Source organism: Mobula birostris, chromosome 31, assembly GCF_030028105.1.
Source record: "Mobula birostris isolate sMobBir1 chromosome 31, sMobBir1.hap1, whole genome shotgun sequence".
NCBI classification, from domain to species: domain Eukaryota; kingdom Metazoa; phylum Chordata; class Chondrichthyes; order Myliobatiformes; family Myliobatidae; genus Mobula; species Mobula birostris.
The window spans coordinates 32,169,039-32,313,217 of record NC_092400.1 but is presented as its reverse complement, the minus strand read 5'-3'; the positions used below and the strand labels follow the sequence as shown (position 1 = coordinate 32,313,217).

General features: G+C 43.7%; 1 protein-coding gene and 1 long non-coding RNA gene across 3 annotated transcripts; both read left to right on the top strand.

Annotated features, from left to right (window-relative positions):
- The first annotated feature begins 17,766 nt into the window (after window positions 1–17,766).
- LOC140190899 (uncharacterized) lies at window positions 17,767–26,543 on the top strand. The gene is made up of 3 exons (XR_011883713.1): window positions 17,767–17,861; window positions 18,532–18,605; window positions 26,186–26,543. It is a non-coding gene; the product is annotated as an uncharacterized lncRNA (long non-coding RNA).
- Window positions 26,544–61,151: 34,608 nt separating this feature from the next.
- Window positions 61,152–126,350, top strand: LOC140190980 (aldehyde dehydrogenase, mitochondrial-like). Of its 2 annotated transcripts, XM_072247999.1 has the most exons (13): window positions 61,164–61,545; window positions 71,999–72,103; window positions 79,486–79,626; window positions 82,034–82,113; window positions 86,504–86,615; window positions 92,605–92,733; window positions 97,113–97,226; window positions 104,661–104,763; window positions 105,432–105,616; window positions 107,966–108,130; window positions 121,616–121,773; window positions 123,831–123,945; window positions 125,700–126,350. In XM_072247999.1, exons 1-13 carry the CDS (start codon window positions 61,435–61,437, stop codon window positions 125,730–125,732), a joined length of 1,551 nt encoding a protein of 516 aa, XP_072104100.1. In that variant the 5' UTR covers window positions 61,164–61,434; the 3' UTR covers window positions 125,733–126,350. The 2 variants fall into 2 exon arrangements, 1 of the variants encoding a protein (XP_072104100.1); XR_011883732.1 differs by lacking the exons at window positions 121,616–121,773; window positions 123,831–123,945; window positions 125,700–126,350 and adding an exon at window positions 107,259–107,481 and having other exon boundaries at window positions 61,152–61,545; window positions 107,966–108,051.
- Window positions 126,351–144,179: the final 17,829 nt, after the last annotated feature.

Sequence of the window (144,179 nt, the reverse complement as noted above, 5' to 3'; positions counted from 1 at the left end):
TCAAAGTAAATTTATTATCGAAGTACATATGTATCAGCATATACAACCCTGAGATTCATTTTCTTGTGGGGCATATTCCATAAATAATAATCATAACAGAATCAATGAAAGACCACATTAACTTGGGCATTCAACAAGTATGCCAAAGACAACAAACTGCAAATATAAAAACAAAAGCAATAATAATAGTAAGAAACAAATAAGCAATAAATATCAAAAACATGAGATGAAGGGTCCTTGAAAGTGAGCCCATTGGTTGTAGGAAGATTTCAATGATGGGGCAGGTGAAGTGAAGTGAAGTTATCCCCTTTGGTTCAAGAGCCTGATGATTGAGGGGTAGTAACTGTTCCTGAACCTGGTAGTGTGAGTCCTGAGGGCCCTCCTGATGGTATCAGTGAGAAGAGAGCATGACTTGGGTGGTGAGGCACCCTGATGATGGACTCTGTTTTTAAGCAACAGCATTTTGTGTAGATGTGCTTAATGGTGGGGAGGTTTTACCTGTGATGGACTGGGCTATATCCACTACTTTCTGCAGGATTTTCCATTCAAGGGTATCGGTGTTTCCATACCAGGCTGTGATGCAGCCAGTCAATATACTCTCCACTACACAGCTATAGAAGTTTGTCAAAGTTTTACGTGTCATGCCAAATCTCTGCAAATTCCTTTGTAAGTAGAGGCGCTGCTGTGCTTTGTTCATAATCTTAACAAAATGAAATAGAGTCCCTTTGGGTATTAATGAGAGTAACAGTCAAAGTCTGTGTAATATGCTGCTCCATCACCACCTAATAATCAGGGTTTCACTGTATCAACATCACTGCCCACTACTGCCTGTAAGTCATGTTTAAGCCCTTTATTTTGCATGAAGGAAGTGGTAACTGGGCTGCCCAAGCGGAGACCTCTAGAGAAATAACATACGTTTGAAGTTAATATATGTACATAAAGGATAAAACTGCAATTTCCAGAGGCTACTGTTATGTCTCCATCAGGCAGTAAAACATAAAGTTGCATCTATTAAATCTAAATGTATCTAAATCTCATCTAATCTCAAGTTGAAAAGATGCCTCTAAAATTAAAGTTATTTTTCGGACTAAAGTGCTGGCCGTCAGGTTACACAGTACACCCTTTTCAATGGTGAAGTTAGTGACTTTATCCAGTACTGGTGTTACAAATCACTTCAACAGATCTTGGTTAGTTTTTAGGAAATAGGTGAGGCACCCACTACTCCTTGATGCCCAACAAATCCTTGCTGAAAGCGCACATATTGAATAACTCACTAGAATTTTGCGTCTGGACTTGGCTGTGAAGGATGGCCACAGGAATGGGATACAGTTGAACAGTTGGTTCCCATGGAATTACACCTAATAACACTCAACAGCCTCAGCACAAGGAGGAAACAAAAGTATTGTAATGGATCTCTCTAAAGGATTGTCTTTTGGTATGATGTTCTGATTTTATTGGCCTTCTCTCCCTGCTGTGAGTTGCTACATCTGCTTTGCCAGACCCCAAAATCACAATAAATTCACCAGCTCTTAAGCAGCTCCTTCCTGTTAGGAGACTGTAATCAATTAGCCGTCTGGAAGGAAATTGCTGTTAGCCCTCTTTAGCGTCAGGCCATAAGAGAGGGAAGCGTGAATGGGATGTTCTGAGATCTTATCTGATTCCTTTGTGTGCACTTGTGAAGCAAGTTGAGAATATTTAATAAAGGCTCCTTGGTCTTGATACCTCTGAAAGTTTAGCTGGAAAAGGCACACCCCATTATTCAAGTGATCCAGAACTGCAACAAGTTGATAATTTGGGCAAATTACTTCCAATTTTAATCAATTTCTCCTCATGATTCTGGAACAAGCGTTCTTGCATCCTGAGAGGAGTTATAAGGGCACCACTGTCGTGTAGCAGTTAGCGCAATCCTATTACGTCCCAGGGCGTTGGGGTTCGGAGTTCAATTCCTGTAAGGAGTCTCTGTATGTCCTCCTCCAGCCCACCCCCCTGCCCCGCCCTCCGTGGAATGTGTGGGTTTTCCTCGGGTGCTCCAGTTTCCCCCCACACTCCAAAGATGCACTGGGTAGGTGAACTGGTGATTGTAAATTGTCCCGTGATTAGGTTCGGGTTCAGTCGGGGTTGTCAGGGGTTGCTGAGGCAGTGTGGCTCAAAGGGCCCAAAAGGCCTAGTCTGTGCTGCATCACTAAAATAAAGAAAGAACTAAGCTTTTTTACAAATTATAATTTTCTGTTCTCCATCCACTGTTTCATTCGTTATGTGCTGCCTTATAGTCCATTTGGGTAGCCTCCAACCTGACAGCATGAATATCGATTTCTCAAACTTCCATTAATGCCCTCCCCCCACCCACTAGGGTTGCCAACTGTCTGGTATTTGCCGGGACATCCCGTATATTGGGCTAAACACCTCGACAACTCAGGAACTTCTGCGAGGATTCTGTTTGTTGACTTCAGCTCAGCGTTCAACACCATCGTCCCAGAAATCCTCCACTCCAAACTCACCCAGCTCACCGTCTCCCCCGCCATCTGTCAGTGGATCACAAGCTTCCTGACTGACAGGGTGCAGCAAGTAAGGCTGGGGAGCATCATTTCTAGCACCCGGACAATCAGTACCGGTGCCCCCCAGGGATGTGTGCTCTCCCCACTGCTCTTCTCCCTTTACGCTAATGACTGCACCTCACAGGATCCATCTGTTAAACTCCTGAAGTTTGCAGACGACACATTGACCTTATCCGAGACGGTGATGAGTCTGCATACAGACGGGTGGTGGAACGGCTGGCCCTCTGGTGTGGTCAGAACAATCTGGAGCTAAATACGCTCAAGACTGTGGAGATGACAGTGGACTTCAGGAGGAGCCCCCCAATACTCCCCCCACTCACTATACTGAACAGTACTGTGTCTGCTGTGGAGACCTTCACGTTTCTGGGTGTCACAATCTCCCAGGACCTGAAGTGGACACCCAACGTGGACACTTTTATCAAAAAGGCTCAGCAGAGGTTGTATTTCCTACGTCAACTCAGGAAGTACAACCTGCCTCAGGAGCTGCTGATTCAATTCTATTCAGGAATAATCCAGTCTGTTTTCTGTTCATCCATCACTGTCTGGTTCAGATCAGCTACCAAACAAGACAAGAATAGACTCCAAAGAACTGTCAGGGCTGCGGAAAGAATTATTGGTGTGAAGCTGCCCTCGATCCAGGATTTATATGCATCTGGAGTCGGGAAGCGAGCAAGCAGCATCATTGTAGACCCATCACACCCTGGACATCACCTGTTCCAACCCCTTCCTTCTGGTAGGTGCTTTAGATCACTGTATGCCAGGACAAATAGGTACAAGAACAGTTTCTTTCCGTATGCCATCAGTCTAATGAACACTTGAATTTTAGTCTATTATAAACCAAGTCCACCTGTACAGACACAGGTATACCTCATTGTATATAGTTCACGATTATTTGCACTATTGTTTTGTTTGCTTTTTGATTCTGTACAGCGAGAGCTCAGGGAAACCGGCATCAAATTCCCTGTATGTGTCCACATACTTGGTGATAATAAAGGATTCTGATTCTGATTCTAATTCTACATTGGTTTGTCCCATACGAGACCGCCCTTGTCCTGTATTTCCCCTGCTAAGGTACAGTGTTCCTATGAAACCGTTCGTAAGCCAAAATGGCGTGAAGTGCAGAAGTAATTACCATTAATTTATATGGGAAAAATTTTTGAGCGTTCCCAGACCCAAAAAATAACCTACCAAATCATACCAAATAACACATAAAACCTAAAATAACACTAACATATAGTAAAAGCAGCAATGATAAGATAAATACACAGCCTATATGAAGTAGAAATAATGTATGTACAGTGTATCAGAATCAGGAAGATGAAGCCAAAACCGATTTGTAGAAAAAAAATCGGCACGTACACACATGTACACGTCACGTATGCGCTCACAGGTGCCCGCGCAAGGCTTCATGGTCATGGTTGTCTTTCTCGGGGTAAACACAAGTGTCCCGTATTTGACTGCTACTTTTGTCTCTTATTTGGGAGTGAGAAAGTTGGCAACCCTACCACCCACCTACACTATTTCCCATCCCCTGTCCCTCTCTCATGTTATCTCCTTGCCCACCCATCGTCTCCCTCTGGTGTTCCTCCCCCTCCCCTTTTTTCATTCTTCCGTGGCCTTCTGTCTCTTTCACCAATCAACTTCACACCTCTTTACTTCATCCCTCCCCCTCCAAGCTTCATCTATCACCTTGCGTTTCTCTCTCCCCCCCTCCCATCTTTTCTACTCCTCAGCTTTTTTTCCCCAGTCCTGCCGAAGGGTTTCGGCCCAAAATTTCGACTGCACTTTTTTCCATAGATGCTGGCTGGCCTGATGAGTTCCTCCAGCGTTTTGTCTGTTTGTTGCATGAATGAAACTTGTTACGCTTCGTAACTTTAAAACATTGAACTAACTCAAAGAAAGATATGGGATTCTGATATGTGAGTCGAACTTCATGCTTACTTTAAGTGATAACTTTACCTTAAGTGATAAAGTTTGTGATTACTTTATCACAAACAAGAGAATATCTCCAGATGCTGGAATTCAAAGAAGTACACGCAAAATGCTGGAGGAACTTAGCAGGCCAGGCAGCATCTATGGAAATGATGTAGAGTCTCGGCCTGAAACATCGACAGTTTACTCTTTTCCATAGATACTGCCTGGCCTGCTAAGTTCCACCAGCATTTTGCCTGTCAGCATTGTGCTCAACCGTTCTGTGATGGAATCACTTCCCCACCTACAGTAAATATATTGCCGGAGCAATTCCTACTAATACAGGACCACGACATAAATCTTATTCTAAAATGGGGCGGCACGGTAGCCTAGCGGTTAGCACAACGCTTTACAGTGCAGGTGACCCAGGGTTCAATTCTCACCGCTGCCCATAAGGAGTTTGTACGTTCACCTCGTAACTGCGTGGGTTTCCTCTGGGTACTTTGGTTTCCTCCCACAGTCCAAAGATGCACCAGTTGGGTGGTTAATTTGGTAGTTGTAAATTGTCCCATTATTAGGCCTGCAGTAAATTGGAGGTTGCTGGGTGTTCCACACTGCATCTCAGTAAACAAAATAAATTTAAATTTCCTTAGTTCACAGCAAAAGTAATGTCAAAAATGCAAAATCTCCCAATCAGATTTGGGAACTGGACCATGACAGTGTCACAGAACAGAAAACAAAAACTGTATTTTCCATCTACCCTAATACACCCTAATTGTGGAGTGCTCAATGCTGATAGTGAATAATTACATTTAAAAAGCATTTAATCTGGCAGTAATACAATTTGTCAAAAAAATCAAATGTCGTTCCAGTCATTCAGGTCCAGAAATTTAATGCTGGCAATAAAAATCATAATTTAATTCAATGTCAGCAAGATCAAGCAGCTAATTATTGACTTCAGGAGGAGGAAACCAGAGGTCCATGAGGCAGTCTTCGATGAAGGATCAAATGTACAGAGGGTCAGCGACATTAAATTCCTTCAGTGTTATTATTTCAGAGGACCTGTCCTGGGCCCAGCATGTAAGTGCAATTACAAAGAAAGCACGGCAGGATTTTGAGAAGATTCAGCATAACATCTAAAACTTTGACAAAGTTCTATAGACGTGTCGTGGAGAGAATATTGAGTGGTTGTATCATGGCCTGGAATGGAAACAGCAATGCCCCTGAATAGAAAATCCTACAAAAAGTAATGGATACGGTCCAGTCCATCATGTGTAAAGCCCTCCTCACTATTGTCCACATCTACATGGACTGTTGTCGCAGAAAAGCAGCAGCCATCATCAAGGACCCCCACCATCCAGGCCGTGCTCTCTTCTTGCTGCTGCCATGGTGAAGAATATACAGGAGCATCAGGACTCACACCACCAGGTTCAGGAACAGTTATCACCCCTCACCTGTCATGCTCTTGAAACAAAGGGGATAACTTCACTCAACTTCACTTGCCCCATCATTGAAATGTTCCCATAACCTAAGGACTCACTTTCAAGGACTCTTCATCTCATGTTCTCAATACTTGTTGCATATTCATTTATTATTATTATTATTATTTCTTTTTTTGTATTTGCATTTTGTTGCCTTTTTCCACTGGTGGTACGCCCAAGTTAGTGCCGTCTTTCATTGACCACACCATGGTTTTTAATTCTGTTATGGACTTATTGAGTATATCCGCAAGAAAATGAATCTCAGGGTTATATATGGTGATATACAAGTATATGTACCTTGATAATAAATTTACTTTGAACTTTGAACCTGACTGACGTCAGCCTTCTTCCAGACCATACTATGGAAAAGCTTAGATTGCTTCTTGGCGTCCAGGTCCAAGTTCCTGCATATCATATGCTTCAACATCTGCATGAAAACTCATTGCCAACTTCTGAAAAGTCCCCTTATTGTTTTTCCATTGTTTGCCTCTAACATTCCTAAGCCACTTTATTCCGTGATGATGGAATGGTGGATCTGGACCAGGGGTCCCCAGCCTATTTTATGCCATGGACCTATACCATTAAGCAAGGGGGACTGTGGACCCCAGGTTTGGAAGCCCTGAGCAAGACTATGACTTTGTACGTTGTACATTACATGGCAGGCTGTTAGTCAGGACAAAAAGAGAACTGATGTGATCAACCAATGACTCACCTGCAAAACATGGCCAAAGAAGAGAACATGGCCATTCAGACACTGCCAGGGAATCATCAGTGCTTTCTCCGAGGTCAATGCCCCCATGGTTCAGGGTCTGATTATATTCAGCCAGCTCCAGACTCCTGAAACACTTTATTTATTTAGAGGTAACAGGTCCTTCCAGCCCAACAAGTCCAATTACACCCATGTGACCAATTAACCTGCTAACCCAATGTGGGAGGAAACCGATACACCAGGAAGAAAGCCGATGGTCACATGGAGAACATACAAACTCCTTACAGACAGCGGTGGAATTGAACCTGGGTCACTGGCACTGTAACATCGTTACACTAACCACTACCCTACCTTGCCACCTAAAAATACGTCACTGCAGGAGATTTCCTGGAGGACAGAGAAATGTTTCGAGAGTATTTTCCAATCTTCCTGGAGAAAATGTGATCTTCTCACCAACTCATGGGAATCTTGGATTTGTAAAGCACGAAACTGTTGCCAGAGCATCTGGGTTGGCACCGAGTGCTCAGGTTTTTATGATGGGAAAATACGGAGGCCTGATAGGACTTTCCAACCACATACACCCCTTGGAACTGAGTGGAAATCAGTTATTCTTGATCTCATAGAAGCGAGTAAGAAAAAGACTCTCCTGCAGAAAGAGAGGCAGAAATGTATTGGTCAGCAAGATAATATCATCTGCATATTCCAGGTCAGTGAATATCTGGTGCCTAAGAATGCTCCAGACTCCAGACAGACCTCTGAAATATAGCCTGCGAGGTTTGGTCCACTCAAGTATGGACAATAATAGAAACCTGGGCTTACGTTGAACCATCCTGAGGACTCGCCTGACACTGTTGTGAAATTCAATCTAATTCATGGCCTTTTATAGTTGTGAGGAGTGGCCAGATGACCCCGACCGTCTTGGTACTCTCGCGATAACCTGAGAGGGGATCCTGAAACATTGTTTAATTTGTATAAGAGTGATCAGTGTGGTTTGAAAACTTCCAGCTCTTATCGAAAGAAGGCATAATATTGGCAGAGGGAAGAATGATTTCATTTACTGCAAGGGCAAAATGAACAGACTGGGATCAGACAAAGGCAAGGGAAGCTAGGATAGAAAAAGCAACTTCAAACCTAGACAGCAGATTTCATGCTGTTTTTACTGGCAGGCCCAAAGAATGACTAATCAACCATGCAAAGATTCGAAGATTCAAAGTACCTGTACATTTATTATCAAAGTAGTTATGCAATGTACAACCCTGAGATTTGTCTTCTCACAAAACCGTGGAACTCTTTCAAAGAAAGAAACATCAACCCCCCCCAACACACTTAAAAAAAAACAAATCATGCAAACAGCAACGAAAAAAAAATGAGCGAGAAACAGAATACAAAGCACAAAATCGAAAGAGCCCAGCCACATTTCAGTTCAGCTCAGAGTTCATTATCTGCAGGCCGCCCTGATTCGAAATCGCCCAAAAGAGCAACAAAAACCAGAGACACATCATAACATGAACTACAGAGTCCAGCTCGCAAACCGCATCGATTAAATCTTGCCCCAGACCCAGAACTCCAGCACCATCCTCCCCGACAGCATCGAGGGAGAGAGAGACCATTCACATGCAGGGACCTTGCTTTGGGAGCAGCGAGTGAAGTGGGGGGGGGGAGAGAGAGAGAGAGAGAGAGAGACCATTACACATAGACACCTTCCTCTGGCAGCAGCGAGTGAGAGGCTAGTAGATGGCACTGAACACCCACTTGTCTTCCTCACTCACCTCGATGATTTCATTCTTCCTCGGGCTCGAGGCCACATGAAACCTTACTTAGAGACAGCAAAGCGCCAGACCGCTCAGTCGAGCCGAAAACACACCATCAGTGACAGCACCACCACTTATGATCCATGGATCTGATGTTACAAAGCAATATATTCAGCACCCCTGAATTTTCAAAGTGAATCCCTTAAAGCATCAGATCCAGTGTTAACAGCCTTTTGCCTGTACTAGGAGTCCACCAGCAGGGTGTAACAAAAAATCCCCTGCCAAAACATGGGACAGATGTGTTTTAGATATCTGTGGCGCAACAGCAGAAACAAACTTTCCAATCCTAGAGAGCTAGAAAAGTTTTCTGGGAGTAAAAAGCTTTTAAAATACTCTGTTAAATCCATCTTTTTTTTAACAAATGCCTGATAATCTGTATTAATATTTCCAAAGAAGCAAAGTTCAACTTATCAGCAATAATTTCCAAAATATTTAGAAAGTAAAGTGTAGAAAATGCATCAGCAAGGTTTAAGAATATGTTAAGTGCATGTCACTAAGTAGCGGAAAATGCTGTCTTGGCCCTAAAGTCCTCTCCGTTAGTTAATGAGAGAAAAATATGTTTTGATTTGAAGATTACAAGACCTTATCACAATAAAACACTCTTATGTGGTATTTATAGATCCGCTATCATGATTGTACTGAACAAACGCAGGAAATCATTTACAAGCGGATTTCTGATTGTGCTGTTTTAAAAAGGTTAAAACAATCCTACAAAAATCAGTCATTTTCTTAGCTCTCTCCACTCCACCACCTTCTTACAACTTTGTTCTCACTTCTTTGGTTCTGATGAGGGCTTATCGACCTGTTGCTTTCTCCACAGATGCTGCAGGTCCTGTTGAGTATTTCCAGTACCGTTTGATTTTATTTCAGATTTCCTGTTTCAGCAGGACTTTTATTTTTTTGCTTTGCATCATTGTTTCTGTACTGCTTGCAAATATAGTGGCATTTTGACAGTGTATAAAATCTGATACCATATTTGAGTAGTATAGCACAAGCTCGAGTGAAATTGTCAGATAAATATGTAACAGTTGAGTTTAAATCTTAGAAAAGAAATGCCATAGTTCTGAAGCAGGGCAGCCTGCAGGTAAAGAACACTGAGCTGAACTGAAATATGCCTGGACTCCTTTTGTTCTGAGCTTTATATTCTGTGTTTTCACTCATTATTTAGTTGTTGTTCGTGTGTGTTTTTATGCGTCAGGTGGGGGGGGGGGATTTTGATGATTTCCTTTGAACAGGTTCCAGGGTTTGCTTTGTTTCGTGGCTGTCTGTGGGAAGACAAATCTCAGGGTTGTGTACTGCACACCTACTTTGATAATAAATGTACCGTGAATCCTTTGAATTAAAATATTGGAAGATATTCACATCCTTTGAGAAATGGTAGGCAGGAATTATTTGGATCCATCAGTCATTAGACCATAAGACCATAAGACATGGGAGCAGAATTAGGCCATTCAGCCCATCGAGTCTGCCCCACCATTCCAGCATGGCTGATCCCGGATCCCTCTCAACCCCATTCACCTGCCTTCTTGCCATGTCCTTTGATGCTCTGACCAATCAGGAAACATGAATTTCCCCCTTAAATATACGCACAGTCTGTGGCAGAGCATTCCACAGATTTACTACCCTCTGGCTGAAAAAATCCTCCTTACCTCTGTTCTAAAGGGTCACCCCTTAATTTTCAGGCTGTGCCCTCTAGTTCTGGATACCCCCACCACAGGAGACATCCTCTCCACATCCATCCTACTGGTCCTTTCAACATCCAGTAGGTTTCAATAGGATCACCATGTATTTTTCTAAATTCCAATGAGTACAGGCCCAAAGTTGACAAACACTCCTCATATGTTAACCCCTTCATTCCCAGAATCATCCACATGAACCTCCTTTGGACTCTCTCCGATGATAACACATCCTTTCTGAGATATGGGGCCCAAAACCGTTGACAATATTCCCAGTGTGTCTGACTAGTGTCTTATAAAGGCTCAGCATTATCTCCTTGCTTTTATATTCTATTCTCCTTGAAATAAATACCAACGTTGCATTTGCCTTCTTTACCACAGACTCAACCTGTAAATTAACCTTCTGGGAGAGTTGCGCAAGAACTTCAAAGTCCCTCTGCTATTCTGATGTTTGACTCTCCCCATTTAGATAGTAGTCCACACTATTGTTCCTTTTACCAAAATGCATTGTCATGCATTTCCCAACACTGCATTCCATCTGCCACTTTTTTGCCCAGTCTTCCAATTTGTCTAGGTCCTGCTGCAATTTCATTGCTTCCTCAGCACTACCTACCCCTCCACCTATCTTTGTATCATCTACAAACTTTGCCACAAAGCCATCAATTCCATTATCCAAATCATTGACAAACAATGTGAAAAGTAGCGGTCCCAATACTGACCCCTGAGGAACACCACTAGTCACTGGCAGCCAACCAGAAAGGCCCCTTTTCTTCCCACTCGCTGGCTCCTGCCTGTCAGCTATTCTGCTACTTGTAATGCCATGGGATTTTATCTTGGTAAGCAGCCTCATGTGTGGTACCTTATCAAACGGCTTCAGAAATCCAAGTAAGTGACATCCACTACCTCTCCTTTGTCCACCCTGCTTGTTACTACCTTGAAGATTTGTCAGGAAAGATTTCCCTTTACAGAAACCATGCTGACTTCGACTTATTTTATCATTCGTCTCCAAATACCTGGAAACCTCATTCTTAATTATAGACTCCAAAACCTGTTTTCAACCTCTGAGGATAGGCTAACTGGATTATAACTTTCTTAAAGAGTGGAGTGACACTTGCAATCTTTCAGTCCTCCAGGACCATGCCAGAATCAAGTGATTCTTGAAAGATTGTGACCAATGCATTTGTCATCTCTTCAGCAACTTCTCTAAGGACTCTGGGATGTTGTCCATCTGGTCCAGGTGACTTATCCACCTTAAGACCTTTCAGTTTACCTAGCATGCTTTCCTTTGTAATAGCAATGACACTCACTCCTGCTCCCTGACACTCACGGACCTCTGGCACACTGCTACTATCTTCCATAGTGAAGACAGATGCAAAGTACCCATTATGTTCATCTGCCATTTCTTTGTCCTCCATTACTACCTCATCAGCATCATTTTCCAGTGGTCCAACATCGACTCTTACCTTCCTTTTACTCCTTATATAACTGAAAAAACTTTTGGTACCCTGCTTTATATCATTGGCTAGTCTGCCTTCATAGTTCATCTTTTCGCTTCTTATGACTTTTTTAGTTGCCTCTTGTTGGATTTTAAAAGCTTCCCAGTCATCCAATTTCCCACTGACTTTTGCTATCTTATATGCCCTTTCCTTGGTTTATATGCAATACTTAACTTCCATGGTTGCCAATCCCTGCCATTTGAGAACTTCTTCCTCTGTAGAACATACTTACCCTGCGCCTTGTGAACTATTTCTAGAAACATCAGCCATCTCTGCTCTGCCATCATCCCCACCGGTATCCTCCTCCAATCCACCTGGACAAGCTCCTCTCTCACACCTCTGTAATTCCCTTTATTCCATTGCAATACTGATACATGTGAGTTATACTTCTCCCTCTCAAGTTATGATCACTGCCTCCTAAGAGTTCCTTTACGTTAAGCTCCCTAATAAGATCAGGGTTATTACACAACAGCCAATCTAAGATAGCCTTTCCCTGAGTAGACCCAAGCACAAGCTGCTCTAAAAAGCCACCTTGAAGGCATTCAACAAATTTCCTCTCTTGCAATCCGACACAGGCAATATACATTCTGCTACTGGCCTGATCATGAAGGGTCATGGATTATACAGTTGAGTAGAAAAACTAGATTACGCCCAGTAACGACCAAGGAATACTACAATGCTTCTAGTCAAGGCTTGGAGGAGAATGTGCTGGGGTTGATGGGTCCCTTGCATCAGCTGCCATTGCCCGTCTTGGTGATATAGTTGAAATGTTTTGTTTTTACTGATTTAAGTAGATCGGCACGCACCAGTGGTGTGTCGTGTCAGCAATGCTGTACTGCAGCTGCATTGCATCAGGTTTCATGCGTATTATTCATCTGGCCGTGGAGCCCCTGGCTGTACCCTGTAGCTGGTGGAAAGGTTTTGGAGAGTTACAAGGTAAATCACGGACTGCAGTATACCTACCCTCTGACCTGCCGCGGAAGCCACAATACTTAGGCAGCTGGTACAGTGAAGTTGTTGGTCAATGGAGAACCCGAGCATGTTGATGGTGGACGATGCAGAGGAAGTTTAGAGTTGGCACTCTTGAATATCAAGGGTAGATGCTTAAAAGCTATCTCTGCAGATGATCAAAATGAAAGACAAATATTATTTGCTACTTACCGATACCAGTCTAAATGTTCAAAGTCCAAAGTAAATTTATTATGAAAGTTCATATAAGTCAACATTTGAGATTCATTTTCTTGCAGACATTCACAGTAGATACAAAAAAAAATTGAATCATTGAGAAACTACACCAATGATGGACAAACAACCAGTGTGCAAAAGACAACAAATTGTGCAAATACAAAACGAAAATCAAAATAATTGGAATAATGATAAGTAATATTGAGATGAGGAGTTGCAGAGTCCTGGGAAGTGAGTCCATAAGTTGTGGCAAACCACACAAAATGCTGGTGGAACGCAGCAGGCCAGGCACCACCTATAGGAAGAAGTACAGTCAACGTTTTGAAACGTCAACTGTACTTTTTCCTATAGATGCTGCCTGGCCTGCCGCATTCCACCAGCATTTTGTGTGTGTTGCTTGAATTTCCAGCATCTGCAGATTTCCTCGGGTTTGCCATGGGTTGTGGAATCAGTTCAGTGCTGGGGGAGTGACGTTACCCACTCTGGTTCAAGAGGCCGATGGTTGTAGGGTAATAACTGTTCCTGAACCTGCTGGTGTGGGACTTAAAAGCTCCTGTACCTCCCTTCTGATGTCAGCAGCAAGAAGAGAGCATGGCCTGGATGGTGACAGTCCTTGATGAAGAATGCTCTTGCCTATGACGGTGCTCCTTCTAGATGTGCCCACTGGTGGGGAGGGCTTTACCTGTGGTGCTGTATCCATTACTTTTAGTAGACTTTTCCATTTGTCGGCAATGCAAGCCGTGATGCAACCAGACAGTTCACTATCCACTTGGCATCTACTGCATAGGAGTTGGTCAAAGTTTCAGATGACATTCCAAATCTTTGCAAACTTGGAAGAAAGTAGAGGCATTGCCATGCCTTCTTTGTATTGGCACTAATGTACTGGACCCAGTGTTGGCGTGTGGCCAAGTGGTTAAGGCGTTCGTCTAGTGATTTGAAGGTCGCTAGTTCGAGCCTTGGCTGAGGCAGCGTGTTGTGTCCCTGAGCAAGGCACTTAACCACACATTGCTCTGCGACGACACCGGTGCCAAGCTGTATGGGTCCTAATGCCCTTCCCTTAGACAACATCGGTGGCGTGGAGAGGGGAGTCTTTCAGCATAGGCAACTGCTGGTCTTCCATACAACCTTGCCCAGGTCTGCGCCCTGGAATCCTTCCAAGGCGCAAATCCATGGTCTCATGAGACTAACGGATGCCTATAACTAGACCCAGAACAGACCCTCTGAAATTATTACACCAAGGAATTTAAAGTTACTGACCCTCTACACCTCTGACCCCCCTGATGAGGACTTCTGGTTTTCTCCTCCAGTCGATATTCTGCTCCTTGGTCTTGCTGACACTGAGTGAGAGGTTGTTGTTGTGGCACCACACAGCTAGATTTTCAATCTCCCTCTTATCTGCCGATTCGACCCCACCATTGATTCGGCCTGAAACAGTGGTGTCGTCAGCAAACTTAAATATGGAATTAGAGCTGTGCATAGCCTCATCGTCGTAAGGGTGAAGTGAGTAGAACAGGAGGCTAAGCAGACAATCTTGTTCAGGTCTTGCTGGATACAGGCATGGCTGATTCATTTTCTAAGGAGTTATGAAAATAATTGAACTTTGTATAATTTATCAATGAGTTCTTCCGATATCATGATTGGGATTAAGATTATTGAGCTCCAACAAAGACAATAATTGTTATTCTTTTGTGCACCCAATGGAGATTTCGGATGGCATGGTGGGGTAGTGGTTAGCACAACACTTTTCAGTACAGGTGACACAGGTTCAATTCCCATCGCTGCCTGTAAGGAGTTTGTACGTTCTCCCTCTGGCCGCATGGGTTTCCCCTGGTTTCCGCCCACAGTCCAAGGATTTTACTGTTTGGTAAGTTAATTGATCATTGTAAATTGTCCCATGATCAGACTAGGGTTACGTTGGAGGGTGCTGGGCAGTGAGGCTCCAGGGGCCAAAAGGGCCTCTTCGCAACAAAGAAAGAAAGAAATAAAATTTCCTCAGGATTTCAGGGTTGTTCGCTGCCAAACTCGGTCAAGATGTGTCATTCCTTCTTTGTCTCTGGGGTTCAGGTTTTTTTTTCCATTTTTCAGGGAAGGGCTGGGTCTGTAGGGAAGTCTAATCAATGTTAAACCTCATTAGTTAATGGATTGGCATGGAGTAATTGTAGCATTTCCAATGATGTACCCCATCATTTTACTAATAAATGATAAAGAGCAATGGGATGATAAATACATAAAAACAACAAATGCAAACGATAAATGCATAAAAACAAGAACCATTCAGGATGGGAAACAGTTTCTTCCCTCAGGCCATGAGGCTTCTGAACTCCCTGCGGCATCATATTCAAAATGTCACTGGTTAATCTGTTCCAGTACAATATTTAATATTAATGCACTTTAGAGTGTTTTTTATGTGTGATTCATCTGTAGATTTTATCCTTACCTTCACAAGTAACTGTGTGTTATGTGTACTACTGTGCTTTACACCCTGGTTCAGAGAAACATTGTCTCATTTCTATATACATTATATGGTTACATACAAGCCTATAAAAAGTAATCCGCCCCACCCCGGACATTTTCATGTTTTATTGTTTTACAGCATTGAATCACAGTGGATTTAATTTAGCTATTTTTGACACTGATCAACAGAAAAAGACTCTTTCCTGTCAAAGTCAAAGCAGATCTCTACAAAGTGATGTAAATTAATTACAAATATAAAACACAAAATAATTGATTGCATAAGTATTCACTCCTTTAATATGACACACCAAATCATCACTGGTGCAGCCTATTGGTTTTAGAAGTCACATAATTAGTGAAATGGAGATCACCGTGTGCAGTCAAGGTGTTTCAATTGATTGTAGTAAAAATACCCCTGTATCTGGAAGGTCCAACTGCTGGTGAGTCAGTATCCTGGCAAAAGCTACACCATGAAGACAAAAGAGGGCTCTAAGCAACTCTGTGAAAAGGCTATTGAAAAGCACAAGTCAGGAGATAAATACAAGAAAATTTCCAAGTCACTGAGTATCCCCTGGAGAACAGTTAAGTCAATCATCAAAAAATGGAAAGAGTATGGTGCAGCTGTAAATCTGCCTAGATCAGGCCATCCTCAAAAACTGAGTGACCATGCAGGAAGAGACTAGTGAGGGAGGCCACCAAGAGACCTATGATAACTCCGGAAGAGTTACAAGCTTCAGTGGCTGAGAAGGGAGAGACTGCGCACACAACAACTGTTGCCCGGGTGCTTCACCAGTCGCAGCTTTATGGGAGAGTGGCAAAGAGGAAGCCACTGTTGAAAAAACTCACATGAAATCTCAGCTAGACTTTGCCAGAAGGCATGTGGGAGACTTTGAAGTCAGCTGGAAGAAGTTTCTATGGTCTGATGAAACTAACATTGAGCTTTTTGGCCATCAGACTAAATGCTATGTTTGGTGTAAGCCAAACACTGCACATCATCAAAAACACACCATCCTTACCATGAAGCATGATGATGTCTGCATCATGCTGTGGGGGTGCTTCACTACACAGGCCCTGGGAGGCTTGTGAAGGTAGAGGGTAAAATGAATGCAGTAAAATACTAATGCAGTCTGTAAGAGAACTGTGACTTGGGAGAAGATTTGTTTTCCAGCAAGACCATGACCCCCAAGCATAAAGCCAAAGCTACACAGGAATGGCTTAAGAACAACAAAGTTAATGTCCTGGAGTGGCCAGGTCAGAGTCCTGGAATCCAGACTCAATCCAATTGAGAAGTTGTGGCTGGACTTGAAAAGGGCTGTTCACTCACGATCCCGGTGCAATCTGACAGAACTTGAGCAGTTTTATAAAGAATGGGGGAAAAATTGCAGTGCCCAGGTGTACAAAGCTGATAGAGACCTATCCACATAGACTCAAGGCTGTAATAGCTGTCAAAGGTGCATCTACTAAATACTGATTTGAAATGGGCGAGTAATCATGCAATCAATTATTTTGAGCTTGATAATTGTCATAAATTTAGACCAATTTGTAAAAATTTGTTTTCACTTTGACACAAAAGAGTCTTTTCAGTGTCAAAAAAGTCAAATTACATCCACTGAGATTCAATATTGCAAAACACTAAAACATGAAAACTTCCAAAGGGATGAATGCTTTCTATAAGCACTATGTTATATACATGTATATCAGAATCAGGATTATTAACACCGGCATGTGACGTGAAATTTGTTAACAGCAGTAGTTTGATGCAATACATAATCTAGCAGAGAAAAAAATAAATAATTAATAATTAAACAAGTAAAGCAATTACACATACTGAATAGATTAAAAACATACAAAAACAGAAATACTGTATTTTTTTTCAAATAATGAAGTAGTGTCCAAAGATTCAATGTTCATTTAGGAATCGGATGGTAGAGGGGAAGAAGCTGCTCCTGAATCGCTGAGTGTGTGCCTTCAGGCTTCTGTACCTCCTCCCTGATGGTAACAGTGAGAAAAGGGCATGCCCTGGGTGCTGGAGGTTCTTAATAATAGACACTGCCTTTCTGAGACACCGCTTCCCTAAAGATGTCCTGGGCACTTTGTAGGCTAGTACCCAAGATGGAACTGACTAGATTTACAACCTTCTGCAGCTTCTTTCGGTCCTGTGCAGTAGCCCCTCCATACCAGACAGTGATGCAGCCTGTCAGACTTAAATGACAATAAACTTGACTTGATTTGAAAACTGAAGTTGGATTTGCCTGCAGATGCCTTTTTTTTAAAAAAAGGTCATTTAGCTGAGATATCAAAGTGTGGAATGCAGTGAGTTGGAAGAATGATGGGCTGTTTCACATTCCTGGGATTTCCCCTGAAAGTTGGCTGAATTACAGCCTCTTATGGAAACACCAATACCCTTGAACGGGAAAAGCTCCAAGACGTCATTCAGGATATGGCGCAGTCCACCATGGGTAAAAACCCTCCCACCATTGAGCACATCTACATGAAGTGCTGTCACAGGAAACCTGCATCCATTATCGGGCACCCCCACCACCCAGGCCGTGCACTCTTCTCTCTGCTGCCATCAGGAAGAAGGTATGAGAGCCTCAGACTTGCACTGCTAGGTTCAGGAACTGTTTTAACCTGTCAACCATCAGACTCCTGAACCAAAGGGGATAATTTCACTCAACTTCACTTGCCCCATCATTGAAATGTTCCTACAACCAATCGGCTCCCTTTCAAGGACTTTTCATCTCATGTTCTTGATATTTATTGCTTGCTTATTTAGTATTACTCTTTCTTTCTTCTTGTATTTGCAGAGTTTGTCGTCTTTTGCACACTGGTTGAATGTCCAAGTTGGCGCGGTCTTTCATTGATTCTGTTCCGATTATTATCCTATAGATTTACAGAGTATGCCCACAAGAAAATGAATCTTGGCATTGTATATGGCGACATGTATGTGCTTTGATAATAAATTTATTTTGACCTTTGAAAATTTAGAGAAACAAAGTAAAATGGCTAAAATCAGGGAACCCTGATTTTCTAGAGTTTCTGTCAATTTTATGTCAAACTCTCAGTAAGCAACCTGGAATGTCCTTTAAAAATGCTTAATATCGCCTTCTCTGAGGGATCCAGTATCTGGTGGGTTAACATTCCCTTTTAATAAGGCACTGATATTTAGATGCCTAGGTTACATAATAAGAAGCTGTTAGCCTCCCTGGATTTTTATCTTATCCAACCTGTCCCTGTCTCACTGTGCCTCCAGATCTGATTGAAGCAAGGAGGATATCCTGCTGTGAGGCTCACACAGAGAAATCAATTTCCTACCTCGAAGCTAAGGTAAAGAAAACAGCGGACCGAGAGGAAAAGGGAAAGAAGGGTTTGAATCTAGGGGGAAGGATCAAGGACAAGAATAAAAACATAACAAAAAGGATTTTAAATACTCAGCACAATACGGAGCAAATTTGCTGGCATTGAACAGCAATCTCAGTGCTTTCTGTGTGGAAAAACATTACTGAGAAGAGGGACAGAATATCCTGAGGAAATCGACTTTATTTATATTTTGTCACCTCTTCAAGTGCACAAATTGTTTAGCTCACATTTGAGTAATGTGTAAGCAGGATGTTCAGGATGGCAACCTTTAATTTGAGTAAGCCTCAGCCATAAATTGGGGTAGAAAGAACAGGATTATGTTATTTAGTGGTTCATTAAGGTCATTGTAACTGGGGCTGGTAGTGATGATGACTCCCACAAATCAGTGGCTCTTAACCTGGTGTCCACGGCCCCCCTCGGGGGAAGGGGGATCTGTGGATAAATTCCAGGGGGAGTCTGTGAACTGGGAAAAGAAAAAAAATTACATCTTTAGTTTTATTAACCTCTAACTGAAATTCAGCATTTCCTTCAATGATGAACGCAGTATTAGCAGTGCCTGTGACTTTGTCACCATTAGAAATCACAGATATTTTCATATCACTTTACAGTTGTTACAAAATCTATAGTCTTGTTATTTAATGTATTAGTAAAGAAGCACATAGTGCTACCACAAGTTTGTTTTTTAAATATTTCAATATTTGTATTTCAATATAATTGATTTATTTTGTAATTCTGTGTATTTTATTTTAGATTAGATTACGAGGACACTTAGTCCTCGTTTATCATCATTTAGAAATGCATGCATTAAGAAATGATACAATGTTCCTCCAGAGTGATATCACAAAAAGAACAGTACAATTCAAAGACTAACACTGAGAAGACCACATAATTATAACATACAGTTACAGCAGTGCAAAGCAATACCATTATTTGATAAAGAGCAGACCATGGGCACGGTAAAAAAAAGTCTGAAAGTTCCGATCGACTCCCAATAGTCCCGATAGCAGGCAGTAAAAGGGAGAAACTCTCCCTGCCATAAACCTCCAGGTGCCGACAACTGCCGATGCATTGGAAGCACCCAACCACAGCCGACTGAGTCCGTCCGAAAACTTTGAGCCTTCGACCAGCCCCTCCGATACAGTCTCCCGAGCACTTCGACCCCGCCCCGGCCGCTGAGCAACAAGCAAAGCCGAGGACTCGGGGTCTTCTCCTCCGGAGATTCTGGATCACACAATAATATTTTGCATGTTTAAATACATTATTCTGAGAAGGGTCCATAGGCTGACAAAGGTGCCCATGGCATAATAAAAGGTTAAGAACCCCTGTATTAAATGGTCCCAATGGTATGCATCTTAAATAACCTTTCACAACCGAGTCCAGCTCCTGACCTTCATGTCTGGCTTAGCTACTAAGCCCTGTGAAACCATTTTTACTGACAGGTGAAGGGGCAGAGGCAGGTTACTTGCACCTTAGAACCAGTTGCTTCGGGTAGCTGGGGCTTGTCAGCCATGGTTGGCAGCTCATCTAGGAGAAAGAAATGTCCAATCTCAAACCTCTGCTGCCTTACTGCTATACGCACACATGGGGAAGGCTTCGGGAGTAAACCACGAGGACAAACCTGGAGCTGGAGTTTCCTGCCTTTGGTCCAAGTATGCTTTGTAAAAGCAGCTACCTGGTATTATCATGTCCCTCTGATGAATATCTCAAGGACATAACGATATGAGTCATTAATGACATCATACAATTATGTTTGCCACACAGAGTGGCCACTTGTTCATAGCTATCCAGTCTTTGTAGCTCAGCCAGTGATATAACATAAAATGCCCGCTATTTATAAACAAAGCGTAATGCCTCAGAGTGGTGGGCCATATGCTTAATCAATGATCTTTGATCATTGTTGCTTTGATCATCTTTGGCCCTAAGTTCTCACACTACTGCCTGCAGAGTCAGGACTAGTTATGAATTCATCTTGGATGGGAAAATAATCCCGTTCCTTCTGCTTTCATAATTAATGTTTACCAGTGATTGTTGCTTCTGCCAGTGAAAATTCTTCAAACTGGCTAAATGATAAAAATTCTTAGTGCTTCTTCCTAAATGAACGTCTCAATTTTGGCTCGGAATGCTGTTGTCGTTCACTTCAATTGTTTGCACAGTTTTTATTTTTTTCCTTTAATTGGGTTATTTTGGGTTTCTTGACTTGTCACTGCCTATGGGCAATCAAATCTCAAGGCTGTATAATTTATACCTCTGATAATCGGTGAATTATGAATATTTTGTGTTGAAGAAATTATAGGACTATGAAGTCTGCATTCAAGATTGCCTATTGCTCTTCTTCAGTACCAGAGTGTAAAGGATAACGAAAAAATTGTTACTCCAGATCCGATGCAGCACAATAAACATAAAGAACACAATAAAGCAAAATTTTATAAATATATTCCTATAAAACATAATAGACAAGTAACTGTTATATACAGAGAATGATTTATGTGTATAAGATGACACCAGGTGATGATAATGTCATGGTGGTGGGGCTGGGTTAATGGGTGGAGTTGGTGCCTAGCCTGATAGCTTGGGGAAGGGAACTGTTTTTGAGTCTGGTGGTCCTGACGGGTCAAAAATGATGAGTTCGGAGAAGGACATAAAGATACGGAAGGCACTGGCGTGGAGGGCTATGAAGGAAATCTGGAAGTCGAACCTGACCAGAGGGCTTAAAAAGAGGATCTTCATAGCAGTCATAGAGTCCATTCTCACATACGGATGTGAGACGTGGACACTCACAAAGACGATGCGAAAGTCTCTAGGTGGTTGCTATACACGAATGCTCCAGATGACTCTTGAGTTGAGTTGGCAACAGCACATGATGAACGTTGAGCTCTATAACAACCTACCGATGCTCACCACGAAAACCAAGGCGAGAAGACTGCAACTAGCGGGGCACTGTCTACACCACCCCGAGCTACCTGCCAGCCTAGTCATCATATAGGACCCCAAGCACGGGAGGATGAACCCTGGGTGCCCTCCCAAGACTATGGTCAACACGCTCCTAGAAGACAGCAGGGCGGCTAATGTAGACGAACTGCACACACTGATGAGGGAGAGGGAGAAGTGGAGAGTCCGTCATCGTGCCCGACGCCGGCCCCCTAGGCCTGAGTCGACGTAGTAGTAGTAGTAGTAGTAGTCCTAATGTGGATGCTGTGTAGCCGCTTCCCTGATGGAAGTGAGATTAAAAACAAGGTGGCTGGAATCCTTCATGATATTTCTGGCATCTTTCTGCATTCATCGCCATGATGGTCAGTCGGCTGTCTTAACTACCCGTTATAGCATCCTGCAGTTCTGTTCAGTTTCTGTACCGCACAGTAATGCTGCCTGTTAGGAGGCTCTCAGCTACAGATCTGTAGAAGGTGAAGAGTATTGATGTGCATGTCCTATCCACTTGTAACTGCAAATACCATAATTATTGGAGTAGCTAATCCCCAATAACGGCAGAACTGAAGGGGCAAGTAGAGGCCCAGTTAGCCAATGGCAAACGATAAGATGGCACTGATAAGTGGTGATTCTTTGCGTACAGCTCCAATGGGAACCATCAAATATTCCTGTTAAGGACCACAACAGCCAAAATCCACAGACACATCACTGCTGACTTCAGTAAGCAACATTGTTTTAAGACTTTTTAAAAACCTGTCAATACGCAAATCTAGTGATGTCGACGGACCCCAGACCACAGACTGGGGTCACTAGAGCAGTTCCCCTTTAAGAAAGCAGAAGGGTGGAAGCCAAGCCAGACTGCAGGTATGATTGAAACACAGAGGCTTTAGAGCCGCATTCCTGACTATCCTGCTGGTGAATGTAGTCTCTGGAAAATAAAATTGAAGACCTCAGAGCAAGATTGTTGTACTAGAGGGACATCAGGGACTGTTGTGTACTTTGCTTTAAGGAAAAATGGCTCTTAACTGCAGCTGGATGACTTCATAATTCTTCACAAAGACGGACAGTTCAGTCTTTTAAACGTAGAGGAAGTGGTGTATACCTTTTGATTAACTCATCGTGGTGCACAGACACGGCAGCTCTGTCTTAGTCCTGAACACCCAACTTCAAACGCCTCGCAGTCAAGTGTTGCCCGTTTTATCTGCCAAGGGAGTTTTCCACCATCATCCTGGTAGCAGTGTATATTGCACCTCAGGACAACATCAGCCTGATCAAACCTGGCTGGGTCACCTGGGCAAGGGTGTCTGATGCTGAAAGAACCGAAACACCCAATGACCCCAGGTTACATCACTGATGATGTGTCCCAGTGCATCCCAGGATGTACCTCAGCACCAGTGTCTGGAGTTGTTTCAACAGCAAATAAGTCTTTGATCACAGTACTTAACACAAAACAGTGATAAATAATTCCATAGAACTGATAAAATGACATTCTGTGTGTATGTAGACTATCATTTAACGTTCCAGAGTGAGATTGGATACCCAGATAAATAACACATGAGCTGCTTGGCTGCTTCTTCAGAGCTCTGTGTCTGTGAGACTTTAGGCGGCAACGTACTCTGCAAGAGTACAGAGTAAATAAATGGAAAACTAAAGCTGGTGAGAAAAATGTATCGTTTTCCAATCCTCCCTTACCACAGGAGACTGGACTTTGGCAACATCGGATTGTTGCTTGAAAAAAAAGAGAAAGGGATGTAATAAATAATTAGAAGCCAATTAGTTTGATTTGGAAGGTAAGCAAATTATTATAATCAATTCTAGTAATATATACACTATTCTAGTACAAGATAAAACTTCACTAAGAAAGGCACAGATTAATCAAGGGGAATCACAAGAATTTATTAAGTTCAGAGTAAAGTTATTATCAAAGTACATATATCAATATATATAACCCTGAGATTCATTTTTGTGGGCATTGTCCATAAATACATAGAGCAATAACCATAGAGTCAATGAAAGACCGCCCAACTTGGGTGTTTGACCAGTGTGCAAAAGACAACCAACTGTGCAGTGCAAAAAGAAAGGAACAAAAATAAGAAATCAATATCAAGAACATGAGATAAAGAGTCCTTAAAAGTGAGTCCACTGGTGATGGGAACACTTCAATTATGGGGCAAATGAAAGTTATTCCATTCGGTTCAAGGGCCTGATGGCTGAGATGTAGTCACTGTTCCTGAACCTGGTGGTGTGAGTCCCGAGAGTCCTTTACCATCTTCCTGATGGCGGCAGCAAGAAAAATGCATGTCCTGGGTGGAAGGAGATGAATGCTGCTTTCCACTGTCAATGTTTCATGTTGATGAGCTCAATAGTGGGAAGGGTTTTACCCATGACGCAGTGTGCCATATCCACTACTTTTTGCAGGATTTTTCCATTCAAGGGTGTAGGATTGGTGTTCCCATATGAGGCTGTGATGCAACCAGTCAATACACTCTCCACTACCCATCTATAGAAGTTTGTGAAGGTTTTAGATGTCATCCTGAATCTTCACAAACTCCTAAGCAAGTAGAGGTGTTGTGCTTTCTTCATAGTTGCACTTGTGTGGTGGGCCTTGGACGGGTCTTCCAAAATAGTAGCACTCAAGAACTTAAAGTTACTGATCTCTTACTTCTGATGCTCAGATGAGGACTGGCTCATGGACCTTGGGTTTCCTCTTCCTGAAGTTAATAATCGGCACCTAGGTCTCACTGACCTCGAGTGAGAGGTTGTTGTTGTGGCACTAACCTGCCAGATTTTCATTCTCCCTCCTAGGGAGGGAGGAGAAGATGGCGGCGCGACATAGCGCGCATAGCTTCTCCGGTGAAATGATATTGTATTTGTTAATAGAGTACTGTGCACAATTCTGATTTGATGGAGACAGCTGTGAGAGCACAGAGGAACATCCGGAGTAACTTCTGAAATGCCCAGTTCGCTGCCGCTGCTACTGTGCGATTGAGAATCCCCGGAGGGAAGGCCCCAAAATCCTCGGCTTTGCCTGCTGCTGGCGACTGGGGCTGGGGTTGAAGCGTTCGGCACAGATGGTGCTCGGTGCTCGGTGTCGGAGGGCTGGTCGGAGCTCTAAGTTTTCGGACGACTCAGAGTCAGACTGTGGCTGCGTATGGCAGGGAGAGTTTTCTTCCTTCTCCCGTCTGCGTGAGATGTGGGACTTTCAAGAGACTTTGAACTTTTTTACCGTGCTCAAGGCCTGTTCTTCATCAAGTTACGGTATTGCTTGCACTGTTGTAACTATATGTTAAAATTATGTGGTTTTTGTCAGTTTTTCAGTCTTGGTCTGTCCTGTGTTTTGTGATATCACACCAGAGGAATATTGTATCATTTCTTAATGCATGCATTACTAAATGACAATAAAAGAGGACTGCGTGTCCTCATAATCTAAACAAGCTGATTTATCAGTACCTTTGATTTGGCCAATGATGGTGGTGTCGTCAGCAAAGTTGAAATATGGCAACGCTCAAACATTAAAACATTCTTGTTTTTAAAAAAAAGAAGAAAGAGATAAAACAATTAGTCATAAGCCAATTAGTTTGACTTGGATGGTGAAAGGATAACTTGACTCAATTTCACTTGCCCCATCATTGTGATGTTCTCACAACCAATGAACTCAGACTCAAGGGCTCTTCATCTCATATTCTCAATACTTAGTGCTATTTATTTATATTTGCATTTGCAAAGTTTGTTGTCGTCTGCACTCTGGTTGAATTCCCTAGTTTCATTGATTCAATTACAGTTACTATTCTATAGATTTGTTGAGCATGCCCACAGGAAAATGAATCTGAGCTGTATATGGTGACATATATGTACTTTGATAATAAATTTACTTTGAGCAAATTATTAGAATCAATTCTAATTATAAGATAAATTTTAACTTAGCACGGCACAGATTAATCAAGGAGGATCACAAAGATTTGTTTAGGGAAGGCAGAAGAGAAAACAGATGCTGAAATCTGCAGCAAATTATCGTAATTTCTGTTCAGGGAAGGTCTGTTAAGGGAGTAACAATTATACTTGTGGGAGAACTAACAAAGAGGATTGATGGGCAGTATGGTAGTAAAGTGGTTTGCACAGTGCCAGCAACCCAGGTCCAATTCCCACTGCTGTCTGCAAAGGGTTTGTACGTTCTCCCTGTGACTGTGTCGGTTTCCTCCGGGTGCTCAAGTTTTCTCCCACAACCCAAAGACGTGATGGTTGGTAGGTTCATTGGTCATTGTAAATTGCCCCATGATTAGGCTAGGGTTAAATCAGGGGATTGCCGGGCAACACGGCTCGAAGGGTTGGAAGGGTAAATTCCATGCTGTATCTCAATAAATAAACAATGCATGAGGTGTTTTTCTCATCTGTGTAGTTTTTATTGTAAGGGGTTTCTTCTTTTATGTTACTGCTGAGGCTAATCAAAATGGCTTCTTTGTTATGTTAGGATAAAACGGCTTTTCTGTAATAATAACTGCGATGTAAGGAGTTCTCGCTCTCCCTCTGCTTGTTTGGGTTATATTATTGATAAGAGAGAGAACAAACCAATAGGGATGGATGTTATTCTTTCTTGTGTGTCTGTAAGCTATTGTGTTTCGCAGGCTTTGGCACAGAAGGCGGGATGGGGACAGAGAGAGGAGATGTGATGCTGCGACCCCGGACGGCGGGACTGACCCTGAGCAGGAGTCTGAGGCCCAGGGTCTTCAGCGAGGAGAGGAGACGAAGACAGACTCGTGTGGAGCATCTGGTCAACCACCTTGGTTGGTCCCAGGCGGCGGGTCGAGGGGGTCAGAGTGGATCGAATGGTGGAAAGAAGACTCCATTAATTGAGCTCCAACTGTTGTGCACAAAGTGGTTGAACTTTGATAAGTTTGGCGCCTTTTATTTTCCTTTTATATTTTATCTCTATTAATTACATAGTTCCAGCAAGATCTATAAAAGTATAATTATTTAATTGCATATGGTGTACGGTCTGTTATTTGGTGGGGTGGGGTACATCACACAGCATCCACACAAACTTGATTACCCAGTTTGGCGGGGCCGAAGGCTGCTCCCCCCAGACTGAAGCGAGCTGAGCGAGCCTGAGGCTTACCGGGGGCTAGATTATCAAAGCAAGTAGGCACCAAGATCAAAAGCAAGTAGGATCCAAGGGAGATTGAGAGATTGGTATTTGTAATAAAGTATTACAGATGTTAGAAGTGTGAAACATAGCAGCACATATTGAAAATACTCAACAGGTAAGCAAGAGAGAGAATTAGAATCAATGTTTCAGTTCATCAGAACACCTGAATGGCAAATTGGATCCAAAATTTACTTTTTGGCAGGATCTGTAATGTTTGGAAGTTGTTTTGGGTTGATCTCAGTATCCAGTCCCTAATTTGGACTTTAATGTAAGTTGCATGATAAAGTTTGCTAGAAATACAAAATTTGATCCTGGAGTTGGCATGGAGGAGCATACTTTCGGATGAGTTGGTTGGGCAGCAAAGAGGTGAGTAGAATTCAATCTGGAGGAGTGGGGTTACATTGACTGGGCCACAATTTGAGTCTGCTGTACCGTTCCGGACAATCTATCACAGGGCAGATGTGATTGCACCGGAGAGGGTCCAGAGGAGATTTGCAAGGATGGTGCTTGACTGGAAATCTTCCACCATGAGGAATGGCTGGAAAGCTTGGTGTTGTTGTTTTTTTTGTGTGTGTGGATCCCAAGAGTGAGCAGGAAGGACCAATTTCCCCAGCTATAAGGGTTAAAAACAAAAGTTACAGACTTAGAGTAATGGGTAAAAAGATTAGAGGGATGGACAGCAAAGATAGGGACCTGGGAAGTTTTCTTTCATTAATATATAGAAACCTCTAACCCTTCATTTCAATTTTGACAAGGATACTTGCTGATCTGAAGGTTTAATATTCAAGAAGCACGCCTGGGCTCCTAGGCAAGCTGCCTTGTTGGGCCACTTATTCAAGTTGTTGTTTCTGTGCATAATATCAGTAAAATGGAGATATGAATGAAGTCAATCACAAGCCAGGTGACTAAACCAAATAAAGTCTTTTCTTACTAGCTTATTCCAATCTGCTTTTTCAATGCCAAGTCCAGAATCTGAAACAATCCATAAGACCGCAAGATATAGGAACAGCATTAAGCCATTTGGCCCATTGAGTCTGCTCTGTCATTTCATCATGGCTGATCCATTTTTCCTCTCAGTCCCAATCTCCTGTCTTCCTCCTGTATCCCTTCATGCTCTGACCAATCAAGAATCTATCAGCTTCTGCCTAAAATATACACAAAGACATAGCCTCCACAGCTGCCTGTGACAACCAATTCCACGGATTCACCACTCTCTGGCTAAAGAAATTCCTCCTCATCGCCATTCTAAAAAGATGCCCCTTTATTCTGAAGCTATGACCTCTAGTCTTAGACTCCCTCACCATAGGAAACATCCTCTCCACATACACTCTACCAAGGCCTTTCACCATTCAATAGGTTTCAATTAGGTCACCTTCTGAATGCTAGTGAATACAGGACCAGAGCCATCAGATGCTCTTCATATGACAAGCTGTTCAATCCTGGAATCATTTTCATGAACCTCCTTTGAACCCTCTCTAGTTTCACACATCCTTTCTAAGATAAGCATCCAAAGTTGCTCATAATACTCCAAGTGAGGCCTCAACAGTGTTTTATAAGTCTCAACATTACATCCTTGCTTTTATATTCTAGTCCTCTTGAAATTAACGCAACATCACATTTGAGTTCCTTACAACAAACTCAACCTGCAAATTAACCTTTAGGGAACCCTGCACAAGGACTCCCAAATCCCTTTGCGTCTCAAACTTTTGTATTTTCTCTCCATTTAGAACCTAGTCATCCCTTTCATTTCTTCTACCAAAGTGAATGACCATACACTTCCTGACACTGTATTCCACCTGCTACTTTTTTGCCCATTCGCCTAATCTGTCCAAGTCCTTCTGTAGCCTCTCTACTTCCTCAAAACTGTGACGAGAGTCCTTGACAAGGATGGTTTGGACCCAAATGCTGGGGTATCTGAACCAAGGTTTGAGACACAGTATCAATCTGGATCTGAGCACAAAACAATCGCTAGGCGATAGGCTTATGATTGAGCACTGAACTGCAGTTCAGGTGTTCCCTAAATACTCAGTTCTTGGTGCCCAAAACATGACTGTCAATAAGCGGGACCATGCTGAACCCTTGAAGGGGCCATGCAGGAGATCCATACTCCAGGGTGTTAGAGCATCTTGTCACGTACCCCGTGACGGGTTAAAGAACAAGCAGAGATGAAAAACACTTTGGAGTCCAGTATTGCTTTTAACTAATGGTATTTATTAGTAACTACGCAATACAGTAATATAAATGCAGATAAATCAAACAGGTTAGCAATAATTTTATTTATATATTTATCAGTAAGTGTGGAAATATCTGAAAACCAAGCTTCCTCAAGTCTAGGGGTAAATAGATAGTCTTACGATGATGAGTAAAGTTCAGTTCGTGGTATTGAGTTGAGTAGTGATGGAGAGAGAGAGGGAGAGATTTGAGTCTTCAGGTGAGCTGACGCCGTCGGTCTTCCCGTTGTCCTCTGAAATCCTTTAGAAGTCACCGACTGTGACCACAACAGAGGGGACCGTTCTTCTGTGGTGGAATTATCAACCCAGGCAAGGGTTGACACACAAATAATTCCCCACCGGTCACACCCTTTTCACACTGCGAGAGCCACTGATCGATCCTCCAAACCCACTTTTTCTGTGGGCACAACAAAGTTCATTCAGTGTCCAAAACCATGTGGCTGCCATTTATCATCTGACCTTCTATTTATCGCACCGCCCATCAAAACAGATCCACCCCCTCTCTCTGTAAGAATACAGAAGCTGAAACCAGTGTCCTTGTAAAAATGTAAACATGCTGCAGAAAACCCATAACATCATCCAAAGCTGTCTTCATCTCTCCCTCTCTTTAAAAACAAGATGTCAGTGTTAAATAACTCTCTCTTTCTCTCTCTTTTCAAAAGCACAGTTCATAAGGGTAATTCAGGACCCCATGACAATCTAAATCCCAGACGCTGGCGTGATTGAGAGCATCTCATACAGGAAACGCTCCGCCATGGCTGACTCCTGATGGCCCTGGCTGCGTGGGGAGGAGGTGATGGTAGTCGTGGATGAGAGCTGAATCCAAGTTGTCTCTTTCAGGCACCCAGCACCTCTCCTCAGGACCAAATCCTTCCCAGTCCATGAAGTACGGCTGAGTACCCCGAAGAGTACGTGAGTGCAAACGTCTTCTCAACAGGAAGACCTGTTCCCCCTCAATAAACCTGGGTGACCATGGGGTCGATGGTGGTGGGGCTAAGGGGCTGGTGCAGACAGGTTTTAATTTAGCCATATGGAAGGTGGGGTTGATCTTTAGGATCTTGGGGAGCTGCAAGATGTAAGCCACTGGGTTTACTTTCCTCAGGATTTCAAAGGGTCCAATGAACTTGGACAGCCAGACCTGTTGCCCAGGCTGCAAAGCAGGTCACCGTCTTCTCCTTCGGTTCACCTCGGTCTCTGCTTTCGGGTAGAGTCCAGCAAAATCTTGTTTGCCTTAATCAATTTTTGCTTGCAGCATTGGACGAGATTTTCCACTGCAGGGACCTCAACCTCCTTCTCTTGTTCCAGAAAGAGAGGCGGAGGATAACCAAACTGACACTCGAACGGTAACATCCTGCACACTGAATGCTGTGAGGTGTTGTGGGTGACCTCTGCCCACATCAAATGGTCTCACCACTCATCAGGTCCTCCAGAGGTCAGGCATCTCAGTGTATGTTCTAGATCCTGGTTGGTCTGCTCCATCTGGCCATTGGACTGCGGGTGAAACTCAAAGGAAAGGCTTGCTGTTGCCCCTATTCCTTTGCAGAACACCCACCAGAGATGTGATGTGAATTGTGGAACACAATCTGAGACAATGTCCACCTGGAATCCACAGACCCTGAAGACCTGGTCCAGGACAATTTTGGCCATCTCCTCCACAGACAATAGCTTCTCCAATGCAATGAACTTGCAGGCTTTCGAAAACCAATTGACAATAACCATGATGACAGTCTTCCCCTTGGTTGGTGGAAGACCCGTGACAAAGTCCATGGAGACATGTGCCCAAGGTCTTTCTGGAACAGGTAAGGAATGAAGGAATCCTTGAGGTCATGTATGGTGCTCCTTGTTCCAGGCACACACCTTGCATACCTGCATGTACTATCAAACCTCTTTTGTCATTCTGGGCCACAAATACCCCTCCTGATAAACTTGGTGCTGGTAATTCCTGTGTGTGCAGTCATCCTGGACAAATGTCCCCATGGACTACATGGAACCAGACGGAACTTGGGACAAGCAGCTGACCTGGAGGATAGTTCTTGGGAATCTCCCCTTGCTTTGGGCCTTGTGAACTAGAGCATTGATTCCCCAACAAGTTGGCGCTACCACCCCATCCTGGGGCAAAATGGTGGTTGGCTGTTCCTCTCAGTCCGGTTCGTCAAACTGATGGGACAGGGCATCTGGCTTCTGGTTCTTCGAGCCCTGTCGATGGGTCAGGATGAATCCAAAGCTGTTAAAGAACAAAGCCCACCTGGCCTGTCTGGAATTCAGCCTCTTGGCCTCCTGAGTATAAACCAGGTTCTTGTGGTCAGTCCAAACGATGAAAGGGTTCTTGGCCCCCTCGAGCCAGTGACACCACTCCTCCAAGGCTAACTTAACTGCAAGAATCTCCCAATTCCCAATGTCATAGTTCCTCTCTGCTGGGGATAGCTGCCCAGAGAAGAATGCACAAGAGTGCACTTTACTGTCCGAAGGTAGTCGTTGGGACAAGACAACACCCACTCCGATGTCTCAGGCGTTCACTTTTGCAATGAGGGGAAGGTCCAGGTGAGGAGGAATCAAGATAGGAGCTAATCTGAACTTAAGCTCTGCAAAAGCAGCCTCTGCCTTAATTGTCCAGACAAAAGGACCCGTGGATTTCTTAGTTACGCCGTCAGCAGAGCTGCCCCTGAGCTGACATTCCTGATGACGTCATCAGGAGGGCTATGCGGTAGGGAAATACGAAGCAGCTTCTAGAGTAGGTTAGGTGGTTGGCACAACATTGTGGGCCGAAGGGCCTGTAATGTGCTGTAGATTTCTGTGTTTCTACAAGTTAGCAAACTCGAGGATTTGTGTTTGATATTATATTATACAATATATATTCTATATAAACTCTGGACTAGTGTGATATTGGGTGGGTGGTAGCTATTCGCTGACTGCCTGGGTCTTGGTAGGGCCAATCTTGAGTTGCCATTGGAAATGATGAAACCCAAAAATGAAACAGTCGTCACATGAAATTCAGACTTCTCTAACTTGACATAAAGTCCATGGTCTAGAGGCCTCTTTGAAACGTCCCTGACATGAGTGAAGTGTTCCTCCATGGACTTCCAGAAGATTAGGATATCTTCCAGGTAGAGGAAGGCATACTTATGGAGAGTATTCCGGAGCATTTCATTAATAAAGACCTGGAAAATGGCTGGAGCGTTCACACAGCTGAAGCGAATGACCATGACCAGGTGGTATATTGAATGCAGTCTTCCACTCATCGCCTTCCCTGATACGGACCAGATTGTACGCACTCTGTAGGTCTAGTTATGTGACTACCCTCACTCCTTTAGCATCTCAAAGACTGTATTCATGAGTGGAAGCGGGTAGCAATTCCTGCCCATTATACGTTTATCCCCTGTAATCAATGCACAGCTGCAGGCTCCCACCCTTCTTTTGTATGAAGAAGATGCCTGCACCGGCGGGTGAGGTGGAGGGCCGAAAGAGCTTCCTTTATAGACTCCTCCATTCCTCTGGACCTGAGAGTGTGTACAAGTGATCCCACAGGGGACAAGTACCGGGCAGCAGGTCTGCAGCACAGTCGTAGGCTCGGTGAGGTGGAAGAATCGAGGCCTTTCCCTTGTTGAAGACCTCCTCCAGATCCTTGTAGATGGAAGGGTTTGGATGTTGCTATCTCCACCGGACCTTCCTTCGAGGATGACTCCTGAGGAGACAGGGGTGATTCGACAGACCTCAGAGTCCCCTCCCTGTTCACTCATAGAAACAGTGGCCCAATCAGAGTCCAAATCTCCATCTGTATCCTCAGGCAATGGCAGCGAGGTGTTACAGAGGATTCTTGCACTGCTGGGGTCGGCATAAAGGAGCCTTTCCTTTCCTCAAGACCTGGCAAATGGATTCCTTGGGCTTAGCCGCAAGTTTTCCAGACCACTCAGACATCACCTTGGGCCTTTCCTGAACTAGAGATTCCTTCTCTCTGGTTCTTGTGGGATCCCTACGAGACGGTGTCGGGACTCTCACAGTCCCATTGGCCAGAACCAGCCTGCCGCTCTTGAGGACCAGGCTAGGTCTCTGGAAGATCTTGGGTTCCCGCACACTGAGGGCTGCCGTCTTACTGGGCATTTGTCACGGGAGAGTCTGGGTGTCAGAACACCATGCCACAAACAAAGCCTCTTACAGTGACTGGACCAAGCAATGATTCTCCCCTCCCTCCAGTCCACGGTTGGCTTATGCTGAGATAGCCAAGGGTACCCAAGGATCAGGGGTATGAGTGGAGAGTCTTTCCTTTCTTTTTAAATCCTTTTAGTAATTTTCCAAAGTTATAAACAAAATAACAATGATGATACAGAGAGATTGGAATAATCTTATTGTTAATAAGCATATACAGAAAAGATTTCAGATTACACATGTATAATAGACTTCCAAACTCATGATGTAATTAATCATAAAGAAAAAAGAAATAAAAAGAAAAAATATAAAGCAAAACCCCAAAAAGAAACAAAAAAAAACTAAATACTAAACCCAAAAAAGCAAACGGAACAAAACAAGGCTAGAGCATTAATCTTAAATCAAACACGTTCAATAACGTCGTCAACTCCGCTCCGCTATTCATATATTTTAAGTTAATAAGAAGGATTCCGAAAGCTCAAATTACATCATATGAAAATGTTGAATAAGTGGTTTGCAAGTCTCTTCAAATTTAACCGAAGGATCAAAAATATCACTTCTAATTTTGTCTAAATTTAAACATAATATAGTTTGGGAAAACCATTGGAATGTAGTAGTAGGATTGGTCTCCTTCCAGTTCAATAAAATGGATCTTCTGACCATTAAGGTAACAAATGCAATCATCCGACAGGCTGAAGAAGATAAAAATCTATGTTCTACCATTGGCAATCCAAAAATTGCCGTAATATGATGGAGTTGTAAATCAAAACACAGACCTGTTGAGATAATATCAAAAATATCTTTCCAACTTTTTTCCAAAAGAGGACAGGACCAAAACATATGAGTTAAAGAAGCCACCTCAGAGTGACAGAGTGGAGAGTCAATAATGCAGGAACCTGTGTCTTCCACATGATGCCCTAACCTCATCTGCAACCCCACTGTTTATTGCTGCATCTGCCCAGAGCCTAGCGGGTAGCCATCTAGGACTGCTGTGGGCATGGACTGGCTCAACTCTGATCTTGGTACTGTATGTCAAACCGATGGGTGGTTCTTAAGTGCAGAAAATTACCCGCCGTCCTTGAGTCCACAGAAGCCTCTACCTGCGTCAAGTTCTTATCACAGGTGAACTCTGCCCTCAGCACAAAGCCCAAATCGGTGGAATTGGGCTTAATGGCTATTATCGCGTCACCGCCCTCCCGACACTGGAGAGTCTTGGCTGTTCTCCAGGTGGCTGCAGCTTCAGACATTCGGCCCGCAGGTGACCTGCTTCCCTGCAGTAAAAACAGCGACCTTGACTCCAACACTGGGACCTCTCATTGGCCGATAGTCCAGCGCCACCAACCTGCATGGGTTCAAACGACAGGAATTCTGCAGATGCTGGAAATTCAAGCAACACATATCAAAGTTGCTGGTGAACACAGCAGGCCAGGCAGCATCTCTAGGAAGAGGTACAGTCGACGTTTCAGGCCGAGACCCTTCGTCCTGACTGTACCTGTACCTCTGCATGGGTTCAGTTGGGTCTTGAGCAGGTGACGGGCTGGTCGTGTTTCATGCTTGGGGAGTGGAATAGCAATGCATAGGATCTGGGCTCGGACTGGCTGTCCTCGATCTCCTGAAGTGATCCCACTTCCGTTCTGCCAGATGAATATTGGGAGGATGCACTGGTCGATCAGAACCTCTAAGTTCCCTGCTGGCTCTCCCAAGTCAAGGCATCCTTCAGTCCGTGGCGATATAGAGTGGCCAACTCCCATCAGGGAGTTTTTACTCAGTTCCTTAGCTCTATCCACAATGATTCAACACCTTGCGACCCATGTCACTTCTTCCATCCTCTGTCTGCCTTCCTGCCTGTCCTTTCAATACAATGGACATTAAGCTGCCAGCTATAATCTTCTTTCAGCCATGATTCAATGATGCCTACAACATCGTACTTGCCAATCTGTAAATGTGCTACAAGTTAATTTACCTCATTCTGTATATAGCGCGCAGTCGGTTTTGTCCGCCTTTTACGTTGCAGCTCATCCTGTTGATTGCAATTTTTCTCCCTGTCATCAGCCTCTCCTTGCTGGGAGTCTCACTATATGTTGCCCCTATTTGTGAGTCAACTACCTCATCTACAGCACTATCAAACCAGTTCCCATCCCCTGCCAAATCAGTTTAAACCCTCCTGAACAACTCTAGCAAACCTGCCCACAAGAATATTGGACCCCCTTGGGTTCAGGTGTCACCTGTCCCTTGCGTACAGGTCATACCTCCCCAGAAGAGATGCCGATGATCCGTAAATCTGAATGTCTGCCCCCTGCACCAGTCCCTCAGCCACACGTTCAACAGGCAAAGCATCCTATTCTTACCCTCACTGGCACGTGGCACAGGCAGTAATCCAGAATTACTACCCTGTCTTTTCACAAAATTTCTGACAATTAATGATTTGCAAATATGCTCAATCAGATTTATTACCACTGAAGTCGGGGGAAATCTGTGGCAGCAGTACCATGCAGGCATATCATTACTTTAAGTTACAATATAAATTAATAATTAAATAGATAGATCTGGGTGGCAGGGAAGGAATATGTCTCTAGCCTGCAGTTCACCCTTGGGCAAGGTGTAGCAACTGCTTAGCCCCTGATCAGGGTCACGTGACCCCATCAGAGCGGGCGGTGGATGGTCATATGAGCAGCTGGTGCACATCACAAGTCCTGCTTATGCGATCACTAACGCCAGGCAGACAATCTCTGAAGAGTATTGTATTGATAATGGCTGGGGTCACCCGTCTTGTAAAGACACCGCCCAGAAGAAGGCAATGGCAAACCACTTCTGCAGAAAAATTTGCCAAGAACAGTCATGGTCGTGGAAAGACCATGTCTGCCCACGTCATACAACACAACACATAATGAATGAATGAAATAGAGAGATAGATAACGCAAAGGAGGAATAGTGAACATGAATGTGGAAGGTTCTAATGACAAGAGTTTTGCATTAGTACCATACTCTGAAGTTCATTAAAAATGTCTATAAATTTGCCTTTTGTTGGTTATTAGCTATATGTGCTTTGCAGACCCAGGAACTATAAAGGTATTCACAAAGATGCTTCCTTTACATTACCATCAGATGGACTATGTCAATTGTGAGCAGCAAACAGAATATCAGGAAAGTAATAATTCATCCTAAAATAAAGTAATCTTGAGAATAACGCAGTATGGCAAGAAATTGAAACAACACTGTATTTTACAGCAGATACACCTGCTGGATGTAGAGTAGATATAGAAGTTCTGTTCAATCCAGAATCAGGTTTAATATCACCGACACGTCACGAAATTTGTTATGCAGCAGCAGTACAATGCATTACATAATATATTTTAAATGATAAACTACAATAAGATTATATATATTTAAATTAAGTCATGTAAAAGAGTAGTGAGCTACTGTTCATTGGTTCAATGTTCATTCAGTAATCTGATGGCAGAGGGGAAGAAGCTGTTGCTGAATCTGAGTGTGTACCTTCAGCCTGATGATAGTAATTAGAAGAGGGTATACCCTGCTTGCTGGGGGTCCTTAATGATGGATGCTGCCTTTTTGAGGCATCGTTCCCAAAGCATTAGGAGCTAAGCAAGAAAGTAAGATTTTTGTGGCTTTGATTTCTGTAAGGGTATAATACACTATTTCCACCATTCGGCTGCAAATGATAAAGTATCTAAAACAATGAAACACATTGAAAACATTCTACTGTAGTTCAAAATCTTCCTTGCCCTTTTTCTGTCTTTGGAATGTAACTGAAAGATAAACAGCACAGCCAGTCTATCACCAAGATAGCACCGACACTCAAGGACAACAACATCTTCGTTTGAGACTGAATCAAGCAGTTAATTTCAAAGGTGACGTTTATCAGTTGGGGGCTGTAACTTTAAATCTTCACGTTGCATGCAACAACCTTTGTCTTCATGTCAAGCTAGAAACCCATCAACTTATCTCCTTTATTTATGACATATTAATTAAGCATATCTTGTTTCCGTATTGGGATAGGAAATCCTGCTTTTCATTTTCAGTGGCAGTGGACAACCCAGAAGTTCACTGATGGGATGCTCATTGTACACCTTGTTATTTTACACACCCTTCTGATTTTTCACTCCGTGGAAGTGAACAGATCATGTTCCCATTATGTAGGAGGCAAGATCTTCCAATTCTAAACTTGCATCACTCACTTCCCCTAAATCTGGACGTGAGAGCTGTCCTTTGTTTGTCAGCAGGAAATGGCCACCGATATATCTTCATCATCATTATGTGCCATGTCGTATGACGTCATCATTATGTGCCATGTTGTATGATGTGGGTGATCATGGTCTTCCATCTGTCCATGGCAAATTTTTCTACCGAAGTGGTTTGTCATTGCCTTCTTCTGGGCAGTGTCTTTACAAGATGGGTGACCCCAGCTATTATCAATACTTCAGAGTATTGATGTCAGTGGTCACATAACCAGGACTTGTGATGTGCACCAGCTGCTCAAATGACCATCCACCACCTGCCCCCATGAGCAAACAGAATATCCCAATAGTGGGAAAAGAATGAGACAGATCAACACTCACAACATGCTGGAGGAACTCAGCAGGTCGGGCAGCATCCCTGGAAATAATCAGTCAATGTTTCGGGCTGGAACCCTTTGTCAGGACTGAAAAGGGAAGGGGCAGAGGCCCTGTAAAGAAGGTGGGGGGAGGGTGGGAAGGAGAAGGCTGGTAGGTTCCAGGTGAAAAACCAGTAAGGGGAAAGATAAAGGGGTGGGGGAGGGGTAGCAGTGGGGTGATAGGCAGGAAAGATGAAGAAGGAATAGGGGAAAACACAATGGGTAGTAGAAAGAGGCAGAACCATGAGGGAGCTGGGGGAGGGGCAGAGTGACATAGGGATAGAGGAAGGGAGGGGGAGGGAATTACCGGAAGTTGGAGAATTCTATGTTCATACCAAGGGGCTGGAGACTACCTAGACGGTATATGAGGTGTTGCTCCTCCAACCTGAGTTTAGCCTCATCATGGCAATAGAGGAGGCCATGTATGGACATAGCTGAATGGGAATGGGAAGCAGAGTTGAAGTGGGTGGCTACAAGGAGATCCTGTCTGTTGTGGCAGATGGAGTGGAGGTGTTCGATGAAGCAGTACCCCAATCTGCGTCAGGTTTCACCGATGTAGAGGAGGCCGCACCAGGAGCATCGGGTGCAATAGATGACCCCAACAGACTCACAAGTGAAGTGTTGCTTCACCTGGAAGGACTATTTGGGGCCCTGATTGGTGGCAAGAGAGGAGGTGTAGGGACAGGTGTAGCACTTACGCTTACATGGATAAGTGCCGGGTGGGAGATCCGTGAGGAGGGATGTGTGGATCATGCAGTCGCGGAGGGACCGATCCCTGCAGAAAGGGAGAGGGGTGGAGAGGGAAAGATGTGCTTAATTGTGGGGTCCTGTTGAAGGTGGCGTAAGTTGCGGAGGATAATGTGCTGGATCCGGAGGCTGGTGGGGTGGTAGGTGAGGACAAGGAGAACTCTGTCCCTGTTGTGGTGGCGGGAGGATGGGGTGATCCTCTCCACAGTGAGTGGGAGTTATGTGGGCAAAAACACCTTGTTAGTGAGAAAGGTCGGACTGGTTCAAGATGATAGGAAGACAACAATAGCTCAAATTACCACACGTTACAACAGTGGTGTGCAGAAGAGCATCTCTGAACGCACAACAGGTTGAACCTTGAAGAGTATGGGCTAGAGCAGCAGAAGATCACAAACGTATTTCTACAGGAGCAGAGAACCACAAATATGAATTTCTCTTCTCAATCAAAACCGTGGAAGGGATACTCCCTAATTGTGACGACAGAGGGCGTGCAGGGCTACACTTCGAGTTGCATGACTTGCTGAAGATCTTAACACTGCAGAGATTTGGCACATTGTATGCAGTAAAATCGTCCATCGCTCTGCAAACTTAAAATACTGTCTTTAAATTCCCTCCATTCCAAGTAGTGACGTAACATTAATGGGTTCAATGTCCATTCAGAAATTGGATGACAGAGGGGAAAAGGCTATTCCTGAATCATCGAGTTTATGCCTTCAGGCTCCTGTACCTCCTCCCTGTTGGTAGCAATGAGAAGAGGGCACGTCCTGGGTGATGGGGGTCACCCAAGTGATAAGTTTAGAAAAAAATGTAGCAGAAAGAAAACTTCTTGGCTTGTGTCTGTCCTGACATTTTAATTGTCTCCAGTGTTTATCAGCTGTCCTTGTCCTTCCTTTCAACAGGAAGCAACCTTTAACTTTGAACATAAAACCCTGTCCTTGAAAAAGAATTCTTTCTCCTGATTTGTGTGATTCATTTCTGTTGTTTCCTAATGACCCCCTTATCTTTCCTTTCCATGCACTCCCTGTCAGTAAACTGTTTGTCATTGCTTTCATCTCTTAACGTGGCTGAATTTTCTTCACTGGTGTAACAAATCTTCTGTGCCTTCAAATTCTATCATCCCACTGAGGCCACTCCTCATTCCATCCAATGGAAATCAAATGAAGGACGTGCACTGGGGTGCAGACGTAATTCAGCATAATCTTAATATGATCTGACTATAGGAGTACATTATATACTGGTGGTGCGGTGGAGATACGTCTCTACCAAAGGAGAATTGTGACCCAATATATCGGTGCAGCTGGAAAGAAAGCACGACAGTGGCTATATTTCATTAGGAATTTGAGGAGACGGTGTGTCTTCTAAAGTAAATTTCTACAGATGTACCATGGCGAGTATTCTAGGTGGTTTCATCACCGTCTGGCATGGGGGGTGAGGCTACTATACAGGATCAAAGTATGCTGCAGAGAGTTGTAAACTTAGTCAGCTCTGTCCTGGGCTCTCGCCTCCGCAGTATCCAGGACATCTTCAAGCAGCGATGCCTCAGAAAGGCAGTGTCCGTCAGTAAGGACCTCATCACCCAGGTAGTGCTCTCTTCTCACTGTTACCATCAGGAAGGAGATACAGAAGCCTGAAGGCACACACTCGGTGATTCAGGAACAGCTCCTTCCCCTCTGCCATCCGATTTCTGAATGGGACATTGAACCTGAGAACACTAACTCATAACTTTTTTTGCACTACTTATATAATTTAACTATTTAATACTTAACTGTAATTCATAGATTTTAGTACTGTACTGCTGCCACGAAAACAACAAATTTCACGACATGCGTATGCCAGTGATATTAAACCAGGTTGTGATTCCGAATGTCATAAAATACCCTCCCTGAAACAACTCCAAAGATGTTTTGGTGATGCTCTGACATGATGTTAGCAGGAGAGCAGGAGAGCTGATGTAGAACACAGGTTGAGAAGTCTCTAGCGGTCAGGGTCGACCATGGATGTTGCACACTAGCTGTCTAGATACACAAGCCTGGGCAAGTCAATATGGAGAGCAAGCTGTTACCCGTGGAGCAAGCTCCCCCTCTCCACACATCTGATGAACCCAAAGGAACCGCAGGGACCGATACAGTTTGGCGCCAGTAGCGTCGCAGGAGTCGTCAGTCACCGTTGAACTCAGTGCAGGGACTCGAGCTGCAGATTTTTCCCACAGGGTTTACACCCAAGGCCTTCCCCGTGAGTGGGTATAGCCACAAGGCAGCGGAGACTTGTGATCAGAGTTCTCTTTCTCCTGGATGAGCTGCCAGCCACAGCTGACGAGCCGCATTTGCCTGAAGCGACTGGTTTCAAGGCACCAGTAACCCACCTTTTCCCATTTCTTCTGTCAGTGGAAACGGTTTCACTGGGCTTCGTAGCTAAGCCACGTGTGAAGGACAGGAGCTGGACTTGGTTGTCCGAGGCTATTTGAGATGCTCACCTTTGGGAGCATTAGGTACTGGGAGCTTTTCCCCATTACCACCCCCAGCTGTAACAACCTTAAGGAACCAATGTAGAACATGGGCATTTATGCCATATCTCTGTGATTTAGCCTGTCTAAAGGTTATTGTAGAGAAAAGTTGAATCACCACAGAATTTCAGTACCATTGAAACTGGCCAGGATACCTCATTGCTACAAAACTATCACACTAAATCAGTTATGCTATATTCTATTTCATAATCACTTATGAATAATATTTATTTGACTAATAGTTTTCCCATCCATTATGTTTGGAATTGTAGCTCCATCTCTTTTCCTGAAACTCTTAGGGAGTGCCTTAAAGATTTTTTTTCTGCTACTGCTTTTCTCCATAATGCTAGAGTCCTTTCTCAGTGAACTGAAGTTTCCTGTTACTTCATTTCCTTAACTTTTTCCCTTGCTCTCTATGGCTAATTTTACCCGCAGTGACCTGTAGGAATCAGATGGATGGCACAGTGAAAATCAATTAGGAGGAAGTTGTCCTATCATCATCAATTTCAATCTGTTCAGGTCACTCTGGTGAAGCAGTGAGGTTTTTTTATCAATCTGACACCTCTCTACCGAAAGCCGTAGCATTGTTCTGGTCAAAAGCAAAATTTAAGACATAAATTGTGATAATTCTCCTATTAAAATAGCTTGCTGAATTATCTATATTCATAAGTGAAGAATGGTCATTTTGGGTGAGGTTTCAAGAAGGGAGTTGATTTTGTAATTGAAACACAGAAAACCTACAGCACAATACAGGCCCTTTGGCCCACAAAGCTGTGCCAAACGTGTCCTTACCTTAGAAATTTCCTATGGTTATCCATAGCCCTCTATTTTTCTAAGCTCCATGCACCTGTCCAGGAGTCTCTTAAAAGATCCTATCGTGTCTGCCTCCACCACTGTCGCCGGCAGCCCATTCCACGCACTCACCACTCTAATACTTGGTCTCAGCATAAACCAGAATAAAGGGAACTGAAAGGCAGCATTTTAAGTTTGCAGAGTGATCCTATAAAAAGTAGTGGATACAGCCTAGTCCAGCACAGGTAAAGCATTCCCCACCATTGAGCACATTTACATGAAATGCCGTCACAGGAAAGCGGTATCCATCATCAGGGACCCCTCCACCCGAGTCTTGCTCCCTTCTTGCAGCTGCCATCAGGAAGAGGGTACGGGAGCCTCAGGACCCACACCACCAGGTTCAGGAACAGTTACTACCCCTCAACCATCAAGCTCTTGAAACAAAGATGATAATTTCAGTCAACTTCACTTGCCCGTCTTTGAAATGTACCCACAATGGCTCACATTCAAGGACTTTTCATCTCATGTTCTCAATATTTATTATTTATTTATATTATTGCTTTTCTTATTTTTGTGTTTTCACAGTTTGTTGTCTTCTGCACACTGGTTGTGCACCCTAGCTTGGCAGTCTTTCATTGATTCTGAATCGAATTGAATTGACTTTATTGCTCACATCCTTCATACACATGAAGAGTATAAATCTTTATGTTACGTGTCCATCTAAATGTACAATATGTAACTTAGAATATGAGAACGCTCAGTCCTCTTTTATTGTCATTTAGAAATGAATACATGCATTAAGAAATGATACAATGGTTCTCCAAAGTGATATCACGGAAAACAGGACAGACCAAATCTAGTATGACAGAACCACATAATTATAACATATAGTTACAGCAGTGCAAAGCAATACCATAATTTGATGAAGAACAGATCATAGGCACAGTAAAAAAAGAGTCTCAAAGTCCCGAGCCGATCGACTCCCGAGTCCCCGATAGCAGGAGGCAAAAGGGAGAAACTCTCTGCCATAAACCTCCAGGCACCGTCAACTTGCCGATACCTTGGAAGCAGCTGACCACAGCCGACACTGAGTGCATCCATCCGAAAACTCTGAGCTTCCGACCAGCCTCCCGAGCGCCATCCTCTGCCGAGCGCCTTCAACCTCTCCCCGGCCGCTAAAACACGCAAAGCCGAGGATTTCGAGGCCTTCAGCTCCGGAGATTCCGGTTACCACACAGTAGCAGCGGCAGCAAAGCGGCCATTTCAGAAGTTTTTCAGATGTCCTCCGTACTCTCATGTCTGTCTCCATCAAATCAGAATTGTGCACGGTCCCCTACTTGACAGCTAACAGATATCATCACCGAAGTGGCCACGCACACTGCCATCGCGCCGCCATCTTCTCCCCCCTCCCTAATTTATAATAAATAGTATGTACAACAATATAACATAGAAATACAGTTGTGTCAACATGAGTTAATCAGTCTGATGGCCTGGTGGAAGAAGCTGTCCCAGAGCCTGTTGGTCCTGGCTTTTATGCTGCGGTACCATTTCCCAGATGGTAGCAGCTGGAACAGTTTGTGGTTGGAGTGACCTGGGTCCCCAATGATCCTTCAGGCCCTTTTTACAAAGACAGGTGTGTAAACGTCATGAATAGTGGGAAATTCACATCTACAGATGCGCTGGGCTGTCCGCACCACTCTCTGCAGAGTCCTGTGATTGAAGGAGCTACAGTTCCCATACCAGGCAGTGATGCAGCCAGTCAGGATGCTATCAATTGTGCTTCTGTAGAATGTTCTTAGGATTTGGGGGCCCATCCCAAACTTCTTCAGCCGTCTGAGGTGAAAGAGGAGCTGTTGTGCCTTTTTCACCACACAGCTGGTGTGTACAGACCACGTGAGATCCTTGGTGATGTGTATACCGAGGAACTTAAAACTGTTCACCCTCTCAACCCCAGATCCATTGCTGTCAATAAGGGTGAGTCTGTCTCCATTCTTCCTGTAGTCCACAACTAGCTCCTTTGTTTTTCCGATATTGAGGGAGAGGTTGTTTTCTTGGCACCACAGTGTCAGGGTGATGATTTCTTCTCTGTAGGCTGCCTTGTTATTATTTGAGATTAGGCCAATCAATGTAGAATCACAGCAAATTTAATTAGTAGATTGGAGCTGTGGGTGGCAACACAGTCGTGGGTATACAGAGGGTAAAGGAGGGGGCTTCATACACAGCCCTGAGGGGTACCTGTGTTGAGGGGCAGAGGGACAGATGTGAGGGAGCCCCCTCTTACCACCTGCTGGCGATCTGACAGGAAGTCCAGGATACAGCTACACAAGGCAGGGTGAAGGCCGAGATCTCTGAGCTTCTTGTCGAGCGTGGAGGGAATTACGCTGTTGGCTGCTGAACTGCTGTGTAAAGCTGTGGCTATTGTTGATCAGTTGTGTCGGTAGGCGAACTGTAGTGGGTCCAGTGTGGGTGGTAGCACGCTGCAGATGTAATTCTGTTAGAAATATTATTCTACAGATTTGTTGAGAATGCCCACAAGTAAATGAAACTCAGCATTGTATATTATGACATACATATACTCTGATAATAAAATTTACTTTGAACTCTGATGGGCAATTTTGCACCAAGTTTCTGCAGGGCCATGATCTTCTACAAGTTATGGAGCTCCAAATATAGCCCTGCACTGCCCTCTGGTGTTACTATTAGGGAGCAGCACTTCCACGGCTCTGACAGAGAAGGAAAATGGACCTTCATGGATTTCTGCTGCTGAAGCATATCCACTTCAAGGTCTGACATGTTGTGCATTCAGAGTTGCTCTTCTACACACCACTATTGTAACGCCTGGTTATTTGAGTTACTGTCTCTTTCCTGTCATCTTGAAACAGTCTGGCCACTATCCTCTGACCTCCCTCATTAACAAGGTGTTTTCTCCCATATGACAGCTGCTCAGTGTTTTTTTATATATACCATTCTCTATAAACTCTAAGGACTGTTGTGGGTTAAAATCTTAGGTGATCAGCAGTTTCTGGGATATTCAAACCATCCTGTCAGGCAGCAATTTTCAAAGTCGCCTAGATCACATTTCTTCTCCTTTCGATGTTGGTCTGAACAACAACTGAACCTCTTGACATGGAGTTGCTGTCACATGAGTGACTCATTAGATATTTGAATTAATGAGTAGGTGTACAGGTCTACCTGATAAAGTGGCCACTGAATGTACGTGATGTGAGTGTAATTAACCTGGAAATTTAGCCACATGCATTCATTTTTGAGATGCTTGTCAGCCTACAGAGATCCTGATTTGCCAGCCAGGAAGCAAGAACCCAAAACACTTACCAGAAATGTATCAAACACTAATTTAAGTGAACTGTATGCACCTATGGGGTACTGGGAAATCACATCAGGAATATTCAAATATAATAAATGTATTCGAGTTGATGCGAGATTATTTTAACTTTTCACAATTACTCTTCAGTACTCTCATTTAGCACAATATGATACAAATAGTGAGACCTCATTATCATTTAAAACTATTTAAGATGGATTATTCAGTGTTTAATTGCTGGCTACTGCTTGAACTGTGTGTTTTTGGTGTGTTTTATCATGCCAGTACAGGTTAAACAAGTATGTGATAAAATGCAGATCTGTCTCAATCTTTCCCCATTATTGCAATATTCTGTTTTCTTATTGTTCCACATATAATACAATATCTTATTTTGTACAGAAACTGTCCTCCTTATGTAGAGGTTATGCAGAGTAACAATCATTTTGTTTTCCTTTACACTCATGTACTGAAGAATGATAATAAAAAAAGTTCTGAGTCTTGAATGTTTTAGGAATTTGTTGTGGTGCGTTGGCGCCACATGCAATAAAAACATTCTTCAACAATGATAAAAAATAATATAAAATAAAGTTGAGGTTACGGTACAGATATGAAACAAAATGTACATAAACACACGAATACCAGTGTGTATTTATCAACGCAAACACGAGGAATTCTGCAGATGCTGGAAATTCAAGCAACACACATCAGAGTCGCTGGTGAACGCAGCAGGCCAGGCAGCATCTCTAGGAAGAGGTACAGTCGACGTTTCAGGCCGAGACCCTTCGTCAGGACAAAGAAAGGGTCTCGGCCCGAAACGTCGACTGTACCTCTTCCTAGAGAAGTCCTGGCGAAGGGTCTCAGCCTGAAACGTCGACTGTACCTCTTCCTAGAGAAGTCCTGACGAAGGGTCTCAGCCTGAAACGTCGACTGTACCTCTTCCTAGAGATGCCGCCTGGCCTGCTGCGTTCACCAGCGACTCTGATGTGTGTTGCCTGAATTTATCAAGTTCAAGTTGATTGTCGTCTGACTGTACGTATCTACAACCAAACGAAAACAATGTTCTACCCACAGAACATGGTGCACCCACAAAATATATACTGCATCACACACAGTACATTTTAAACCAAAATATTACCATATCTAAGATATAATTCAAAATGTATGTGGTGTGAAACACAGATAAACAGTACAGTGAACAACTTACGGTCCTAGCGACAATCTTGAGTGGTGGCAGGGTATTCATTAATCTCACTGCCTGAGGGAAGGAGCTGTCATCCAGTCTGACGTTCCTAGTCCTGATGGTCCTGTACCTCCTTCCTGACAGTAGTGGGTCAAAGAGATTGTGGGATGGGCGGTAGGGATCCCCAACGATGCTTCAGGCCATTCGCACGGGAGGGGGGAGGTGGGGGAGACTCCGACAATCCTCTCAACGGTTTTACTATCCGCTGTAGAGTCTTGGGGTCAATGCCTCGCAACCTCCGTACCGCACAATGGTGCAGCCAGACAGGGCTGCAAGAAAATGCATCTCAGTGCCTGGGAAAATGAAAGATCTGAAGGTAGATAAGTCACCTGGACCAGATGGACAACACCTCAAGGTCCTGGAAGAGTAGCCGAGGAAATCGTGGAGGCATCAGTAATGATCTTCCAAGAATCACTGGATTTTGGAGTGGTTCTTGGAAGACTGGGAAATTGCAGATGTTGCTTCACTCTTTAAGAAGGGAGACATGTAACGGACAGGAAATTACAGGCCAGTTAACAATACTTCAGTGGTTGACAAGATATTTCAACCCATTATTAAGGATGAGGTTTTGGGATACTCGCATACACATGATAAAAAAGGGTAAAGTTAGCATGGTTTCCTTCCGGGAAAATCTCGCCCGCCACCTGTTGGAATTTTTTGAGGTAATAACGGGTAGGATAGACAAAGGAGAGCCAGTGGATGTTGCTTACTGGGGTTTACAGAAGTGCCTGGACGGGATGTCGCATATGCTGCTGCTAAACAAGATAAGAACCCACAATATTAAATACCATCTTACTGTTATCATCTGGTAGGAGGTACTGAAGCCTGAAGGCACACACTCAGCAATTCAGGAACAGCTTCTTCCCCTCTGACACCCGATTCCTAAATGGGCACTGAACCCTTGGACACTACCTCACTTTCTGTAGTATTGCTATAGTATTTTTGCACGATTTATTCAATAGGCGTATACTGTACAAAGTATACTGAATAAGATTTACTTATTTATTATTATTTTTTCTTCCATATTATGTATTGCATTGAACTGCTGCTGCTAAGTTAACAAATTTCACATGCCGGTGATAATAAACCTGATTCTGATTCTGAATATTACGAGAAGGACACATGCAAGGACAGAAGATTGACAGACTGGCAGGAGGCAAAGAGTGGGAATAAAGGAGGTCTTTTCTAGTGACTAGTGGTGTTCCACAGAGGTTGCTGTTGTGGATAGCACAAAGATAGGTGGAAGGACAAGCACTTTGAGTAGCAGGGAAGACTTGGACAGATTAAGAGAATGTGCAAAGAAGTGGCAGATGGAATACATTGTTGGGAAGTATATGGTAATGCACTTTGGTAGAAGGAATATAGACGTAGATTATATTCTAGATGGAGAGTAAATTCAGAAATCAGGGCTGCAAAAGGACTTGGTGTCCTTGTGCAAGATTCCCTAAAGGTTAAATTGTAGGCTGAGGCAAATTAAATATTAGCGTTCATTTTGAAAGGACTGCAATATAAAAGCAAGGATGAAATGCCCCTAATCTAAGATGTGCTGGTGTTGGAGAGAGTCCTGAGGAGACCCACAAGAATGATCTTGGGAATGAAATGGTTATCATATAAGGAGTGTTTGATGATTCTGGACGTGTACTCCAGAATGTTTGATGGTTCTGTTTAGAAGAAACAGCGGGGATCTCATTCAAAACTATTGAATGTTCAAAGGCCTAGATAGAGTGGACATGAAGAGGATGTTTCAAATAATGGGGGAGTATAGGGCCAGAGGGCACAGCCTCAAAATAGAAGGACGTCCTTATAGGACAGAGATGAGGAGGAATTTCTTTAGCCAGAGGGTGTGGAATTCACTGCCACAGACATCTGCGAAGGCCAGAGTCATTGAGAATACTTAAAGCAGAATTTGATAGGGTCCTGATTACTAAAAATGCCAAGGTTACAGGGAGAAGTCAAGGGAATGGGCTTGAGAGGGTTAACAAATCAGCTATGATCAAATTGTGGCGCTAACTCAGTAGGCCGAATGTTAGAGCAGTTGAACGTGGACACATGGAGTTTCTATGAATGACCTGCTAAACCTGAGACCATTCTCAGATAGGGAGCTGTTCATCAGGCAAAATGGCAGGTTTGAAGAAAGAACAGCCTGTCATCTGGTTGTCGAGGTGCTGGTTTTGTGTGACCTGGTTAGACTGATTTGAACCACTCTGAGCTGGACAGAACAAAAGAAGTCACCCAAGGCACAAGGCTGAAGGGAAGGTCATAGAACAATTCTGCTTGTTACCCTGGGTTACATCCAATGGGAATCTGACTCAGGTCGGTCAGATGAGCCCGAGCCAATGAAATTAAAATCTTAGATTGACCTGATAAGGAAAAGTATCAAAATAGATGCTTTTCAAGGCTTGAGCAGTCAAAAGTCTGGAGACCAGTCATTGTGGACATGGAGGACCCCACGTTGGACAGACGGAAATCACATCAGGACCACAAGGAACGACCTGGCCAGCATAGATTCCTTTCCCCAGGTGTTACCTTTTCTCTTCTTCGACTGTTCGTGGAAGGTCAGGGAGACCTAGTGAGTGTGTACACAGTTTGTAAACCCTGGTGCTGTTGGTCAAGACAATTAAGGTACTTTTCAGGAAATACAGATTCTGTCTGCGCCTAACTGGTTATTATTATTGAAGGCTAATCATTGTGTAACCCTCAGGTTCGGCAGCGGCTTAATCTAGGGGAAGACAGCCTCTGGCCCGGCCAAACTTGAGAAATCTTGTTTGGGTGGGCGCTGCGTGATGTGTTCCCCTGTTACAAATCAGTACCATGACATAACAAACAGTACACAATATGCAATTGAACGATTGAGCTTTATAATTCTGAATTTGACCATAGGTTAGTGAAGAAACAAGAAAGAAAAAAGGGCCAACACGAGGAATTCTGCAGATGCTGGAAATTCAAGCAACACACATCAAAGTTGCTGGTGAACGTAGCAGGCCAGGCAGCATCTCTAGGAAGAGGGACAGTCGACGTTTCGGGCCGAGACCCTTCGTCAGGAACAAGGGTCCTTTCCCATGAAACAGTCGTTAGAGCTCAATGTTTTCCCGTCTGTTCGTTCTCCATCGATTTTCCCCTCAGGCCTCCTCTCCCGGCCCCATTCCAAGTCCACTCCATCCTGCAGACTACGACTTCCCCATCCTGGCATCTTCTCTCTCCTTCTTCTGATGAACAAAAAGCTGTAAAACCTTCGCTCGAGCACACAAGAAAGAAGACACCTCCCCTCACTGGCCAGCGCACATTCCAAAGTTCCCATTATCTCTAGTCATAACCCAAACTTTGCTGCTACAGAGAAACCATTACCTTAGCAGTGAGACATTAGAGAAAAACCATTATATTAGCAGTGAAACCTTACAGCATGTTACACTCTCCCCCCCACCAAATTTAGTCATATCCTCACGATGTTGAGATAATTCACCAACCCTTCCTGCAAAGCACAAAGTCTAAGCCAGGTGTAATAGGCAGTGACATAGCTCCCCAAAATGGTAGGGGCCACACTCTGTTCCCCCGGTGCTACATCGGCCAGCCTATCCGGTGGTCTCCTAATTCCCTGAGACCTCCGTCCCTCCTCACCTAACTCTTCAGATTCCCACAGTACTGGGGATACTTCTGGTCTACCTGGCGAGGCCTCCCCTGGCCTCTTACTCGTGCCCACTACTGGCAACTCAGACCCCTCTGTCCCCTGGCCAAGCCCTGCTTCATCCCTTGCAGGGCCCTGCGGCAACCCAGTCTGTCCACAGATAGCCCCCCCCAACCCCCCAGTTTCACCTGACTCAGCGGGAGGAGCTGGGAGTCTCTTCCTCAGTCAATGGGGAGTTAGCAAGAGGCAGCATATACCACACATCCAGGTCCTCATTCTCTGAATCAGTATCCCTCTCAGGGGTGGGGGCCGGCCTAACCTCGCCTGCTGTTGGCCCTGCAGTCACCCTGCATTTCCGCAGAGTCCTCTTACTAGGTGTAGTCTCCAAGTCGGGCTCTGGGTCTACCTGCACCTCTTGTCCTGGGGCAGCAAGTGGTTCTGATGGACAATCTTGACAGGCCCATTCCCATCCTATGGTTTCACCGGGAAAACCGGTAGGTTTGGCATCTGACTCTCCACCACATGGGGCGTAGCCGCCCAGCGGTCAGCCAACTTATGCTTTCCAGGTAGTCCCAAATTCTTTATGAGGACTCGGTCTCCCAGCAGGAATTGGGAGAACCTCACCTTTTGATCGTACCTCCTCTTATTTCCTTGATTCTGCTTGGCAGCTGCAACCCCGGCTAATTCATAAGCCCTTTTCAGCTCTCTTCTCATATCAGACGTACTTCAGGTAAGTCTTCGGCAATAAGTTATCCTCGTCAGTCCCGAAACAAAGGTCGATGGGCAACCTCGTCTCGCGTCCAAACATCGGATAGTATGGCGAGTAACCGGTAGCTTCGTTTCGGGTACAATTATAACTGTGGACCAGATGTCCAATATGTTGACTCCACCTGCTCTTCTTGCTGAACTTCAAGGTCCTGAGCATGTCTAGGTCCAAGTAAACCTCTCAGGCTGGGGATCACCCTGCAGATGATGGGGAGTAGTCCTTGACCTCTCAACTCCAAGCATTCCCAGTCTGCTCTCAAAATCCTGTCTCTGATCACTATGTATCCACCTGGGGACACTTTAATGAATGAAATACTTTTTCCCACAACACTTTGGCCAGCATGGATGGTCCTTGGCAGGAAAAGCCTGTGCACATCTGGTGTAGTGGTCCGAGGTGACTGAGACATTGGCCATGTTGCTGGCATCGGGTTCTATTGACAGGAAATCCATACACACCAGGTCCAGAGGCCCCACACTCTGCAAGTGGGTCAAGGGAGCTGCCCGCGTAGGCAGCATCTTCAGCCGTATGCATCGAATGCACGACTTGCAGTATTCTTCCACCTCCGACTTCATTCGGGGCCAGTAAAACCAGTCTCTGAGCAATCCATAGGTCTTTTCCACCCCCAGATGTCCAGAATCATCATGAAGTGATTTCAACGTAATCCTCCTGTACTTCTCCAGCAGAACCAGCTGGCAACGCCGAGGTCGGTCCGGGGGTGACATGACCCAGTGTAGGATCTGGTTCTGCAACTCCAACCAAGGCCACTCTCTCAGTAATGGAGGCACCACCGCATGTTTCATCTTCTCTGCCTGAGCCATGTCTCCCTTTTCGACCACTGACTAAATGGCACCGATGCCCAGATCGACTCGTCGAGCACCTGCCACTTCCCCAGAACTCAATTCCTGCAGCTGATTTGTCTTCAGAGCAGTCAGGTTACAGTAAACTTGGGGTAGGGCGTCATCAGAAGCTCCCAATTGATCCACTGCTCGATCCTGCCCCTCCTTTCCCTCTGCCTTCACGGTGACGGCAAACTGACACACGGCCTTCACCCCAGGGACAGGAACGCTCTCTCACTCCCAGTCCCTCATGCACCCGTCTGAACAAAGCATTAGCATCAATGTTCCTGCTTCCCAGCCGGTACTTCAGGCTGAAATCATAGGCAGACAATGCCGCCAATCACCGATGGCCTCTGGCATCCAGTTTCGCTGATGTCTGGATATAAGTTAGAGGGTTGTTGTCCGTCCTCACCTCAAACTTGACCCCGTAGAGGCAGTCACTCAACTTATCCATCACCACCCATTTCAACGCCAGAAATTCCAACTTGTGCGTGTGATAGTTTTTCTTGGAAGGCAACAGACTCTGGCTGACAAACGCAACGGGTCTCAGCCCGGTGCTCTGATCCTGATACAGGACACCCCCTAAGCCCTCTCGGCTGGCATCTGTGTGCAGTACATATGGCAATCACAAAAGGCAGCACTGGTGCCTGGGTCAGCTGCTCCTTCAACAACTGAAGGGCCTCCTCACATTTTGCATCCCACCTCAGTCCAAAGGCCTCCAATGGGCTAAGATACTCTCCACCCTACTGTCATTTATCCCCCCTCCCTTTCTTCCCCAAGTGAGGGTAGCCTCACAGAAGCTGATTCAACAGGTGACTCACTTTTGTGTAGCCCTTCAAGAACCTCTGATAGTAACCACAGAACCCGGGGAATGAACGCAGAGTGCTCACAGTCTGGGGTCTTGGCCAAGTGGTCACCGCATCTATCTTAGCCGGATCTGTAACTACTCCAAACGTGAGACTACGTGCCCAGCATAGCTAGCAGACGTCTTTCAGAACTGGCACTTGTCCAGAGAAAGTTTTAACCCTTCAGCTCTCAGGTGACCCGGCACCTTCAGTAGCTTCGCTTCATGTTTCTCCAAAGTGGGTCCAAACATTATGAGGTCATCCAGATACACCAATACCTCAAGCAAGTTCATATCCCCCACCATCTTCTCCATGACCCACTGGAAGGTTGCAGGGGCTCCTGATCTGCCCTGGGGCATCTTCATTTTGCCAGCCTCACTCATGGGGATCTGGTAATATCCACTCCTCAAGTACAGCACACTAAACAACTTCGCACCACTCAGGCAGGCCAGTGCGTCTTCAATCCTCAGGACAGTATACTGGTCAGGGATGGTGCACCTGTTCAGAGTCCTACAGTCCACACACATCCGTACCATCCCATTCTTCTTTTGGGTCACTACTATTGAGGACGCAGAGGGGCTTCGGGACTAGGTGATGATCCCAGCTTCCTTTCTCCTTTACCATAGCTTTGGAGAGGGATAGCAACAGACACGTTAGGAACGTGTTTAGTTGGAGTAAGGGGAAATATGAGGCTATCAGGCAGGAACTTGGGAGCATAAATTGGGAATAGATGTTCTCAGGGAAATGTACGGAAGAAATGTGACAAATGTCCAGGGGATATTTGTATGTAATTCTGCATAGGTACATTCCAATGAGACAGGGAAAGGATGGTAGGGTACAGGAACCGTGGTGTACAAAGGATGTTGTAAATCTAGTCAAGAAGAAAAGAAGAGCTTATGAAAGGTTCAAAAAACTAGGTAACGCTAGAGAACTGGAAGATTATAAGGCTAGCAGGAAGGAGCTCAAGAGAGAAATTAGGAGAGCCAGAAGGGGCCATGAGGAGGCCTTGGCGGACAGGATTAAGGAAAACCCCAAGGCATACTACAAGATGTGAAGAGCAAGAGGATAAGATGTGAGTGAATAGGACCAATCAAGTGTGACAGTGGAAAAGTGTGTATGGAACCAGAGGAGATAGCAGAGGTACTTAATGAATACTTTGCTTCAGTATTCACTACGGAAGAGGATCTTGGCGATTGTAAGGATGACTTACAGCCGACCAAAAAGCTTGAGCATGTAGATATTAAGAAAGAGGACATGCAGGATCTTTTGGAAAGCATCAAATTCGATAAGTTACCGGGTCCAAACGAGATGTACCCCAGGCTACTGTGGGAGGCGAAGGAGGAGATTGCTGAGCCTCTGGCAATGATCTTTGCATCATCAATGGGAATGGGAGAGGTTTCAGAGGATTCGAGGGATGTGGATGTTGTTCCATTATTCAAGAAAGAGAGTAGAGATAGCCCAGGAAATTATAGACCAGTGAGTCTTACTTCAGTGGTTGGTAAGTTGATGGAGAAGATCCTAAGAGGCAGGATTTATGAACATTTGGAGAGGCATGATATAATTAGGAATAGTCAGCATGGCTTTGTGAAAGGCAGGTCATGCCTTACGAGCCTGATTGAATTTTTTGAGGATGTGACTAAACACCTGAGGGAATGAAGGAAGAGCAGTAGATGTACTGTATATGGATTTCAGCAAGGCATTTGACAAGGTACCCCATGCAAGGCTTATTGAGAAAGACAGGAGGCATGGGATCCAAGGGGACATTGCTTTGTGGATTCAGAACTGGCTTGCCTACACAAGGCAAAGAGTGGTTGTAGAGGGGTTATATTCTGTATGGAGGTCAGTCACCAGGTGTGCCTCAGGGATCTGTTCCGGGACTCTTATTCTTCGTAATTTTTATAAATGACTTGGATGAAGTGGAGGGATGGGTTCGTAAATTTGCTGATGACACAAAGGTTGGAGGTGTTGTGGATAGTGTGAAGGGCTGTCAGAGGTTACAATGGGACATTGATAGGATGCAAAACTGGGCTGAGAAGTGACAGATGGACTTCAACCCAGGTAAGTGTGAGGTGGTTCATTTTGGTAGATCAAATATGACAGAATACAGTATTAATGGTAAGACTCTTGGCAGTGTGGAGGATCAGAGGGATCTTGGGGTCCGAGTCCATAGGACACGCAAAGTTGCTGCGCAGGTTGACTCTGTGGTTAAGAAAGCATACGGTGTATTGGCCTTCATCAATCGTGGGACTGAGTTTAGGAGCCGAGAAGTATTGTTGCAGCTATATAGAACCCTGGTCAGACTCCACTTGGAGTATTGTGCTCAGTTCTGGTCGCCTCACTACAGGAAGGATGTGGAAACCATAGAAAGGGTGCAGAGGAGATTTACAAGGATGTTGCCTTGATTGGGGAGCATGCTTTATGAGAATAGGTTGCGTGAACAGCATTTTTTCTTGGAGCGACGGAGGATGAGAGGTGACCTGATAGAGGTGTACAAGATGATGAGACGCATTGATCCTGTGGATAGTCAGAGGCTTTTTCCCTGGGCTGAAATGGCTGCCACAAGGGGACACAGGTTTAAGATGCTTGGGAGTATCTTCAGAGGAGATATCAGGGGTAAGATCTTTTACGCAGAGAGTGGTGAGTGCGTGGAATGGGCTGCCAGCGACGGTGGTGGAGACGGATACGATAGGGTCTTTTAAGAGACTCCTGGACAGGTATATGGAGCTCAGAAAAATAGAGGGCTATGGGTAACCCAAGGTAATTTCTCAGGTAAGGAAATGTTTGGCACAGCTTTGTGGGCCGAAGGGCCTATATTGTGCTGTAGGTTTTCTGTGTTTCTAACTTACACAAATGTTGCCGAATGTCTTCCACCTGTGCAGTGGCCAGTCTCCGCGACCTCTCTCTAAATGGGGTGTCCTCGGTCACCTGGACAGTGTGACGAGTGCTCTTGGAACAACCCATATCAAACTCATCAGTGGAAAAGACACCTTCCAGCTTCAACATCTTCTCTACCAACCTCCTCTTCCAACCTGCAGGAACCGGGGAATCCCCAAAGTTGAATGACTCAGCGGTAAATTTTCCCCTTTTTCCAATAGTTTCTCCCTGGCTTGTCTCCCAGGGACAGTAGACATTACCGTCACCGGGAACAAATGCGCCAGGGGCATCCCCCGCTTGAAGGTGACCTCCCTCTTTGTAGTGTTCCTGATAATCACTGCCATCCTGCTCGCCTGTACAACCGAGGGCTTCTGTAGTTTGAGCCTCACCAGTACCCCAGCAGGAAATCCCAACTCCTGCTTGTGGTCTTCTGGAGCGTCCACTAAAAGTGCCTCACCCTCAGGCACTCCGGGAAATCTGGAAATCTTTCGCTATTTCCCCGGGCCGTATCACCATTGGCTTCGACTGGGTGAACCACACAGTCCCTTGTCTAAATTCGGTATCTGGCCCAGTGCAGCTACGCACTCCCTCAAAAGCAGCTCGAAACACCGGGTGCACGGACAATGTTCCCAGAAAGATCTCGCCAGTCTTCTCCTTGCAGACCCCCATGAGCCTCCTCACAAGGGGGGTGTTGGTCCCCACCAGAATTGAAACGCCGCCCTTCTCAACAGGGTCCAACACTAATGAATCAAGGACCTCAGACACTCCCACATTGGCCTCCGAGAACTCCAGCTTCACGGACAAATAGCCATCATATGGATAATCACTAGCACTAAGACCCCAGATCTCCTGTGCCCTGAATGATGTCAATGGTAAATGCTTCAGATACCGGTTATACAACAACATGACCCGTGACCTGGTGTTGAGTACGTTTAGCATAAATACCCTCTATCCATAGCAACGCACTGGAGCATGGTCCCATTAAAACTTCAGGAATAGGGCCTTTTGCTTTCGGGGGTTCCTTGGTACATTGCTGGGAGCATGCTCCCACGGAGACACCAGGATGTTCCCTCACTGGGTCTCCAATAAGATTTCTCAATCTCTCTCTCTGCTTGGGTACCCAAGGGCTCACTCTCCTTCTCACGTGACACCGCTGGCCAGCAGCCCTCCGCATTGTTCATTCCCTTGGGGGATCCACCCCCACATCAGCTCCATTATATGGGGGGGGGGGGGTCAAACCCGCCGATAACATCCGAAACACCTCTGTTCTCAACTCTGCCACAATCTCCTCTACCACTCCCCAGAAAAGGCTATCCGTGGTCACTTCACTGCAGGGGGACCACTACCGAGGACGGTACCCAGCTGACAGAGGCCTCCCGCACCTCTGACACATTCTCCTCCTCTCATACCTCTTTGATCACCTCAGCAAAAGAGGGACAGGGTGCGTCTTATGAGACTGTCGGAGACTCCAGGCAATCAGATCCTGGGACTAGGCGCCCTTGGCTATCTGGCCCACTCTTAAGTCCACTCTAATCCACCTCATCTGCCTGAATTACCCCTCTACGCCGCAAGCAATTTAGCTGCCTCCCTAGCCAAAAAATTTAAGCAGAAACTTCTCCTCCTTCTCCTGATGCATGTTCAGAAACCCCACCATGAACTCCATTGGGCTTCCAAAAGCATTTTCCAGTGTTCCCATGTAATCGCTCATGGTTGCTAAGGGATACGGCAATCTGACGGCTCTCACAACTACAGCGGCCCACCCATTCAAACTTCCAACTAATCTCTGTTGCTTTACGTCATCAGAGCACTGCCACTCATCTAACCACTGAGAGGTCTGCTCCACCCAAGTCTCATACTCCTCTTCCCCTTAAGGGGTGGGCATTATCCCAGAGAATAGGTGGAGCTGACCATAGCTGGGAATTCGAACCTGGGCATTTTTTCATTTGTTCGCCAGAGAAGCGAGGGCAATACTAACTCAGAATTCTCACTCTCCCCTGGGAAAGGGGGACTAATTAGACATTTCAAATCCGACCACTCCTTCAACTCACTCCTCAGAAATGACAGAACTCTGTCTTTGAAATCTCCACCCTCAGCCACCGCTATGTCAGTGCTGGACTACATTAAAATGAGAGATGCACCCTCCACTTTATCAAACCTCTGCCCACAGTTGCAACTTTAACAGTACTTAACAAGCAAATTAACAATTCATCTGGAGTACAAATATCTACCCCACTGGTTCAATGCTCAGGGTAATCACACAGCAGCCAACAAAATCAATCCCGGACGAGCCCCCACAATTGTAACCCTCAGGTTCAGCTAGCAACTTATAGCCTCCGGCCCGGCCAAACTTGAGAAAATCTCATTTGGGTGGATGCTGCACTATGGGCTCCCTGTTACAAATCAGTACCATGAAATAACAAACAGTACACAATATGCAATTAAACAATTGAGCTTTATAATTCTTAATTTGACTATAGGTTAGTAAAGAAAACAAAAAGAAAAAGGGTCCATTGTCATGAAACAGTCTAATACATAACATTGGAGCTCGATGTTCTCCTGTCTGTTCGTTCTCCATCGATTTTCCCCTCGGGTGTTGACTCCCGACGCCATTCCAAGTCCACTCTGCCTGCAGACTACGACTTCCCCATCCTGGCATCTTCTCTCTCCATCTTCCACCAATCAAAAGACCCCGAAACCTTTGCTCAGGCACACAAGAAAGAAAACACCTCACCTCATTGGCCAGCGCACATTCCGAAGTCCCTGTTAAATAAATAAAGGCATCCGTTAGTCTTGCGAGACCATGGATCTGCGCCTGGAAAGTCTTCACTCTCCAGGGCGCAGGCCTGGGCAAGGTTGTATGGAAGACAGGCAGTTGACCATGCTGCAAGTCTCCCCTCTCCACGCCACTGATGTTGTCCAAGGGAAGGGCATTAGGACCCATACAGCTTGGCACTGTGTCGTTGCAGAGCAATGTGTGGTTAAATGCCTTGCTCAAAGACACAACACATTGCCTCAGCTGGGGCTCGAACTCACGACCTTCAGATTGCTAGTCGAATGCCTTAACCACTTGGCCACTTGGTCCGTTGTCTCCATTCATAACCCAGACACTGCTGCTACAGAGAAACCATTACATTAGCAGTGAAACATTATAGACAGTTACGTTTGTAACCAATATGTACTTTGATAAGATATTTACTTTGAATTTTAAACTTTGATCTGTGGGAGGAAATAAATTGTCTGGACTGGTGCAGCAATTCGCACTGCTGTCTGTACGTTCTCCCTGTAACCACATGAGTTTTATCTGAGTGCTCCAGTTTCCTCCCACAGTGCAAAGACGTACAAGTTGGTAAGTTAAGGGGACAGCTGGGCAGCACGGCTTCGATATGGCCTGTACACGCTTCCACACTCTTAGCAACGGGCCTGTCACCTCACCTTGCCTCAGTTCTGCCACAGGAAGGGTGGTTAACAAAGTATTTAGTTGTTTTCCTTGTTTCATTAGCCACCAGCCAGAAGTCGCTGAGGCTCACCAGTGCCATTAATATGTTGCAACTGTCATGTGTGACGCCAAGCAGAGCTGCAGGACGGATGATGCTAATGAGAGAGATAACGGAAGACAATGGAGAAACATTCAAAATGCTAATAAGAGAGGAGAGAGAGATTAACAAGAAAGAAACACAATTCCGATGTTGGCGTCTGCGACAGGCCGTTTGCTTTGAACCTGAACTGTTTGAAGTTTGATGGACAGGTGATACCCCAGCAGGGGGATAAAAATAGCAGGTTTGCTAAGGCACAACACACACGCCTCGAGACCCTGGAAAGAGCAGTGTGCCCCACAAGGTGGTGGGAGTTTGGAGGACCGGTTCGCGGGAATCGGTCAGAGGCTCACAGGGTGTAAAGGTACGATCAGTGGGAACCTGGTGTGTGCCCGCCCTTGCCTGGGTGCCGGGTTCACCACGGAAGAACGATCGCATCCGGAACGGAGGGGTCACAGTCGGTGACCACAGCTGGATCAGAAGACATCAAAAGGTCTGCCCGAAACCAACTGCATCTCTCACTCCCTCTCTCTCTCTCTCTCCAACAGTACAACAACAGCGATTACTTCGAACTGCACTAAACTGAACTGAACTCTGCTTCACTTAAGACTGATCATTTTACCCCCAGACTGCAATAGAGCTTGGTTGATTCCTATTACCCTATTTCTGTGTATATGTGTATATTATCATTGATAACTTGTTACATTTATATCCTTGCAATTAGTGTACTGTATTACTTCTTTAATAAAACTTTATTAGTTCCTGGTAGTCACAGACACCAACCTTGGAGGCGTGTCCCATTGCTGCTGGTTTGGCAACCCAGTTACAGGGTACGTAACACAACCAGGTTAGATCCTTGGAGATATTGACACCCAGAAACCTGAAATTGCTCACTCTTTCCGCTTCAGATCCCTCTATGAGGATTGGTCTGTGTTCCCTCATTTACGTTTTCTTAAGTCCACAAGCAGTTCTTCGGTGTTACTACATTGAAGTTGGGGTAGATTTGACTACTTACCTATACAACAGGGCAATTAGCCACAATAAGTTCCTCCTTGGGTGACAGGGTGGAGATAAGTCTCTACCAAAGGAGATGTAAGGCTCTCCTTCCCTCTGCTAGCCTGCAGGTCACCCTTGGGCAAGGTGTGGCACCTGCTTAGCCCCCGATCAGGATCACATGAAGCTATGGGAGCAGGTGGTGGATGGTCGTATGAGCAGCTGGTGCATATCACAAGTCCTGGTTATGCGACCACTGATGCCGGGAAGACAATCTCTGAAGAGTATTGATAATAGCTAGGGTCACCCGTCTTGTAAAGACACTGCCCAGAAGAAGGCAATGGCAAACCAGTTCTGTAGAAAAATTTGCCAAGAACAATCAAGGTCAAGGGACTTTGATCACCTATGTCCTAGGACAGGACACATAATGATGGTGAAGTTGCTCCTGGAGGAATGGTGAAATCCTGGGGTGGTTGATGAGAATGTGGGAAGAATAAAAACAAAAGATTAATGTAGATTAATTTAGATTAAAGATTAATTAATTAGATAAATAAATCAATTAATTTAGCCCTCTGGAGACGCCGTGGGCTTATCAACAAAACGTCAAAGAAGGAGGGTGCCCACCTGGTGACCCCGATGACGTACCTACCCTCCCTCCTTGTCACCACTCCAAACCCACTGCCAACATCGAGTGCCAATTTACCATAGGGATTGAAACATCAAGTCTTAGTAGCTCTACTAATTAATTAGATAAAAAATGCACTTTGAAGATAGGTGAGATGCTCGTCTATGAACTGAACGGCCTTTCTCCGTATCAGAACCCTCTCATGACCCTCTGATCGCAGTACAGTACTGATATCATTGGCCTTTATCCCGCTGCCACATGACTCGTTTGAATTCGCAGCAGCCAAACTCTAAACATCACGGGAGCGGAGGCTTTTACAGACTGTCAGCCAAAGTACAAAAACCAGCTCTGCAAATTTCTTCCTCGCGTTTCTCTTAAACAATATAACCGTACAGAGGAGCCTCAGGGTAAACAGTGAAGGCTGGACATATCTTGTTTTCCCGTGCCGATTCAACATAAAATTCATCACGATCTTTTAAAATAAAAGGAGGTCAAAACAACAATTCGTGTTCCCATGGTTACGTGGCCTGGTTTGAGCAATCGTGCCATTTTGCATCGCTTTAGTTGTAAATCAGGATGGAAGCCGTTGAGAATAAACACAAATCTAGAAAGTTATTAAACCTCTTACACAATACTGTTCTCAGAAAAGATTGGTGAACATTAATTATTAATCTCTCTTACTCCCTCCAGGGGGTAGGCAACTTTAAGCACAAATGATTTTCTAGCATGCTTTATTCATTAATTTGGGGCAAAAAAATAACTAGATGTATTTAAATGGACAAGTCCCACATTTATCCGGTCACAGAGGCGAAAAGGTTGCCTTTCTCTGGACCGTGTTGATATTTCCAGTTGACTTTCACAAGACCAGCGGCCCTAGTTTCTTCGGCCTGAGCGGTTGATTGGCAGTTCGCCGTTAAACTGGGCGGTCTGACCTGTTTATAGGCAGCGACACAAGCAGGCGCAATTTTTAGCAGTTAATTGAATTCGAGTAAGATTTTTCTTTTTTCCCTGCCTGGGGGGGTTCTTTTTGGACGAACAGGAAAAATGCTGCCGTCGGTAGTTAGCCGCTTGTTCAGGATCTCCCGAGTGAGGAGGTACTCGGCGGCTGTGGCGATTCCAGCTCCTTCCACTCAGCCAGATATTTACTTCAACAAGGTAATGGAAGGCAGGCCTGTGCACAGCAGGGAGAGAATATTGGTTGTACTCGCTTAAAAATCAATGTGACGGGTCTGAACTTGAGTGAAATATTATGAAATGGGTACAACGTGTTATGCGCTAATGTCACAAAATGAAAGGCTGTAAATTTGATGCAGAATGCAGAATATGTGCTCGTGTGGGTGAATTTCAAATGGTTATATCTCCTTGAAGTTTCCGGCCAGCTATTACTGTACTAAAAGGGGATGTTGTTGATTTTGAACCGAAGTACAGATGCATAAATCCCGTAGGACGCAGCGAGAATCCAGGGAAGAAATTGCAGGGCTTAATGGCAGCGGATTTATCTTTGTCTACCCGTGGGCGAAGTATTGGAAAGCTAGAGATGGCTAATGTGCATTTATTCCAAAAAAGCTGCAGAAACAAACAATCCAGAGAAATACAGGCTGGTGAACTTCGCATTTGTGCTGAGATAGGTACAGGAAAGCGGACTGGGAGACCAGATTTATTTTGAAAGGCAAGGAGAGATTAAGGAAAGTTCAATATTTCCACTTAGTATCAGAGAATGTAAACATGCATAGAAACAAAGAAAAACGACAGCACAGTACAAACCTTTGCCCACAGTTTGGCACAGTGCTGTGCCGAACATGTACTTACTTTAGAAATTACCTAGGCTTACCCATAGCCCTCTATTTTTCTAAGCTCCTTGTACCTATCCAGGACTCTCTTAAAAGACCCTATTGTAGAGGGAACTTGATGATGGTGAGGACAATATGAATGAGGTTGATGTTCTGGAGCATGTTGATATTAAGGGAGAGGAGGTGTTGGAGTTGTTAAAATACATTAGGACGGATAAGTCCCCGAGGCCTGATGGAATATGCCCCAGGCTGCTCCACGAGGCGAGGGAAGAGATTGCTGAGCCTCTGGCTAGGATCTTTATGTCCTCGTTGTCCATGGGAATGGTACCGGAGGATTGGAGGGAGGTGAATGTTGTCCCCTTGTTCAAAAAAGGTAGTAGGGATAGTCCGGGTAATTATAGACCAGTAATTATAGTCTGTGGTGGGAAAGCTGTTGGAAAAGATTCTTAGAGATAGGATCTCTGGGCATTTAGAGAATCATGGTCTGATTAGGGACAGTCAGCATGGCTTTATGAAGGGCAGATCGTGTCTAACAAGCCTGATAGAGTTCTTTGAGGAGGTGATCAGGCATATAGATGAGGGTAGTGCAGTGGATGTGATCTATATGGATTTTAGTAAGGCATTTGACAAGGTTCCACATGGTAGGCTTATTCAGAAAGTCAGAAGGCATGGGATCCAGGGAAGTTTGGCCAGGTGAATTCAGAATTGGCTTACCTGCAGAAGGCAGAGAGTCGTGGTGGAGGGAGTACATTCAGATTGGAGGATTGTGACTAGTGGTGTCCCACAAGGATTGGGTCTGGGACCTCTACTTTTCGTGATTTTTATTAACAACATGGATGTGGGGGTAGAAGGGTGGGTTGGCAAGTTTGCAGACGACACAAAGGTTGGTGGTGTTGTAGATAGAGTAGAGGATTGTCAAAGGTTGCAGAGAGACATTGGTAGGATGCAGAAGTGGGCTGAGAAATGGCAGATGGAGTTCAACCCAGAGAAGTGTGAGGTGGTACGCTTTGGAAGGACAAACTCCAAGGCAGAGTACAAAGTAAATGGCAGGATACTTGGTAGTGTGGAGGAGCAGAGGGATCTCGGGGTACATGTCCACAGATCCCTGAAAGTTGCCTCACAGGTAGATAGGGTAGTTAAGAAAGCTTATGGGGTGTTAGCTTTCATAAGTCGAAGGATAGAGTTTAAGAGTCGCGATGTAATGATGCAGCTCTATAAAACTCTGGTTAGGCCACACTTGGAGTATTGTGTCCAGTTCTGGTCACCTCACTATAGAAAGGATGTGGAAGCATTGGAAAAGGTACAGAGGAGATTTACCAGGATGCTGCCTGGTTTAGAGAGTATGCATTATGATCAGAGATTAAGGGAGCTAGGACTTTACTCTTTGGAGAGAAGGAGGATGAGAGGAGACATGATAGAGATGTACAAGATAATAAGAGGAATAGATAGAGTGGATAGCCAGCGCCTCTTCCCCAGTGCACCACTACTCAATACAAGAGGACATGGCTTTAAGGTAAGGTGTGGGAAGTTCAAGGGGGATATTAGAGGAAGGTTTTTTTTACTCAGAGAGTGGTTGGTGCATGGAATGCACTGCCTGAGTCAGTGGTGGAGGCAGATACACTAGTGAGGTTTAAGAGACTACTAGACAGGTATACGGAGGAATTTAAGGTGGGAGCTTATATGGGAGGCAGGGTTTGAGGGTCGGCACAACATTGTGGGCCAAAGGGCCTGTACTGTGCTGTACTATTCTATGTATCCGCCTCCACCACTATTGCCGGCAGCCCATTCCACATAGTCACCACTCTCGGCATAAAAACCTTACCCCTGACATCTCCTCTGTACCTACTTCCAAGCACCTTTAACCTGTGCCCTCTCGTGCTAGCCATTTCAGCCCTGGGGAAAAAGCCTCTGACTATCCACACAATCGATGCCTCTCATCATCTTATCACCTCTATCAGATCACCTCTCATCCTCCGTTGCTCCAAGGAGAAAAAGCCAAGTTCACGCAATCTATCCTCTTAAGGCATGCTCCCCAATCCAGGCAACATCCTTGTAAATCTCCTCTGCACCCTTTCTAAGGTTTCCACATCTTTCCTGTAGTGAGGTGACCAGAAATGAGGACGGTACTCCAAGTGGGGTCTGACCAGGGTGCTATATAGCTGTAGCATTACCCCTTGGCTCTTAAACTCAATCCCATGGTTGATGAAAGCCAATGCACTATATGCCTTCTTACCCACAGAGTCAACCTGCACAGCAGCTTTGAGTTTCCTATGGATTCAGACCCCAAGATCCCTCTGATCCTCCACACTACCAAGTGTCTTACCATTAATACTATATTCTGTCATCATATTTGATCTACCAAAATGAAACACCTCACACTTATCTGGGTTGAACTCTATCTGCCACTTCTCAGCCCAGTATTGTATCCTATCAATGTCCTGCTGTAACCTCTAACAGCCCTCCGCACTATCCACAACACACCCAACCTTTGTATTATCAGCAAATTTACTAACCCATCCCTCCACTTCCTCCTCCAGGTCATTCATAAAAATCACAAAAAGAAGTGGTCGCAGAACAGATCCCTGAGGCACACCACTGGTCACCGACCTCCATGCAGAATATGATCCATCTATAACCACTCTTTGCCTTCTGTGGGCAAGCCAGTTCTAGATCCACAAAGCAATGTTTCTTTGGATCCCATGCCTCCTTACTTTCTCAATAAGCCTTGCATGGCGTACCTTATCAAATACCTTGCTAAAATCTATATACACTACATCTACTACTCTACCTTCATTTATGTGTTTAGTCACATCCTCAGAAAATTCAATCAGGCTCGTAAGCCACGACCTGCCTTTGACAAAGCCATGCTGACTAGTCCTGATCATATCATGCCTCTCCAAATGTTCATAGATCCTGCCTCTCAGGATCTTCTCCATCAACTTACCAACCACTGAGGTAAGACTCGCTGGTCTATAATTTCCTGGGCTATCTCTACTCCCTTTCTTGAATAAGGGAACAACATCTGCAGTCCTCCAATCCTCTGGAACCTCTCCCGTCCCCAATGATGATGCAAAAATCACCGCCAGAGGCTCAGCGATCTCCTCCCTCGCCTCCCATGCCTGGGGTACATCTCGTCTGGCCCCAGAGACTTATCCAATTTGATGCTTTCCAAAAGCTCCAGCACAGCCTATTTCTTAATGTCTATATGTCCAAGCTTTTCAATCTGTAGTAAATCATCCCTACAATTGCCAAGATCCTTTTCTGTAGTGAATTCTGAAGCAAAGCACTCATTAAGTACCTCTGCTATCTCCTCCGGTTCCATACACACTTTTCCACTGTCACACTTGTTAGGTCCTATTCTCTCACGTCTTATCCTCTTGCTCTTCGCATACTTGTAGAATGCCTTGGGGTTTTCCTTAATCCTGCTCACCAAAGCCTTCTCATGGCTCCTTCTGGCTCTCCTAATTTCATTCATAAGCTCCTTCCTGCTAGTTTTATAATCTTCTAGATCTCTATCATTACCTTGTTTTTAGAACCTTTTGTAAGCTTTTCTTTTCTTCTTGACTAGATTTTCAACAACCTTTGTACACCACAGTTCCTATACCGTACCAGCGTTTCCCTATCTCATTGCAACGTACCTATGCAGAACACCACACAAATATCCCCTGAATATTTGCCACATTTCTTCCGTACATTTCCCTGATAACATTCGTTCCTAATTTATGCTTCCAAGTTCCTGCCTGATAGGTTCATATTTCCCCTTACTCCAATTAAATGGTTTCCTAACTTGTCTGTTCCTATCCCTTTCCAATGCTATGGTAAAGCAGATAGAATTGTGATCACTATCTCCAAAATGCTCTCCCACTGAGAGACCTGACACCTGACCATTTTCATTTCCCAATACCAGATCAAGTACAGCCTCTCCTCTTGTAGGCTTAGCTACATATTATGTCAGGAAACCTTCCTGAATACACCTAACAAACTCTACCCCATCTAAACCCTTGCTCTAGAGAGATGCCAATCAATATTCGGGAAATTAAAATCTCCCACCACAACAACCCTGTTATTATTACATCTTTTCGGAATCTGTCTCCCTATCTGCTCCACGATATCCCTGTTACTGTTGGGTGGTCTATAAAAAAACACCCAGTAGAGTTATTGACCCCTTCCTGATTCTCATTTCCACCCACGGAGACTCGGTGGACAATCCCTCCTTGACTTCCTCCTTTTCTGCAGCCATGACACTATCTCTGATCAGCAGTGCCATGCCCCCACCTTTTTTGCCTCCCTCCTTGTCCTTTCTGGAACATCTAAAGCTTGGCACTCTAAGTAACCATTCCTGCCCCTGAGCCATCCAAGTTTCTGTAATGGCCTTAATATCATAGCTCCAAGTACTGATCCACGTTCTAAGCTCATCTGCTTTGTTCATGATGCTTCTTGCATTAAAGTAGACGCATCTCAAACCATCAGTCTGAGTGTATGTGTTCTGTATATCACCTGTCCCAAAAAAGGTCCCAATGATCCAGAAATCTGGATCCCTGTTCCCTGCTGCAATCCCTCAGCCACACTTTTATACTCCACCTCCCTCTATCCCTATACTCATTGTCACGTGGCACAGACAGCAATCCTGAGATTACTACCTTTGAGGTCCTGCTTCTTAACTTCCTTCCTAACTCCCTGTAGTCTGTTTTCAGGACCTCCTCCCTTTTCCTACCTGTGTTGTTGGTACCAATATGTACCACAACCTCTGGCTGTTCACACTTCAGGAGATCGTGCACGTGAAACGCCCCGGACCTTGGCACCTGGGAATCAAACTACCATCCGCATTCCTTTCCTGCGTCCACAGAACCGCCTGATTCTGTGTAAACAATTTATAGCCTGAAATTCTTGTTCTTCGCAGACCTCTACGAAAGCAGAAGGGTACCCCAAAGAATGAGTGACAGTAAAAACTGTTTGAACCCCAAACCCCCCCCCACACTCCCATCCTCTCATGCACAAGCAGCAGCAAAGCATTGTCCCTCCGTCTCCACAGTTCAGCAAAAAAGTATCAGCCCCCTCCACCCACCAAGCAAAGCCCCCAATGAAGACCATGATCTGCAGTACAATAAAAACTAATCATTCACATGGCCCTAGCAAAATCTTTGACAAGGTCTTGCATAGAAGGCTAATCTAGAAGGTTAGAAGACATAAAATCAAAGTTAGCCTGATGGGAGGAGACAGAGGGTAGAGAATTGCTTTGCAGATTGTTGGACCTTGACCAGGGGTGTGTCACGGTTATCAGTGCAGAATTAATATATAATTTATTAGCTTTAATATAGTTTCTCATATCTGCCAGGACTTTGGATGAGAAAATAAGTGGCCTGGTTAGTAAGTTTGCAGATACTGTGAACAGTAAACACAGTTGTCGAAAGAATCAACAGGATATTGATCAATTGAAGAAACAAACAGCAGACGAAACTATACTCTTGATAGATATGAAATGATTTGTGAACTTAAACTCGGGCAGGACATAGACAGTGAAGGGCAGGGCCCTGTGTCAAAAGTACAAGTAAATAGTTCATTGAAAATCAGTAGACAGTCCTTGGTCCAAGACGCCGGCTGTTTACTCTTTTCCATGGATGTTGCTTGGCCTGCTGAGTTCCTCCAGTATTTTGTGTGTGTTGCTTTGGATTTCCAACAACTGTAGATTTCCTCGTGTACATGAGTAACAGGACGTGAAGAAGGAATATAAACATGTTTACCTTCATAGGATGTGGCACTAAGTACAAGAATTGAGTCCTCAATGTTATGGTTTTATAGAACTTTGGTAGACAACACCTTAAGTACTGTGTGCCATTTGGTAGCCATACTATACAAACGGTCATAAGATATAGGAGCAGAATCAGGCCATTGGGCCCATCGAGTCTGCTCCATTATTTCATCATGGCCAATCCATTTTCCCTTTCAGCCCCAGTCTCCTGCCTTCTCCCTGTATCCCTTCATGCCCTGACTAACCAAGAATCTATCAACCTCTGCCTTAAACATCCCCAATGACTTGGCCTCCACAACTGCCTGTGGCAATGAATTCTACAGATTCACCACGCTCTGGCTAAAGAAACCCCTCCTCACATTATTTATTTCTCTATTTATCCATTTATTTATTTGTATTTTTGTTTGTTCATTAAGATGTAACATGGAATAGGCCCTTTCTGGCCCTTCAAGCCACACTTCCCAGCAACCCCCGATTTAATCTGAGCCTAATCGTGGGACAATTTACATCGGCCAATTAACTCACCAACTGGTAGCTCTTTGGATTGTAGGAGGAAACCACAGCACCCGGAGCCAAATCATGCAGTCACAAGGAGATTGTACAATCTCCATAGTACCATAAAGTACTGTACTAACCACCCACCCCCTTCCCAGCCATATCCAGACATTCAGGCCAACTGTAGTCCTGGCTGAGATCAGACCTATGGTCTCCTGCTCTGTTATCCCTAAACTCACTCAGCCCTGGAGGAGGAAATGAGGAGAGATGGAGGGGGAAATATCACATACAACCTCAGTTGCTACCTTCAATTCAACTTAAATCATCAGAAGTGCTGAACCAGGGAAAGATTACACAAAGCCTTCAATTGCCAGAGGCGGCTTCATTCCAACCTTTAACCAGCCATTTCCTAAGGAAACGATGTTTCAAATTTTAAAATAACTGCATTATCAGACTCTCTTCTGCGTGACTTCATAGCCTTGAAGTTTGAAGCTTGACTAGAGGTTCAGAGAGATCTGCTTTACAGTTTAACATACAAACGTTTGTACTTTGAAACCGGACAACAGTATGGCCTTACACAGACTAGTCAGACAAATAACTCCTACGTGCCACCACAATACAACTTTAGTCAGTGAGGAAATAAGCTGCAGTATTAAACACCTTTACTTACTCCTCACAGGTGAGCAGAACAACTCAGTGGCAACAAACTAAGAAGGGTTAACACCATTTTCAATGAAAACAGCTACAGGCACACAAATCAAGAAATTTAGTCTTTCTGCATCGACTTCCATCCTCCTTTCAAAGCCAATCCCAAGTTGGACGAGAGGTGGTTGCATCACTTCACAGCTTTGGTTCTGTACTCTGTGGAAATGAAGTGCAGGGTTCTCACTTTAAACATTTATTAGTACCATAAAGGTAGCCAATGAACAGACAACCCATCCTGCTGGGGAGTTTATGCAATATCAAGTTCCTCATCTTTCAGCCACTTGCCTTGCTTGCTCTCACATTGGGACAGGACAGTGAAACAAGTTCTTGGTGATGTAGAACTTCAGTATGTTGATTTGGTGAGTTACCTCCCATTATCAACAACCAAATTTAGCAGGGCATCTCCAAGATAAATTCCACCATTCTCCAGCAGAGGCCTTGGAAGTGTCATAGAGTCATAGAAAGGTACAACTCAGAAACAGGCCTTTTGGCCCATCTAGTCTCTATGAACCACTTAAACTGCCTGCACCCATTGACCTGTAGCCCTCCATATCCCTACCATCCACGTATCCAACCGAACTTCACTTCAACGTTGAGATCGTGCTGACAGCTGACTCCACATGAAGTTTCTCCTCGTGTTCTCCTTAAACATTCACCTTTCACCCTTAACCCATGACCTTTGGTAAGCAAGAGAGGGTGCAGAAAAGATTCACAAGGATGTTGTGTGCACTGAACAGATTAAGTGATGGAGAAATTGGAAGTTTTCCCTAGAGCGAAGGAGGTTGATGGACGACCATAGAGATTTATAAAATTATAAAGTTGCTGTCTATTTCTCATGGTAGGTAAGTCTATGTGGAGAGGTGGAGATACGGCTTTACCAAGGAGTGTAAGGCGCCCTTTCCCTCTGCAAGCCTTCAGATCACCCTTGGGTGTAATCAAGCAATGTATTTACAATATTACTCAAATATTAAATACTGATATATTAAATACACAACACCTGGATTTATTGGTTAGCACCATGTTTGTGATAGAGAAAGGAAGATGTTTCCCAGCCATTCCATTGGAAGTGCTCTTCTAGTTGTCTGGTCAACAAAATTGTGGTTGATTCTGTCCTTCAGTTCTAGATAACTTGAGTATATTAAAATTCATGTTTATTATCATGGGGACATATACAGGACATAAATGCCATGAAAATTAACTTCTAGTTTACAGCATAAATGAAGCAGATATAAATAAAACTCTATTTGGTGAGATCATAGTTCATCTGGTCTTGACCTTGGCATCCAAAATTTTTATCAGAATTTAATGTTGAATATACTAAATAACCCATTCTGCTCGAATAATACAATGCCACAAACTGTTCCAGCTGCTCTCATCTGGGAAACGGTACCGCAGCATTAAAACTAGGACCAAAAGGCTCCAGGACAACTTCTTCCACCAGGCCATCAGACAAATTAATTCACACCGACACAATTGTATTTCTAAGCTATATTGACTGTTCTATTTCCTGTCTTACTGTACATACTATTTATTACAAATTACTGTAATTTACACATTGCACATTCAGATGGAGATACAACATAAAGATTTTTACTCCTGTATGTGAAGGATGTAAGAAATAAAGTCAATTCAATTCAGTTCAATAGGGAATTTGATCTTTACAATCCTTGTCTGAGGCCTAGTTCATCACAAGTAAAGCTCTCCCCACCATTGAGCACATCTGCATGAAATGCAGTCACAAAAATCCATCATCAAGGACCCCCATCACCCCGACATGCTCTCTTCTCACTGCTGCTATCAGGAACAAGGTACAGTAGCCTCAGGACTCAGTAGACTCAGGCTCTTGAATCAAAGAGAATAACTTCACTTGCCCCATCATTGAAATGTTTCAAGGATCGTCACCTCATGTTATTGATATTTATTGTTTACTTATTTATTATTATTATCTCTTTTTGTGTTTGCACAGTACGTCTTCTTTTGCAGACTGGTTGAACGCCCACGTTGGTGTGGTCGCTCATTGATTCTGTTATGGTTATTATTCTATGAATTTATTGTGTATACCTACAAGGATTTGAATCTCAGAGTGACATATACGTACTTTGAGAATAAATTTATTGTGAACTTTTGAACTTTGAAATTGCCAATCCCTTTGCGTTTGCTCTTGGTTCAAAGATTCAAAGGAGTATTTTTGACTAAACGAACAATGATCCAATACAGTATATTGCTAACTCTTGTTGGAATCGTGTTTCCACCGAGAAGTTTGTATAAATTAGCCAAAAGGATTTGAAGATGAATCAAAGCCTGTCATCTCCATATGAACTTGCATTTGATTAGAATATTTAACTCTTTACTGGAGAGACAACACAATTTTGTCTTTTTTTCTGCACTTGTCTTCAGCACACCAAAACACACTTAAAAAGTTGTAGCATCTGACTGGTTCTGGTGAGTTACTTAATTGTTCAGCTGATTCTTACATAATTTGTTAAATATAGGTTAAAAAGGTGTAAAATAATTGAACACCTACTCGACCTTTTTCAATTGGCTGCCTCTTGATGTCCTGAAGAAATTTTTGAGTACAATTTTCTCAGGATATTGGAAGATTCTCAAGGAGGTTGTTTTCTGTATTCTATGCTTTATTTTAAACCGTGTGAGTTATAAAAGTAGTTCTGGAGCAATCGAACTGTCATTGATTTGGCATTCACAGTAATGTTTGATCACATACCAAATGTCAAATTTGTTCTTTATCTAGTACAGAATATACTGGAGAAAGAAGTGATAAATTAAGGAAACTCTTCCAAGTTTTGTGCTGGTTGGTTTCTGTATCCCATGCTTAACAAAAGGTATATATCCTTTTTTCCCTCTATTGCAGATCTTTATTAACAATGAGTGGCATGATGCAGTCAGTAAGAAAACATTCCCAACCATCAATCCCTCCACAGGAGAAATCATCTGTCAAGTTGCTGAAGGAGATAAGGTAATTTGTTTTTTGTATATATTTGACATTGAAGATCGAACATAAAATAGGTACAGCACAGGAGCAGACCACTCGGCCCACGATGTTGTGTGAACCAGCTAAAAAAGCAAATCAGAAACATCCAAACACTAGTCCTTCCTGCACCCACAAAGTCCCTATCTCTCATCTTTCCTATATCCATGTGCCAATCCAAACATCTCTTAAAAGCCTCTAAATGTATTTGCCTCTACCACTATATCAGGCAGGATATTCCAGGCATTCATCATTCCGAGTAATAAACTTACCCCTCACACCCCCCCTCACCTTCAATGCATGTCCTCTGGTATTAGACATTTTAGCCATGGGAAACAGATACTCTCTGTCCACTCTATCTATGCCTCTCATAATCTTGTAAACCTTCATCAGATCTCCCCTCAGCCTCTGATGCTCGAGAGCAAATAACCTGCGTTTATCCAGCCTCCCTTGATAGCACATGCCCTCTAAACTAGGCAGCATCCTGGTAAACCTTTTCTGCACCCTCTCCAAAGCCTCAACATCCTCCCTGTAGTGGTGCGACCGTCTGTATACAATACTCCATTGTGTCCAAACCAGAGTTTTATGAAATTGCAAATAGCTTAAACCTTTCATTTAAACCAGGGGTCTCTAACTATTTTTATGCCATCGACCCCTACCATTAACCAAGGAGTCCTTGGACCCTAGTTTGGGAACGCCTGATTTAAACCGAACACTTCCTATATCCTTTGCATATTGAATTCTGTTAAGAAAGTACAGAATTATGAAAAAAAATAATTATTCCTAACAAATACTAGTTGAATCTAGCAAATTCCTTCTGATGCCTTACATTGTAATAGTGAAATATATGAAACACGGGAACCTGCAGGAGAGCCGAGTGAATTTGAGTACCGAGCTAAACAGACCAGTAGTTTTTCAAAGCAACTCACAGAAAATGCTGGAGGAACTCAGCAGGGCAGGTAGCATCTATGGAAAAGAGTATAGTCGATATTTTGGGTCGAGACCATTTAACAATATGATGAATTTGGAAGCTTTGCTGGGATAACGTACCCTGATAGTTAGATATAGCTAGAAGTTGGTAGTGCTATGAACAGTGCTTTTCTTCCCTTCCTGTTCATTGAGAAGTTTGAGGCAGCATTGAATTGAGATTTGACCTATAATGTGTGGTACATTAATTTGAACACGTGGGCACGTGGTCAAGTGGTTAAGGTATTCGTCTAGTGATCTCAAGGTCGCTAGTTCGAGCCTCAGCTGTGGCAGCGTGTTTGTGTCCTTGAGCAAGACACTTAATCACACATTGCTCTAGTCTGTGCAAGGAGTGGCGCCCCACACAGACTTCCAATCTGCGCCTTGTAAGGCATGAAAATGCCCGACGCAGGCCTCTCATGGTCTGAGCCGACGTTCCCCCCTAATATGAACAGGAATGAATACTATGTTCGCCTGCACTGGGGTTCCTACTGTCTGTTGTATCCAGTGACCTCAATGTTCTTGCAGGAGTTGTAGATGTCAGCCCCTACAAATCAGCACAGCCATTTGTCATCCAGTCTGAGCCAGGTGATTTGCTGCTCAGACCAAAATGGTTTATTAAATTACCGGGAGACTCTAGTCAGTTACAAAACAGTCAGGCTGTACAGTGAAGCCTTTAGTTGAGAATTAGGAACTTAAGTCTGTGGCCATCATTCATCTTCTATTTATGGCTCCGGATGCAATTAAGGAACCATTGTCATCTTCTCTCAGTTCCGTTATTGAGATAAGTCTGCAGATGTTCTGCCGAACACTGAAGTTCCTTTTGTTCTCTGCAACTTAAAAGCACGTTTGTTTTCTAACTTCTCCTTGTTCTGTTAAAATGTTAATTGCTCCTCTCTCCACAGTTGCTAAGGGGAACTACAGGTCTAGGCTTGCCATCACTTACTGGGTAACTGGTGGAATTCATTATTGAATGGTCGTGGTCTTTGGGAACATAGGCAGAGTCAAGCAAGCAGTGAAATAGTCGTGTCTGGATTATCAAAAGTCATTAAGATCTCATTCAAAAAAAGTATGGAGGTGTGGTTCATGTGATCCTTGGGTCTCTTCAAATCTATTCCACACCGGGTAGAATGATGGTTGATCTTGTGTCTCATATCTGCCTTGTTGTTCAGTCTCTGATTCTGGAAGTATCCAAAGTTCTAGTCATTCCCAACCAAACTCAACTGTGGTCATTGACATTCCTCTGTCGTGACAGTTCCAAAGGTGTGTAACTCTCTGGTGAAGGGTTCTTCTATCCTAAATGTAGGGAGGAGGTCCTGAAAACAGACTACAGGGAGTTAGAGAGGAAGTTGAGAAGCAGGACCACAAAGGGATTGGAGCAGGGGGCAGGGATTCAGATTTCTGGATCATTGGGGCTGGTGTGACCCGTACAAAAAGAACGGGTTGCACTTGAATCCCAGCGGGACCAGTATCCTGGCAGGGAGGTTTGCAAAGGCTATTGGGGAAAGTTTAAACTAGAATTGATGGGGGGTGGGAACCGAACTGAAGAGACGGAGAAAGGCGGTTGGCTCACGGATAGGGAAAGCTTGGAGGTAGTGCAAAAGGGAAGATAGGCAGGTGATAGAGAAGAGGCGAGCTCAGGCCGATGGTTTGACATGTGTCTATTTTAATGCAAGGAGTATTATGGTCAAAGCGTATGAGCTTCGAGTATAGATCAGTACTATGATGTTCTGGCCATTACTGAGACTTGGATGGCTCAGGGACAGGAATGGTATCTTTGAGTGCTTTAGATGTTTCAGAAAGGACAGGGAGGGAGGCAAAAGAGGTGGGGGCGTGGCACACTCGATCAGAGATAGTGTCACAGCTGCAGAAAAGAAGGAAGGAGGAAGTCATGGAGGGATTGTCTACGGAGTCTCTGTGGATGGAAATTAGGAAAAGGAAGGGGTCAGTAACTCTACCGGGTGTTTTTTTTATAGACCACACAATAGTAACAGGAACGTCGAGAAGTAGATAGGGAGACAGATTCTGGAAGGGTGTAATAATAACAGGGTTGTTGTGGTAGACTTTAACTTCCCCAACATTGATTGGCATCTCCCTAGAGTGAGGGGTTTAGATGGGGTGGAGTTTGTTAGGTATGTTCAGGAAGGTTTCTTGACACAATATGTAGATAAGCCTACAGGAGGTGAGGCTGTACTTGATCTGGTATTGGGAAATGACCCTGGTCAAGTGTCAGATCTCTCAGTGGGAGAGCATTTTGGAGATAGTGATCATAATTCTATCTCCTTTACCATAGCATTGGAGAGGGATAGGAACAGTCAAGTTAGGAAAGCGTTTAATTGGAGTAGGGGGAAATATGAGGCTATCAGGCAGGAACTTAGAAGCATAAATTGGAAACAGATGTTCTCAGGGATGTACGGAAGAAATGTGGTAAATAAGAAGAAGAAAGCTCTTAACTCTAAGTGGAGTCATTGGGATGCCGTCATGATGGCGTTTTTTAGCAGGCTTTCTTATTTTTAGAGGCTGAGTTGCTAGCCAAGGGAGCCAGCTGGATTCGAACTCGGGAGCCTTCGCTCTGAAGTCCGGCGCCGATGCCACTATACCACCAGCTGGCCTGTGGCAAATGTTCAGAGGATATTTTCATGGAGTTCTGCATATGTACATTCCAATGAGACAGGGAAAGGATGGTAGGGTACAGGAACCATGGTGTACAAAGTCTGTTCTAAATCTAGTCAAGAAGAAAAGAAGAGCTTACGAAAGGTTCGAAAAACTAGGTAATGATAGAGATCTAGAAGATTATAAGGCTAGCAGGAAGGAGCTTAAGGAAGAAATTAGGAGAGCCGGAAGGGACCATGAGAAGGCGGACAGGATTAAGGAAAACCTCAAGGCATTCTACAAGTATGTGAAGACCAAGAGGATAAGACGTGAGAGAATAGGGCCAATCAAGTGTGACAGTGGAAAAGTGTGTATGGAACCAGGGGAGATATCAGAGGTACTTAATGAATATCTTGCTTCAGTATTCACTTCTTAGTCGCTACGTGGAATCTAGGCATGAACTCCGGAAAGCCATTAAGGGCGCCAAGAGGCAATATCGAGCCAAGTTGGAAGCCCAGGCTAACCAGAGGGATGCCAGTAGACTATGGCAGGGTCTAAATGGGATCACTGGGTGCAAAGAAAAGGCTGGGAATATCAATAACTGTGGCGCTTCTCTTCCTGACGAACTTAACGTATTCTACGCAAGATTCGAACAGAAGAGGAGTGTCCCGCTCCCTCCGGATGAACCGGACCTGGTGGCATCGAGATTCATCGTCACCAAGGAGGATGTTAGAAGGGCCTTCCTGAAGGTAAATCCAAGGAAGGCGATGGGCCCAGATGGCGTCCCAGGATGGGTTCTCCGGGCCTGTGCAAGCGAGCTAGCTGGAGTGTTTGCTGACATCTTCAACTGCTCCTTGCTTCAGTCTAAGATCCCCTCGTGTTTTAAGAAGGCAATGATAATCCCAGTGCCGAAGAAGAGCAAGGTGGCATACCTGAATGACTATCGACCTGTGGCTCTGACATCAATTGCTATGAAGTGCTTCAAGAGATTGGTTATGGCACACATCAACCACAGCCTACCGATCAACCTCGACGCTTTGCAATTCGCCTATCGGAGCAACAGGTCAACGGCAGATGCCATCTCTCTGGCCCTACATTCCTCCTTAGAACACCTGGAGAATAAAGGTGCATACGTACAGCTCTGCCTTTAATGCCATCATTCCAAGTAAACTGATTCCTAAGTTTCGGAACCTGGGCCTTAGCACTCAGATCTGCAGCTGGATCTTCAACTTCCTCACAGACAGGACCCAGGCTGTAAAAATAGGGGACAAGCCCTCCTCTACAATCACTCTGAGCACCGGTGCCCCACAAGGCTGTGTACTCAGCCCCCTGCTGTACTCACTGTACACCCATGATTGTGTAGCCAAGTTTCCATCGAACTCAATATATAAGTTTGCTGATGACACAACAATTGTAGGCCCTATCTCGGGTAATGATGAGTTTGAGTACAGAGAGGAAATTAAGAACCTGGTGGCATGGTGTGAAGACAATAACTTATTCCTCAACGTCAGCAAGACGAAGGAATTGGTTGTTGACTTCAGAAGGAGTACCGGACCGCACTACCCAAGTTACATCGGTGGTGCGCAAGTGGAACAGGTCAAAAGCTTTAAGTTCCTCGAGTTCAATATCACAAATGACCTGACTTGGTCCAACCAAGCAGAGTTCACTGCCAAGAAGGCCCTTTACTTCTTGAGAAAACTAAAGAAATTTGGCCTGTCCCCTAAAACCCACACTAATTTTTATAGATGCACCGTAGAAAGCATTCTTCTAGGGTGCATCACAACCTGGTATGGAAGTTGTCCTGTCCAAGACCGGAAGAAGCTGCAGAAGATCGTGAACACTGCACAGCACATCACACAAACCAATCTTTCGTCCGTGGACTCACTTTACACCGCACGCTGTCGGAGCAGTGCTGCCAGGATAATCAAGGACACAACCCACCCAGCCAACACACTTTTCGTCCCTCTTCCCTCTGGGAGAAGGCTCAGGAGCTTGAAGACTCGTACGGCCAGATTTGGGAACAGCTTCTTTCCAACAGTGATAAGACTACTGAACGGATCCTGAGCCGGATCTGGGCCGTACCCTCCAAATATCCGGACCTGCCTCTCGGTTTTTTTGCACTACCTTACTTTCCATTTTTTGATTTTCTATTTATGATTTACAATTTAAGCTTTTAATATTTATGAATTTTTACTATTTTTAATATTTAATATTTGTAATCAAGGGAGTGGGAAGTGCAGAATCAGATATCACTGTGATGATTGTACATTCTAGTATCAATTGTTTGGTGACAATAAAGTATAAAGGATGAGAGGCGACCTGATAGAGGTGTATGAGATGATGAGAGGCATTGATCGTGTGGATAGTCAGAGGCTTTTCCCCAGGGCTGAAATGGCTAGCACGAGAGGGTGCAGTTTTAAGGTACTTGGGAGTTGGTACATAGGGGATGTCAGGGGTAAGTTTTTAGGCAGAGACTGGTGAGTGCGTGGAATGGGATGCCGGCGACGGTGGTGGAGGCGGATACGATAGGGTTTTTTAAGAGACTCTGGTATAGGTACATGGAGGTTAGAAAAATAGAAGGCTGTGAGTAAGCCTAGTAATTTCTAATGTAAGGACATGTTCGGCACAGCTTTGTGGGCTGAAGGGCCTGTATTGTGCTGTATATTTTTTATGCTTCTATCCCTTATTTAAGACTATGTTCTACCCTAGTCTGCTCTTCTGGATGGAGAAAACAGCTTCTTAGCATTTACTTTGTCTATTCCTTCCAGAATCTCTGAGATGAGATCTAATCTGTCATTCTTTTAAATTTAAGTGGATAAAGGCCAAGTTACCCAATCATTATTCGTTGGACAATTCCTACGCTCCAAGAAGCAGTTTTCTAAAGGTTCACAGCACTGATTGCAATTCAATTTGTCCTTGTCCAAGTTAGCCTGTATAATATTAGCAAGGTTTCCATATTTTAAACTGAGAGGCAATAGACTATAATTAAATAATCATACTAAGTCCCTTTTTAGCCAATATTAACATATTAGGTTGATGTTAAGATGTCAACTGTTTCCAATCTGAAAGATTTTGCATAAAAGACTTAAGTATTTTTATTTATTTAAGCACTATGTATGGGTGTTGGGTGGTGGAGTGGAGATGCGTCTTTACCAAAGGAGGTGCAGGGTAATCCTTCCCTCCACTAGCCTGCAGGTCACCCTTGGGCAGGGTGTAGCACCTGCTTAGCCACCCCTACCCCCCAAAAATCAGGGTCACATGAAGCCATGGGAGCATTTGGTGATGATCATATGAGCAGCTGGTGCAGATCACAAGTCCTGGTTATGCAACCACTGACGCCAGGCAGACAGTCTCTGAAGACTATTGATAATGGCTGGGGTCACCTGCCTTGTTAAAACACTGCCCAGAAAAAGGCAATGGCAAACCACTTCTGTAGAAAAATTTGCCAAGAATAATTGTGGTCTAAGACTATGATCATACAACATAGCATATATTGATGATGGTGATATGGGTTTTATCGACTCAGTCCATTCCTAAATGCCTTTGAGAAGATGTTGGTGATGATATTTGGTTCTTAAGAGAATTCAGGCCAACAAGGATCAGGAGGGAAGTAAATTTGCCAAGGATTAGTAGTGATACGGTGGACGAGGCTTGATGGATCTCAATAGTAAGTAGCCTTAGAAGTGGCAAGAAAGAATTAACACAACTGTGTCTGTGACTATCACCAGAAAATTACTTTGCATTTTCAGTTTTGATTAACTGTGTGTACTTGTATTGAATATTGTCAGATGTTGTGATTAATCTGCCCACAGGCTGACGTGGATAAAGCAGTGAAGGCAGCGAAAGATGCATTTAAATTTGGATCACCGTGGCGACTAATGGATGCGTCACACAGAGGGTTCCTTTTACACCGCTTAGCTGACCTCATTGAACGTGATAAAGCATATTTAGCTGTAAGTACGTTGCATAGGAATGTGTACATTTTGTTGACCCACATTGTATTCTTTATGCTGTCATGTTTAAAAGCTTTGTCAAAACATCTAGTGCTACTTTAATGTCACTTCAGGTGCATTAACCTGTCTTGGTTTTGTGTAGCTTCCTGAATTCATCAATACTGTCTGATTTTTGAGAGTAGCTTTCGTTTGTGGGGAATGATTTTTTATTTGTTTTCTTTATATCTATATATAGAGGAAGGCCGAGAAAACGGAATTTGTTTAGTAATATTATAATTGTATAAATGGACAGCAAATAACCGGCCTTTTGACTGGTTAATCCGTCATGGTGCTTGCTTTACCCACAACATCAGCATAATCTTCTGTTTCTTTCTTCCTCATTGGTTCCATTAGTAAATGTCCTCCATGCTGATAGATTCAAAGTACATTTATTATCGAAGTATGTACACAGAAACCTGTGAATGTGTGGGTTTCCCCCCCATGTTCCGGTTTTCCCCCCACAGTCCAAAGACCAACTGCTTGGTTGATAATGGGTCATTGAAAATTGTCCCGTGATTAGGCTAGGGGTAAATCGGGGGATTGCTGGGTGACGCGGCTCAGGGTGCTGGAAGGGCCTATTCCAAGCTGTATTAAATTAAAATACAGCTCTGAGATTTGTCCTCCCACAAGCAGACACAAAACAAAGGCCAAACACCCAACACGTGAGAAGAAGAATGTAACAATAAGAGGGGTGGAACCAAGCGTGTAACAATATTAGCGCTCTGTCAGATTCGAGGTGGGCAATAATCCAGCCAGGTGTTTAGCAATGGTATCTCAACTCTGCACAACTGGCAGCACTGGCGATGACGTGGCTGTCACCAGGTTGCTCTTAATTAACAGAGCAGAATTCCTTCTCACTGGCTGCAACAAATACGTCCCAAAATGCCGATCCTGAAAATACGAAGCTAAAACACAGGATGCCTAAAGCATTCGCATGATGAGTGCAGTCTATGAGGAAACAGTCAATGTTTTGGGTCTAGGACCTTTCATCAGAATCAGAAAAGCTATAAAATGACCTTGTTTTACACTGGAGGTAGGGGTGGGAAGAATGGGGGGGGCGGGGGCTTTGATAGGATGCACGTCAAGTTGTTAAGGTATAATTCTTTAAAAAAAAATGACAGAAAAGGAAACTCTAACACTTAAACATAGGGTAACTAATGAGACAGTACTCCAACGTGCCCATACGAAAAGATCTTTAATGAGAACATTAAATGAGAGGAAACTTAAATTCCTGGGCCATGTCATCAGAAAGGGAGAAATAGAATGTCTTACATTCCAAGGCCGTATGCCTGGGAAACGCGGAAGAGGAAGGCAAAGAAGAAAATATATGGACACTGTGGAAGAACAGATCTAAGTGGGCGAGATGTCATTGACGCTGCATGGGATCGTTGGATGTGGAGAGCCATGATCACCCAAGCATGTAATGTGCAAGGCATATTATGAAGAAGAAGAAGAAGGAGGAGGAGGAGGAGGAGGAGGAGGAGGAGGACGACGACGACGACTTAAACATAGGTACAGTTATATCTAGGCAGAGAAGCTAAAAGGGCGATTGCCTAGGTAATAAGTTTGGAGAACTGCAGTGTGCTCAGATGGGCAGTGAGGTGCAGTTCCACTTCTTTGCCGAGGACATTATTGGAGCAAGTGAGAAGGCTGAAGCTGAATCAAAAATAAAGTGCAAGGTGACTGGAGGATGCTCTGTAAAACATTATTTTCCCAATGTAGAGGGGATTGGGCAGCTGGTGCATATCACAAGTACTGGTTCTGTGACCACTGACTAAAGATGACTTAGCCAATGTAAATTGTCCCGTGACTAGGTTAGGGTTAATCAGGTTTGTTGGGGGTTGTTGGGGTGGCGTGGCTTAAAGGCCCACTAAAATAAAAACTGTTTGCTGTTCTCTGTCATATCTCCATCTCTCCATGCTCTTCAAAACCACTGTCCAACATTTGGCTTTCTGTGTAGTAATTATTTCCACAACTCAGTGTCAAACTTTCCAAATCTTTGTTTGATAAAAGATCCGTTAAGGAACAATTCATTATGTTAGAGGTGCTAAGTACACAGGTTATTGTTGACTGAAGTTGAGTTACTGATCCCACCAACTGTTAACACACATCTGGAACCTGGCGTAGCTTTCTGTTGATGTCAGCAAGGAGCAGCACGTGGGATAAAGTGTGGTTTCCAAAATAAAGGTGTGGAAGAGTGAGGAGAAACATGGACGATGAACTTACTGAGATGCCTTTGATATATGTATGCTCCCCTAACTTTTGATACATACCATTGAGGAGCATTTTATTGTTTTTATGTTGCTTGGTATTTTTATTGAACTTCGATATTGTTTATATTATTTCCTTTCTCGTTTATATTTTTCAGTCATTGGAGACGTTGGATAATGGGAAACCATACCACATAGCCTACATGGCAGACTTAGATTTGGTTCTTAAATGTTACAGGTATGAGCATTATGTTTCTATTCTACCTTGTTCCTTTTGCTAGAAAACTTTGCCTGTATAAAAGGAAGAATTACAAGTGCTGGTAATAATCAGTAAGTATGGCAGCATATGTGGGGGGAGAGAGAGAGAGGAAAACATAACAACTTTTCATCAGCTGTGAACTAGGCATGACAGCTTGACTTGATGGCCATAACATGCCCATTAATAATCTAGGTCTACTAACTTGGGGTCATTGCTGCCGAGATCAGTGGTGGTGAAGGCTATTAGTGATACAGAAACTAGAGTGTTGCCCTATATGGACAGACTGATGTCATAGCAAATGCCCCTGCTAGGTCAGCAGAGAGTAGCAGGAAAGGTAAGTAAATGGCTGCCATTGCCCAATTGTCACCACTTGTGAGAGAAAGCTTATAAGTGGTCGTTTACTTCTGGAAGACTTCACTACAGGTTTCCCCCGCCATCCGAAGGTAGAGCGTTCCTATGAAATGGTTCGTAAGCCGAAATGTCGTAAAGCGAAGAAGCAATTACCATTTATTTATATGGGAAAATTTTGTGAGTGTTCGCGGACCCAAAAATAACCTACCAAGTCATGTCAAACAGCACATAAAACCTAAAATAACAGTAACACATAGTAAAAGCAGGAATGATATGATAAATACACAGCCTATATAAAGTAGAAATACTTTAAAGTAGACTTGGGAGTCCTCGTACAGGATTCCCTTAAAGTTAACCTCCAGGTTGAGTCGGTCGTGAAGAAGGCGAATGCAATGTTGGCATTCATTTCTAGAGGAATAGAGTATAGGAGCAGGGATGTGATGTTGAGGCTCTATAAGGCGCTGGTGAGACCTCACTTGGAGTACTGTGGGCAGTTTTGGTCTCCTTATTTAAGAAAGGATGTGCTGACGTTGGAGAGGGTACAGAGAAGATTCACTAGAATGATTCCGGGGATGAGAGGGTTAACATATGAGGAACGTTTTTCCGCTCTTGGACTGTATTCCTTGGAGTTTAGAAGAATGAGGGGAGACCTCATAGAAACATTTTGAATGTTAAAAGGCATGGACAGAGTGGATGTGGCAAAGTTGTTTCCCATGATGGGGGAGTCTGGTACGAGAGGGCTTGACTTCAGGATTGAAGGGCGCCCTTTCAGAACAGAAATGCGAAAAAATTTTTTTAGTCAGAGGGTGATGAATCTGTGGAATTTGTTGCCACGGGCAGCAGTGGAGGCCAAGTCATTGGGTGTGTTTAAGGCAGAGATTGATAGGTATCTGAGTAGCCAGGGCATCAAAGGTTATGGTGAGAAGGCAGGGCAGTGGGACTAAATAGGATAAAATGGATCAGCTCATGATAAAATGGTGGAGCAGACTCGATGGGCCGAATGGCCTACTTCTGCTCCTTTGTCTTATGGTCTTATGGTCTTTTCCACAATCATTACTGAACTGTTCTCCGTAGTGAAAATCGCATGCAAGCGCTGTCGGCAGGAAATCTCACGCAAGCGCTCTCCAGTAACCTTTAAACTATGAAGCTGCCAAATCATACCAAATAACACGTAAAAATACACAGCCGATATAAAGTAGAAATAATGTATGTACAGTGTAGTATCACTTACTGGAATTGGGAAAACAGCGCCGAGCACACTGATGATGGTGTGTTAGGCTGAGTCGTCGCAGGTTGGGTGGTGCAGTGGCCCCCACCCTCCAGGCCGCTGAGCAATACATTGCCGCGAGGAACACAGGGGTCCAGCGGTAGCCGGGAGATACACAGCACATCTTTAAGAAAAAAGCCGAAATAAACATGCTAATTAATTAGGTGCCGCCCGTAATTGTCGGCCCAGATCAGTGCCAATTTCCGATTGCGTCGTCTCTGATCTGGACCGACAATTACGTGTTGGCGGCACCTAATTAATTAGCATATTTATTTCAGCTTTTTTTCTTAAAGATGTGCTGTGTGCCACCTGGCTATCTTTGCATTCTCCGCGAATCGGTATCTGTCCATGGCCTGGGTGTTGGAGTGGTGGGACACTGGGGTGTCATCTCGTCGCCTGTTTCCATTAGAGCATGCAGCTCATCTTCTTCTATCTCTGCCCACCTGGATGTCGAAGGTCGAGGTTCGTCGTCCGCTGTGGCTGATGTGGAAGGCTTGCTTGACTGCTGAGCCTCGCGCATTTTTCTATCATACAGTTGTTTAATAAGGACTCAAACTATCCTGCAAATATCTCCTAAACTGACGTACCCTTTCAAAATTAAAGTCATACTTTATCATTACTCATTCGGTTTCGATTGTTATCCTTTTTTCTTCCAATTGCATCAGCTCTTCATCTGTCAGTTCTTGGTGATGGGATGCCAAAACCTCTTCAACATCATGTTCGTCAGCTTCCACAAGCCAAACTCACGTTGTCCTTACTTCGTTCACCACGATCAAAACGCTTAATTATGTCTAGTTTTACTATAAGTGTAACACCCTTACGAGCTCTTTCAGGCTTTTCCGATACCATAGAACTCATCTTGCAAACAGCTGCTCACAGGCATGTGTTAAAGCAATGAAGTTCCGAATCCGGGGGAGAGCAGCTGCTCGGGGCGCGCTCTGCCTTTTATCGCACGCTGAATTTTTTTTTCGTAACAGTGAAAACACCTTCTGAAAGCGAAAATAGGGTACTAATGTAGGTCTTTCATAACAGTGAGGTTTCGTAAAGCGAACGTTGGAAAAGCGGGGGACACCTGTATTCAGTTTAGAGCAGACTTGCATTATGAAGATGAAAATCCATATACTCGGCAAGGGAACCGGCTTCCTTCCTAGTTACAGATAAGACGCGATTGAGCTGGCTATGCAGAAATAGTGGACTATCCATGATGCAAGACTGAGGGACCGAATATCACCATCATCGTTCTGTGCCATTGTCGTATGACGTGGGCAATCATAGTCTGTCGACCATGATTGTTCTTGGCAAATTTTCTACAGAAGTGCCTTCTTCTGGGCAACGTCTTTACAAGATGGGTGATCCCAGCCATTATCAATACTTTCAGAGATTGTCTGCCTGGCGTCAGTGGTCGCATAACCAGGACTTGTGATATGCACCAGCTGCTCATACGACCATCCACTTCCTGCTCCTATGGCTTCCCGTGCCTCTTAATCGGTGTGGGGGGGGGGGGGGGTGCTAAACAGGTGCTACACCTTGCCCGAGGGTGAACTCCTGCAGGTCAGTGGAGGGAAGGAGCACTGACACCTCCTTTGGGAGAGACGTATGTTCACCCCACTTATCTTTGAACTATTCCAGTATAGCTCAAAGATAAGCTTGAGAAAGGCAGCTTGATTGGGCAAAGTACTTCTCTCTTGTTTCATCAAGGTTTACAAGAATGATCCCAGAAATGAAGTGGTTAATGTTTGAGAAGCATTTGATGGCTCTGGGCCTGTACTCACTGGAGTTTAGAAGAATTAAGAGGGGATCTCACTGAAACCTACCAAATATTGAATAGCCTATATAGAGTGGATGTGGAGAGGATGTTTCCTGTAGTGGGAGAGTTTAGGACCAGACGGCACAGCCTTAGGATAGAAGGATGTCCCTTTAGAACAGAGATAAGGAATTTTTTCAGTCAGAGGGTGGTGAATCTGTGGACTTCATTGCCACAGATGGCTGTGGAGGCTAAGGCATTGTGTATGTCGTTGATTAGTGAGGGTGTCTAGGGTTACAGGGAGAAGGAAGGAGAATGGTATTGAGAGGAAAAATAAATCAGTCATGGCAGAGCACACTCGATGGGCTGAGTAGCCTGATTCCGTCCCTATGTGTTATCGTTCTACTATTCACTGGTTTTGAATTTTACCCCTTCTGTCACTTCTCTGTTCCCATCTTTCTCCAGCTTAAAAAGCGTTCTCTTTTGGTCGGATTCTAGTGAAAGGTCATCCACACAGATGGCCGTCATTATTTCTATACTGTATTTCCAATACCAGAGCAGTTGATTTTTGGCAGAGGGTTTTCTTTATTATAAAGCTTCATAAATGCACATTGTGTTGGCCTGTGGCCGAGTGGTTAAAGCGTTCATCTAGTGATCTGAAGGTCGCTAGTTCGAGCCTTGGCTAAGCCAGCGTGTTGTGTCCTTGAGCAAGACACTTAACCACACATTGCTCTGTGACGACACCGGTGCCAAGCTGCATGGGTCCTAATGCCCTTCCCTTGGACAACATTGGTGACGCAGAGAGGGGAGACATGCAGCATGGGCAACTGTTGGTCTTCCATACAACCTTGCCCAGGCCTGTGGCCTGGAAACCTTTCAAGGGGCAAATCCATGGTCTCATGAGACTAACGGATGTCTATATAAAAAAAATGCACATTACACAACTTTATCAAAGTGTAAAAGGCAAAATAATAAAGACCTTTTTCACCTTGCTGAATTCTTCACAGGTACTATGCAGGCTGGGCTGATAAATACCATGGTAAGACCATTCCTGTCGATGGAAACTATTTCTGCTATACACGTCATGAACCAATTGGTGTGTGTGGGCAGATTATCCCGGTGAGTGAACAGCTGAAAAATAAATTTGTAAGAAATAAACCAGGAAATTATTGACTTGTGAGTCTGACATTAGTAGTATTTACGTAGACATGGATGATTTAGGGTAGTCAGCATGGCTTTGAGCATGATTGGTCATGTCTAACCAATCTTATAGAGTTTTTCGAGGAAGTTCCAGGAAGGTTGATGAAGGCAAGACAGTGGATGTTGTCTACATTTGACAAGGTCCCACATGGGAGGTTCGTCAAGAAGGTTCAGTCACTCAGCATTCAAGATGACGCAGTAAATTGGATAAAACATTGACTCTGTGATAGAGGACAGAGGGTGGTAGTAGAGGTTTGCCTCTCTAACTGGAGGCCTCTGACGTGGTGTGCCACAAGGATAGGTGCTGGATGCTTTGTTGTTTGTCATCTATATCAATGATCTGGATGAAAATGTGGTTAACTGGATCAGCAAGTTTATGGATGACACCAAGATTGGGGGTGTAGTGCACAGCGAGGATTGCTATCATGGCTTGCCGTGGGATCTGGGTCAGCTGGAAAATGGCCTGAGAAATGGCAGATGGGATTTCACGCGGCCAAGTGAGACGTGTTGCATTTCGGTAGGATCAGTCCAGAGTAGGTCTTACACAGTGCACAATAATGCATAGTGTGGTAGAACAAAGGGATCTGAGAATACAGGTCCAGAATTCATTGAAAGAAGCATCTCACTTAGTAGTGTCGTTAAGAAAGCTTTTGGCACATTGGCCTTTGTAAATCAAAGTATTGAGGGCAGGAGATAGGATGTTATGTTGAAGTTGTTTAAGACATTGGTGAGGCCTAATTTGGAGTATTGTGTTCAGTTTTGGTCACTTATTTACAGGAAAGCTGTAAATGAGGTTGAAAGAGTACAGAGAAAATTTACAAGGATATTGCTGGGTCTGGAGGACCTGAGTTTTAAGGAAAGATTGAATAGGATAGGACTTATTTCTAGGAATGTAGAAGATTGAGAGGAGATTCGATGAAGGTATACAAAATTATGACGGGCATAGATAGGCTAAATGCAAGCAGGCATTTTTCACTAAGGTTGGTTGTGACTACAACCAGAGGTCATGGGTTAAGGGTGAAAGGGGAAAAGTTTAAGGGGAACATGAGGAGAAACTTCTTTACTTAGAGGGTTGTCAGAGTGTGTAGTAAGCTGCCAGTACAAGTGGTGCATGCAAGCTCGATTTCAATGTTTACGAGAAGTTTGGGTAGGTACATGGATAGTAGGGGTATGGAGGGCTATGGTCTCGGTGCAGGTTGATGGGAGTAGGCAGGTTAAATGGTTCGGCACAGACTGGATGGGCCAAAAGGCCTGATTCTGTGCTGTACTTTTCTATGACTCTGAAGTAATAAAGACGACTGCAGTTGCTGGAATCTGGAGCAACAAACGATCTGCTGGAGGAACTCTGTAGGTCAACATTATCAAGTTGAGCTCCTCCATCAGGGCTCAATGTTGACATTTCCTTTCCCCTCCCCTCCCGCAATTGCTACCCAATATCTCTCTCAGAATTGCAATAATTACATTTGTGATGCATGCTGTATCCCCAATATTTTTATAGGCACTCTCTTGTTTTTCATACATTTAAAAAAACTGTTTCTGAATTGGTTCATATGCTTCTTTAATATTAAAATGGTGGTTGTCCATCATGTCTGAAGATGACAGGAAACCTGTGCAGGAGAGTTTTAAAAATGGAAAAGCCATTGTACTGGGGCAGTTCCAATCTTTCAGTCTCAGAAGTCTGCATCTTGTGGTATGAACAAGCGTCACAAACTGGGGTCTTCCTTGGTTGCAATGAATGACCGTAATGTTTTCTGGACCTTGTCATGCCTTTGACTCTCCATGGAGCAGTCCAGCTCCACCTTCTCTGATCCAAATGATAGATTTTTACTGGTTAGTGGTTTACTCTTTAATAAGAAGGTAGTTCTGGTTAAGTGTCTGGAATTTTATAATTCGTTATTTAATTTGCTCCCAAATTTGAATGAGTTTTCAATAATCTGGGGCGGAGATCTTAATACCTGTTTATCCCCATTATTGGACCGCTCGGCCCCTATACGGACACTACCCAATAAACCTGCAACCTTGATTGATTAATTCCCCTCAGGTTCGGGGTCGATGGACAGTTGGCGGTTTCTGCATTCCCAGGAAAAAGACTTCTCTTTTTTTTTTCACATATTCATCACTCTTACTCAAGAATTGTTTATTTTTTTTATTGACTCTCGTCTTATTTTTTCAGTAGTTAAGTGTGAATATGATACTACAACCATTTCGGACCATGCTCCACTTAAACTTTCTATTAATTTATTGGCCAGTACGCAAAATAATAGACAATAGTGTTTTAATCCACTGTTGCTTCAGGACTTGGATTTTGTTAACTTTATGAATGAACAGATTGATCTTTTTCTTTACAGTTAACAGTACAGATGATATTTCCATGAATACTCTTTGGGATACCTTTAAAGCTTACATTCGTGGCCAGATCATTTCGTACTCTGCTGTGTTGAGGAAAAGGTTGAAGAAGGAAGAGCTTGCTCTTGTGGACAAGATTAAGGAAATAGATAAGAAATATGCTACAGCTCCATCTGAGAAGCTGTATAAACAAAGAAATGAACTTTAAATGGAACACAGTTTATTACTTTCGTCCTCTATTGCAAATCAATTAACGAAGACAAGAAGCGAATTTTATAGACATAGTGACAAAGTTGGTAAACTGTTGGCTAATCAGTTGAAGACTAACTCCATTAAATTTCAAATTAATCAGATTTATAATCAAAAAGATCAACTAACATTTGATCAAGCTGAGATTAATCAATCCTTTTTTGATTTTTATTTCTCTTTATATCAATCAGAATCTCCACGAGATTCTAAACATATGTGTGACTTTTTAGATAATTAGATTTCCCTAAGATTACACGATATATCTTCTATGTTAGAATCGTCCTTTACTACTGATGAGATCAAGAATGTTATTTTCTCTATGAATTTGGGGAAAGCTCCTGGCCCTGATGGGTTTACCGTGGAATTTTAAAAATTTTTTGCACCCTCATTAGTCCCCTGGTTATCCAGGATTCTGGAGGCCTCATTAAAACTTGGTAAACTACCAGAATCCTTTTATAGAGCATCGATCTCTTTAATACTAAAGAAGGATAAAGACCCCGCTCAATGTGCATCTTATAGACCAATATCCTTGTTAAATGTTGACGCTAAGATTTTTTTCTAAATTATTAGCAAATAGACTAGAAAGACCACTTCCTTATATTATTTCGGAAGACCAAATGGGTTTTATTAAGAATTGCTACTCTTTTTATAATATTCGTACACTTTTAAATATTGTCTATACCCCGTCACAAAATGATCTTGAATGCGTCATTTCCCTAGACGCTGAAAAAGCCTTTGACGGGGTTGAATGACCCTACTTATTTAAGGTGCTTGAAATGTTTAACTTCAGCCTGAAATTTATATCCTGGATCAAATTGTTATACCATTCTCCTATGGCCTCAGTTCGTACTAACACTCTAAATTCACCTTTTTTTCCTCTTTTTCGAGGTACCAGACAACGTTGTCCTTTTAGCCCTTTATTATTTGATACAGCATTAGAACCTCTTGCAATTGCTTTTCGAGAATCTCCTAACATCATTGGTGTAACTCGTGGGTTAAAGTCTCAAAGTATCTCTTTATGCTGATGACTTACTTCTATATATTTCTAATCCTCAAGAATCTACTCCAGCAGCTTTAGATTTATTAGCACAATTTAGTCTTTTTTCAGGATGCAAATTAAATCTTAATAAGAGTGAACTCTTCCCTATTAATAAGCAAGTTCCCTGATATCAGAACCTGCCATTTAGATTGGTTAATAATCATTTTTCATATCTTGGAATTAAAATTACCTGTAAACATAAGGATTTATTTAAGACTAATTTCTTACCCTTAATTGACCATATTATGCAACTTTACTTTAAATGGTCTCCACTTTATTTTACTTTGACTTGTCATATTAATGCTGTTAAGATGTTTATTCTGCCAAAATTTTTGTATATATTTCAGGCATTACCGAGTTTTATTCCAAAATTCTTTTTTGATAAAGTAGACTCGAAAATCTCTTCATTTATTTTGCAAAATAGAAACACGAGAAAGCTAAGAGAGATGGAGGATTGACATGACCTAACTTTAGATTTTATTATTGGGCAATTAATATTCGACACATGAAATTTTGGTTACTTGACCAAGATATACTATCCATTCCTAAATGGGTAGTATTGGAATTATATTCTGTTCAAGGCTATGCACTTGGCTCTATATTAGGTTCTTCTCTTCCTTCCGATTTGAAACGCTATAAACAGGTTTGCAACCCGATAGTTAAACATACCTTACGCATTTGGTTTCAATTCCGAAAATTTTTTGATCTTAATCAATTTGTGCTAGCGATTTCTATTATTGGCAATATATTCTTTCTCCCTTCCTCTACGGACCGTGCCTTTCAAATTTGGAAGACTAATGGTATATCACGGTTTTTGGACTTATTTTCAGATGGTTCCCTTATGTCTTTTGAACAGTTATCTAACAAATACAATTTACCAAGAACACATTTTTTTTAGATATTTGCAAGTTAGAAATTTCCTAAATACCATACTTTCTTCCCTTCTGGCGTTACCCCCTACAAATATTTTAGACGCAATCATTAACCTCAACCCGTGTCAGAAAGGTGTAACAGCTATTATTTATAATTCTATCATGAAACTTAGGATAGCTCCATTTGATAAGATTAGAACTGACTGGGAAAAGGAATTGGGCCTTACTATCCCGGCAGATGACTGGGCTCATATTTTACAACTAGTTAATACTTCCTCTATCTGTTCCAAACACTCCTTAATTCAATTTAAAGTTGTCCATAGAGCACACATGTCTAAAGATAAATTAGCTCATTTTTACTCTCATATTAACCCTCTTTGTGATAGATGTCATGGCGAGATAGCCTCCTTGACCCATATGTTTTGGTCCTGTCCTACTCTGGAAACTTTTCGGAAAGACATTTTCAATATTATTTCAAAGGTTTTGAATAGTGATATTTCTCCCTATCCTATTACTGCTATCTTTGGATTACCTAAAACTTCTAGTAATTTATCCCCCTCAGTGCGTAAAATGATTGCATTTCTTACTTTAATGGTTAAAAGGTGTATTTTACAACATTGGAAGGAGATTAACGCCCCAACTATGTTTTTTTTTGGTTCTCTCAAACGATACTGTGTCTAAATTTGGAAAAAATCAGAAGTAATCTTTATGATACTTCAGTTAAATTTGAACAGACCTGGAGATCTTTTATTCAATATTTTCATTTAATGTAACTTTTTTTTTCTCTCTGATCATATATACACTCCCTTCGTGGATTTTATCTGTTATTAGCGGAGGTTGGGTTTGAGGACGGGATTGTTTAATCTGTTTAAGTCTACTATTTATCTAGCTAGCCCATTGCTTTGCTTTGTAGCTTAGTGGCATGGTAGTTTTTTTGGTTTTTGTTTTCTCCTTACTGTTATATATGGAAAACTGGTATACAATTATATTAGCTTGTTATTTTATAACTAACCTATGTTGTTTTCATTGTTTTTTTTGTATTAATATTTCTTGTATATCTATATCGTAACAATGTATTGGTTGCTATATGTTTTACCTTGTGTGTACTAATTCAATAAAAAGATTTAAAAAGAAAGAAAGTACTATTTTAAGTACACTCATATTGTTACCAAAGATTAAAAAGTAAAAACCAAGTTGGCTGATATAGTAGTCTGAATAGCTGAAGTCACGCATGATTTCTAGTTTCTGTTAATTAAAGCATTGATTACCCACTTAATAGCCATCAAAGTAGTAGAATTGACCTGTTTTTCCTCAACATAGGTTTGGGCATTTAACAATTATGAATAGTTATGATTTATTTTATCTTCTGAAAACTCATTTGCAATTTTATTTTTTTTTTCAGTGGAATTTTCCCTTGGTAATGCAGGCCTGGAAACTTGGACCAGCCTTAGCAACTGGAAATGTGGTTGTGATGAAGGTGGCCGAGCAGACCCCACTAACAGCACTCTACATAGCAAATTTGATTAAAGAGGTTAAGTCACATTTTTAAGTCAATGATGCTGTTAAACAATGTGGCAATATGACCATAAGCTCTAAGAATTGCATCTGCATGTGACATATTACATATTGTGTCTGTATCTTCAGTTTTCTGATTTGACCTTGCACCTTGACTGTGGTACATTATTGGAAAAGAGCACTGATATTTAATTACAACTAATGTGAGCTGGATAATAACCAGGCCAAATGAACGAATACCGTAATATGGTACTCTCTGTGAAGTTTGCTAGATTATTCTGGACTGGAAGGAGGAATGAAGCAGGACACCAAATACTGGGTTGGACAATCATGAGTTGGTTGTATGTAAAACTATCTGAAACGGCTTTTCCTTTGAATGTTGTTTAATAAGACTCCAACACATTACAGTGTTGAGAAGTGTGATTATGTTACTGGGATAACCTACTACAGAACTACTTAATGTTAGATGCACAAAGATGGATTTTTCAGTCAATTTGTTTGGTTTTCTGCAGTAAGTTCTGTAGGAGTCAGGTGGAACAGGATTTTTTTTCTTGGAGAGAAAAAGCCAAGACTCAGTCATTTAACTTGGAATTCCCTGCTCTGCTTTGTGAAGGGCATCCAGAGTGTTGGCCTTTTACAAGCTAGAGAAAGAAGTTAAACTGATAAAAATTAAAGACAGGAGAGGATTCAACAGACCACTCATCCTGGGTGTACTGAGTGTTTCAGCATCAGTTACTTTTTAAGAACTCTTGAAAGGATGAGAGGTGGGTCAGCTGAATCAAGTGAGGCATGGCTGTGTCTGGGATTTTTTTTTTCTGTTTTTTTTTTCTTTGGAAGATCCCGTTGCTGATTAGTATTTGTTACTCACTCCAGGTTGACCTTGAAGTTGGTGGCATACTGCCGTCTTCAATTATTGAAAATGGGAGTGGTGAAAGTGGCCCCAAAATGCCCTAGCTTAGCAGACTGCAAAATTCTGAGTTGATGGTGCTCTTTCAGCCTTTCTGCTGCTGTTGTGGACCTGGTGTGTTTTGCTGCCAAAGAAACCATTTCATGTCCCAAGTTGACTTTGAAGTTGCTGGTGTACTGCCATTTTCAATGATTTAAAATGGACATGGTTAAGTTGGTCTAAATATGCCCTAGCTTAGCAAGCTCCAAAATTCTGAGTTGATGGTGCTCTTTCTGTCTTCTGCTGCCCTTTGTGGATCTCATGTGTTTTGCTAGCAAAGAAACCATTTCAGGTTCCCACGTTGCATTATGGGGGTGGGGGGGGGCTGCAAAAAGAAGAGCCACCAGGATGATCACAGAACCTCAGATGGCTATGGATTAAGAGGGGTGAGCCATGGACCGATGCTGCTGGGGCATAAGTGAGGGACTAACAACTCTGGCTGGGTCGCCTAGGTAAAGCTGTCTGATATTGAAAGACCAAAACACCCATGACCCCAGTTACATCAATGATGATGTGTCTCAGTACATCCTAGAACGTATCTCAGCATCATGTTGGTATTTGTGGAATCCTCTCAGAAAACCTTTCTCCCTTTTCCTTATTGTTTATCTTGTCTTCCATTAAATTACTTTAATGTACTAAATCCTCTTTCACTTCCTATTTCCTTATGATATCCCTTGTTCTATGCAACTCCATACCCTCAATGTTTTTACATCTCACGATTCTCACGAGAATTTGTTCAAGTTTTCTGAAGAAGTACAGTTTGTTATTCTGGCATTCTGGCCACATCTTTAAATATTCTTCTTGTTCTTTTATTTCATTGCTCTGCAAGGGTGTACATTACATTTTACATCATTTTTATTCTCAGACGCTTGATTAATATTTCTCCCATCTGTTTTTACTCTGTGGTTCACATATTTAATGCAATAATCAAGGAGGATTGAAATATTTTTGTTCTTTGAATGTATTTCCCTCTTTTGCTCCCCATTCAGAAAAATGGAGCCTATTCAGTCATACTTGAGGCTTTCAGTCTTTGGGAGTCATGTGAACCATTGTGTTGAATACATGAACTGCACCAATTTCCAGTTCATTTCAACTCTCCGAAGAAGCAATAATGTAGTTTGCCAAGAGGGTAGATTCTGCTTTGTTTGGAATAATTTCTTGTTACTTTTATGTTTACCTCAGTTCAAGTTCAAAGTGTGTGTTTTTTTAAACCAAAGTACATGCATGCCACCATATACAACCCTGAGATTCAGAGTAGGCCTTTCAGTGCGTTGAAACCTTTCTGCCATTCAGTTAATGTCTCCTCCACTCCACTAATCCACTCATCTTAATATTCTGCCTGATTTAAACAATCTCAGCCTCAACATTAAGTTGACCCAGGGAAGTGAAGTGTACATTTCTACTTTTATCTGGGTTAAGAAAGTGTTTCATAACTTCATTTATAATAGCTAACTTTCATTATTTTTAGAAGACTTGCCCATTTTCTATATTTTCTTATTAGGAAAATCACTTCTCTGTATCTGTAATGTACACTGATTTTCTAATTTTCAATAGTTCTGCTTTCTAAGGTTTAATCATCTAAGCCTGAGGGTTAATTATCCTTATAATTTAATACTTTAGATTTCCCAAAAAGCTTTTTGGCATTTACTATTCATGCCTTGATTTAAAGTCTCGATGATTGCAGATGTTTGTTCTTTCATTATCTCAGAAGCAGCAAATGGAATTCCATTCTTCGATATCCACCCCTGTGGAGGAAAAACATTGGTGAAGCTACTAAAGATGATAGGGCAATGATGTTATTGTAAAGAATTGGAAGAGAGATCCATGTCTAGAAACCCAATATGAGCAGTTTTTCCCAAAATGCTCATTGTGAATTAAAAGGATGGTGTGTGAGGTAGATCGAAGCATCTTTGCATCTTGTGTAGCAGGTGATAAGATATTTTCAGAATGGGACAAATCAATAAACTTTAGTAAAGGTGTTCCTCAGGGTCCTGCTCCCAGCCCAGCCCAGCCATATTCTACTGCTTCATTAATAAATTTCCTTCCATCGTAAGGGTAGATGTGGGGATGATTGCTGAACTCCATTTGCAAATAAAGTAACCCATAGGGCAGCATGGTAGTGTAGTGGTTAGCACAATGCTTTACAGTGCTGGTGACCCAGGTTCAATTCCTACCACTGTCTGTAAGGAAACCCCAGTGACTGCGTGGGTTTCCTCTGGGAGCTCTGGTTTCCTCCCATAGTCCAAAGACGTGGCAGTTGGTAGGTTAATTGGTCATTGTAAATTGTTCTGTGATTAGGCTAGAGTTAAATCGGGGGATTGCTGGGTGACACGGCTCGAAGGGCTTATTCCATGCTGTACCTCAACAAATAAAAACAAACAATAAATAAAGTGCACTATATTTCAAGGCAACTTTTGAAATATGGCTGAAAGCAGCATCTTTATTCCACAAATATTGGGCAAAGAGAATCCCCGACAATCTCTGACCATCTATTCTTGACTTTCAAAAGCATTATCATTGGCAAGCTTAAAGCAAAACAGCAAATGCTGGAAACAAAACACTCAACAAGTCGGACAGTATCTTCAGAAAGAGTGAATGTTTCAGATTGAAGATGGCAACCATGGTGCCGCTCTTTCAAAGATATCTCCTTCGTTCTATCCATTTCTCTCACTCCCACCTTCTCTGCCACATCAAACCAACTTGTTTTCTCTTCTATGCAATTCTGAAGAAGGATCTTCAATCTGTAATATTAACTGTTTCTCTTTCTGCAGATGCTGCTAGATCTGTTGAGTGTTTCTAGCATTTTCTGTTCCTGAACATTTATGCTTTTCAACGGATTTGTACCTTAACTCCAGTGCATATCATCGATACCAGCAGGCAGCAAAGGCAGCTCCTGTTTGAGAACATAAGGTTGTAAGAAGTTCATGTCATTCTAACACAAAAATATAACATCATTCCAGTTTTTTTCTGCTGAATCCAAACCCTAAACTTTCTATCAACAGCTCTTTTGAGAGAACTTTTATTGACCTCTTAACACATTTAGGGATCCATGGATGCATAGTCCAAGGTCCTTTTGTTCATCGGCACCACACTGTCAATTATTGTGTATTCACTTGTCCTAGTGTACATCCCCAAATTGACATTAGTGATAGGCAAGAAGGCTCCATCCCTAAATTAATTGTTAAAATTGAATTTCTTTCTATTTTAATGCTAATGAGAAGTCTTCCCTCTTGCCTTGAAATATTCAGGAAGGTCATCTGAGGATTGCTGAGTATTGATCGTAACCACTCAGAGTGAGTCCACAGACACAAAGTTTCCTGAAATTTAATGAAACAAATACAACACATAAATAATGGATAACAGTATTTGCTGTTATTTATGGTTGGACCATTAATAAAATAGTAGTTGTTTTGTCTTAATGTCTGTGTCACCTTTTCTCTTCTATATAGGCTGGATTTCCACCAGGAGTAGTCAATATCATTCCTGGTTTTGGACCAACTGCAGGAGCAGCTATTGCCTCCCATATGGATGTAGATAAAGTTGCTTTCACTGGATCCACAGAGGTCAGTTTGAAAACACTTACAAATTAACATTGAAGTTTAGAAATGAATCAAAGTTCAAAGTAATTCCGATTCCCATTCTGATATATTGGTCCCTGGTCTCCTCTTGTGCCAAGATGAGGCCGCCCTCAGGGTGGAGGAGCAACATCTTATATTCTGTCAGGGTAGCCTCCAACTTGATGGCGTGAGTATCAGTTTCTCCTGGTAAACAAATTTCCGCCCTATCCTTCCTCTATTCTCCATTCTGACCTTTTACCTCTTCTCAATTGCCTATTACTTTCCCCCGGGTCCCCTCCTCCTTCCCTTTCTCCTATGCTCCACTCTCTTCTCTTATCAGATTCCTTCTTCTCCAACCACTGCCCTTTCCCACCCACCTGGCTTCACTTATCACCTTTCAGCTAGCCTCTTACCCACCACCCCGAGCTTTTTATTCTGGTATCTTCCCCCTTCCTTCTCAGTCCTGAAGAAGGCTGTCTGCCTGAAACATCCACTATTTATTAATTTCCAGAGATGCTGCCTGACTTGCTGAGTTTCTCCAGCACTTTGGGTGTGTTGCTTTGGCTTTCCAGCATCTTCAGACTGTCTCGTGTTTAAGGTAAATTTTATTATCAAAGTACATACATATTCAACCCTGAAATTAATTTGCTGGTGGGCATACTCAACAAATCTATAGAATAATAGCCATAATCAGCGAAAGACCACCCAACTGGGGCGTTCAACCAGAGTACAAAAGACAATAAACTATGCAAGTACAAAAAAGAAGAAACATTAGTAAATAAATAAGCAATAAATATCAAGACAGAATTAGATATATGTTGCTTGAACCTTTGTCATTTTAAGTTCCTGACTGAATATTTTTAATATCTTGACTGTTTCCTTATTTCTCCATAATGTCTGCTATCTTCGCTCTTAAGGTGCACTTTTATCCACTTTATTTTTTGACATACCCGTGAAAATTGTTTAGTTTTTCATAAATTCTTTTCAAATTCTCATTACATTTTCTTTCAAAACTTTTTAAAATTCAAGTCTTATCCATGTCATCTTTGCCAAGAACAATCATGGTCATGAGCCCACGTCAGAAGGTAGGCAGCTGTCGATCCTGGGGGATCATAGGTTTGCGCCTCTGGTGGACTGTGTCCTCTCCGGGGTGCAAGCCTGGGCAGGAAGATTTGAAGAACCGGCTGTTGCCCATGCAGCGGGTTCCCCCTCTCCACATCGCTGATGTAGTCCAAGGGAAGGGCAAGCGCCGATACAGCTTGGTACCAGTGCTGTCGCAGAGGTTGCCAGAGTGAAGCTGCAAACAACATCAAACTGCCTTATGGGCCCTGGTTCCGGATTTCTTCCTCTGGGTTTACTCCCAAAGCCTTTCCCATGGCTGCAAGGCAGCAGAGGTTTAAAATCAGAGTCTTCCTGCCGTCCGAGGCTGACCAGCCCCAGCTGCTCAAAGCAACTAGTTTTGAAGTGCCAGTGGTCTGCCTTCGCCACTTCTCTTGTCAGTAGAAACAGTTCCACCGAGGCTAGTAGCTAAGCCACATGTGAAGGCCAAGAGTTGGCTTTGGTTGTCAGAGGCTGTTAGAGTCTCACGCCATTTGGAGCAGTTTATAGGTAGTGGGAGCTTATCCCTCACTACCACCCCCAGCTATGACAACCTTAGGAACCACTACATCATATAACATCATGATGATTGTAAGACTCTTAAATCAATAGTCATAATGAATAATTCAGTAAATAGTTGCCATCACATTTAGAAGTCCATATTTTAAAAACAAATTTTCTGCAATAAATACTTATAGATTATAACTAAATGCTTAAACAATCCTCATCGATGGATCAGAAGTGAAAAGGGGGAGCATCTTCAAGATCCTAGGTGTCAACATCTCTGAAGATCTATCCTGGGCCCAACAGTTCTATGCAGTTACAAAAAAGACACAACAGCAGCTATGTTTTATTAGGAGTTTAAAGAGATTTGGTATGTCACCAAAGACACTTGCAGCTTTCTGCAGATGTTCCAAGAAAGAGCATTCTGAGCGGCTGCATCACCATCTGGGATGAGAGGGGGGCTATTGCACAGGATTGAAATAAGCCACAGAAGGTTGTGAAAGACAGCTCCATCGTGAGCACTAGCCTCCCCAGTATCCAGGACATCTTCAAGGAGCGATGCCTCAAAAAGGTGGCATCCATTATTAAGGACCCCCATGATCCAGGACATGCCCTCTCCTCATTGCTACCATCAGGGACGAGGTACAGGAGCCTGAAGACTCACATTCAGTGATTCAGGAACAGCTTCTTCTCCTCTGGCATCAGATTTCTGAATGGACATTGAACCCATGAACACTATCTCACTACTTTTTTCCCACCATTTTTGCACCACTTATTTAATTTAACGTGTGTATATATAAACACTGTAATTTACAGTTTTTATTGTGTATTGCAGTGTTGGGAGGTGGGTTGAGATATGAGGCTATCAATGGAGGTGTAAGGCACTCCTTCCTGCCACTGCCTTGCAGGTGAACCTCGGGCAAGGTGCAGCAGCTGCTTAAACCCTGATCAGGATTAGGGTGACATGAAGTCATGGGAGCTGGTGGTGGATGGCCGTATGAGGAGTTGAAACATATCATAAGACCTAGTTATTGCGACCACTGACACCAAGCAGACGATCTCTGGAGAGTATTGATAATAGTTGGGGTCACCCATCTTGCAAAGGCAGTGCCCAGAAAAGGGCAATGGCAAATAACTTCCGGAGGAAAAATTTGCCAAGAACGATTTCTCAGCGATTTGATCGGGGCACGACTGCGCAAGCGCGTGGACGTCAGCCAGTGAAAACAGCGGGAAGAGCTTAAAAGGAGACAGCTGCCAGAGGAGCAGAGACACAGTAGGAAGGCTTTGGCAATAATGGGCCAAGGTGAGGTAGGTTGGCTGTGTAGTAACAGACACGAAGAATGTGTATGAGGCCGGTGTTCTGTGCTTGGTGTCAGATGTGGGAAGTCCGGGAGTCTCCCAGCCTCCCGGACGGCCACAACTGTGCCAGGTGAGTTGAGCTGCAGCTCCATAGGAACCGTATTAGGGAACTGGAGATGCAGCTCGATGACCTTCATCTGGTCAGGGAGAGTGAGGAGTTGATAGAGAGGAGCTATAGGCAGGTAGACACACAGGGGCCTGGGGAGACAGATAAGTGAGTAACAGTCAGGAGAGGGAAGGGCAGGAGTCAGAGGCTAGAGAGTACCCCTGTACCCCTGTGGCCCTGTGGCTCAGAAGGGTAGGGAAAGGAAGAGGATGGCAACAGTGATAGGGGACTCTATAGTTAGGGGGTCAGACAGGTGATTCTGTGGACACAGGAAAGAAGCACAGATGGTAGTTTGCCTCACAGGTGCCAGGGTCCGAGATGTTTCTGACAGCGCCCATGATATCCTGCAGTGGGAAGGTGAACAGCCAGAGGTTGTGGTACATATTGGTACCAATGACGTAGGTAGGAAAAGAGAGGAGCTCCTGAAATCAGACTACAGTGAGTTAGGAAGGAAGTTGAGAAGCAGGACCACAAAGGTAGTGATCTTGGGATTACTCACTGCCTGTGCCGCGTGACAGTGAGTATAGGAATAGAGTGAGGTGGAGGATAAATGCGTGGCTGAAGGATTGGAGCAGGGGGCAGGGATTCAGATTTCTGGATCATTGGGACCTCTTTTGGGGCAGGAGTGACCTGTACAAAAAGGATGAGTTCCACTTGAATCCCAGGGGGTCAATATATCGGCAGGCAGGTTTGTTAAGGCTACTGGGGAGAGTTTAAACTAGGATTGCTGGGGAATGGGAACTGAACTGAAAAGGTGTTGGCTCACAAATAGAGAGAGCTTGGAGACAATGCGAGAGGGAGGATAGCAGGTGATAGAGAAGGGATGCGCTCAGACCGATGGTTTGAGATGTGTCTATTTTAATGCAATAAGTATTGTGAACAAAGCGGATGACCTTCGAGTGTGAATCAGTACTTGGAGCTATGATGTTGTGGCCATTACAGAGACTTGGATGGCTCAGGGGTAAGAATGCTTACTTCGAGTGGCAGGCTTTAGATGTTTCAGAAAGGACAGGGAGGGAGGCAAAAGAACTGGAGGCATGGCACTGCTGATCAGAGAGAGTGTCACGTTGCAGAAAAGGAGGAAGACATGGAGAGATTGTCTATGGAGTCTCTGTGGGTGGAAGTTAGGAACAGGAAGGGGTCAATAACTCTATTGGGTGTTTTTTGTAGACCACCCAATAGTAACAGGGACATCAAGGAGCAGAGATAGGGAGACAGATTCTGGAAAGGTGTAATAATAACAGGGTTGTCGTGGTGGGAGATTTTAATTTCCCAAATATCGATTGGCATGTCCCTAGAGCGAGGGGTTTAGATGGGGTAGAGTTTGTTAGGTGTGTTCAGGAAGGTTTCTTGACACAGTATGTAGATAAGCCTACAAGAGGAGAGGCTGTACTTGAGCTGGTATTGGGAAATAAACTTGGTCAGGTGTCAGGTCTCTCAGTGGGAGAGCATTTTGGAGATAGTGATCACAATTCTATCTCCTTTACCATAGCATTGGAGAGGGATAGGAACAGAGAAGTTAGAAAAACATTTAATTGGAGTAAGGGGAAATATGAGGCTATTTGGCAGGAATTTTGAAGCATAAATTGGGAACAGATGTCCTCAAGGAAATGTATAGAAGAAATGTGGCAAATGTTCAGGGGATACTTGCATGGAGTACTGCATAGGTACGTTCCAATGAGACAGGGAAAGGATGGTAGGGTACAGGAACCGTGGTGTACAAAGGCTGTTGGAAAATCTAGTCAAGGAGAAAAGAAAAGCTTACGAAAAGTTCAAAAAACTAGGTAATGATAGAGATCTAGAAGATTATAAAGCTAGCAGGAAGGAGCTTAAGAAAGTAATTAGGAGAGCCAGAAGGGGCCGTGAGAAGGCCTTGACGGACAGGATTAAGGAAACCCCCAAGGCATTCTACAAGTATGCGAAGAGCAAGAGGATGAGATGTGAGAGAATAGGACCAATCAAGTGTGACAGTGGAATCAAGTGTGTATGGAACCGGAGGAGATAGTAGAGGTTCTTAATGAGTACCTTGCTTCAGTATTCACTACGTATTGTAGGGATGACTTACAGCGGACTGAAAAGCTTGCGCATGTAGATATTAAGAAAGGATGTGCTGGAGCCTTTGGAAAGCATCAAATTGGATCAGTCACCAGGACCGAATGAGATGTACCCCAGGCTACTGTGGGAGGCGAGGGAGGAGATTCCTGAGCATCTGATGATGATCTTTGCAACATCAGTTGGGATGGGAGAGGTTCTGGAAGATTGGAGGGTTGTGGATGTTGTTCCCTTATTCATGAAAGGGAGTAAAGGTAGCCCAGGAAATTATAGACCAGTAAGTCTTACTTCAGTGGTTGGTAAGTTGATGGAGAAGATCCTGAGAGGCAGGATTTATGAACATTTGGGGAGGCATAATATGATGAGGAATAGTCAGCATGGCTTTGTCAAAGGCAGGTCGTGCCTTACGAGCCTGTTTGAATTTTTTGAGGATGTGACTAAACACATTGATGAAGGTAGAGAAGTAGATGTAGTGTATATGGATTTCAGCAAGGCATTTTACAAGGCCCCCCATGCGAGGCTTATTGAGAAAGTAAAGAGGCATGGAATCCAAGGGGACCTTGCTTTATGGATCCACGGAAGGCAAAGAATGGGTTGTAGACGGGTCATATTCTGCATGGAGGTCGGTCACCAGCGGTGTGCCTCAGTGATCCGTTCTGGGATCTTGGGGTCCGAGTCCATAGGACACTCAAATCTGCTGTGCAGGTTGACTCTGTGGTTAAGAAAGCATATGGTGCATTGGCCTTCATCAATTGTGGCATTGAGCTTAGGAGCCAAGAGGTAATGTTGCAGCTATATAGGACCCTGGTCAGACCCCACTTGGAGTACTGTGCTCAGTTCTGGTTGCCTCACTATATTAAGGATGTGGACGCCATAGAAAGGGTGCAGAGGAGATTCACAAGGATGTTGCCTGGATTGGGGAGCATGCCTTAAGAGAATAGGTTGAATGAACTCAGCCTTTGTTCCTTGGAGCGACGGAGGATGAGAGGTGACCTGATAGAGATGTATAAGATGATGAGAGGCACTGATCGTGTGGATAGTCAGAGGCTTTTTCCCAGGGCTGAAATAGCTAGCTCGAGAGGGCACAGTTTTAAGGTGCTTGGAAGCAGGTACAGAGGAGATGTCAGGGGTAAGGTTTTTACGCAGAGTGGTGAGTGCGTGGAATGGGCTGCCAGCGGCGGTGGTGGAGGCGGAAACGATAGGGTGTTTTAAGAGGCTCGTGGATGGCTACATGGAGCTCAGAAAAATAGAGGGCTATAGGTAATTTCTAAAGTAAGTACATGGTCGGCACAGCTTTGTGGGTCGAAGGGACTGTATTGTGCTGTAGGTTTTCTGTTTCTGTGGTTCTATGTTAACAATCATGGTTATGAGACCATGATCACCTAAGTCATATAACATGATGCATAATGATGATAATAATGATCGCAATATACTGCTGCAGCATGATAACAATTTTTATGACATATACCCGTGGTGTTAAACCTGATTCTGAATCACATAGTAACGGCCACACTGCAAAACACTTTGGGAAATAAATGCAAAACGTCCTGAGACTGTCCAGATGGGCACGGGGTGTCAATGCGGATTTAAGCCATGCTGGTAGCACCTCTGCTTTACAAGCTAATTAACATTAATCAGTGCAGCCCAACATGAACAGTGCAGTTGAGTACCTGCCATCTCAACTAGGAGCTCCAAATGTCAGAAGCCAGTACCATTTAAAAATTAGCCTGTGCCACTTGAAACTCATCTACACTTTCTAAAAGAGTACACGCACCAACAACAGATAAACTACAGTTAGTTTGTGCCAAAGCCTTGAAACCAAGATAGTTTCTTCACCTGCCAACTATTCCCTGGTGATTCCAGTAATTTCAGTGATCTCTAGAAACACAAAACGTTTCTAGAATTGTAGCCATCAGGTTGACTATGGTTAATCCTCTCTTCGTGCTGGTGTGCTGCTTCTGTCACCATGAGCAACAGGGTTTAAACTGAACTGTTGACAACCAAGTGAATGCACTGTTATCAAAATAACATGATATACTGATACAATATAATCTGTCTGTGTATCTCCGTTCAAATGCTTTTTTTGTATATTAATGTTAAGAGATTTCAAGTGTTACACACGTTCAGAAGCTGATACTATCCTGAGGTAATTTAGAACATTTATAAATAAATTTGCTAGAATGAAAGTGAGAACTGTAGCCTTGTATTGCTCAATGTGTAACATATTGTTTCTTGAACTATGTTTCTTGAAACATTATTATACTTATTTTTTTAAAATCTTCTTTCAGCAGTTTTAAATCTTTTTTTGTGATCTCTTGTAGATTGGCCATCTGATCCAGCAGGCTGCAGGAAAAAGTAATTTGAAGAAGTTGACATTGGAGCTGGGTGGGAAAAGTCCTAACATTATATTTTCTGATACCGATGGTAAGAATTGCTACTAAACTTGCAAATTGAACAATTTCACCTTAGTGATTACATTGGATCAGTGTGTAGGAAGGAGGGAGAAAAAACCATATTCAGTCTCATTCTGCTTTTTTTTTTTAAGTGTTAAAGCCAAACAAGTTTACAATAAACTTTGTCAGGGTAAAAGCTGTAACAGTAAGTCTGCTATAAAGGGAAAAATTCTCAACATTTAGCTGGTCAGCAGCACCTGTGAAGGCAGAAACTGTGTTTCGTGGCCTTTCTAATAAAAAGTGTTCAATCTGAAATGATAACAAAACTTTGTGTGCAAATACATTTTTTACATATTTAATGTTGTATTTTTTCAAATGAAAAATAAAGATGAAAATTTCTCTTTGCTTTCTCTTCTAAAAATTTCTGAGCCCCTAATGCAATTAATTCAAACTGGTCCTAAGTAAAGATCCATTCCGAAAAGCAGTATTTATTCCCTGCTTTTGTAAGGCGTTAGCAGTCTGAAGGAAAATTAGAAGGTAATTGATCTTGGAAAAGGTCTTGCTAGATTCTGTAAACTAAAATCTTACTTGTTATGTGTTTCATTCATTCAATGCAAAATGACAATTGTTTTCAGTTTTCTTCCCTCCTAGCAAATGCTTATTTAAAAATATTCAAACTGATTTTACTCCATTCTCCAGTGAACCATGCAGTTGAGGAGGCCCATACAGCTCTGTTCTTTAACCAAGGGCAATGCTGCTGTGCTGGATCACGTACTTATGTTCAAGAATCTGTGTACGACGAATTTGTAGAGAAGAGCGTGGAAAGGGCAAAACTTCGTACTGTGGGAAATCCATTTGACGCCAAGAATGAGCAAGGACCACAGGTAACACAAGAGATTCTGCAGATGCTGGAAATCCAAAGCAACACACACAACATTCTGGAGGAACTCAGTAGGTCAGGCAACATCTATGGAAATAACTAGACAGTCGATATTTTGGGCCGAAACCCTTCTTCTTTATAGGAAATCAATAACGAGTTTCAACAATCTGCTATGTTTTCCTCTGTTTTACTTTTTTATAAGATGATTGGTTCCTTAAAGTTGTTACAGCCGGGGGTGGTAATGGGGAAGAGCTCCCATTACCTATCAAATGCTCCCAATGGCGTCCGCTCAAATAGCCTGTGACAACCAAGTCCAGCTCTTGTGCTTCATGTGTGACTTAGCTACTAGGCCCAGTGGAACCATTTCTACTGACAGGAGAAAGGGCAAAGGCAGGTTACTGGAGCCTTAAAACCCGTCACTTCGGGCTGATGGGGCTTGTCAGCCGTGGTTGGCAGCTCATCTTGGAGAAGGAAAACTCCGATCTCAAACCACTGCTGCCTTGCAGCTACACCCACTGATGGAGAAGGTTTCGGGAGTAAACCCCCAGGGAAAAGTCCAGAGCTGGAGTCCCTAAGGTAGTCCTACATTGAACTCAGTGCTGACTGGCAACTCTTCTGACGCCGCTGGTACCAAACTGTATCGGTCCCTTTAAGTTCATCAGATGCGTGGAGCAGAGCAGCTTGCTACATGGGCAACAGCTTGCTGTCCATATTGTACTGCCCAGGCTTGCATACCTACACAGCTAGGATGCAATATTCATGGTCAAAACTGACCGATGGAGGCTGTCAAATCAAATCAAAGATGAATGCGACCACAAAATGCTTTATGCTGTGAAAAGATCAAATACCAGTGAACTTTCTGATGTTAACCCTTCTGAAACCTCGAAGAAGTTAATGCCTCAGTATAGGCCACCTCCAGTCGCTGCCCTGCATACCTAGTTGACACAGGTGTTTGCACTTGCCTCCGCCATGCTGTTGTGTGAATCGTTACCCTTTGGTGTGGTAGTAATGAAGCTTTAGTTGAGGAATGTGTGGTATTTATAAGGAGGAAATTCAGTGAAATAATTTGTGTTTGATGTGACTGATGGTCATCCATTTGCAAATTGGCAAAATTCTTAATCAGGAAGAAAAGATATTTAAAAGCTTGGTGCCTCAGGAAGGCAGGATCCATCGTTAAGGACACTCATCAACCAGGACAAGCCCTCTTCTCCTTACTTCCTTCTGGTGACTTATACCAAGTTTTAAAGTCTTGCACTGTACTGTTGCCACAGAATAACAAAGTTCACACAAATGTCTCACATTCTGATTCTGACATACCTTTATTGCTGGAGTTACCAGCTAACTCTTGCCATCTGAATTTGCAAGTGAATTTGTACACTGTCCTCGTGACCACATGGGTTTCTTCCAGATGCTCCAGTTTCCTCCCACAGTCCAAAGACGTACCGGTTGATAGGTTAATTGCTCATTGTAAGTTGTCCCGAGATTAATTTAGGATTAAATTGGGGGATTGCAGGGCGACGTGGCTCAGAGGGCTGGCAGGCCTATTCCATACTGTATCTCAATAAGTAAAAGTTTAAAAATAAATGAAGAGTCATTGTTTAGAAACAAACTTAGTGCCAAAGGAATTTAACTCTATCTATATACAGGAAAAGAAGATGTTAAATGAACTTCTGAAATGCCCGGTTCGCTGCCAGTGCTACTGTGCGATCGAGAATCTCTGGAGGGAAGGCCCCAAAATCTTCAGCTTTGCCTGCTGCTGGCGGCTGGGGCTGGGGTCGAAGTGTTCGGCAGAGGTGGTGTCGGTGCTCTGAGTCAGACTGTGGTCGGGTATGGCAGGGAGAGTTTTCTTCCTTCTCCCGTCTGCGTGAGGTGTGGGACTTTCGAGTGACTTTGAACCTTTTACCGTGCTAATGGCCTGTTCTTCATCAAGTTACAGTATTGCTTGCGCTGTTGTGACAATATGTTATAATTGTGTAGTTTTCGTCAGTTTTTCAATCTTGGTTGTCCTGTGTTTCTGTGATATCACACTGAGGGAATATTGTATCATTTCTTAATGCATGTATTACTAAATGACAGTAAAAAAGGACTGCACGTCCTCATAATCTAATCTAAATCTAATAAAATAATCAGTGTACCCACATAAAAAACCTTATTAATTTCACTTGGACATTAAAATGTAAGTAGTTCAATATTCTTAACTAAGATTATTTGCCACAAACATTTACATATATTAGGAATTTGCTGTTGCTGTGTTGGCATGACTTGCAACAAAACATTTGGTCTTGGCCATTCACGTTGGTCACTGGAACCCTTGAGTAAAACAACTTTTAGCACCAAATTATGTTTGTTATAGGTGGACGAAGAACAATTCAACAAGATTCTGGGCTATATTACCAGTGGAAAGAAAGAAGGAGCAAAGTTACTTTGTGGAGGTGGAGTGGCGGCAGATCGTGGGTATTTTATCCAGCCAACTGTGTTTGGAGATGTGAAAGACGAGATGATCATTGCTAGAGAGGAGGTAAGGTTATACTCCCAGCTGTTATGGGACTTTATCTGTTTCACTCACCAGCAAATGTTACTTAATAAGTGTTATGTTTCTAGTTTTATTCAGTTGGAGCATTGTTTGAGTTGAAAGACTGTTTTCAATCTGATGTATCCTCTTTCATAGTATCCTTACGCAAACTATATTATCTGCTTTAGGCACCACATTTCCCCCTTCAACTTCATAGTGGTGTGAGGGGGAAGGGGAGTTGTCACATATTATTCACATCTTTGGTTCAGATTTCCATATCAGGTAACAAACACGTTAGCTGTGTTGGCTGTAGTTTGATGAGATAATTTAGGATGAGATGTTAAAACTGAGGTAACTTTCGGCTCTGTAAAAAGAGCCCTTGGCACTACAGAAATAAACAGGTCTTCCAAACTCTGTAATATTTCATTTTTCTAAGTTTTTTACATTTATTTTTTGAGATTCAGGTACTTTGAGATGTCACTAATAAAATAATTAAAGGGGAAATGGTTTGTTTGTGGTTTATTTGGATTTTTGAAAGATTGTTCTATTTGAGTTAGAGCAGGAGGAGTTGGGAACTCCACCATGGACGGTCCCAAGCTCAGCTGCAAAAAGAGGAGGACTGGCCATGGGGCTAGCGATCCCATCCTCCAAAAAAACAGGGCTACAGAAACCAACAGAAGCTCCAAACACCTCATCCCTGAGAGAGGAAGGATCTTAGCCTAGAAGATGAATAGATGGGCTACATCTGGACTTGAAAGACTGGCCCAGGAGACAGGACACTGGGGAGCTGCTGTTGGTGGCTCATGCCCCAGTAGTGGTGTCAGGCTTAAGGAGGAGGAGGAAGAGTTGGGGTAAATTGAGAATTGGTTGTTGGACAGAGACTGAGGGAACAAACAGACTGTTTGTAAGTTGGTGACTGTGAGTAGGGGTGTACTGTAGGGATTGGTTCTTGAGCTAAACGTGATCCCTATCAACAATGTTGCTCAGGGCCAAATATCTGTAAAAGTTTATTAGTACAAAGCAAATGGAATTTAGAACAGGAAGAATATAAAGAGGATGCAAAGTGATATAGGTAAGCTGAACAACTGGGCAAGAATGGAGCAGATACAGTTTAATGTGGAAAAATGTGAAATCATCCACATTTTTCATTATCCTCATTTTACTCTGAGATTGACAGAGTATGTTCAAATGGACCTGTGTGTGCTTTGGAACAAGTCATTGAAAACTATTTGATGGCAGCAATTGATTATGAAACCGGATGGTATATTGGCCTTTACAAGAGAATTTGAGTACAGGAGTAAAGAGGTCTTCATGCAGTTATACAGGGCAAGAATAAATGTGACACATTATGTACGGTTTAAGTCACCTTGCCTGAAAAAGAGTAACTGTACTGTGGTCAGTGCAGTGAAAATGCACTAAACTGGTTCCGGGGATAGTAAATTTGCCAGATGAGGAAAGAGTGACCAGACTAGGCCTGTAAGAATTAAGAGTTTAAAAAAATGCGAGGGGATCTCAATGAAAGCGACCAGATGCCGGTGGATCTCGGGGGTAAGAATCAGAGGTTACAATCTCGGAATGAGAGATAGGCCATATAGGACAGATCTAGTGGAAGCTCAGAACAAAGTTTGATACGTTTCTGAGTATTAGGGGACTTTGAAGATACGGGAGTGCTGAAAGCGAGACTGAGGAAGACCACCTTTGACTTGGAATGGTGGAGCAAGGTTGAAAGGCCAAGTAACCTTGTTTTCCTTATGTTTTTCCTAATCAAACATCACGCTGTCAGGTTGTTAGGTGTTAGTGATTATTGATTTCTCTATGGCAGTGGTCCATGGTATAAAAAAGATTGGGAACCCCTGCTCTATGGTAACAATCTCTGGGCTGTGGAAAGCTGTGCATGCAACAAATAGAGACTCAGATAACAGCCTGCGTCACATCCAACAGGCAGTGATGAGAAAGACCATTAGATCAGTGCAATGTGCCAAAACGTGGTATAGGTGCTTCCAGATTCAGTAATGGCCCGCACTCATCATATCAGCCATGGTACAGCTGTGAGCCCTGTACCTCATCACCCTAGCCCTAGCTCACACCAATCCACACAGTTAACAGTTTCCCCTCTCGTAGAGTCATAGAACACTACAGCACAGAAAGCACCATTTGGCCCAGCTAGTCTGTGCCACACCATTAATCTGCCTTGTCCCATCCATGGCCCTCCATACCTCTGCCTTCCATGTACCTGTCCAAATTTCTCTTAGTTGTTGAAATGACTCCACATCGACCACTCATTCCACACTCTCACAACCCTCTGTGTGAAGAAGTTCACTCTTATGTTCCCCTTAAATATTTCACATTTCACCTTTCACCTTTAACCCATGACCTCTAGTTGTAGTTTCACCAAACCTAGGGGGAAAGAGCCTACTTGCATTTACTCTCTCTATACCCCTCATAATTTTGTATACCTCTATCAAATCTCCCCTCAATAGAAACATAGAAACATAGAAAATAGGTGCAGGAGTAGGCCATGCGGCCCTTCGAGCCTGCACCGCCATTTATTATGATCATGGCTGATCATCCAACTCAGAACACCGCCCCAGCCCTCCCTCCATACCCCCTGACCCCCGTAGCCACAAGGGCCATATCTAACTCCCTCTTAAATATAGCCAATGAACTGGCCTCAACTGTTTCCTGTGGCAGAGAATTCCACAGATTCACCACTCTCTGTGTGAAGAAGTTTTTTCCTAATCTCAGTCCTAAAAGGTTTCCCCTCTATCCTCAAACTGTGACCCCTCGTTCTGGACTTCCCCAACATCGGGAACAATCTTCCTGCATCTAGCCTGTCTAATCCCTTTAGGATCTTATACGTTTCAATCAGATCCCCCCTCAATCTTCTAAATTCCAACGAGTACAAGCCCAGTTCATCCATTCTTTCTTCATATGAAAGTCCTGCCATCCCAGGAATCAATCTGGTGAACCTTCTCTGTACTCCCTCTATGGCAAGGATGTCTTTCCTCAGATTAGGGGACCAAAACTGCACACAATACTCCAGGTACGGTCTCACCAAGGCCTTGTACAACTGCAGTAGTACCTCCCTGCTCCTGTACTCAAATCCTCTCGCTATAAATGCCAGCATACCATTCGCCTTTTTCACCGCCTGCTGTACCTGCATGCCCACTTTCAATGACTGGTGTATAATGACACCCAGGTCACGTTGCACCTCCCCTTTTCCTAATCGGCCACCATTCAGATAATAATCTGTTTTCCTATTTTTGCCACCAAAGTGGATAACTTCACATTTATCCATATTAAATTGCATCTGCCATGAATTTGCCCACTCACCCAACCTAGGGAAAAGAACCTATACTCCAACATCTTATACAACTTTAACATAAGATTCTAAGTCCTGTACTGACTACATTGTTTTATGAAGGCCAATGTGCCAAAAGCATTCTTTACAACCCTATCTACCTGTGATGCCACTTTCAAGGAACTATGGACCTGTACACCCAGATCCCTCTGTTCTATCACACTCATCTGTGCCTATTATTTACCATATAAGACCTACCCTGGTTAATCCTTCCAAAGTTCAGATCCTCAGATTAGTCTGCATTAAGTTCTATCTGCCATTTCTCAGCTTATTTTTCCAGCTGGTCCAGAACCTGCTGCAAACTTTGATAGCCTTCCTCGCTCTCCACTACACCCCCAATCCTGGTGTCATCTGCAAACTTGCTGATCCGGATGACCGCATTATCATCCAGTTCATTGATGTAGATGACAAACAACAATGGACCCAACACCGATCCCTGCAGCACACCACTAGTCACAGGCTTCCAGTCAGAGAGGCAGCTATCTACAACCACTCTCTTGCTTCTGCCACAAAGCTAATTTACTACCTCATCTCGAATGTTAAGCAACTGAATCTTCTTGACCAACCTTCCACTTGGGACCTTGTCAAAGGCCTTGCTAAAGTCAATGTAGACAATATCCACAACATTTACTTCATCAACTTTTCTGGTAACTCAAAAAACTCTAAGATTGGACAAACTCGACTTACCATGTACAAAGCCATGTTGACTATCCCTAATAAGTCCCTGTCTATCCAAATACTATATATCTGCTCCCTTAGAATCTCTTACAGTAACTTCCCCACTACTGATGTCAGGCTCACCAGCCTATAATTTCCTCAGTTATTCTTAAAGAACAGAAAACATAAGCTATCATCCAATCCTCTGGCACATCATCCATGGCTAAGGGTGTTTTAAATATTTTTGCCAGAGCCCCTGCAATTTCTACACTAGCTTCCTACAGGGTCCAAGGGAACACGTTTCAGGCCCTGGGGATTTATCCACACTAATTTGCCTCAAGACAGCAATCTATATGGGGTCTATGAAATCTGTATCGGGTCCATGATCTCACTGCTACATTGCCTCACATCTATAGACATTTGGTCCGTCTCCCAAGTAAATATAAATAGAAAAAATTCATTCAAGATCTCCTCCATCTTTTTTCACTCCTGGCGTAGATTACCACTCTGATCTTCCAGAGGACCAATTTTGTCCCTGGCTCATTTTGCTCTTAATATATCTGTAGAAAAAGTTCAAAGCTTCATTTTATTGTCGAAGTATGCATGTACAATGCAACTCTGATGTTCGTCTTCTCCAGATACACATGAAATACAGGAAAACCACGCGAGTCATTGAAAGAAAATACATCAACTTCCCTCATTTCATGAAAAGGAAAAAGAAACAAAACTCGCAAACCTCCAAACCCACCATCCCCTCTGTCATGCAAAAAAGACTTAACAGATCACCCACAGCGAAAACAGCAGCTGAAACACCAAACACTAAATCCTAAATCCCCCAACCCGTCCCTCACACAAAAAACCAACATGTCACCTGCCCAGAACCCCAACCCGCCAATTGACAACAAGAAAGAAAGCACAGAAAATTGAAGGAGAGCAATACAAACTACAGTTCAATAATCACATAAATCTCAGAATTTTGAAAATATCCTTACGTCAGAACCAAGGAGAGCAGCTACTGAACTCAGTCCTTTCTCGAGGAGTGACCGCTGTCCCGCTGGCCTGTGGCCTTCCGATAGCGGCCGACCTGGCTACAAGCTACCATCGGCCCGTGGCCCCCGTGGAAAGCGACCACTGACCTCCTCCGCATTCGTGTTGATACTTCATCCTTCCTCGACGCTTTGAAATGGAGTCAATCAGGGCCCCGCGCCCCGACTCTGGTCTTCTCCGCGAGGCAGCTCGTGCTCTTGCTCTCGGTCCTTTCTGGGGATAGCAGAGTGTCAGGTCACTCGATCAAACTCCAAACTGCACGTCACAGCCTCCAACAGTCTCTGAAACACAAACAGACTAAAAGAACAAGCAGAAGGTAAAGAAAGAGTGAAATAATTGGAGATTGGTGATCTAGAAGATTCACCTGAGGAAGCATTGTTTGCTGGCACCACCTTAGGATTCTCCTTCACCTTGTCTGCTAGAGCAACCTCACATCTTATCCCTCCTGATTTCCTCCTTAAGAGTTCTCTTACATTTCTTCTACTCCTCAAGTACTTCATTTGTTCCGACCTGCCTTTACTTGCTGTCCACCTCCTCCTTTTTCGTAACCACAGTCTCAATATTTCCTGACAGGAACATACAAACTCGTACTCTCAAAATTTCACTTCTGAAGGCCTCCCATTTACCAAGTACACCTTTGCCAGAAAACACCTTGTCCCAATCCACACTTCAATTGAATAGATTCAAAATTTAATCCCTGGAATTTAGAAGATTGAGGGGAGATTTGATAGAGATGCACAAAATTATCAGGGGTATGGACAGGTGTAGCCCCCTGGTAAGCCTCAGGCTCGCTCAGCTCGCTTTCGTCTAGGGGGAGCAGCCTTTGGCCCCGCCAAACTGGGTAATCAAGTTTGTGTGATGTGCCCCACCCCACCAAATAACAGACAGTACACCATATGCAATTAAATGATTACACTTTATAAGTATTTCTTGGTAACACTCACAATGCGCTGGAGGAACTCAGCAGGTCAGTCAGCATCAGTTGAAAAGATTAGTCGACGTTTCGGGCCGAAACCCTTCATCAAGACTGAAGGAAGAACTTTGGGGAGGGTTTGAAGAATTCTGGTAGTTGGAAAAAAAAACAGTAATTTTTAAGACAAAGGGGTGGGGGAGGGGAAACAGGGAGGTGATTGGCAGGAGAACAATAGTAGAAGGAGGCGGAACTATGAGGAAGGTGATGCGAATTAGGGATAGAGGAAGGGAGGGGGGGGGGAGGGAATTACCGGAAGTTGGAGAATTCTATGTTCATACCAAGGGGTCATCAATTGCATCCGGTGCTCCCGGTGCAGCCTCCTCTACATCGGTGAAACCCGACGCAGATTGGGGGACCGCTTCGTCAAGCGCCTCCACTCCGTCCGCCACAACAGACAGGATCTCCCGGTAGCCACCTACTTCAACTCTGCTTCACATTCCCAGATATGCCCATACATGGCCTGCTCTACTGCCATGATGAGGCTAAACTCAGGTTGGAGGAGCAACACCTCACATACCGTCTAGGTAGTCTCCAGCCCCTTGGTATGAACATAGAATTCTCCAAATTCCGGTAATTCCCTCCCCCTCCCTTCCTCTATCCCTATTTCACATCACCTCCCTCATAGTTCCGCCTCCTTCTACTATTGTTCTCCTGCCAATCACCTCCCTGCTTCCCTTCCCCCACCCCTTTGTCTTAAAAATTACTGTTTTTTTCCAGCTACCAGCATTCTTCAAACGCTGCCCAAAGTTCTTCCTTCAGTCCTGACGAAGGGTTTTGGCCCGACAGGTCGACTAATCTTTTCAACTGATGCTGACTGACCTGCTGAGTTCCTCCAGCGCATTGTGAGTGTTCCTTTGACTACAGCATCTGTAGATTATTTTGTGTTTAAGTATTTCTTGGTGATGGGTTAGTAGAAACAAATACAATAAAGGCACCAAGTCAGTAACTCTATCAGTTCGGTGCACAAATAATTCGTTGGAGCTCACGAATCAGGTATCCTTTCCTCCATTAGATGTCCTCTGGAGTCCGCCGGGTCCCGAGGCCCCCTCCCCACCGCTCGGGGTCTGCTCCAGCTCACAGCTTCTCTCCGTGTCCGTCTTCTCTCTTCATCCCCATGGCGTGATCTCCCCAAAGCCCGCGAAAAACAATAGCTTTCACACACAAGAAAGAATAGCATCTATTCTGTTGCTTAGCAATGGCATTCCAAAGTCAAGTTATCTATGATTATAACCCAGATATGCTGCTATAGAGAACCCCTTACATCAGCAGTTAATATTACAAAGAAGCCATTTTATTAGTCTTAGCAGTTAACATGAAAAAGAAACCCCTTGCACGGGGTAAATACAAGCCGGCTTTTTCCACAGAGGTTGGGTGGGACTACAACTAGAGGTCATGGGTTAAGAGTGAAAAGTGGAACGTTTAATGGAACTTCTTCACTTAGAGCGTTTTGAGAGGCTACTCTGTACAAGGGTTCTCTTTAGCTTCCATTTTAGGAACTTCACTTCCTTTTGTACTATATAAATTGAATAAACAAATGGTTAATCCAATAGTTAACCATACATTGCAAATATTGTTTCAATTTCGTAAATTTTTTGGTTTGAACAAATTTATATTATCAAGCCCTATTATATTTAATTTTATTTTTCAACCCTTGGTTATGGACCAAACCTTTTTGATATGGAAAATGAAAGGTATAATATGTTTTCGTGACTTATTTCTGGATAACTGTTTCATGTCTTTTGAACAGTTATCTAAGAAATTTGATTTGCCTAGATCCCATTTTTTTTGGATATTTACAAATAAGAGATTCTTTAAATACTATGTTGCCTACCTTTCCGACCTCATACCCTACTGATATCATCAATTAAAATTTTAGGTTTAAGTCCTCTTCAGAAGGGATTAATAGCATCTATTTATGAAATAATTATGAAATTACAGCCAGGTATATCTGATAAAATTAAAAATGAATGGGAAAGGGAACTTCAACTTTGTCTACCTATAGAGAAATGGGATAAATTTTTTCAATTAGTCAGTACTTCCTCTATATATGCTCAACATACATTAATACAATTTAAAGTAGTGCATAGAGCCCATATGTCCAAAGATAAATTAGCCTGTTTTTATTCCCATATAAACCCTACTTGTGAAAGATGTCACTCTGAGGTGGCTTCTTTAAGTCGTATGTTTTGGTCCTGTCCTCTCTTGGAAAAATATTGGAAAGATATTTTTGATATTATCTCAACTGTTCTATGTTTTGATTTATAACCCCATCCTATGATGGCAATTTTTAGATTTTTATCATAGATCTTTGTCTTCTTCAGCCTATCAGATGATTGCATTTGTTACTTTAATGGCCAGAAGATCTATTTTATTGAACTGGAAGGAGACCAATCCTACTACTACATTCCAATGGTTTTCCCAAACTATATCTTGTTTAAATTTAGAAAAAATTAGAAGTGATATTTTTGATCCTTTGGTTAAATTTGAGGAAACTTGGAAACCATTTATTCAACATTTTCATATGATGTAATTTGACCTTTCCAAATCCTTCTTATTAACTTAAAATATATGAATAGAGGAGCAGAGTTGACGACGTTATTGAATGTGTTCGATTTAAGATATTGTTCTAGCCTTGTTTTGTTCCGTTTGCTTTTTTGGGTTTAGTATTTAGTTTTTTTTTCTTTTTTGGGGGGGTTTTTCTTTGTATTTTTTTTCTTTTTATTTCTTTTTTTTCTTTATGATTAATTACATCATGAGTTTGCAAGTCTATTATACCTGTGTAATCTGAAATCTTTTTTGTATATGTTTATTAATAATATTATCCCAATCTCTTGGTATCAACGTTGTTATTTTATTTATAATTTTGAAGAATTAATAAAAAGATTTAAAAAGAAAGGGAGTGTGAAACGAGCTGCCAGCACAAGTGGTGCATGCAAGCTTGATTTCAGCGTTTGAGAAGTTTGGATGGGCACATGGACAGTAGAAGCATGGAGGTGTATGGTCTGGGTGCAGGTCAATGGCAGTTCACATTTTAAATGATTTGGTACAGACTAGATGGGCCAAAGTGCCCGTTTCTGTGTTGCACTTATCTATGACTATAACTTGCCAGATCCTTTCTGATACCATCAAGACTGGCCCTTCTCCAATTTAGAATTTCAAATCAAGGACCAGACCTGTCATTTTCCATCATTATCTTGAAACTAATGGAGCAGGAAGGCTGCGGGTGAACAGCTAAGGATTTCCGGAGCGAAGGCAGTTTTACTACTCGGGGGTAAAAGAGAGGCAAAACTGCGCAGTCAGCCAGTAGAGCGGGAAAAGTTTATAAAGAAGACTGCCATATCCAGCGGCCAGCAGAGTGAGAGGGTAGCAGAGTGACGGGGCTTTGGCTCAATGGGCTTAGGTGGTAAAGTGGCAAGGTAGGTTTACCTGTGTTAATTGTGGAAAGGAAGCAGTAAATGTGTGTGAGGCCGGTTTTCTGTGCTCGGTGTCAGATGTGGGAGGTCCTGGGGTCTCCCAGCCTCCCGGATGGCCATATCTGCACCTGGTGTGTCGAGCTGCAGCTCCTAAGGGATCGTGTTAGGGAACTGGAGATGCAGCCAGATGACCATCATCTGGTCAGGGAGAGTGAGGAGGTGATAGAAAGGAATTATAGGCAGGTGGTCACACTGGGGCCACAGGAGACAGACAAGTGGGTAACAGTCAGGAAAAGGAAGGGGAAGAATCAGGTACTAGAGAGTACTGTGGCTGTACCCCTTAACAATAAGTACTCCTGTTGGAGTATTTTTGAGGGGGACAGCCTGCCTGGGCGAAGCAACAGTGGCAGCGCCTCTGGCACAGAGTCTGGCCCTGTGGCTCAGAAGGGTAGGGAAAGGAAGAGGAAGGCAGTAGTGATGGGGGACTCTATAGTTAGGGGGTCAGACAGGCGATTCTGTGGACGCAGGAAAGAAACTCGGATGGTAGTTTGCCTCCCAGGTGCCAGGGTCCGGGATGTTTCAGATCGCGTCCGAGATACCCTGGCAGTGGGAGGGAGAACAGCCAGAGATTGTGGTACATATTGGTACCAATGACAAAGATAGGAAAAGGGAAGACGTCCTGAAAAAAGACTACAGGGAGTTAGGAAGGAAGTTGAGAAGCAGGACCACAAAGGTAGTAATCTTGGGATTACTGCCTGTGCCACGTGACAGTGAGAATAGGAATGCAATGAGGTGGAGGATAAATGCATGGCTGAGGGATTGGAGCAAGGGGCAGGGATTCAGATTTCTGGATCATTGAGACCTCTTTTGGGGCAGGTGTGACCTGTACAGAAAGGATGGTTTGCACTTGAATCCCAGGGGGACCAATATCATGGCGGGGAGGTTTGCTAAGGCTACTGGGGAAAGTTTAAACTAGGATTGCTGGGGGGTGGGAACCAAACTGAAGAGATTGGGGAAGAGGCGGTTGGCTCACAAATAGAGAGAGCTTGGAGACAGGGCGAGAGGGAGGATAGGCAGGTAATAGAGAAGGGACGCACTCAGACCGACGGTTTGAGATGTGTCTGTTTTAATGCAAGGAGTATTGTGAACAAAGCCTTTGAGCTTAGAGCATGGATCAGTACTTGGAGCTATGATGTGGTGGCCATTACAGAGACTTTGATGGCTCAGGAACAGGAATAGTTACTTCAAGTGCCAGGTTTTAGAGGTTTCAGAAAGGACAGGGAGGGAGGTAAAAGAGGTGGGGGTGTGGCACTGTTGATCAGAGATAGTGTCACGGCTGCAGGAAAGGTGGACATCATGGAGGGATTGTCTACAGAGTCTCTGTGGGTGGAGGTTAGGAACTGAAAGGGATCAATAACTTTACTGGGTGTTTTTTTTATAGGCCACCCAATAGTAACAGGGATATCGAGGAGCAGGTAGGGAAACAGGTCCTGGAAAGGTGTAATAATAACAGGGTTGTTGTGGTGGGAGATTTTAATTTCCCAAATATCGATTGGCATCTCCCTAGAGCAAGGAGTTTAGATGGGGTGGAGTTTGTTAGGTGTGTTCAGGAAGGTGTCTTGACACAATATGTAGATAAGCCTACAAGAGGAGAGACTGTACTTGATTTGGTATTGGGAAATGAACCTGGTCAGGTGTCAGATCTCTCAGTGGGAGAGCATTTTGGAGATAGTGATCACAATTCTATCTCCTTTACAATAGCATTGGAGAGAGATAGGAACAGACAAGTTAGAAACACGTTTAATTGGAGTAAAGGGAATTATGAAGCTATCAGGCAGGAAATTGGAAGCTTAAATTGGGAACAGATGTTCTCAGGGAAAGGTACGGAAGAAATGTGGCAAATGTTCAGGGGATATTTGTGTGGAGTTCTGCATGGGTATGTTTCAATGAGGCAGGGAAGTTATAGTAGGGTACAGGAACCGTGGTGTGCAAAGGCTGTAATAAATCTTGTCAAGAAGAAAAGAAAAGCTTACAAAAGGTTCAGAGAGTTAGGTAATGTTAGAGATCTAGAAGATTATAAGGCTAACAGGAAGGACCTTAAGAAGGAAATTAGGAGAGCCAGAAGGGGCCATGAGAAGGCTTTGGCAGGCAGGATTACGGAAAACCCCAAGGCATTCTACAAGTACGTGAAGAGCAAGAGGATAAGACATGAAAGAATAGGACCTATCAAGTGTGACAGTGGGAAAGTGTGTATGAAACCGGAGGAAATAGAGGTACCTAATACTTCAGTATTCACTATGGAAAAGGATCTTGGTGATTGTAGTCATGACTTGCAACAGACTGAAAAGCTTGAGCATGTAGATATTAAGAAAGATGATGTGCTGGAGCTTTTGGAAAGCATCAAGTTGGATGAGATGCCGGGACCAGATGAGATGTGCCCCAGGCTACTGTGGGAGGTATGGGAGGAGATTGCTCAGCCTCTGGCGATGATCTTTGCATCATCATTGGGGACAGGAGAGGTTCCGGAGGATTGGAGGGTTACAGATGTTGTTCCTTTGTTCAGGAAAGGGAGTAGAGATAGCCCAGGAAATTATAGACCAGTGAGTCTTACTTCAGTGGTTGGTAAGTTGATGGAAAAGATCCTGAGAGGCAGGATTTTTGAACATTTGGAGAGGTATAATATGATTAGGAATAGTCAGCATGACTTTGTCAAGGGCAGGTCGAGCCTTACGAGCCTGATGGAATTTTTTGAAGATGTGACGAAACACATTGATGAAGGAAGAGCAGTAGATGTAGTGTATATGGATTTCAGCAAGGCATTTGATAAGGTACCCCATGCAAGGCTTATTGAGAAAGTAAGGAGGCATGGGATCCAAGGGGACATTGCTTTGTGGATCCAGAACTGGCTTGCCCACAGAAGGCAAAGAGAGATTGTAGACGGGTCGTATTCTGCATGGAGGTCGGTGACCAGTGGTGTGCCTCAGGGATCTGTTCTGGGACCCTTACTCTTCGTGATTTTTATAAATGACCTGGATGAGGAAGTGGAGGGATGGGTTCGTAAGTTTGCTGATGACACAAAGGTGTTGTGGATAGTCTGGAGGGCTGTCAGAGGTTACAGCAGGACATTGATAGGATGCAAAACTGGGCTGAGAAGTGGCAGATGGAGTTCAACCCAGATAAGTGTGAGGTGGTTCATTTTGGTAGGTCAAATATGATGGCAGAATATAGTATTAATGGTAAGACTTGGCATTGTGGAGGATCAGAGGGATCTTGGGGTCAGAGTCCATAGGACGCTCAAAGCAGCTGTGCAGGTTGACGCTGTGGTTAAGAAGGCATACAGTGTATTGGCCTTCATTATTCGTGGAATTGAATTTAGGAGCCAAGAGCTAATGTTGCAGCTATGTTCCAGGACCTTGGTCAAACCCCACTTGGAGTACTGTGCTCACTTCTGGTTGCCTCACTACAGGAAGGATGTGGAAGCCATAGAAAGAGTGCAGAGGAGATTTACAAGGATGTTGCCTGGATTGGGGCGCATGCCTTATGAAAACAGGTTGAGTGAACTCGGCCTTTTCTCCTTGGAGCGACGGAGGGTGAGAGGTGACCTGACAGGTGTATAAGGTGATGAGAGGCATTGATCGTGTGGATAGTCAGAGGCATTTTCCCAGGGCTGAGATGGTTGCCACAAGAGGACACAGGTTTAAGGTGCTAGGGAGTAGGTACAGAGGAAATGTCAGACGCAAGTTTTTTACTCAGAGAGCGGTGAGTGTGTGGAATGGGCTGCCAGCAACAGTGGTGGAGGCGGATATGATAGGGTCTTCTAAGAGACTTTTAGATAGGCACATGGAGCTTAGAAAAATAGAGGGCTGTGGGAAATTCTAGTAGCTTCTAAGGTAGGGACATGTTCAGCACAACTTTGTGGGCCGAAGGGCCTGTATTGTACTGCAGGTTTTCTATGTTTTAATCTCTCCTATATACAAAGTTTCCTAAAAATCTATAAAATTATTAATTCAGTTAATGTAAGTATTTTTGTTTACTTGGAGATTTTTGGACCAGTGATGCAGATTCTGAAGTTTAAGACATTGGAAGAGGTAATCGAACGAGCAAACGATACCAAATATGGACTTGCAGCGGCAGTTTTCACCAGTGACCTCGATAAGGCCAATTACGTCTCTCATGGTTTACGTGCAGGAACTGTCTGGTAAGTTTCCCTGCGTAAGACCAAGACATCCCACTCTTGACTTCTTTCAGATTTCTTCCCTTTTCTAAAATCAAGTTGAATATATTATCATGTGCAACAGTACATGCATGCACAGGTCAATGAAAAACTTACTTGCAGCAGCATCGTGGGCACAATTAGATACACAATATTCAGAAGAAAAACATTATTTTCCTGAATGCCAGGGTAACCTAGAACAGCTGTGACTGTAAAATACCATCAAGAGTAGCTGTTCCTTAAATAAGTGTCTATTTTACTCAGTTGTGGCCATGAGTGTTAAAAAGCTATTGAGGTACATGACTATTGAGTCTTTTCTGATATCTGTGCCTGCTTTTCATTTGACCATGAATTCTGTGAGACAGAAGTGCCATTGCCATCTTGTTGGTTATGGGAATGGTGGTGCAGGATAAGAGCATGTGACTTCTCCAGCCTGCCATGCCATTCCTGGTCTAACCTTTGACCTCAGTTTCATTTTTCTAACTCATACCTGTTTTATTAACATTTGTCTACTATAGTTTTAAATATACTTACTGACACACGGTATTCTGGGGAGAGAATTCCAGAGAAGAAATTCCTCCTCATCTGTAAGTTGTCTATTACCTATCTCTCCCAGAACAACAAACATCCTCAGCACCACCACTCTGTTAAACCTGCCAGAATCTTGTGAGTTTCAGTCAGACCACCTGACCTTCTAATTTTCAGCCAGTATGGCCAATTCCAATCAATCATTACTCCGTCATACCAGGAATCAATCCAGTGTAGTTTCAGTGCACCACCTCAAAGGCAGATATATCTGCCTTCAAAGTTCAATGTACATTTATTATCAATGTATATAAGCAGTATACAAAAGGCAGTGACTCAAATCCTGCATGAAACTCTAGGTTGCAATCTCAACAAACACTATAGTTGTAGGAAGACTTCTTCTCTCCTCTACCTGCTTTGTAATTAGGTTTCCATTTGTATTCTCAATTACATGTTGTACCTAAAGTACAGGGCGTATTATGGTTGCTTTGAAAACCAACCTTTAATTGTCTCACAGCATTTATGAAATACTCTACCTTTCTAATCTCCCTACTGAGTTAAATACCTTTCAATTCCCTCATCTTATAAGAAAGGATTGTTTAGTTTGCAGACTTCTTGAAAAACAATTAATTGCATTTTCTTTAAAAAAAAGATTTTAAAGTAATAATTTTAAGTGCATTTCATCATATCATCGGCCAGGGTATTTGTTCAAACTTACAACTTGAAACTCGGTAATGGCCTTTGCCGTGTACCATTCAGCTAGGTCTTCCAGTATAAAGAACTACGACAAATTCAGAGTGAATCACATTATTAATGCATTTATTAATTTACTTGCAAGGAGAGATATTCTTCCAGTCAAGTTTTGTCTGGAAATACAGCTGTTCCAACCGAAGTACAAACCTTTGTATTTGTATACATTTTTTTTTACAAAGAACAGTAATTAGATTGTTCCATTCCATAAACATTATGTTCCTCTGTTATCTTCATCCTGTCTCATTCTCACATTTGAACTTTAGAAGTTCCATGCTGTTGCCCAATGTTATCAAAAATCCCCTCTGGCCATACAACACAAACACACGAGTAAGTTTTCTCACCCAAGCCAGCAAAGCACCTTAGGATTTCATAGACCCCATTTTGTTACATCACATTTTACAGAAGTTACAAATTCATAGACTTCAGGGTTACAGATATATTTCCAGATGATCACTTCCTTTGTTACCTGCTTGGCTTTCTTTCAAGAGGGAATATATTTGCTCTTCGCAAAATATTTGCACAGTTGTTTGGATTTGAAAATTCATTACTTTTCTGAAATTGTTAGAGTAATATTGCAGAAATAATTTAATTACCTGGTATGGAAAAAAAACCCACATGGTATAAATAATCAAGTTTGTTTGTACTTGTGACATAGTACAACAAAGTTTTGTTCATTAGAAAAGCACCAATTGGCAATGAAATATTTTTATTTTTAAGTTGATTTTCTAATTTGTACCTCTATTAACCACATCACTCTGCCACAGGATAAACTGCTATGATGTGTTTCGAGCCCAGGCTCCATTTGGTGGATACAAAGCTTCTGGCACTGGGCGGGAACTTGGAGAGGACGGATTAGCAGCGTACACTGAAATAAAGACTGTAAGTAATAAGTGTTAACAATGTAACCCCAGATTAGAATTTAATGAATATCAATGCAGTTTATGAAAAGTTTTTGATTTCCTTTTACATTTTACCTAATATTTTCTAGACTCTGCATGTAAAGCTTTTTATATTTGATTATTCAGATTTTAAAGGTAGTTGCTACTCTTCACTTCCTCAGTCATTTTCAACACGTTAGTCTAATTACTTAACCTGTCAAGATATTTTTATATTCAATCCTTAGTTTTGACAGTTACACAGTTAATCAACCGGAAAGCTGATAGCAAGGTTTTTTTCCCATCACCAGTAGCAGTCACCTGGACTGCTCTATTATTAATGAAATTAAGATCGCTTATGTTACCATATACTAGAAATGAAGCCTGACGTTTATCCTCATTAGACAATATTTGTCACTTTTGCCTTAAACACCATAATTTGTTTGTGATGTACCATGTTGTATGATGTAGGTGATCATGGTCTTTCCATGACCATGATTTCTCTTGGCAAAAATTTCTGCAGAAGTGGTTTGCCATTGCCTTCTTCTGGGCAGTGTTTTCACAAGCCGGGTGGCCCTAGCCATTATCAATACTCTTCAGAGATTGTCTGCTGGCATCAGTGGTTGCATAACCAGGACTTGTGATATGCACCGGCTGCTCGTACGACGATCCACCACCTGCTCCCATGGCTTCACTTGACCCTGATCAGTGGGGCTAAGTAGGTGCTACACCTCACCCAAGGGTGACGAGCAGGCTAGTGGAGGGAAGGAGCACCTTTACACCTCCTTTGGAATAGAGAGAGAGAGATGTATCTGGAGCTTGCCACCATAATATTGCATTTAAATGGCAGGGAGTTTAAGGCAAAATGACATCTAATTATCCATATGTGATAGAGATAAATAAATTATTGATATTCCTGGCTACTCACAACAGAACATTTCTATCATTCATCTTAGTACCAGCAATCATAGATTTAGGAGACAAATACTTATAATGGAAGCAACACACAAAGCGTTATAGGAACTCAGCAGGTTAGGCAGTGTCTCTGAGTACGAGCCCCCCACCCCAGGGTTGACTGTGGATATTGCTTCCTAGCTGTCTAGATATACAAACCTGGGCAGTACAGTATTGAGAGCAAGCAGCTGGCCACGTAGTAAGCTCCCCCTCTCCACGCATCTGATGAACCCAGAGGAACAGCAGAGACCAATACAGTTTGATACCAGCAGCATTTCAGGAGTTGCCAGTCAACATTGAACTCAATATAAGACTGCATTAGGGATTCCAGCTCTGGATTTTTCCCCTGGGGTTTACCACTAAAGCTTTCCCCATGCAAGGCAGCGGAGTTTGAGATCAGAGTTTTCTTTCTCCTAGTTGAGCTGCCAACCACAGCTGACGAGCCCCATCTGCGCAAAGTGACTGGTTTTAAGGTGCTAGTAACCCGCCCCTTCTCCTATCAGCAGCAATTGACCTGCTGGGCTTAGCAGCTAAGCCACACGTGAAGGCCAGGAGCTGGACTTGGTTATCAGAGGCTATTTGAGGGGCACACCATTGGGAGCATTTAATAAGTAGTGGGAGCTTGTCCCCCATCACCACCCCCAGTTGTAACAACCTTAGGGAATCTAGGCAGCTTCTATAGAAATGAATAGACAGTCAGTGATTCAGGTCGAGACCCTCCCTCAGGACTAATAGTAGGAAATGTGTTTAAGGATGAATGCTGAGAGCTCTTTTCTCATAAATCAATATTTCCTTATTATTCAGGTGACAACCAAGGTTCCTCAGAAGAATTCTTAAACCCGCCTGTCGACTAACTTGAGTTGAACTTGTCGGCTTCAAAAGGACAGAATTCGTGAATGTACAGAATTCAAAAGGAAGTGTTACATTTAAATTGTAACTTTAATCAAAGCCTGATTGTATACTCATCACATTAATTTTGATCTTAATCAATATAATTTTTTTCTTTAGCTAAAAGAAATGACGTAGGATTTCTTCAGATATCTGGCAATGAGCTTTGATTATACTTATAGATATTATTTCATATATGGGAATAAAGGAATTAATTAGTGGACGGTGGGCACATAATTCAGGATATTTTGTTGGAATTTGGCTTGAGAGGATTACTACTAGATTTAAAATACCTGTCCAGTAAGGATGTTTCTGTTTTGCTTTCTTCTCTCTGTGAAAATAATGTTAACATTAATGTTGATATTCCACCAATATTTCACAAGTACAACAGATTATAAGCACTCGGGTACCGTACATTTTGCATGTAATGACAGGATTGAATGCACACATTTATTTTTCTGCTCACTAATTTTCTGCAATCACTTACTGCTGTTTGGAAATTTGATTTAGATTTGAATATCAGAATTGCAGTACAACGTCAAATAAACTAAATTTATTACTAATTTATTGACTTTTTACTCTGAATTAATGCTTTCCAGAGACATTTCTTTATTTTTCTGATTTATTTCCCTTGTCACTATAGAGGGTGGATGAATGTGGGTTTGTAACCCTGTCATTTCCCAATCAGATTGTGTGTTCTAGTCCCACTTCAGAGCTGGGATTTATTCTGCCACCCACATAGGGGATATTATCCAGACTTGTTTGTGAGACACTAGATAAGAATGGTACAGTGCATTCAGGTTAATTTGGCCATTGTTTAATCAGGGCAGATGCTTATTGGACAACACTCAAAGAACAAAAACGTATCGAGAAAATCAGCAGGATACTCTTCATTTATGTGGGACACTATGCCGCTTAATTGGGGCAGGAGAGAGTCAGTCACATGCACTGGTGTAGCTGTTAGACACTAAATAATAATAAAGGCATCCGTTAGTCTTGCGAGACCATGGATCTGCGCCTGGAAAGTCTTCACTCTCCAGGGCGCAGGCCTGGGCAAGGTTGTATGGAAGACCAGCAGTTGCCTATGCTGTAAGTCTCCCCTCTCCACGACACCAATGTTGTCCAAGGGAAGGGCATTAAGACCCATACAGCTTGGCACCAGTGTCGTCGCAGAGTGATTAATGTGTGATTAAGTTCCTTGCTTAAGGACACAACACACGTTGCCTTGGCTGGGGCTCGAACTCATGGTCTTCAGGTCGCTAGTCCAATGCCTTAACCATTTGGCCACGTGCCCACTGTGTTAGACACTGCACCATGCTTAAAGGGAACAGTTCTGTCAGGAAAAGACGTGCTTGTGTTATGTGATCCATTTGGGCCAACAGAGCCGATTCAAAAAGCAGTGATTTTGATCTTTATTTAATTTTGACTTTAAAGAAATTTTGAGACCCTTGCCAGGATGTCATGAAAAGATTTTGACACTAGCTGAAAAAAATTACCCTACTGGGCCAAGTCCAACTAACACCTCTCATAGTCAGCTGGCAGAGGTAACGGGAGTACCAAAATCTACACAAACAAGAGAAAATCTGCAGATGCTGGAAATCCAAGCAACACACACAAAATGCTGGAGGAACTCAGCAGGCCAGGCAGCATCTATGGAAAAGAGCACAGTCGAGTTTCGGGCTGGGACCCTTAGCCAGGACTGGAGGAAAAAAAGGATGAGTAGGTTTAAAAGGTGGGAGGAGGGGAGGGAGATGCACAAGGTGACGGGTGAAACCTGAAGGGGGAGGAATGAAGTAAAGAGCTGGGAAGTTGGTGAAAGAGATACAGGACTGGAGAAGGGGGAGTCTGATAGAAGAGGTCAGAGGGCCATGGGAGAAAGAACAGGGGGAGAAGCACCAGAAGGAGGCGATGGGTGGACAAGGAGATGAGGTGAGAGAGAGAAAAGGGGATGGGAATAGTGAAGCAGGGGGTCAGCATTACCGGAAGTTCAAGAATTCGATGTTCATGCCATCAGGTTGGAGGCTGCCCAGACAGAATATAAGGTGTTGTTCCTCATCATGACAGTGGAGGAGGCCATGGGTAGACATATCAGAATGGGAATTAAAACGGGTGGCCACTGGGAGATCCCGCTTTTTCTGGCAGACGGAGCATAGGTGTTCGGTGAAGTGGCCCCCCACAACCTATGTCGGGTCTCACTGATATACAGGAGGCCACACTAGGAGCACTGGACACAGTATATGACCCCAGTAGACTCACAGGTGAAGTGTCGCCTCACCTGGAAGGACTATTTGGGCCCTGAATGGTAGTGAGGGAGGATGTGTAGAGGCAGGTGTAGCACTTGTTCCACTTGCAAGGATAAGTGTCAGGAGGGAGATCAGAGGGGAGGGACAAATGAACAAAGGAGTCATGTAGGGAGCGATCCCTGTGGAAAGCAGAAAGTCTGTGGGAAGGAAGGATGTACTTGGTGGTGGGATCCCATTGAAGATGGCGAAAGTTGTGGAGAATTATGTGCTGAATGCAGAGACTGGTGGAGTGGTAGGTGAGGACAAGAGGAACCCTATCCCTGGTAGGGTGGCAGAAGGATTGGGTAAGAGCAGACGAACATGAAATAGAAGAGAGACAGTTGAGGGCAGAGTTGATAGTGGAGGAAAGGAAGCCCTTTCTTTGAAAAAGGAGGACATCTCCTTCGTTTTGGAATGAAAAGCCTCATCCTGAGAGCAGATGTGGCAGAGACAGAGGAATTGAGAGAAGGGGATGGTGTCTTAACAAGTAACAGGGTGGGAAGAGGTATAGTCCAGGTAGCTGTGAGAGTCCATGGGTTTACAATAGACATCGGTAGATAAGCTGTCTCTAGAGATAGAGACAATGAGATGAAAGTGGAGGGAGGTCTCGGAAATGGACCTGGTAAATTTGAGGGCAGTGTTGAAGTTGAAGGCAGAGTTGATGAAGCCAACGAGCTCGGCATAAGTGTAGGTGCAGCACCAATGCAGTCGTTGATGTAGCATAGGAAAAGTGGGAGGTGGACACCAGTGTAGGCTTGGAACATGGACAGTTCCACATAGCCAACAAAAAGGCAAGCATAGCTGGGACCCATGTGAGTGCCCATGGCTACACCTTTTGTTTAAAGAAAGTAGGAAGAGCCAAAGGAGAAATTAGAGTGAGGACAAGTCCTGCTAGGTGGTGGACAGGAATTGGTTGGGTCTGGTGTCCAGAAAGAAACAGAACTTGAGGCCTTCCTGGTGGGGGATGGAGGTGTACAGAGACTGGACATCCATGTTGAATAAGATGATCAGGGCCTTGAAAAGCTCCAGAGCATCTGAGGTGTCATGGATGTAGGTAGGAAGGAACCGAACTAGTGGGGATAAGACACAGTTGATGTACACAGATGAGTTCAGAGGGGCAGGAACAAGCTGAAACAATGGGTCCCTGGACATGTGGGCTTGTGAATCTTGGAAAGGAGGTAGAACTTCTCCATGGATTGTCACCTTGTCGCGGTGTGGCCCTCTGATCCCGAGAGCAATGCAGTCTGGAGCTATGCTCCTGGTAGGGTCACCCATGGTGGTAAGATCGAGGGTGAGGTCCCTGACAAAGAACAATCCAACCAAAACCTCAACGGTGGAACAGGAGGACAAAGTCACTTCGAACTCAATGGCTGTGAAGGCGGAGGAAGGCTGCAACAAATCTATCAGCTCCAATTGTCGTGGTTTCCATGCCATTGGAATCAGTTGGTTGATTTGTGAAGTATCGTGTGCTTCTTGGAGTGCAACATCAAGTACACGTTAAACAAATACACACACAGGCGTCTTCACTCTGTGGGCCACTCCTTCAGCACGAAGACCATCATCCTCGACCTCGAGGGATAGCCACGGCGACTGAGGAGATAGAAACTGGAGGTGTGGGATGCGAGAGCTGTAAGGTTGATGGCAGTGGATGGGAGATCCCCAGAGCTAATAAGGTCAATGATGGTGTGGGAGACAATAGCCTGGTGCTCCTCAGTACGATCCTGTTCTGGGGTAACTAAGAGGAAGTGGCTGAGAGTTCTCGCTGGGCCTCAGAAAGGTAGAGGCCAGTCTGCCAGACTACTACAGCATCCCCTTTATCTGCAGGTCTACACAACTCTGCAAATCTACAAAACTTCCCACTTGCTTCAAAAATTTTCTGCAGATGATATGTACCAAGGTGGACCAGTGACGTGGGCTGCAGAAAATTGTTCCAGTTTTCCCCTTACATATACTTCTGAATTACTTTCGGTGCAGTCTGCAGAATGTAAATTTCCTCTTAACAGCAGACTTCGAAATTGCATCAATGATTTTCAGATCTCACGGCTAAATGCGGAGCAGTTAACCGCCGCGTCTTTAAAAGTCATTGCCCTGGCCGAAAATGCGGCAGGAGGGGTGGAATCGAAACCAAGCTGGAACCCGAGGAATGATGCCTCCCGTACCCAGCATCTTGTTGGCAAATGTGCATTTGCTGGAAAATACGAGTGACAATCTCAGGGCAAAGCTGTCGTATCAGAGGCAGATGAGGCAGATTTCAATAGTTTGCTGTACTTTGACTAGGCTATCAGCGGATACGTTGGATGCAGCGGCGGCCTGTGCTTTTTACTCAATTCTCGTTCGTGTATTGACGTGGGGATTATGTCAACTTCTTGTTCCCTTGACTTAGAACACCTAACGATTAAATGTAGACCATTCTATTTGTTTCAGGAGTTCTCATCCATGATCCAGACTGCAGTTTATAAACCACCAGCAGCCGATTATATAAAAAAAAACACTCACAACACTGCACAATGTCGTCTGCAGACAAGACACAGCCCATCAGGTCACATTTCAAGTTATAATCGGCGACTTCAACCAGGTCTGTTTGAAGGAAGCCCTGCCCAATGATCACCAGCGTATAACCTGCTGCACCAGTGGTTCCAACTCACCAGATCACTGCGAAATCCCCGATAAGGAACGCTTATTGTTCCATTCATAGACCACGTTTTGGAAGTCGGGCCATTTGGCTGTCCTCCTACTACCTGCATACAGACAGAGCCTAAAAAGCAAGGCTCCAGAGAGTAAGACAACTAAGAGGTGGTCACTGCAGGCAGAGGAGCGGTTACGGGATTGGTTTGAGTCAGTGGACTGGACCGAGTCTGAGAACTCATCTGAGGACCTGAATGACTGCACTAGGGTCATTACCCACTTTATCAGTGTGTCCTCATGAAATTGTTGAGGGCTTTCCTCAATCAGAAGCCCTGGATGAACCATGAAATCCGGAATTTGCTGGGTGCCAGATCAGAGGCAATCAAGTCTGGAGATCAGGAATGCTACAAGAGGTGCAGGTCTGATCTCTGGAAAGCCGTCTCACAGGCAAAGTGGAGATTTCGGACTAGACTGATAACGAGGGATGCTCGACAGCTGTGGCAGGTTTGATTGCCATATCCTCCTACAAAGTTAAAAGAAGCGAAATGGGGGACAGCAGAGCTTCACTTCCGTATGAGCTCAATGCCTTCTATGCTCGCTTTGACCACCAGAACATGGAATAACTATCGCACACCCCCACACCTCCCAATGATCCTTTCATCTTGGTATCTGAAGGTGATGTGCGGGCTGCCTTCAAGAGGGTGAATACAAGGAAAACTTCTGGCCCAGGCGGAGTACTTGGCCAAGTATTGGAGACCTGTGCTGACCACCTGGCTGGGTATCTTCAGCCTCTCGCCCTGGCAGTGTGTGGTACCCAGCTGCTTCAAGCAGGCTTGAATCATACCGGTGCCCAAGAAGAGTGCGGTAGCCTGCCCCAATGACAATCGCCCAGTGGCACTTACATCCACATTGATGAAGTGTTCTGAGAAGCTGGTGTTAAAACATATCAGCTCCTGTCTGATTGGCAACAGGTCCACAGCAGTTGCCATCTCATTGGCTCTTTACCAGACATCCCACCCTGCAAAAACTCATTTCAGGGAGGTAGCACCACCTCCCCGCCCCCTACAACCCCATATCCCCCACCCCTGGTCAACTTCCAAGGGTGTATGTGTACAGGACGTTTGATTATGAAAGAACACAACAATTTATTTGATCACATATTGAAACTCTTTATACACACACATATTATTATAATATATATATATTCCTTGTTGAGTATTTTGTTGGCAGTCTCATTGCTAATAGCTAAATGCTAATGCAAGTAGCTTTTCTAATTCTTTTGCAAACTTTCCTTGTTACTGTGATGTGGCTTGCTTGGCAGATTTGAGCATTTTGCTGGAAGTCTCAACCTCATAGCAGTCTGTGTCAATGAATTTGTTAATTTTGCAAGACAGTAGATTCATAAGTGTTTTGTGAGACAGCTGACTTCTGAATTCTGTCTTAATGTGACGCACCATGCTGAATGCCCTTTCTACATCACAATTAGAATCTGGCAGCACCAAAAGCAGCTTCATCAACTGGCAGAGCTCTTTGAATCTCAACTGCCCTGTGCTCACAGATTTTACTTTGGACAGCTTCCCCCAGAACTCATCAATGGCAAACTTTTGTAGTTTGGCACCAGTCCTTTAAGGTTAATTGAGACATAATCCAGGACTTCCAAGTGGAGCTGTTCTCATTTGGAAATGTCATCTATTAGGCAGGGGTACACTTTAGTGTAGTCTGGGGTGAAGTATGTTTTATATTTTCTTTTTTTGGAAAGATGTCAATAAAATTGAGAGAGTACAGAGGAGGTTTACTAAAATGTTGCCTGGGTTTCATCTCCTAAGTTACGGAGAAAGGTTGAACAAGTTAGCTCTTTATTCTTTGGAGCGTAGAAGGTTGAGGGGGGACTTGATAGAGGTGTTTAAAATTATGAGGGGGATAGATAGAGTTGATGTGGATAGGCTTTTTCCATTGAGAGTGGGGGAGATTCAAACAAGAGGACATGAGTTGAGAGTTAAAGGGCAAAAGTTTAGGGGTAACATGAGGGGGAACTTCTTTACTCAGAGAGTGGTGGCTGTGTGGAACGAGCTTCCAGCAGAAGTGGTTGAGGCAGGTTCGATGTTGTCGTTTAAAGTTAAACTGGACAGCTATATGGACAGGAAAGGAATGGAGGGTTATGGCTGAGTGCGGGTCGGTGGGACTAGGTGAGAGTAAGAGTTCGGCACGGACTAGAAGGGCTGAGATGGCCTGTTTCCGTGCTGTAATTGTTATATGGTTATATGTTATATGGAACACTCTGCCATGCCGCTGCAGGACACTAAACTGAACTGATGGACAATGAAGGAGAGAGAGAGGTCGACTGTAAAGCCCGCCCATAGAGAAAACTGATAGGTCTACTTAGCACAAAGAGAGACCAATCAGGATTCTCATTCATTCTCTCTCTCTCTCTCTCTCTCTCTCTCTCTCTCTCTCTCTCTCTCTCTCTCCCCCCCCCCCCCTCGCCCCCCCACCACAATGTCTTGGCCTCTACAGCCACTTGTGGCAACAAATTCCACAGATTAACCACCCTCTGACTAAAGTAATTTCTCCGCATCTCTGTTCTAAATGGACGTCCTTCAATCCTGAAATCGTGCCCTCTTGTTCTACCTTCAGAAATAACTTTGCAATCTGATCTGTCAAGCCTTTTAACATTTGGAATGTTTCTATGAGATTCCCCCCCTCGTTCCCCTGAACTCCAGGGAATACAGCCCAAGAGCTGCCAGGCAAACCTCATACGGTAACCCTTTCACTCTTGGAATCATTCTTGTGAATCTTCTCTGAAACCTCTGCAATGCCTGTATATCCTTTCTAAAATAAGGAGCCCAAAACTGTGCACAACACTCCAAGTGTGGTTTCGCGTGTGCCTTATAGAGCCTCAACATCACATCCCTGCTCTTATATTCTATACCTCTAGAAATGAATGCCATCATTGCATTCACCTTCTTCACAACCGGCTCAACCTGGAGGTTAACCTTTAGGGTATCTTGCACAAGGACTTCCAAGTCCCTTTGCATCTCTGCACTTTGAATTCTCTCCCCATCTAAATAATAGTCTGCCCATTTATTTCTTCCACCAAAGTGCATGACCATACACTTTCCAACATTGCATTTCATTTGCCACTCCTTTGCCCATTCCCCTAAACTACCTAAGTCTCTCTGCAGGCTCCCTGTTTCCTCAACACTAGCTGCTTCTCCACCTATCTTGTATCATTGGCAAATTTAGCCACAAATACATTAATCCCATAGTTCAAATCATTGACATACATCGTAAAAAGCAGCGGTCCCAACACTGACCCCTGTGGAACTCCACTGGTAACCGGCAGCCAGCCAGAATAGGATCCCTTTATTCCCACTCTCTGTCTTCCGCCAATCCACCTATGCTAGTAACTCCTCTGTAATTCCATGGGCTCTTATCTTGCTAAGCAGCCTCATGTGCGGCACCTTGTTAAAGGCCTTATGAAAATCCAAGTACACCATGTCTTCTGCATCTCCTTTGTCTACCCTACTTGTAATTTCCTCAAAGAATTGCATTAGGTTTGTCAGGCAGGATTTTCCCTTCAGGAAACCATGCTGGCTTTGGCCTATCTTGTCATGTGCCTTCAGGTACTCTGTAATCTCATCCCTCTCAAGCGATTCCAACAACTTCCCAACCACTGATGTCAGGCTAACAGGTCTATAGTTTCCTTTCTGCTGCCTCCCACCCTTCTTAAATAGTGGAGTAACATTTGCAATTTTCCAGTCATCCAGTACAATGCCAGAATTTATCGATCCTTGAAAGATAATCGCTAATGCCACCACAATCTCTCCAGCTACTTCCTTCAGAACCCGAGGGTGCATTCCATCAGGTCCAGGAGATTTATCCATCCTCAGACCATTAAGCTTCCTGAGCACCTTCTCAGTCGTAATTTTCACTGCGCAAACGTCACTTCCCTAACACTCCTGAATGTCTGGTATGCTGCAGGTGCCTTCCACTATGAAGACTGATGCAAAATACACATTCAGTTCCTCTGCCATCTCTGCATCTCTCAATACAATATGAAACGCTGTTGTAGGAAAGCAGCATCTATCATCAAAGACCCCCACCACTAAGGCCATGTTCTTTTCTCTCTGCTGCTATCAGCAGAAGATACAAGTGCCTCAGGACTCTCACCAACTGGTTCAAGAACAATTACTACCCCTTAACCATTGTGCTCTTAAACAAAAGAGGATAATTAGACACATCTACTGAGATATTACAACGACTAATGATCTCACTTTAAGGACTTTTTATCTTGTTATTTTATGCTCTCATTATTCATTGCTATTTATAATTGCATTTCAACAGGTTGTTATCTTCTATGTTCCTGCTCTTTCTTTGATTCTGATTACAGTTACTATTCTATAAATTTGCTAAGTATGCCCACAAGAGAAAGAATCTCGGGTTATATGTGGTGACATGAATGTGGCCTGATAATAAAGTTTACTTTGGACTTTTACTGTACAGTGCTGATGAAATAACGCAAATACCAGCAACTTATATGTGTGCTGATGAAATAAACCTTTGTATTGTGTCATGCCAGATGGTTCCCATTGCTACAAACTGGCAATGCTGACAGGGTCAAAGAAAGCAACGGATTGCATAATTGTATTGTATTGTGCATATGTGCCAGGAAGTGATAAAAATAAAAATTGTTGGTTCTTGGGAAGAGGGTCCAACCTCAATGCTTTAAGGGATAGTTTACCAATCGAGTACTATGCTAATAAGGATATGTGAATGATTTCTGAAATTTTTAAGAAATGCTGATGAATTGGGATATAGAGCTACAGTGGAAATCAAGCAGAGTTCTGCTTATTGACAACGATGCAGCACACTCTAATGTAGAATGTTTGAGAAACATCCAGCTGGAATTTCTGCCTGCCAGTACAAAACCTTTAGTGCAACCAGTGGATATCAAAATCATAAAAAAATTAAAAATGTATCACGCAAAGTTAGTGAAACACATTCTGGAAGCAATTGAAGAAAATTTACTGACTGTTTCTTCAACAGCCAAGGAAGTGAATCCAAAGTTAATCTTTTACAGGCAGTACAGTTTGTTGCTGAGAGTTAGTGTGAAATAAGTGGCAAGGCAATTCAGAACCGTTTGCCTCACTGCAGTTTCAAGAATTCAGGCTTGGAGATGCCTGAAATCGCTCGGAGTGAGAATGAAACAATTTCACTACTTCAACGAGTTAAGAATATAAAGAATTTGAAGATATCAATAGTCATCTTGAATTTACATTGAAAATGAAGATTTGGAGAATGCAATTGTCAAAAGCATTGTTTCAAAACACCAAGCCAGGGAATATGAAGATGAGGAACATGATGAGAATGACACAAATGAATCTGAGCTAGTGACTACACAGGATGCCAAGAAATTTATTGTTGGATATTGCATTACTCCATGCAGGAAGGCAACGAATACAGTCCGTTATCTGCACAAGGTATCTGCGTTGATTTTGTTCATTTACAGTCAATCAGAGAACATGCCAGCATACACTCAATGAATACCTCTGTCGGTAACCATTATGAGCTAATACACAGTTTTATAGTACTGTAGTAATGTCGGTAGTGCTCTAATTTGTTTTGTATTTCATCACATAATTTGTTACTCAGTTAAACAGTAATCTGTCTTTTCTTATACCTTTTTAAGGTATCTCCACACTGCCATCCAAATATGTATCTCAATAAATAAATATTTTGTGAGGTACCAAATCTGGTAGTGTTGTTGACAGTGAGAACAGTCATAGGTTCAGGATGCTGTTTATTAGTTGGTAAGACAGGCAGATGAGTGGCAGATGAAGTATCCTAGTATGTCCAAGGTGATATATTTGAGAAGATAAAAAGGATAATCCATCAAGAATGATAGAGTCCTAGAGAGTACTGAGGAATAGAGGGACCTTGGTATGCAACTGTAAGGATTCCAGAAGGCAATGTGGGCAGATGAGGTAATTACAAAACCATATCGGACACTTTCATTAGCTGAAGTAATATAACCATGGGAGGATAACGTATGACTTTATAAAGCCTTGGATCAGCCACAGAACAGTTCAGATTGCAACATTATAGGGAACGAAGTGACTGTACTGGAAAGACTGTGGAGAAGATTCACCAGCACATTGCCTGGGTGGGGTGAAACGTTTCAGGTATGAGGAGACTGGATAGGCTGAGTTTGTTGTTCTGATAAAGGTATACAAAATTATGAAGGGTATGTGTAGGGGAGATAGTAGGAAATCTTTCTCCATAACTGAGGTGTCTAAACCAGAGGACAAAGGTTTACAGTATGAGTCTGTAAGTTTAAAGAGAATTGGAGGAGTATTTGCTTTTCACTCAGGTGATTAGAATCTGGAATATGTCTCCAAGTGAGTTGTGGAGATAGAAAATGGAAAAGATTAAGTATATAAACAAGCACTTGAATTGCAAGTGCAGAGACGACTACAGACCAAATACCAATATCAATAAATTGGTTTGTTATAGATCGGTATGTAATGAACGTGGATTTAGCAGCCTGTTTCTGTGGTACCAAATCTGATTCTGTGTTATATGATGCTGTGTACTCTGTGGACTTTGCAATACCATTGCAATTGATGCATGATTGAACAATGCCATTTACTGTACAGCGCAGAAAATCAACAACGAGCGCATCTGATTTATGTGGACCATATACAGTAGTCTCTGGCAGAATCCTCTGCATCATTAACTTTCTTTGGAAAACATTACATCATTAAACATTTCTTCAAGCAAATGAATGATGTGAAGACCTGCTGGTCTTTAACATTTTGAAGAATTGCTTTTCACAATAGTTGGTAAGAGTAACCAGAATTCTTTCCCCAAAATGCAGTAAAGAGCAATAATATCTGTGAGCTCATTGATTTGTAATTAGGATCTAGATGAAATACTCAATAACCTTCCTGTGCTGAATGTTTATTTTCTCCTTGCATGATTATTCAGTTACATGTCAGGTACATTGTCAATGTTAATATATTTTCTTGGGATGGTTAGGAGTCACAAAGATCTGTTGTGTGTCCACCTGATTATCAAGAGTTTGTACCTTGCAGAAAAAGGCCAAAGAATTGATGCATTTCAGCAAAAGGCAATAGTTCAAAGCAACTCAAATAGCATAACTAAAACAGCTGCTGTAAGAATTATATGATCTCAATAAGCAAATAATGTTGTAATTGGTAAGGTCATAAGATTTGTTCACATTATCCCAAAGGTTATTGGGTGTGCCTGTACGAAGCACAAACATAGCAGTCTCCAAGGTACTTCTGAGTTTTAAATATGTTTAAATAACCAGTCTTTTTGTGATAAGCCTGATTACACTATTAAAGGGGAATTAATAAAGGAAACTAAAACAATATTAATTTCAGAAGCTTGAAAGCACCCTTGTCCTCTTGTGAATTGTAAGGTAGAAATCACAACAATCTGAATAGATAGTCCCAAAAAAGACAAGCTATATTGTGGTCAACCGCAGATTTCTGCAGCGTTCATTGTCTCAGGGCCTCACGTAGGTGCCGTCTGTTTACAGCCACCAGGACACAGGCATCAGAGCCGATGAGTCCCACCAGTGGTGGTTTGGGTGGTGCTGCCCCCCGGTGTTTACTTTGCAGAAGACAAGCCGTATTTGTGGTTGACTGCAGATGTCTGCGGCACTCATGGACTCGGGGGTTTGGACTATTTTTTTGCGTGGCTGTATTTTACTGGTATCTTGCATGTGCATGCTATTTTGTGTGTGGTATGTGTGCTTCGTGCTGTGTGTGACTGCTGCTACTGTGTTTAGCATCTTGGACCCTGAGTCACACCGTCTCAATTTGTCTATATTCATGGGTATTCATGTATGGTTGAATGACAATTAAACTTGAATTGAATTGAACTGAAATTGTTTAGAAATAAATTGTACTCTTTTAATTGAAAATAAGAAAGGGCAGATGCTGGAACTCTAAAATAAACAGAAACTTTTGGGAACAGTCAACAGATTAGGTAGCAACTACAGACTAGATAAAAGAGTTATCTTTCATATCCAGGACTCTATCAAAACAAACCCTCCCAAACTTGAAATGTTTACTGTTCAGTCTATTGATACTGTCTGACTGCTGAATATTACCTGCATTTCCTATTTTTTTGTGTAACATCTGTGACCCCAACTGACTCTCGTTGCCTAGGATGAATAGCCGCTGACCCCGCCAAACAGTGCAAATGCTTTGATGCGGATATGGTGTGAGGCACCCAAATATCAGCCACGACACAAATATCAAACAATATACAAAGTGCGAGTACAGAAATATACTTTATAGTAACTATTGGTGATGGGTTAGTAGAAACAACTAAAAGAAAAGGCGCCACACTACTCATCGGTCTTGTGCACATAATATTTTAACACGTTGGCGCTCACGCCTCCAAGTCCATCCACAACCTCCTTCCGAGACTCCGGCCACCATCCGAACCCCCGAGGTCTGGTGTCCGCCACCCGGGAACTGCGGTCCATTCCCGCACATCCGTCCTCTCCGCTCGCCTCCCGGAAAAGCCCGCGATCCTCAGCTCACCACACACATACAAGATAGCAGAACATGACTTCCATTGGCTAGCAAACAAATGCGGTTTCCATTATCACTAATTATAACCCAAACATGCTGTCATAGAGAACCCCTTACTCAGCAGTTAACAGTACGAGAAACCATTTTAGTTTAACACTTAAGAGAAGCCATTTTGTAATAGGCAATTAACAGGTAACAGTCCATCTAATATTACTGAGAACCCTACATTTTCTCCCCACCAAATTAAGTCATGCCCTCATGACGTTCCCTTCCTGCAGAACACACAGCCCAATCCACATGCAGAAAGCAGTGACGAAACAGTAGAGATCACACCCTGTTCTCCTCTCCGGGGGTTCCGACTTCTTCGAGACCTACATACCCCCTCTTCTAACTTTTCCGCCTCAGACACTACAGGGGACCCTTTGAAGCTACAGGGGCGAACCCTCCCCCGAGCGGTCACCCAAGCCCCTCTGCACTTTGGAACCCTCTATTTCTGGCTCAGGCCCTATGTCCTCTCCTTCAGTGCCCTGTGGTACCATGGACTGCCCCTCACTAGCTCCTCATTAGCCCCGTCTAACCCAGTGGGGGAAAGACCAGGAGCCTCTTCCTCCATCACGGGAGCATCAGCGAACGGCAGAATGTACCAACCATCCCAGTCATCATCCTCCGAGTCAGTATCCCTCACAGGGGCTGGGCCCGGGCCCATCTCTCCCGGGGTAGGTACGTCCTCCACCCTGCGGGGATGCAGAGTCCTGGGACTGGGTGCAGCCGCCTCGTCAGGCTCCTGCTCTACCTGTACGTCTTGCCCCAGGGACAACAGGTGATTCCGATGGAGAATCTTGACAGGCCCCTTTCCATCCTCGGGCCGCACCCGGAAAACCGGCAGGTTTGGCATCTGACTCTCCACCACATAGGGCGTGGCTGCCCAGCGATCAACCAACTTGTGTTTTCCTGGTAATCCCAGATTCCTGATGAGGACTCTGTCTCCCGGTAGGAGTTGAGAGAACTTTACTTTCTGGTCATACCTCCTCTTATTTCCCCGATTCTGCCGGGCGGCTGCCTCCCCAGCCAACTCGTAAGCTATTTTCAGCTCTCTCCTCATATCAGACACACACTTCAAGTAAGGCTTCGGCGACACGTCACCTGCATCAGTCCTGAAACAAAGATCAATGGGCAACCTTGCCTCGCGCCCAAACATGACGTTATAGGGCGAGTAACCAGTAGCTTCGTTGCGTGTACAGTTGTAACAGTGAACCAGATGCCCAATATGTCGACGCCAACGATTCTTTTTGCTGATCTCCAGAGTCCCGAGCATGCCTAGTAGCGTCCGATTGAACCTTTCCGGCTGGGGATCGCCCTGCAGGTGATAGGGCGTGGTCCTCGATTTCTCAACCCCCTGCATGCCCAGTAACTCATAGATGAGCGAGCTTACTCTCAAAGTCTCGTGCCTGGTCACTATGTATCTGCCGAGGACGGCCATAATGCACAAAATACTTCTCCCATAGCACTTTCACCACTGTAGTTGCCCTCTGATCCTTGGTAGGAAAAGCTTGAGCATACCTGGTGTAGTGGTCCGTGATGACCAAGACATTCGCCGTGTTGCTGGCATCGGGTTCTATGGCCAGGAAATCTATACACACCAGGTCCAAAGGCCCTGCACTCTGCAAGTGGGACAAAGGAGCAGCCTGCCCGGGCAGCGTCTTCCGTCGTATGCAACGAATGCAGGACTTGCAGTACTCTTCAACCTCCGTCCTCATTTGTGGCCAGTAAAACCGATCCTTGAGCAATCCATAGGTCTTTTCCACCCCCAAATGTCCAGAGTCATCATGGAGGGACTTCAACACAACCTTCTGATACTTCTCCAGCAGGATCAGCTGCCAACACTGAGGTCGGTCTGGGGCTGACGTTACCTGGTGTAACATTTGGTTCTTCAACTTCAACCGAAGCCATTTTCTCAGTAACAGGGACACTGAACCGTGCTCCGCCCATGTCACATCCCCCTCTTCCACAGCGTGCCAGACAGGGCCATTGTCCAGGTGATCTCGCTGTGCAGCGGCCACTTCCCCAGGGTTTAACCCTGGCAGCTGTGTGGTCTTCAGAGCAGTCAGGTCACAGTAAACTAGGGGCAGAGCATCATCAGATGCCCTCAGTGAGTCCACTGCTCAATCTGGCCTCTCCTTCTCCTCAGCCTGCACGGTGATAGCAAACTGACACATTGCCTTCACTCCGGATGCAGGAACACTCTCCCACTCCTCATCCTTCTCCAGCAACTCATGCCCCCGTCAGGACAGAGCATCCGCGTCGACATTCCGGCTCCTGGGCCGGTACTTCAGGTTGAAATCATATACAGGCAAGGCTGCCAGCCACCGATGGCCTGTGGCATCCAGTTTTGCCAAGGTCAGGATGTAGGTGAGTGGGTTGTTGTCTGTCCTTACCTCAAACTTGGCCCCGTAGAGATAGTCACTCAGCTTATCCGCCACTGCCCATTTCAATGCCAGGAACTCCAACTTGTGGGTGGGATAGTTTCTCTCAGATGGTAACAAACTCTGCTGACAAACACTATAGGCCTCAGCCCAGCACCCTGATCCTGATATAAAATGGCCCCTAACCCCTCATGGCTGGCGTCAGTGTGTAGCACATAGGGCAATGGGGGGTCCACAAAAGCCAGTACCGGCGCCTGAGTCAGCATCTCCTTCAGTGACTGGAAAGCTGCTTCACATTGGTCATCCCATCTCTGTCCGAAGGGCTCTGACGGTTCTAATATTCTCCAACCTCCCGTCCTTTCCTCCCTTTCTGCCTCTGTCCCAGGGGAGGGTAGCCACGCAGAAGCTGGTTCAAGGGATGACTCACCTTGGCATAGCCCTTCACGAATCTCCGTTAGTATCCACAGAGCCCCAGGAACGAGCACAGAGCGCTCATGGTCTGGGGCCTCAGCCAGGTGGTCACCGCCTCGATCTTAGCCGGGTCTGTAGCTACTCCATTCCACGAGACAATGTGTCCAACATAGCTAACAGACGTCTGGCAGAACTGGCACTTGTCCAAGGAAAGTTTTAACCCTTCCTGCTTCAGCCAGTTGAGCACCTTCATTAGTCTCGCTTCGTGTTCTTCCAAGGTGGATCCAAATACTATGAGGTCATCCAAATATATTAGCACTTCAAGTAGGTTCGTATCCCTCACTGTCTTCTCCATGACCATTTAGAAGGTGGCAGGGGCCCCCAATATGCCCTGGGGCATCCTTTCAAACTGGTAAAATCCCAAAGGGCATGTGAAGGCCGTCTTCTCCTTATCGGCCTCACTCATCAGGATCTGGTAATACCCACTCCTCAAATCCAGCACACTAAACCACTTCGCCCCACTCAGACAGGCCAGCGCGTCTCCAACCCGGGGGACCGTGTACTGATCAGGGACCATGAGCCTGTTCAGTGTCCTATAGTCCACACACATACGAACCTTCCCATTCTTCTTCCGGGCCACTACGATAGGAGACGCATAAGGGCTTCGGGACTCCATGATGATCCCAGCCTCCTTCAACTTACACAAATGCTGCCGCACATCTTCCAAACCTGCAGGGGCCAGTTGCCGTGATTGTTCCCTAAATGGACTATCCTCAGTCACCCGTATGGTGTGGTGAGTGCTTCTGGAACAACCCACATCAAACTCGTCAAGGGAAAAAAACATCTGTCATTGTCAACATCTCCTCCACGAGCCTCCGCTTCCAACCCTCCGGCACAGGTGATGCCCCAAAGTTAAAAGCTTCAGCAGTCAGCTGAGGCCTTTTTCCCGAGTGGCCTCATGGGGGGCGCTATATGCATCACTGTCACTGGGAACAAATGCGCCAGAGGCATCCCTCGCTTAAAGGTGACCTCCCTTGCCGTAGTGTTCCTGACAATCACCACTAGCCTGTGTGCCTGTACCACCGAGGGCTTCTGCAACTCGGGTCTCACCAGCACCCCAGCAGGGAATCTTGACTCCCCCTCCAGATCTTTCGGGGTGTCCACTAAAAGAGCTTCACCCTCAGGCACTCCCAGGAATCTAGGGATCCCCATCACTCTCACTACTTCACTGGGCTGTACCAGCCTGGGCTTCGACTGGGCACACCACACAGTGCCTCGTTCACATGCCACGTCCAGCCCAGGCCAACCCCACGCTTCCTCAAAAGCAGCTCAGAACACTGGGTGCACTGACAGGGTCTCCAAAAAGTCTTCACCCGCCTTCTCCTTACAGGCTCCCAGGAGTCTCCACACAATAGGGGTGTTGGTCCCCACCACAATTGACACACCCCCAGTCTCACCGGGGTCTGGGCAAACCAGTACCAGAGCCTCATGAGCCTCAGACACCCCCACCTCAGCTTCCAGGAACTCCAGTTTCACAGACAAATAGCCATCGTATGGGTAATCACCATCACTGATATCCCAAATTTCCAGTGCACTGAAAGGTGTCAAGGGTAAATGCGCCAGATGCTGATCGTAGAACAACCGGTACAGTAATGTGACCTGCGATCCCGTGTCGAGTATGGCCTTTGCATCTACCCCTCTATCCGTATCGACACGCTGGATCAGAGCCCCACCAATCCGTATGGGATATGGTCTTTTCCTCTCGAGGGTCCCACAGCATATTGTTGGGAACGTATTTACCCAGAGACTCCAGTCCATTCCCTCACTGAGTCTCTTCTAAGTTTCCCGACCCCCCTACATGCTGGGACACCCAGCATATTATTCTCATATTATTATCCCTCCTTCCTTCTCCCATTTTGTTTTAATGTATGAAGTTGAATGTGTTTTAAGATTTGACAAACCCTTATACACGCTTGAAATGATCTTACTACCGTTGTCTGAATTATATGCTTTTCTAAACAGCTCTATCAGACATGCACTTGCCTTGGTTACATTTTTAACCACCCTATTAACATACTGTCGCAT

Bases quoted from the DNA above. Each gene is read 5' to 3' on its own strand.
- LOC140190980 (XM_072247999.1), top strand. From the start codon at position 61,435: ATGCTGCCGTCGGTAGTTAGCCGCTTGTTCAGGATCTCCCGAGTGAGG. The intron at 105,617-107,965 runs GTAACACAAGAG...TGTTTGTTATAG, and splicing joins AGAATGAGCAAGGACCACAG to GTGGACGAAGAACAATTCAA. The intron at 121,774-123,830 runs GTAAGTTTCCCT...ACTCTGCCACAG, and splicing joins TTACGTGCAGGAACTGTCTG to GATAAACTGCTATGATGTGT.